This window comes from Ursus maritimus, unplaced genomic scaffold (genome assembly GCF_017311325.1).
Source record: "Ursus maritimus isolate PB19 unplaced genomic scaffold, ASM1731132v1 scaffold_13, whole genome shotgun sequence".
NCBI lineage: Eukaryota > Metazoa > Chordata > Mammalia > Carnivora > Ursidae > Ursus > Ursus maritimus.
In genome coordinates this window covers 24,167,262-24,311,440 of record NW_024423675.1, presented here as the reverse complement: position 1 = coordinate 24,311,440, position 144,179 = coordinate 24,167,262, and the positions used below count along the sequence as shown (strand labels likewise).

The 144,179-nt window shown below is 40.3% G+C and overlaps 2 protein-coding genes and 2 long non-coding RNA genes across 4 annotated transcripts; 2 read left to right on the top strand and 2 right to left on the bottom strand.

Annotated features, from left to right (window-relative positions):
• Positions 1-36,201: 36,201 nt before the first annotated feature.
• Positions 36,202-41,758, top strand: HS3ST5 (heparan sulfate-glucosamine 3-sulfotransferase 5). Its single transcript, XM_008706196.2, has 2 exons — positions 36,202-36,401; positions 40,041-41,758. Exons 1-2 carry the CDS (start codon positions 36,295-36,297, stop codon positions 40,969-40,971), a joined length of 1,038 nt encoding a protein of 345 aa, XP_008704418.1. The 5' UTR covers positions 36,202-36,294; the 3' UTR covers positions 40,972-41,758.
• A 25-nt stretch (positions 41,759-41,783) lies between these two features.
• On the bottom strand, positions 41,784-46,940 carry LOC121102266. Its single transcript, XR_005834337.1, has 3 exons — positions 46,917-46,940; positions 45,896-46,389; positions 41,784-43,949 (listed from the first exon to the last, which is right to left on the bottom strand). It is a non-coding gene; the product is annotated as an uncharacterized LOC121102266 (long non-coding RNA).
• A 7-nt stretch (positions 46,941-46,947) lies between these two features.
• LOC103676973 lies at positions 46,948-97,820 on the bottom strand. The gene is made up of 7 exons (XR_005834338.1): positions 97,459-97,820; positions 82,245-82,299; positions 67,400-67,509; positions 65,536-65,597; positions 52,976-53,230; positions 51,632-51,797; positions 46,948-47,311 (listed from the first exon to the last, which is right to left on the bottom strand). It is a non-coding gene; the product is annotated as an uncharacterized LOC103676973 (long non-coding RNA).
• Positions 97,821-98,017: 197 nt separating this feature from the next.
• On the top strand, positions 98,018-123,956 carry HDAC2 (histone deacetylase 2). Its single transcript, XM_040627659.1, has 14 exons — positions 98,018-98,222; positions 107,404-107,516; positions 108,594-108,711; positions 110,778-110,852; positions 111,461-111,599; positions 113,637-113,778; positions 116,719-116,811; positions 116,892-117,000; positions 117,479-117,619; positions 117,842-117,950; positions 118,792-118,922; positions 120,062-120,217; positions 122,870-122,927; positions 123,582-123,956. Exons 1-14 carry the CDS (start codon positions 98,171-98,173, stop codon positions 123,610-123,612), a joined length of 1,467 nt encoding a protein of 488 aa, XP_040483593.1. The 5' UTR covers positions 98,018-98,170; the 3' UTR covers positions 123,613-123,956.
• The last annotated feature ends 20,223 nt before the right edge of the window (positions 123,957-144,179 follow it).

Sequence of the window (144,179 nt, the reverse complement as noted above, 5' to 3'; positions counted from 1 at the left end):
GTAAAGAAGTCAGGACAGCCTTTGGGAGAGCTGCATTAACTTTTCAAGACCACCACCTGCATAGTTCATGCCTAACAGAGAGCCGAACAAAATCAAGTCAAGTGTCGGGATAAAATCAGCTCGGTTCAAGTGGCGCCAAGAGAGTGGCTTTTGAGAGGAGGTGAAGTGTAGGATTCTGCAGGGTCCAAGAGAGTCTAGGGAACTAGGACCAGTCCTGGAAAAACCCCAAACTGAAGGAATTGGAGAAAATGCAGAGTAAAATGGCTACCGGGGACCCAGACTCAAGGGACCCCAGCACTACGGACATAAACATTTGCTGATGCTCAGAAAGGAGATGATGAGTGTGAATTTGCAGCTCTCAGGGCGTAAATTCAACCTGTAATTAGTCAACAGAGGTAAAAGGCAAGGAGCGTCTGTTTTCCTGGAAATCTGAAAGCACACAGTTCCTTAGATCTTAGTACTTTTGCCAGATACACCACACAGTCTAGGTATCAGAGGAAGGGAGTACAGTTCCAAGTTTTGTCACTTGCTTGTCATAGGATTTTTAGAATTTACACAAATCTCTGTGGTTTAAGCATTTTTAAAATGCGAGTCAAATGCATCTCTCCTTTGGATCTCAGGATTGTTTTAAATTTCAAAGGGGATACAATGTGTAGGAGTGCTTTGGAAATTAGAGCTCTAGATAAGACGCCAAGAATATAGTCAATCAAGCAGTGAGGAATTGCTGACTGTTCTCTGAAGTCAGCAAGGTGCTGTGGAATTACAGTTCACAGGCGCGAACACCATCTGAAGTTCATTTTCATGAGCTTTTTTATATCCTCCTACCACCTATACTGTCATTTCCTTATATTTTTTCCATAAATCAGGTCACTTTTCAATTTCTTTTGTGATTACTTAAGTCTCACCGTAAAAGTAATACTATTTTTCAGAGGTTGGTGTGCCTCTTACATAATTATAATACATATTAAAATAAATGCATACTTATTAAAAAAAATTTAAGTTCTCCCCATATCTTGCTTTAATACACATTGCTAGAGAAGAAAGCCTTAAAATTCAGGCAAGAGGTTGAAACCAAACAAAGTAAAAAATGGAAGCTATCAAAGGGTTTGGCAATTGTTATTTGATCCTTTTTCAAATATAATCAGTCTCCTCCTAAAAAGTGCGGTATTGATTTTTACTTACAGTGAGTTGGAATTTTATTTTGAAATGTCTTTACAATAACTAAGTCATCGGAAGTATAGACTTCCAAGAAAAATTTTTATTTGGGTTTTTAAAATTTGCCCTGGTCCAGCAACTTCTGTTCCCCAGACAAAGGACACGCTGTCCCCAGTCTGCAGTTCAGAAGGGTGGGCTTTTCTGAAATGCATGCTTTCGAAGCCAAATTTTAAATTTGTTCACACAGTCCTAGCTGTAGTTCCCCTTGCTGGCATTATGATGTCATTTTAATGATAGAATTTGAAATAGGTTTATATTGTGTGACTGTTGGGCACAAACATTCAGTCCAAGAAACGAGTGTTCTAAAAGGGGAAACCAAGACTATGTAAATCCATTCAAGCCCGAGTGCCTCACTCTTCCTTCCTCGGGTATAATTACTGTCATCAAGGTTTATTACCACCTTTCAAATTACCCGGGTCGGCACCGTCCTCCATCACTACAAGATTCTTCTAGACACCTAAGGCGTACAGAACCCATCCCCACCCTGACCCCCACCAGTTGTCATGCTCCAGAGGGTAGAGGGGAGGAGACAAACGGTAGCAGGCCCTACAGATCTACAGATCTGCTCCCATTTCGGCACCAAATGTAGAGGTTCCAGAACCAGCTTATGTGCCAAGAGAATACCTGATGTCCTGAGGTAGAATGGGTCATGTGAGCCATTTCTAAGCTGGAGTTCAATAATATGTGCCAGGACAGTTAGGCAGCAGAGGAAATGCTACAGTAAACACACAGTCTTCTTGACTGAAGCTATTTTTGGAGACTGATATATCATTAGGCGCTATAAATCACCAAGATGGGGTATATCATTCCTCAAACTGATCTTACCACATACTTCTTTTTAAGGGAGTATCTGAGGAGACCAGTGTCCCAAGGGAGCACAGCTCTAAAAAGATATCATTGCTATTTGGGGATAATATAAAAATAATACAATATAATATCAGAGGTTACCTCTTCATATATTTTTAAAACATTCTCCTTTTGTGCTTTGGAATTGCCCTAGATAAATATATCGTAAACTTTTGTGAGTCTCTGCTTATTCAGCTTAATAACCTCTTTCTTTGTGGCTTCTGAATAATGTAAGAGTTTGATTCATTATTTAGAAATCTGAGTAGCTACAGTAATGAAGTAGACATTACATTTAATCGAGACTGCCAAACTGCAGGGACTGCCAGTCTCATATGGCATCAAACCTAACTGGATTTTCATGCTAGCTTTAAAAAAAGAGAGAGAGAAAGAATTCACTTTCAAAAGTTAGAGAAAACACTTTGCCAATTGCTAGTGACCCTGGATGTGACTTTTAGCTTACAGAAAGGCACTGATAATTGTTTTCAATCCAAATGCTAAGACTCTTAGCTAACATTTTAATTTTAAACAAATCTTATTCTCCATCCTGTCCACGAGACCCTACCTACAAAGCGATAAGGCTTGTAATGGCTGTCTGGCATGGTATCAACTTTAGAAGCCATATACTATATATGTTTTGGAACTAAATATTTCTTCTTCCCATTGACTCTTGACCCCCTCAGAACAACTGTCGCCTCCTTCAAACACTTTCACTAAGTAAAAAGTCAATTGGCTGTAAGTGGTGATGAAGAAGATGTCATGTGATTAATGCTATGGTTTAGGCTATTGTGATTAGTCACAGGAAAAACAGTTCGGCTTCCTCCCCAAGAAACATGGGATGTTAACTGCAAATGGCCTGCCTGAAGCCCAGTAGTAAGAAATAGTTGGGCAGTGTTAAAAGCTGCCTATTGATTTGTGCCCCGACTGAAAGCCATGCGCTGATGTAAATGAAAATGTGTCAAGAGTTGATATCGATTTTTTTTTAAATCAGACCATCTCTGGGGAAATACTGCTAGCCATACTACTGCTCTTGTCTATGAGTGAAATAGGTTCCTTTCCACAAGACTACACATGTCCAGACATCAAATTTTCCTCTTTAACTGAGGTAGGATAGGATGCTAGTCCATCGTCTGCAATCTCTGCTTGGAAAAATAAAAATGGCCCAGAGTCCCTATATCCAGGAATAAAATAAGAAAGAGAATATAAAGTTTAAGAGGGATGTCTATGTGGGAGGGTGTGGGGATCCATGCACACCTACCTACCAATTGTCCTGTTCATATATGGCTCTTAAACACACATATGCTAAAGCTAGGAATTTTTACCCCTTGTGTCCCTAAAGAAATCATTTCAGAAGGATATGTTTATTTTTAGAAAATTCTGTTCAAAGATAACCATAATATAGGGTAAGAAGTGAAATCTGTTAGGGTATGAACCATGAAGTTGGGGCCTTTCTTCTCCTTCAGCCGGTAGGAAAACTAGCCACACGCACACACCCTCCCACACCAACCCCGTAGGAATAACTTCCTGAGCTGTGCTTTATTCATAGACCACAGTGCTTGTAAATATTGATGAACAATATAAGGAAAGGCCAAGGCTCATAATAATCATGCAGCTTTGGGTCAGATCTGTGGGGGTTTCAGCTGCCTCGCTAAGGCTACACTTCATGATCCAGCTGGGGTAGGGCATGGACTCTAATATTGGGCAATTAAAATGGAAAATTAGTATGAAAGAGGAGAGAGGTCATCGTCTTGCCAATATACGTGGATTATTTGGAATCAACTATTGGGATTAGAGAAAACCCTAATAAACTGATAAGGGAAAGGCCATTCCCTCCATGGTAGCTTAAAGAGCTAAAGCCACTTAGTTTGATTCACTGGCCTTAGGCACAGACATGTGATTAAAAAAAAAAAAAAAAAACCCACATTGCAAATTGATTAACTTTTGTTGATTACTCAATGACCTTTGAAATATTCTAGATTTTATGATCTATATACTTTGCCTTTGAGATTAAAGGGAAAACAATAATCTGAAATAGACCTTAGGGGAGTGAGAATTATGATGATGAGATCATTCTGTACTGAATGTCCTGCATTAAAATTTAGGAATGTGTAGCAAAAATTTCCAGAAGACAGTTAATTACTCTGCTAGTAACAAATGATCTAAGCAGATGGGACTTTTCTATTTAGGCCCCTGTCTTAAAACAGTTAAAATTAATCTCTAGCTCTTAAAACAGGTGGCTTGCTGGACCTGTAGTTTAACTAAGAAACAGGCTTAAGGCTGATCCTCTGGGGTTTCCCTAAAGAGGCAAGAAGAGCAGCCCTCCTTGCAGCTGGGAAAACCAATGTAGACCCCGAGATCTTTGCCCGTGATGGTTCCAGACCAGCTCTTGACTGTTCTGCCTCCTGCCAATCCTATTCTTGGGTTGTTATTTAACTTTGTATATATGTTTATTAAGTATGTCTGAGAGCACAGTAAGCTCAATAAAGACAGACCCTATGCATTATAGTTCATTGTACTGCCACTAATGCATCACTTCGCTACTGCTCAAGGAAAAAATCTACAAACACACACGCATACGTACATATACAGACACATATGTATATCTATGCGTATATTTATTTAAATATGTATGTAAAATGCAAGATGAGCTGGCCATCCCTGTGACATTAAATTACCTAGCCCCTTTTCACGTTAAATAAAAAAGCTATATACATACCAATGGCCTTACGTGGTTATTCATTCTAGGATAAGCTCAAATCAACTCAAAATGTTATTCAGAATGAAAAATGTACTTCCTTTCTTGTGGTTTATATAGCTGCTTAATATACACATTCACCAAGTAATTCTAAGATGCCTTTCTGTCATGCTCAGACATATAAATACCACTTTCAAATATATATACCTATATATACCTATTTTACAATAGGTAAAATGATTTGAGAGTAGCTATAAAGTCTGGAAACTGGAAAAATATAATATAATATAATATAATATAATATAATATAATATAAGATATATATATAATATAATTTATTATCTATATGTGAAATAATACCAATAAATCATTTATTATATGTTTAACTGCTTCGAGATTTAGTGGCCACCCACTATTTTCAAATATATTGCCTAAAAGTATGCACTTAACAAACAAATAGATCTTCTGATTTTGACTTCAGCTGCCGAATTGAAGGGTTTTGTTTCGTTTATTTTTAAGTTTTAAGTTTCAAAGAAAAAAATTTAGCAAAAGATTGTCATAGCCAAAAACTTCTAGATGAAGCAAAGATCATAACTTTATCATACCACCTTGAATGTTCTAGGATGTTCTTCACTTAGAAAAAAATCTGAATTAGACAGCTTATGTTAATATCTAATTCCCATCCTTTCCTTTCAGAGACTGTCTTTGCTTTGTCAAGTACTTGTGAAAGGGGCAGACAAGTAAATCTCTATACATAAGTCATGCGTTTGTTTTTTGTTTGTAGAAAAGAAATAGAAAAAAATACACATGGGTAAACCTAAAAATAAGAATGAATTATTTGCCAGCCCACAAAATTTTGTCACTGCTCTTTTTTTGGTCCACTGGGGATAGAGTTAGTTTAAAAAATCTGTATTTAAATTTTGAGTGGGGGATTACAAGTCTGAGATGGGAAACAGAAAAGAATGAGAACGTGTACTATACTCTGATTAAAAAAAAAAAAAACATATAAGGAAGGAAAGCTTAGGACATTCGCCTCCCCTTTCCCATCCCCCACAACTATCACCCCCAGATATTTCTGATTACTTCAATTCAAAGGGTACGTATTTTCCAGGCGAGATCAGGTGCTTCCAGGGTGGTATGGCCATAGACCGACCAGAGGTTACATATTTTCCAAAGCACAAAATAGACTCCAAATATAGTTCTATGTGGAATTTTCAGATATTCATGCCACAATATTTGACCAGAATAGAAACAAACAAGAAATATGAAATCAGTACTCATAATTTGAACACATCTGAAAGTCTGTGAAACGACCATGAATCTCAATATACTATATAAAGGATACTAAATATCCAGTATTTCCTTTCCTAGTAGTAATGCTTTGTGTCATAAATATAATTTAATATTACTGGGAAAAAGGTTTTATTTTTTTTTTGATGCTTTTGTGTGGTTTTATTTATTTTTTAATGATTTTTTATTATATTATGTTAGTCACCATACAGTACATCCCCGGTTTCCGATGTAAGGCTCGATGATTCATTAGTTGTGTATAACACCCAGTGCACCATGCAATACGTGCCCTCCTTACTACCCATCACCGGTCTATCCCATTCCCCCACCCCCCTCCCCTCTGAGGCCCTCAGTTTGTTTCTCATAGTCCGTACTCTCTCATGTTTCATTGGGAAAAAGGTTTTAAATGAGTTTTTCCTTTTACGTGCCTTAGAACAATAAGTCAAATACATCCTTATAAGAAAGATAGGTAACCTTTTATCTACGTACGATCAAGCCTTTCAAAGATTCCTTTAACTGCTAATATAGTAGTATTCATAATTTTAAATTTTTATTCTGAATATTGTGTTAAATAGATTTAAACAATCTAATATCCAGTTATACATGTATGTATATTTATTTTATCAATAAGTGGTGACCTATTAATATGATAGGCTAATTCAGGTGGTAAAATTTTTAATCCTTTTACTCTGTATTACTCAGGAAGAAAAGTAATCAGGAAGCTAGGTGAAGTTCTAGTTTTCCCCCTTTTATTACACCAAAGAAATTGAGTTCAGTCAAGCACATTATGCCTTTCTCTATCAGGTACGTATTTACATTTGCATGCTAAATTATTTACCATAAATACATTTTAACTCTAGCAAACCTTAAAATAATAAAGTTCCATTTTCAGGCTTTATACAAACATGCAAATGTTAATGTTACTAAGGAATATACTTTAAATTACAGACCATTTTTATTCATTATTCTATTGCCCCTGCTGTGATAGTCGGGTCTCCCAACAATTTTGGAATATTAGGGGGCCCCCTAGTGGCACCTGTATTCCTAGTAAATTTAGAAACTGAAGAATAAAGTTAATTCTTTTCTTTACTAACTATTTGGACCAGTTCTGGTACCTAAACATATTTTGCTGACTTTTTTCCCTGGTTTTTAAACCCAAGTGGACTTCTTTTCACATTCCACATATGTTGTGTACATTTCTGGCATCAAAAATGTAATCATAATAATTCTCATCTCCAGTTATTCAAATGCACAACTGCTAAAATCTCTTCTCATTTTTTCTCATCTTGTATAACCTTTCCAGTCATCTCAGAAGCCATTTAGAGATTCGACATGAAAAACACTTTCGTGGGAAATAAAATTCCTATATTAAATGATAAAAACACACATCCACCTAAATAGATGTATGTTTTAATATTATGGTGGTACAGAGGCATATCCTTATTATACTTTCATTTGGCAAAGAAAAAGATATACAAAGTGATACCTAGACTACATTATCATTGGGGGAGCCATATAATATGCTTAGAGCTTTCTAATATTACTATTAAGTATGGTGAAGACTTGATGATGGGCTGAAGAGTGATGTCCCCTTGGATCAAATGAGTAATTTACAATAGTTCCGATGCCTTTCTAACCATATCCAGATAAAGCCTCTATTCTAGCCTAGACTGATCCTCCTTGATAGGCAAGGGAAGGCTTCCTTGGGGTTATAATACTGCCACAGAATCTTAAAGGATGAGGTGAAATCAGTCTCAGAATTATGGAGAGCATTCCCCACAGTGAGGACAACTGCAACAGGAATATGGAGATGAAAATAGCATGCATTTGCTCTGGAAACTATACTATAAATAATCGGTATCATTGAAACACAGAGTGAGAGGTGGGATCACAGGAGGCGTATCCAGAGATGGAGCAAGGCCGGGCAGAAGGGTTTGGGGGCTACACTAAGGGGTTGGAAAAAAATTTTTTTTTAAGATTTTATTTATTTGACAGAGAGAGACAGCCAGCGAGAGAGGGAACACAAGCAGGGGGAGTGGGAAAGGAAGAAGCAGGCTCCCAGCGGAGGAGCCCGATGTGGGGCTCGATCCCATAACTCCGGGATCACGCCCTGAGCCGAAGGCAGATGCTTAATGACCAAGCCACCCAGGTGCCCCAGGAGTTGGAAATTTATCCTGAACACAGTGGAAAATATTGTGGGATCATCAGATTTTTTTTAAGGAAAGGAGTCTAGGAGGATAGGGGATAAATTTGAGGAGGAATAAGATCCAAGTCAGAGTGAATCTTTGGTCCAGGCAGGAAATGATGAAAGCTGGTAGAGTAAGTTGTAAAAGTGCCTCTGCAATAAAGTGAGGTCATTTCTGGGCCGCCGATGCCCCAGGCGACAGTAGAATTAACCGGGGTCTGAGCAAAGGCCCTGGCATCTCCCTGCCTCAGCTCGGCAGCCCATCAGTTTTGTCTTTGGTTATTCTCCCCTTGCTCTTGGCAATACCACTGCCTCCCCTCCTCCCTCTGAGAGTGAGCTCAAACGAGCATCTCATAGCCTTCAACCCTAAGACAGACATGGGTTGTGTCGTCTACACTGTACTACTTTGGAGGGTGTGAGGCATGGGAAAGAACTGAGTAAGAGTTGGGTCATGGATTGTGCATAATGGTTAGATGTTAGATGTTGGGCATAAAAGATGAAGAGAAGGCCAGAATGACTCCTCGGCCTCCTGCAGGGGACTGGGAAGATGGAAGCGCTAATCACTGGTTCGTAGAGCCGATAAGAGAGAAGGAGTAAAGTGAACTCTATCAGTCTTGCAGGATGTGTAACAAATGGCCACATACTTAACCGCTTAAGACAATACACATGTATTATCTCATCAGTCCTTTGGGTCAGGAGCCTGCGCACGGCTCAGCTGGGCTCTCCAGTCCCGCCCGGCTGCAGTCAGGGTGCCAGCCAGAGCTTGGTTCTCCTCTGGAGGCTCGCCTACGAAAGTGTAAGCTTTCCTGCCCATGTGAGTATTGCCAGCCTTCAGTTTCTTGCAGCTGAGGGTTCATGGTAGGTCCCTTCTTCAAAACCAGCAATGGAGACTTAGAGCAAGCCTGATAGCAAGACAGTCTTATATAATGCAACAAAATCGCAAGAATGATATCCCATCATCTTCACCGTATTCTTGTGGTTAGAAGCAAGTCATAGGTCCCACCCATACTCAGGTGGAAGGGATTATACAATGGTACAAACATCAGGGACCAGGGATCATGGGAGCCACCCCAGTGTGTCCATCACATGAGCCTTTTTATAAAGTTTAAAAATGTGAGATTTCTGGATGTCTTTACTTCCAACTGCCAATTCAAGGAAATTCCATTATATTATAACTTTGACCATTATTACACTGGCTCATGATCATGAGAATAAGAATATATATCCTGAAAGTATGTGTCATAGAAGTGGGTGGGGGAGGAATAACTCTATTCTTTCTGATCTTCAACATCCATTCAGAAGGGGTTATATCATACATCTAATAAAAATTCAGTCTTTGGAGTTTCATATGCCTCTGAAAAACTTCAGTTCATTGTTTGGAAACTATAAATGAGCAAAATCCAGGAACACCTCCTTCCAAATGATATTACATAGGATTGTTGCTCGTTGCTTCCTGTCCACTCTGAAGTTTGATTGACATGGCTATTTAGTGACACATTAGAACTGACTTTAAATCCTTTCTTTGGGCACCTCTTTCATGAACTTCCCCTCAAAAAACCATGACTTTTTGAAAACTAGAGACAATCCTAAAATGCCTTAGATTATACCTAGTCTTCTTCCAACTTCTAATTATCTTTTCTTCAAAATACCTGCCCTGCTCACCCTTCTTCTCCAGTCACACCTCTCCCTAGGGTGAGCTGTTATGTGCCATGTCTGGATAAATCAGCGTCAGCCTCCTGCCTGCTGTCCCTATGCTCGTATTTCCTCCCCTCTCTGTCAGTGGTATTCCAGAATGAACTTTGCTTCTATATAAACAACTTCTAACAAGCAGGGTTTTTTCCAATTATTTGTGCTGTTCTGTTTCCTATACTACCATCTATATACACTCATGTCTGGCTTTTTCAAAGATCTGTCATCTAATACACCTTCCATTCAATCTAACTTCCATTCTTCAGTACAGACCATCTTTACCCCTCCAAATAATGCCCTTTCGGTCACTACAAGGCAACCTTGTTTCTGTTTCTTTATCACTGCTCATAGTGTACCCCCAGCTTGGATCATTCCTACCCTGTTGAATAGACATCAAACACCAGGGAGTCCACGTAAAGAATGAGGGAAAAGCCAGGTGTATATAATAGGAGAAAGAAAGAAAGAAAGAAAGAAAGAAAGAAAGAAAGAAAGAAAGAAAGAAAGAAAGAAAGAAAGAAAGAAAGGGAAAGGAAAGGAAAAAAGAAAAAACAAATATATAACATAACTCAGAAGGTAGCAGACAGGGCAGAGCCAGAAGGTTAGAAAAAGGTGGGTGTAATGGGCAATGATGTTATCACGTCCTAGAAGTCAAAACCAATCCCCAGAGTCAAGCCGGCTTGGTTAGCCTGGACAAATGTAAATATCAAGAGTCAAGACAAGCAGAAGGGGGCAGACAAAAAGTATCCAAGAAAACAAAATCCTAGAGGACAAGAGAGGCCATGTGCAAGGATTTTCTCAGGCTCCATGTCTGTAGGGATAGGTGAGCAAAGAGGGTAGGCAGACGCGCATTCACCTGCTTGACAAGACAACAGCTTGATAAGAGATGCAGTATTCTGCAGGAGACCCAGCATCTCCCACGACCCAGTGTACTTTCTGTGCAGGCAGCTAGGTGCATGTGGAGGACCATGGTCTTTAAAGCCCGTCAGTTCTGGGTTCAAATTCCTTTTCCATCATTTGTTAGCTGTGTGGCCTTGGACTAGTTATTGAACTTCCTCAAGCCTTAGTTCACTTACCAGCAAAATGTGAATGCTTATACCAATCTTACGGTTTTATAAGGATTAAATATATATATATATTAAATGTACCTATATAAGAAATATCTGACGTCTAGCAAGTATATACATATTTATTTTTATTTGCCTTCTGCCAAAACCAAAATGGCTACCAAATCGTATCTGAGATCTGCAGGACTTTCTCTAAGCTCTTGCAATCCATTCAGCCAGCCTCACACATTGTGCCATTTGTCACAGATTGCTCTGTGGGTTCTCTAAGTTTCAATTATTTAAGTTAATTTCCCCAATGATATTATGAATTCCTTGAGGAGAGGCTTCCCACTGCTGAGCTCATTATAGAGACTCAGCAGTTGCTGTTACAGTGCATTTCAAGGCCCCACTTCATTTATTCACTCATTCAACAGCTATTTACTGAGCACCCACTATGTGTGATGCGCTAACAAGAATAAAGGCTTGGCTTCCTGGAGCAAGGCATGGATTAACTGCCCGTGGCGTGGATTAGATCTTAAAAACGGAAGGACCTATGAGATTGTCTAGCCCAACTGTCTGATTTTACAAAAGTGCGATTGAGGATCAAAGAGAGGACACTTGGCTTTTAATTTCTTCTTCACTAACCACTTCTTTGCCTAGTAAGTCATTGTAGTTTTGAAAAATAAAGAGAAAACTCTCAAATGTTTTTTAACTGAGTAAGAGTTTGCAAGTAAATTGTTTTACCATGTGCCATGTCACTGTGTCAATGAGCCCACTCCTCTCAAGACAAGCAAATGTGCATGGCTTAACCCTCACAGATCTACCAGAAAACGGACAGCAGTTCTGAGGCTGCTGTGCTCTTCTGTGCTTTTACCCCAGTGTGCAGAAAAGAAAAGAAAGAAAACCTCCATCATAGAAACAGAGGCAGTTCAGAAATATGCAAAGACATTTTCACTTTCTTCAATGGGGAGGGCCAAGATGGTGGCTTCTGCCAGTGGTCAATCTAGACCATTGCTTAGTACATTTGAAAAGACCTATCTAAGCATTTACATAGATACCTTTGAATCAATAATTTGGGACTCGCATCTGAAGACTTGATGGCTTTAATCAAACTGTTTGTTCAACTGCCTTCAATACTTCAATACTTGTTCCACAAACTTATTTCAAGATTAGAATGCCAAGGTGAAGATGAACACCTCTCATACAGTGGGGCTAAGGAGACATGACTTATTAATCTTACAAGAAAATCTTAATTAGACATTGGAGCACTGCTTATTTCATTGTTAAATACTACCCAATCCCCGAAGAATTGGAAAATAAATAAGGACTAAAATAGAAAGTGGTGTTATAATTAGGCCCATGAAATGAAGGCAATACTTATTTTCTCCCACATGGAAAGTATTTCCCCTAAATAACTCAGTATTAGCATTTGTAACAAATATTTGACACAAACATTCTTGAAATTGCTAGACATGTGGATATTAGGAAAATAGCAGATTATGATTCTACAGAACTCCAGTTTTATTGCTGACTTTCAGCTGCAGAAATGTTCATTGTGTCCAGGTTAATTAGCAAGATGACTCACTATTTACTTCTTGTTCCTTTGGTAGTTTCTTCCTAGTAAGAGACACTACGGTTTCATAGTGCAAGTCCATGTCTTTTGGAACTGCTTCTTTTTATTTCATTGGCACTTTTTTCAGTCTGTCCATCATACCCAAAATGGAAGTGGGGGAATGGGGGGAGCAGGACTGCAGCATAAGGGAATAGTAGACATTTACATCCTGCTTCCCAAATAAAATGGTAGAACATAGCATACCCATGATACTATGCATGAGTACCAAGTTTTCCCATAATATGTGATGTTCTAAATTTTGTTTTCATGAGTAGGTTCAAGATGAGAATAGAAAGGAAGAAAAGGGAGGAGAGAAGGAGGGCAGATGGGAGGGAGAACTCTTGAGACATTCATTTACCTCTTTAGAATAAGTCTCCTTGCTGAGATCTAGGTGGGAAAAATGTTGTTGGCATTTTACATACAATTACTTACAAAGTAGACTAATAAACCAGATTGTCAGATTGTGTCAATCACATCTGAACAACAACAAGCAAATTGCCTTACACAGATGGAAAATGTGCAAGATGCACAGATCTCCTGTGTAAACAACCTCAACTAAGATCTATTGATTAATTTTGTTTTACTTATCTATTCTGTTTAAAAGCATAGCCTACATTCTTTTCACCTTCTTTTTTGAAAGAGAAAAATCATTAAAGCCTAAGCCTCACATTTCAAAAGCTCCAAGCTTTCACAGGTCTCCTAATCTTTAGCAGAAGGGGAATTATACAAGTACAGGGTTCCCAAAAAATGTCAATAACTCTCTTCCCATCACTGGAGTTTCAGAAATATAGCAAGTGGACCCTGAATATAAAGTTTTGGGGAGTCAATTTAGCAGTTATTCTGATGATTACTGTATCAGATAAAATTATTAAGGGAAATGTTATTTTCTCTCCAATCATACTAAACCCCAAAAGGTGTGTTTTAAAGAGAATATTCTGGGAGCACCTGGGTCGCTCAGTTGGTTAAGCTTCTGACTCTAGATTTCTGCTCAAGTCATGATCTCAGGGTCATGAGATCCAGGCTCCGTGCTGGGTGTGAAACCTGCCTAAGATTCTCCCCCCCCCAAAAAAATTATCTCTCTCCCTCCTCCAATCCCCCAAATAAGCAAATAATAGAATAGAATAGAATAGAATAGAATAGAATAGAATAGAATAGAATATTTTGAAGAATAAGAGATTAACTGGTAAAGCTAAGGTCATGAGGTTGACCAGTTGCTTCCCTCTGCTCATGCCTCAAATAATACCTCTTGCCCCAGCTATAATGAACAGGTGTTCTTATTCATAAGTAATCATGGAATATCATAGGGGAAGCAATCAGAATATTTGGAAACAATACAGAAGACACATACAGCCTCATCACTTCTTAGCTGTATGATGTTTGATCAGTTTAAGTTAACTTCTCTGAGTTCCACATTTCAAAGTGGGGGGTGCTAATTATACCTAGTAAGTTTGCTTTGAGAATTTTAGGACATAATAAATGGGAGAGGAGTGCTCCATATAATACCAACCAACAAATAAATGCACAAAAGGGGCCAGGACAAGAAAGAATGAAGGAAATGAATGAAAATCCATCACTGCTCTTTCCAATAGCTGAGAGCACATACTCTCTTCTGCACGGATGAGGAGCAGGAAGATAAGCACTACTGACTTGGAAAGGTCATCTGAACAGGAAGGAAAGGTATCACTTACTCTTGTAAATCCACATATGCCTAGATGCTGTTGTCAGAAGAAAACATTAAAGGATTAATTTAATGGTTGGCTAAGAAGAATGTTTTAAACATACCTCCCTATTGCTTCCCAGCTTGCCTCGCCCTCTCTGTGTGGTAGAGTCGAAATCTCGCTCCCCTGAATCAGGAGATGTATAGTCTAGCTTCAGTTCATTAGGTGTGCTTACCTTGCATTATTCATTCATTCATCGGACCAATGTTCATCACTCCTAAGTGTCAGGCCCCGCACGAAGAACAGCAGATACAGCAGTCTACCTCGCACCTGGCTTACATCTAGCAGGATCTCTCAACTTCTCCAGCTGGAACGCCTTCATCTGTGAGACAAAGGGAATGGGCATAATGCTCTCCACAGTCTCTTCCAGTTCTGATGTTCTGAGTCTTTTTTCTCTCTGTGGATTTCTTTTTCTTTTTTTTAAGATTTTATTTATTCATTTATTTATTTGAGAGAGAGATAGCATGAGCAGGACAGAGGGACAGAGGGACAGAGGGAGAGGGAGAAGTAGACGCCCCGCTGAGCAGGGAGCCCAGTGCAAGGCTCCATCCCAGGACCCTGGTATCACAACCTGAGCCAAAGACAGCTGTTTAACCGACTGAGCCACCCAGGCACCCCTCTCTCTGTGGATTTCCATTCTTTATTCTTCTCCAAAGACTCAGAGTCTTCATGGTGATCTTTCCCTCTTCATTAAATTATGAAATATTTATAAGTATGTGTGTGTATATACACACACATAAACACGTCAGTACAAATATACACATATGTATATAGAATATGATCTATTCCTAAATAGAATTCCTCCATTCAATTCATTCATCACACATTTTTTGAGATTTGTTGAGGAAAGACACTGTGCTATTACTTGTGGAGGTATATATACACAGACAGGCATGTTGAACAGTCCCTGTTTCCTAAGCACTTATGTAAAGAAGAGACAAAATATATTCACAAATAATAAGATACCAGAATCCTACCTTTAGAAGAAAAAAGAAATCTTTTTCGTTGATAGGACCAGCGAAGGCTTCTTATAGACAGTGGGGCTAACATGAGCCTGGAAGAAAGAATAGGATTTTGATAAGCAAAATGAAAGATAAGTAGGACATAGTATGAGCAGAGGAAGAGAATAAGGACAGGGTTTCTGAAAAAATACTGGCCATGATGGACGTTTCATGTGCGAGACACGAGAGATGAGGTTCTTAGAGAACATTGATGCCACATGTGAATCACAACGCCAAGTTCAGGCGCTGGAACTTTACACCCTTTGCTAGCACTGCCTAAAAGGGTATAATGCAAGCCATATATATAATTTTTAAACTTTAGTGGCTTCATTAAAAAAGATAAAATGAACAGGTGAAATTAATTTTAGTGATATTTTCCTTTTACCCCGTACAAGCAAAATATCTTCTTTAAAAAAAAAAAAAGATTTTATTTATTTATTCATGAGAGACAGAGAGAGGCAGAGGCTGGCTCCCTGCGGAGCAGGGAGCCCAACGCAGGACTCAGTCCCAGGACCCCAGGATCATGACCTGAGCTGAAGGCAGATGCTTAACCGACTGAGCCACCCAGATGTCCAAGGAAAATAATCTTCTTAACACATAAACAAGAGAAAACATTATTAATGAGATATTTTGTATTCTTTCTATACTATGCCTTTGAAAACCATGGGTACTTAACACTTTCACCACATCTCATGTTGTCTTTGTTGCTCTTGACTTGTGACTGTCATTCTGTGCCATGTGACTTCAGGCTCCAGGGAGACACTGCTGGGTTTTGAGATGGAGAGTGGCTCAGCTAAAGCAATTTTTTGGCAGCTGAATAAATTTTTAGTATGTAGAGTGGACACAAGATGGGGAGATGATCCTGTTGAAATTATCTGGGCTTGAAGTGATTGGGGACGGACTATGGTGGTCAACTCGCAGATTACACAAGTTTGAGAGAAATGTCAAGTCTGCACAATCCAGTAATGAGCAACAAGCCAGTTCCTACAGTTAAAGAAAAAGCAGATATATTCTTTTGCATCACCTGATTTTATCTCAGTGGACCTGAGCCTCAGTTTTACAGATGTGGATCCTACATCTGTTAGTGAACTGTGCCAGCTTTGGGGGTATATATATCCATATATATGAATAGTTGTTCTTAAAGACAGTAATTCAGCAATAACATGGGGAAAGTTAACATTTACACAACAAAGAGCAAAAGCTTTGGGAACACAAAAGAGGGAATATACAATTCTGCCTGGAAGAATCTAGAAAAGGCTCTTGGGGGAAGTGACATCTGAGCTGAATATTGAAAGATAAGTACAATTTCTGCAAGTGGAAATGGAAGAGTGGAAGGAAGAGCATGAGGTTAATTAGGAAGGTATCTGGCATGTCTTTGAAATACTGAATATTTGCCAGAGGTAGGGTCTGTGTGGGCATGTCTTAAGAAATGAAGCTGGAATTGTCCACAATAGCTAAATCGTGGAAGGAGCCGAGATGCCCTTCAACAGATGACTGGATTAAGAAGATGTGGTCCATATATATAATGGAATATTACTCAGCCATCAGAAAGAACAATTTCTCAACATTTGCAGCAACATGGCTGGAGGAGATAATGCTAAGTGAAATAAGTCAAGCAGAGAAAGACAATTATCATATGGTTTCACTCGTTTATGGAACATAAGAAGTAGGAAGATCGGTAGGAGAAGAAAGGGAAGAAGAAAGGGGGGTAAACAGAAGGGGGAATGAACCATGAGAGACTATGGACTCTGGGAAACAAACTGAGGGCATCAGAGGGGAGGGGGGTGGGGGAATGGGATAGGCCAGTGATGGGTATTAAGGAGGGCACGTATTGCATAGTGCACTGGGTGTTATACGCAAGTAATGAATCATGGAACTTTACATAAAAAACTAGGAGTATACTGTATGGTGACTAACATAATATAATAAAAAATATTAATTAAAAAAAAAGAAATAAAGCTGGAGAGGGGAAAGAGAAATCGGGGGTGGGGGAGGTCATCATCTAATTAAACGCACAGTGTTCCACCGTGCTACAGAGACCCGGAGCGTCATCTAGTAGAGAAGCCACTTCAGACCCACAGGTGTATTGGGGAACATGGATTTAGCTTGAGAAAAAACACAGAGGGGTCAGTTTCTAAGGGAGTAATATGAAGACAGTAGCTTGCACATTATAACTCAGAGTACTACTTGGTGTCAGATGTAATGATCTGCCTTTTCACTGAAGGGTATTTGACATTCCACTAAATTGACCTTTTCTTGCCAATAGCAAACGCGATTGCATTATTTTCTCTGTTCAAAGTTTAAGCATAAGAGCTAGCATTGTTAGGGGTACAGCGTATTCTCTTGAAGGTGAGCTTTTGCTGTTTGGCGCTCAGTACTCCCTGAGAAGAAAGCTTCTGGGAAAAATCACTACTGCTTTTTTTTTTCTTAAAGCTACAGATGACAGGGAAATGTGCCTATGTTGGTTTTTTAGTGCTGCACAACAACTGACTGCACACATAGAGACATAAAAGAGCACCCATTTATAAGCTCACAGTTCCATAGGACAGGAGCGCAGGTGCAGGGGCGCCTGGGTGGCTCAGTCGATTGGGCATCCAACTCTTGATTTCCGCTTGGGTCGTGATCTCAGGGTTGTGGGATCAAGCCCCACGTCAGGCTCCATGCTCAGTGTGAAGTCTGCTTGGGATTCTCTCTCTCCCTCTCCCCCTGCTTCCCCCGCCCCCCACACACACTCAAGCATTCCCTCTCTCTTTCTCTCAAATAAAAATCAATAAATCTTTTTAAAAAAAAAAAGTGCAGGTGGGTTCAACTGGAGTGTCTGTGGAGAGTCTCACAGGCTGAAATCAAGCTGTCAGCTTGACTGGGCTCTTATCTGGAGACTGTGGAGGGAATCTGCTTGCAGGTTCATTGTCATGGTTGGCAAAATCTAGATCCTTGTGGTTGTAGGAATGAGGTCACCTGTTTGTTCTGGCTGCTGGCCAGAAGTTGCTCTCGGTTCGGAGAGGCTGCTCTCCAAGTCCTTGCACCTTCCAGCTCCTAGTTGAATCCTTGTCTTGCTTGGACACTAAGCTACCAGCTGAAGAGAACTTCCTGCTTTACAAGAGTTCCTCTGATTAGATTATACCCACTTAGATGATTTCCTTATCTTAAGGTCAACTGATTAGCAACCTTAATTACAATCCACAAAATCTTTTTGCTCTGTAATGTAACATAATGACAGAAATAACATCAGGGACAAAGGCCATGGGGGACATGAAAAATCCTTCCCCGTCTCAGTGCCCTTTGCCACCTCGTCAGAGCACATCTCAGAGGAATCCATTTCCTTTTCTTTGTAAATTGAAAGAAATTTTTGGCCACTTTACAAGATGAAACAAAGAAATAACATTTCTTTGAATGTCTATGAAGGGAGAGATTTTCTCCTGACTGAGTAATTAAGTAGGTGAGCGAGAAATTTGTATGAGTTTAAGGGAAAAGGAATAAAATAAAGGACACTCATTTCTGGCAGGACGGTCAAATAGTCTGTGTCATACTTGCTACTGAAATAACTAAAATACATGTTGAAATAACTAAACTATATGTCGATCTCTGTAAATAAATAACTATATCTATAAGGCTGCTTGAAAGTAAGGAATCAACAGAGTCCCCAAATGAGTTAAAATCAGGAAACATGATTGCCAAATAAGGATTACTCTGAGTGTTTCTGCCAAACTCTAGGATCCTGTGGTGTCCACTTTGATGGTTTTGTGGGCTCAGCTGTGAGAAAAAGCACAGGACCTGATCAGTGCAAGGAATCTAAACTGAGACACTCATAAAAATAGTATTCTAGAGGATTATATATTTGTCATTGTAAGAAGGAATTAGAAAAAAAAACCTAGTTCCATAAGGAACTCAATTTGGACACAAGATAAAAGGACAAAATTCCCTGAAGATTCATAATCACAAATTTGTTCTCTCTTGAGTATGGGGTTCTTATTCATCATACGTGATCGCAGAGGACCATTCCCTCATGCAACTGGCAGAAAGAAGCAAATCTGTAACTCCTTTGGAAAATTCAACCTCAACCCAGGCTTCGAAGAATAACAAAAAATAAAGTTCCTTAGAAGATGAACGACCCAGAGTGAGAATCAGAGCAAACAAGGAAAGAAGACATTATGAGTAAAACAATAGACCCAAAGGTCTCAGATAATGAGATTTTTGACAGAGTATAAAATAGCTATGTTTCATAAAATTTACCAAAAGCTTGGAAATTTGAGCAGGGAACATGAGACCATAAAAAATGACCAACCATATTTGAACAATACTAGATTCTAGAAAGTTATATATAATCATTGAAATTTAAATTTCAATGAATGTACTATCCAAAGGATTAGATGTAGTGAACATAGGAAACTGGGAGATAAATCTTAAGAAATTGACTAGAGGGGCACCTGGGTCGCTTAGTCAGTTAAGCGTCCAACTCTTGATTTTGGCTCAGGTCGTGATCTCAGGGTTGTGAGATGGAGCCCTGCATCGAGCTCTGTGCTCAGCAGGGAGTCTGCTTGAGATTCTCTCTCTCCCTCTTCCCCTCCCCCATTCTCTCTCTCTAAGTTAATAAATAAAAATCTTTAAAAAGAAAGAAAGAAAAGAAATGAGCTAAAATTCTGTCCAAACAGGTAGAAAATATAAAACATAGGTTAAGGATTATAGAAAATAGAATGAGAAGGTTTAACATAAATTTCATCAGCTTCAGAAGGAAGTAGAAATTACAGAAAAAAGGAATCCTCAATGAGATGATGATTCCTATTTTTTCCAAATCTATTGAAACATATGAATCCTGAGAACCAGGAAACCTAATAAATGCCCAATCAGATAAATGAAAGTTTCTTCTACATCAGGACCTGTAGTAAAGCCACAGATCTCCAAAGTGAAAGAGAAGATCTTAAAAGCAGTGTGGAAAGATACATTGCTTTGAAAGAACTGACAGCCTGATTATCAACTTGAATCGGCACCAATGGAAACTGGAACACAGTGGTATAATACATTTAATAGAATGTGTTTCAAGATAATAACCACTTCCCTTGAATTCTATACCCAGACTTCTTTATAAAAATGAGCATGAATGATATGTGAAATTTAAGAAATAAGGCAGAGGATCATAGGCGAAGAGAGGAAAAAATGAAACAAGATGAAACCAGAGAGAGAGACAAACCATAAGAGACTCTTAATCATAGGAAACAAACTGAGGGTTGCTGGGGGGGGACGGGGGTGGGGGATGGGGTAACTGGGTGATGGACACTGGAAAGGGTATGTGTTGTAATGAGCACTGGGTATTATATAAGACTGATGAATCACAGACCCGTACCCCTGAAACAAATAATATGTTAATTAATTAAATATAAATTTAAAAAATACAATTATAAATTATAAGTAAATTCTTAAAAAATGAGTGTGAAAAAAAGACAGTCATATTTAAACACAAAGTCAGTGAATGTTCACCTAAAGACTTTTCCTAAAGGCAATTCTGTTTCAAATAAAATGTAATGATCCAAATGTTTATTGTATTAAACAGTAACGATAGTAAAAGTGTCCAGTTAGTAGGGGAATATTCAGGCTAAGATGATAATCAGGCTAAAACTAAAATAACATAACTGTTAAGAGGCCAGGCTTAGAAATATTAAGATTCCTGATTCTGCCACTTGGGCAAGTTTCTTTAAATGGTTATTGACAGTAACCAACTTCACAGAGCCATTTAAAGGGATCATGTATGTTAAGTACTTAATACTTAACATATGAACTTAGTGTAACTGGCTCCACGAAGTGTCCAGTAAGTCATATCTACCACTATTACTCTTAATGATCATCTAAGAAAATTTGGAACTTTCATTTTGATTTGCTAGTCAAAAAACAAACGAACACAGGAATCACCTAAGTACTCATGCAGACCCGTTACCTAGCACATGGGAGGCACTGATGAAGCCTCTCTCCTTGACTAAACTCCAGTCAGGTTCCTTTGGGCCCTCTTCTCAGTGAGGCCTCAACCTTAGTCCTTAAGGATTGCAGACACTCGGCACAAACACTTTCGTCCCCCCTGCTCCCGCCACCACACCACACATACCACACACACACACACACACACACACACACACACGCACTAAGAGACTTGCATAGACTCTAGCGAGGCTTCAGTAAGCCTCAGAACATGTCCCTAGGTAACCCCAGCCCTCCTTAAAATGCCTGCCTGCAACTCAGTGCCATCAGTGGAATTTACCGTTTCTTCCAGTCAAAACATGACATGGGCCCATGAACTCCCTCTTGAAGCAGTGAGTAGAAAACTTGTAATTATAAATCCTTTCTCTTGAGCCTTTGAGATACAAATCTACCACCCAAGGGGCGCCTGGGTGGCACAGCGGTTAAGCGTCTGCCTTCGGCTCGGGGCTGATCCCAGAGTTCTGGGATCGAGCCCCACATCAGGCTCCTCCGCTATGAGCCTGCTTCTTCCTCTCCCACTCCCCCTGCTTGTGTTCCCTCTCTCACTGGCTGTCTCTATCTCTGTCAAATAAATAAATAAAATCTTTAAAAAAACAAACAAACAAACAAATCTACCACCCAGAACTGTCTCCTTAAGGATCTGGAACTGCAGACGTCCAGGGAGGTAGCTCTCACTCTCTTGCCTCCCCGTCCCTGGGGGAGAGTAATTTGTTGGGTGCTTTGCCCCAGTTTGCAAAACTACTACCTGTCCTGAGGATATAAGAACTATGTTTTTCTTCCAGATAAGCACCAGTTAACAAACCCAGGTGGCTTAATCACAGTGACCGACCCCGTTCCCACTCAATAATTGTTCACTTTCCCAGCTCTACTGGAGCCCCCTCCTTCCCTGCCCACTCCCTCGTTCTCCCTCTTATTTGAAACTCCCAGTCACCTCTGCCCATCAGAGGTAAGCTCAGTTCTATACTGACGTCTCTCCCCTGCTGCAGTCGTAGTACTGAAAAAAATCTGTCTTAACCACCTTTAGCTAGTGTCCAATTTTTTTTTTCTTTAACACCTCAATAAACGAGGACTTTATTACAACATCTCAGCACATTCTCCTGGTCCCAGTGAAGTTGTTTGCCTCCTGGTGCTGACTGCTTTACCAGCGCCTATTTTCTTTATGTTCTGGAGACGATTACTAGCCTAAGAGGCCTTACTGAACACTACCTCTTAAAACCCATCTTTTTAAAAAATACTGATTTTGGAAGAGAACATTTTAGTAATTTGTTATTTCAAACTAAATTTCAGCTCACTACTAGTTCAACAGCTACAAATCTTTCCGGAATTAGATCATCCTAATGGAGTAAACAGATAAAGAAAATACTACTACCTGTTTTTCCCTTTGGGAAGTAAAACTGGAGGAAGATATTTCTGCAATCAATATGAAATGTCACAACATTTGTTTGCTGAAGGAGAGGAAATTGTACTCTGGCAAAAGGAAAATGAGATGCAAGAAGGCAGACTAAGGCAAAAAGCGGATGAGTGGTGCCTAGGGCTGGGGGAGAGAAGAGGAGGAGGGGGAGCTACTCAAGGGCAGTGTGTCTTTTCGGAGGGGGGGGATGTTCTGAAATTGATTGTGGTGTGGTTGCACAACTCTACATATACTAAAATCCATTGAATTTATACTCTTAAGTGGGTGGATTGCATGGTATGTGAATTATATCTCAATAAAGCTGATAACAATAAAAAAAGAATAGTGTCTGATAATAAGACATGTAGATAAATCTAAACCAGCAATAATTGTGCAAAATGGTAATAATGAAAATATTGTGTAATTTACAAGGAATTGAGGAATCAGGCTAGAATGAAAATCCTGACCAAAAGTATACATATTAGTTGGGAGAAGGTGATTGGAGTTAATGTTCTGAATTCACAATTGGCATAACAGTTGTTATACTCAGGAGTTATTCAATTAGCTGGTTTATTTCCTCTTTTTCTATTCTTGATGAGTCTATTGTAATCTTTATCCTACTGGGATATTTTTCTGAGAGGAACTGATGATCCAGCCAGAGAGACACAAAGAATATTAACATTTGTTCATTCCAAATTACTTTATATCTCTTTCCTTCTTTCCAAGTCTTATACTTTAACAAAAATTACTTTAGCGCTCTTCCAAAACCTGTAGCATCCAAGGATTAGATTTGCACTAATGAGTGAACATCAGGTCCTGATACTAAAAGTAATGCCATGTCTTCATAGAGAGGATGGATTTTCCCAGCATAAATACTGAAGTTCAATACAGCTATATTTTATTTTGCGCTCTGCCAGTCATTAGCTAGGTGGACATGGGTGCTATACCTGAACCAGGCATTGACTTTCTCTGTATAGAATGGAGAATAAAGTAGGTATTGTTGTCCCTGGTGTCTTTGTTGTGAAAATCCAGTAAAATAATGTTTAAACTAGAACTTTAAAAACTGTAAAATGCCACACAGATGAATAGTAGTATTATGAATTGTGCCTTTGTGATGATTAAGTAGAGAATAGGAAATCTTTCTGTAAAGGTTTCAGGAAGTTGTACCCATTCAAATTTCTCTAAATTTTACATGAAATATATTGAATTTTCTGAGTCTAACTTGGTAACTTAAACATGTACATTCATATTTATGTGTAATCAGTCTACTAATGGTTTAATTCTTCACTTAAGATGTTTAATATTAAATCAGCATCATTTTTAGTTTTTATAAAAGTATATAGCTTAATGTTAGGTTAAAAGAGGAAGACGTCACTGCGGAGAAAGGATAATGAGAACTCCAATCAAATAAAAAATTAATGATAAAAGTACCAGCATACTTTTAATTTATTTATGGCATTAAAATACATCGTTTCTTCGATCCTCACCAAAAACAAAACATTTGTGGGAAAGGAAATAAGACTTGAAAATTGACTTTCTGTGTGGTAGTGACTATTACACTGAATTTTACTGGGGGGTGTGACAAGTAGAACGAATATGACTATAAAATTGACTTTAGCTATGCAAGGCAGAGGGAAGAGCTTATCCAGTTAACTTGACCTTTTTAACAGCATGAGCCTAAATTACTGGAATGAGCTGCGTGGACCATGATATATTAACGTAAACACCTGTATACTTGTTACCTCTCCAGCTCACACTTTTCTATATAAACACAAAATTAGAGAAGGAAAGATTCTACTTCTAAACTCACCAGCAGGACAATTTCCTAAACTCCAACAACTCTTTAATGATGTGAAAAGAAACTTTCAGGGGAGAGACACCCTTCTTCCATAAACATTAGTTACATACAGCAATGAGATACTGAGATTAAGAGTAATTGGAATTCTATGCCAAAACACAATTCAGTTCCCATCTCTTTCCTTAAGACATTATTCTACTAAATGAGACCCCTGAACAGAAGCAGAATTAACTGGCTCCTTTTAAGTTCGATCATTACAAATGCAAAATGAGTATCTTCCTGCAGACAGAGAGCCAGAGGACTACTCAAGCTAACACAATAATGGTAGCTGCGTGTGATAAATTATGTATGCATGATATCAAAAGCTGAATGAAGGGAAGAAATGGAGAACCCATTTGAAAATTTGGAATTTGCTCAAAGCTGCTCCTGCAGTATTTCCCAGGAGGGTAAGCACTAAGCACGGTGCAGTAATAAACTCTGCAGTTCTGTATAATTCATCAACTTTTTTCCTTTTCATTTCTAGCATTGACCCTTCATGGTTAACTGAAGAAACAAAGAGCTAAATAGCTTCCTTAGCCATTTGATAGAGCAATTATGAGCATCCTGACTGATACATTTTCTGCTTAATCTACTAACAAATGGTGTCCATTTTCCTCGTAATCTACACCCTATCTCCACATTCGACTTGACACACGCAGAACACTGCTTCCATGCCCTTGTTCTCGTGACTCTCTTCATTTGTTTCTTTCTCATTACAGCTCTCTTATGTGATCGTTATAATAGAAGAAAAGCGAATTCTTCGTGACAATTTTCCTCAGCTGCCCTTGGTTAATTTTTTCAGAATGTGATTCCTATGGGTTCCCTGACAGCTGGGCAAATTGAAAGCTAATCAGTAGAATCTTTCTTAAGTGTCGGTATCTTTTCAAAGAAATTTCATGTCTTAGAATGAGAGGATTGTTTTTCACAGGAATAGGCAGTATAATGTGATGTAGCCATCTTGAAAGGGGTCAAACTGTTTAAAACTGGGGGATAATAAGAAAAATTGAGATTGACCTCAGGCACTAATTTCCCCCCCCCCACTGCAATTGTCTTTACTCCCTTACCCATTAATCTGTCATTATAAGAATACTCATTTAGTGCTCAACTGGTGGCATCTTTTAGAATAAGAGAAATGTAGACCCAGAAGGGATTGCTGAACTCATCCCTTCAAAGCCCTTTCTTTCTTGGGTGAAAAAAAAAAAGATATGGGAGGTTAAATGATTTAACCACAGTTGCATAGCAGGTGGGTAACTTAATTTGAACTTCCTGAGGATTTTTTGCCTTGAAGGGAGGAGGGGATGGGATGGGGAGATAGTTTCCTGCTCATGGGAGGAGTAGATGCCTATAGTCCTTAGGTCTCCTTGTTTTCCCATCTGTATGTTAGAGATGATGACACTGCCCTCTTCATTTCACAGGATTCCACCCCCCCCACTAATCTGTCGTAATGAAACCCCTATGCTGTTGTGTGTGCATGTGCGTGTACGTGTGTGTGTGTGTGTGTGTGTGTGAACATCATCCTTGTATGGTACTTGCTCTATTGTGGATATTGTACTTAGGACTGTAAAGCTTCATGTGTCCTGGAGGCAGACACCACGTTCAGTATTGGGCACCCAGGGAAGATATGGGCCCCAGGGAAGACCACGGAACTGAAAGAGGTAAAGAGGAGTGGAATTCCCAGCTCTGTAAGAAGACGTGAAGAGTTGTGTTCTTACGTGATGGCCTTCAGACAACGTCTGCCTCTTGAAGCCAAGCGTCTGGAAAAAGAAAGAGGTGCCACTGTGCAGAGCTTTGGCCAGCGCACAAGGCTGGAAGGTCTGACTGCGGGACTGTATACGTGATTTGTACAGCCCAGTGCAAAATGAAAATGTGGGGCCTCTTGTTCAGAAATTGAGAGTTTCTGGACCGTGACAAGCGAGCATTAAGCCGAGCATGGGATCCTTCTGAGTACAGAGCCCCATACAAATGCACAGGTCACGTACCCATGATGCTAGTCCTGTTTGGTCACAAGCACCCAATTTGGAAAAGTCTGGTCTAAATAGGCTCAGTGAAGTCTTCACTCAGCCAAGGGTTTTGAAAAGAGGAGTCTTGTTAAAGGAAGAACAGTACCTCTTAGAGAGTGGTTTGCCTGTACCCACCTGGATAGGAGGCAAGGACCATCCATTGGGAAAGTGGACCTTCGGGCCAAGAGATGAGTCTCTGAGGTCCAGCAGACCCTGTGCCTGTGGGGATTCTTCCTTCACTGCCCTCTAAGAGGATCTGGGCTCTTGTTTAAGGAAAGATGCAGTTTCCTTACACGTTTGTCAAGAATTGGCCCTGAATACTAGAACCCTACAACAGGCATGGTCCGTGTGGCTCTTGTTCTCCATGTTATTCTTGGTGTCTGCAGTGCCCGGCCCATGGTAGGCACTCAGTCAACGTTTGTTGACCCGTGACATAGGTGGTTATCTTAGGGTCAGCACTTGGTGGAGCCCTTCTGGCCTTGAAAAGAAAATCTGAGAGTCAAAGGAGGGAGGTATCCCTGGTAATAAAAAGAGGAAAGTTTTGAAGCATGTTAATAATACTGCAACTTAAGAAAATGTTAGCCTGCCGAGACTGGACGGCTTTTGGTATGATTTTGCATACAAACTAATTATAGATTATTTTATAGATTTGTTCACTCTTTATAAGATTTTTAAAGAACTTTTGCTATCAATGTTACTATGAATAATGGCACTGCATTCTTTTGAAGTTCTGTTATTTAGAGAACATAGGCAGTGGCAGATGCAGGGAGAAACTGGGAGGAGGTGCTAAAAGCTGAGTAGAAAGACCTAGAAAAGTGAAAACAGAAAGGGGTTTCAGGGGCCTCAGAAATGAAAACAGACCCCTACAGAAAGGCAGGAGTCTGAAGAGGCTAAAAGAGAAGGGGAACATGAGAGGGACGCCCACCTTCTTTCCGTGACTGCACCCCGTACCACACTGCACATGTGCTGGGCACTCAGGAAAGACCCAATTAATGACTGTGCCCAGGAAAAATGAATGGAGGATGATCATTGGCATACTCGTAAATACTCAACAACCAGCTCTTGGGGAGAGGGATGATTTCTAGTAATTGTCAATTTCAGTGGTGTAACTCCTTTCTCCCTCCATGTCTAGTGTTGAGCTACCAACATGAATTCACTGAATGTGGAATTAGGAAGAGGTGCACAGTCGTATCTTCACTGTACAGATGCAATAGACTTAATCTCCAAGCATAGATGATAGTAAAATGTAGTATGATAATTGGGAAATAATGGGATTTTAAATATCTATTGCCTTTGTTTTAATTTATTTAATCATGAATTCCTGGACTGTAATGCTTAATCATGGCGTTAACAACTGGCCCGCCAAGTACAAACCAGCTCCAGCACTCCAATGGATGGGCCATCACTGGACGCTATTGATGTCATGTAGAAAGAGCTTTTCCAATTCTTATTTCTTTAAGGAAACTGAGGAAAGAAAAGTAAACTATGAGACAAGATAAGAAAAGAAATGTAAGTTGCTTCGCGTGCTGAAGTTTGTAGATGCGGGGGTTGGGGGTTGTGTGGAGCTGCCGTGGAAAGGAGCAAGGGCCTTCTGAACCCATGTGGATGACAGGGACACATTAAAGTGTATTGAGCCTGAAGGCAACATGATCACATTTCTGTTTGGAAAGACCACTCTGGCATCAGTGTGGAGAACAAATTGAGGCAGGAACAAAAGTAATGGTGGGGAGACCAGCTAGGAGCCCATAATACTCTAAGGAAAAGGAACATGACTTGAAGCAAGGCAGTCACAGATGATAATGCAGAGTAGTAGGTCGAGTCTAGTAATATTTTGGAGGTAGAATTTTACTGCTGAATGGATGTGAGGGGCCAGATGGAGCCGAGAAGGAACTCTGAGGTTTTCAGTTTGGGCAACCCCCTGGACAGAGAGGGTGGCATTCACTGAGATAGAGAGGGGAAGAGGTGACAAAGGTAGGATGGGGACGGGGTGATAATGAGAGGTCAGTAACAGATTTAACCAAGATCTTATGGAGATCAGCACAGAAGAATCTGAATCAGGCAGCAGTAGAAAGCAGTGTTAGTTTGATAATATACTATAAAATGTGTCAAAAGGAAAGTCAGTTCTTGAATTATGGGGAGAACAGGTGAGGTTCCCATGATTCTGGTTGGTTTTTAGAAATGGTATGGTGAGGAACCTCCATACTGTTTTCTGCAGTGGCTGTATCAGGTTGCATTCCCACCAGTAGTGCACGAGGGTTCCTTTTTCTTCACATCCTTGCCAACACTTGTGGTTTCTTGTGGTTTCGATTTTAGCCTTTCTGACAGGTGTGTGATGGTATTTCATGGTGCTTTTGATTTGCCTCTCCCTGCTGATGGGCGATGATGGGCATCATTTCATGTGCCTGTTGGCCACTGTGCAAAATCTTTATGGAGGGTCCTCAAAAAAGTAAAAATAGAATTACCATATGATCCAGTAATTCCACTACAGCATATTTACCCAAAGAAAATGAAAACAGTAATTCAAAAAGATATATGCACCCCTATGTTTATTGCAACATTATTTACAATAGCTAAGATATGGAAGCAACCCAAGTGTCCATCGATAGACAAATGGATAAAGAAGAGGTGGTGTATATCTACAATGGTATATTACTCATACATAAAATGAATGCAGTCTTGCCATTTGCAATGATGTGGATGGAGCTAAAAAGAATAATGCTAAGTGAAAAATGTCATTCAGAGAAAGACAAATACCATATGATTTCACTCATATGTGGAATTTAAGAAGCAAAACAAACAAACAAAGAGACAACCAAAAAACAGATTCTTAAATATAGAGAACAAACTGGTGGTTACCAGAGGGGGGGGGGGGGGGGGGGGAATGGATGAAATAGGTGATGGAGATTAAGAGTGCACTTTTCATGATAAGCACTGAGAAAGGAATTGTTGAATCACCGTTCTGTACACCTGAAACTAATGTAACACTGTATGTTAACTATACTGGAAATAAATCTATAAATATTTTAAAATAGATAAATAATCAATCAAGGACATTATATGTTACAAATGACCTCACTTCTCCTTCAGTGCAAGAAAAAACAAAAACTGAAAGGACGGTAAGGAAATTTTTAAAAAGTTGTAAGTAACATAGCAACCAAAACAACAGAAGAAACGAAAGTAAAAGAAATGGTATAATGAATATGAAAACCACTTTGTAAGGTATTAAAAACGTTATTTTTCTATAAGAAGAGTACCTTTCATTTTCATCATCATTATCATCACTTATTAATATTTTCCCTTTGTTTTATCAGGTTCAAACCATCCAAAATACCCCTGTCACCTGCCCCTCCGTGGGAACTCTTTTTTTCTTTTACTTTTTCTCACCTCCCCATCTTCTACTTCAAGGTTCAATGGCAGGTAATCCGGGTGTCATTAAGTGGTTTTGTCTGCTCTCATCAATCAATAAACAAGTATTTATTAAGAGTATCCCAGAGGCATTGTAATCAAGGGGCCACGTTCTTTGGGGTCAGCAAATTCTGAATTTAAATTCTCCTTCTGCAGTTACCAGCCATATGCCATTGGGTACATAATCTGCTCATCTCTCTGCTCTTGGGTTTCTATCAGAGAAAATAAAATAAGGGGTCTGGGGGACTCAATTGGTAAGCATCTGCCTTCAGCTCAGGTCATGATCCCGGGATCCTGGAATCAAGCCCCGCGTTGGGCTCCCTGCTGAGCGGGGAGCCTGCTTCTCCCTCTCCCTCTGCTGCTCCCCCTGCTTGTGCGCTCTCTCTCTCTGTGTCAAATAAATAAACAAAATCTTTAAAAAGGAAGGAAGGAAGGAAGGAAGGAAGGAAGGAAGGAAGGAAGGGAGGGAGGGAAAGGAAAGAAAGAAAGAAAGAAAGAAAGAAAGAAAGAAAGAAAGAAAGAAAGAAAGAAAAGAAACAAAATAGATAATACTTCACAGATCCATTGTATAACATGGGACAACAAATGTGAAAGAAAGTAACAGAAAGCATACTGCTCGGTAAGTGTAGTCCTGTCCGCTTCATAAGGCTGTTGTTCAATGAGCTAATACTCAACAGACAGTGGGGATTTCCTTGGAATCATTCTACTATGTGAGTTCAGTCCTTTTTAATGAACTTCACTGCTATTGTTTCTGTTACTGTTTTTACTGCTACCAGGGGCCTGCCGTAACCATGTCTACAAGCTTTTGAGCAGCACTTGAACATATCTTTATTATTATTTTTTTTTTTTTTAGTTCCCTTATTTCTTTGTTTCAGCTTGGGAATCATTTGTTTCTTTGCCTAGTGCTGCTTTCAAGAAACAGCCAGATGTCTATACAATGTGTCGTTTCTGGCCACGTACTCTGTTATTTAGATACTCCGCTTTGTTCTGCTAAGACACCAGGTCTATTGAAGCTTTAGTAATCTGGAGAAACTGTAATTGTGCTGTTCCTGGCACACCAATGAAAAACACCGAGAGATTAAAAACCGGAGATGAAGGAGGGCTTAAATGTCGTTGTAGGTCTTTAACCTTTTTTTTATACATAAAAAGAAATAATAAACTTTTTAAAAACTTTAATTTTATGTAAATTGCCTATTACCAGTATGATTGCTGGATGAAAGATTATTAAGATATCCATTAAAGCTTACAAAGCTAAAGGGAAGGAACCTGGGGGTTGGAGGAGCAGTTCACTTTCTCCCCAGTTTAATACTAATTTTGGCAAACCTTGGATGCTGTGGCTTCTCTTTGGCTTATATGCTCAGACCAAGAGCAACAGCTCCCAGCTTCGAAGACCCCACCCTGCAGATGCTCAAGCATTTCATGAGGGTACGGAAACCGAAGAGGCAGCTTGAGTGTTAAATCAACCACGTACCTTTGGTCGTCCCTGAGCAGGGTTTATTCAGGGGCTGCTAGGATACTGTCTCTTAGTATATAGTCTAAGGCTGATTCCAAAACAGAAGGAGATCTCACTTCCTGTGTCCTAGACATACTTACTAGAAACTACTGGCTTGGCTTCTTCAGTTCTGAAAAATTCCAAGAGATTTCTGCCTAACACAGTAAATGTTAGCTTTCTTTGTTTTTGGTAATTCTTTGCTTTGCCATACTTTGCCATCTCCCTTTGAAGAGAGAATATAGCATTAGGATTCTAATATTTAACAGTAGTTTCCACTGAAAGTTATTTATATTTAAAAAGGCTGATTTTTTCACAATCTATATTATTAATGAGAACTGCATTTATTTTATTCTCTTCCTCTTGAAAATGCATCATGAGGACAAATATATCTGCCTCGTGAAGATATTTGTTATGCTGCATTTTTGTAACATGCCCGAATATTGATAAAGTTCTATCGCACATTGTCTTACTCAAGGTTCATGTCATAATAACCCTGTGAGCTAGACATTATTATCTTCATTGTACAGATGAGTGTACCAAAATTCAGAGAGTTCCCATTATAAAACTAAACCAAAATGCTACTCAGGGTCTTTGCACTTCCCCACGGACGGCTCGCTCACGTTAGCTGAGCTCTCGAGTGAAAACTGTAGTTCTCCTCAGCATCCTGGTAGACGTGAGAATGCTTTGGAGGGTGCTGTGGCCCTGCCGTAAGGAGGGGAGGGAGCGTAAACAGACGTTTGGAGAAACCCCCGGTGGGCCTCTTGAGGGCACCTCCGACAGAAGCTGGACTGGCAGTGGCAGCTTATCCCACGGAGCAAAACCTCCATGGGGACAGCTGGACTTACCATACAGGGAGGGTCTACAGGTGGACTATTGGAGCTTTTGACAGTGAAAGATCCTCCATGGCAGTGGAAAAAGTAGTGGCCTCATGTTCGGTAAAGTTTCATTACCTACTGTTTACCAGACGGCATGTGCAAGGATACGCATATGCTCCATAGCTTTGTTGTGATAGTCTTCTAAACCTCGGGCTCCTTCCTCCGCAGACTTCATAGCCCCGGTCATTTCCCCCTACATGCAAATGTCTTCCCAGTGTTATCCCTAAGCCCAGCGATCACGCTTCGTTCCTGTCATTATCTACACAGTGGGCCTGACCCACTCCCACCCACTAATGGGCAGTATATTGGGATTTCCCCCCAGATTGCCTGTCCACCAGGATCACCCTCTCCAGGAAGTTATTAACAGGATCTGGGAGTCTTGAAGGAGGAAATGCAGGAAAGCCATCCCGGGCCCGTGAGGAAGCTGACAGAAGCATAGAGATGGGAGTGAAGAGGTATGAGAAGCAGTAAAGCAGCTGACCGGAAGGCCCGGTGTTGGGGAGTAACAAGAAGGAAGGAGGCTGACCGTCCAAGCTGGGCCCTCGGAGGGAGGGAAGGGCCTGCGCTTTCAAGGAGAGATCGGACTTGATCCAGCGAATAGCCAAAAAACAGATGAGGGGCAGAATAACTTGTCTGAGGAAGAGTAGACTATACAGGCCATAGGAAATGCACAAGGAGAACATCCCCAAATGTTAAGAAATAAGGGAGGCATTACGTGCCTGCACAAGACAGGGCAAGAAGAAATTAAGGAGAAAGAGTTTACTGAACTCTGGCAACTCAAGAGAAAAAAAAAAATACAGTAGAAAATGACTATGACTAAAAAAAATAACAAAAAACAAAAACACGATGCGAGATTCAGATCCATTAAATTGGACTCTGAAAGTGGTGGCAGGTGCGCGTTTTCTCAAGTTTCTGCAAGCTCACCGTAGAGAACCCGGAGCCCGTGCAGCGAAGCAGCGAGATTCCGGGCTCAGCACCCTTCGGCTAGCTTCCCGGTACTGCTGGGAGCAGGGGGAGCGCCTTGCTGGGAGTAGTGGGGAGACCCTCAGACCAGGCAGCGCCACGCTACAGCAGCACGCGGAGCCATGGGGGCCTCGCTGCGGCTGCGGCTGCCCGGGCCCGGAACGCAGATGCCGGTGGAGGTGACCGCGCTGGGCCGTCAGCCGGAGAGGCCTTCCCTCGGGGAGCAGGGACGTAGCCCGGGCCTTAGAGACTCGGTGACCTGCAGCTCAAGACGGCCCAGGCGCCCGTGAGCTGGGGAAAGTGGACAGAGCCCTGTGCGGTGTAGCGTGAAGCAGGAGAGCGGGGCCGCTCCGTTTCCAGAGGGAAGGAGGCCGCGGACTCCCCCAGCCTCCCTCCCAGTTGCTCCTGGGGGTGAGGCTGCTGACCCTCCCTCAGGCCACGGGACAAGCACATTTTACTTTGGCTCTTCTCATGTGTCCCGTGTGTAGCTGGCCCTCTTCAACTACGTAATAGCTCTTGTTCTCTCACTCCGCGAATACACACGGAAGAACAGATGACATAAACTCCCTCCTGTTGGTATCATATCAGTAAATCTGTGTCTAGTGATGTACCTGTAGAAACCTTACTTCATTCTCACGGTGGGCCTACAGAGTGGGGAGGTCAGAGACTGTCCCCATCTTATACATAGGGAAAGAGGGGCCCCAAGAATCTCAGCAGCCACGCCAAAGGTCACAGAGCTACTAAGAGGCGACTGTGATTAGGGAACTTGAACATAGTTTCCTTTTCTCCAGCCTCGTGCTGCAGTACTTGCATTTCAACAGGGACCAGAGCCCTGTGCCAAAGGCCTGTGGCTCCAGCTGCGGACTTCTGACATTAACCTCGAGATACACAAATTTGACTCTTTCTCGGGCAGCCCCGAATCACACTACACAAGTTCCTGCCTTCGCCTTCACGTTACCTCTGCCAGTTGGGTGATCACGGGCAAGTTAGAGAAAATTGCCCGAGCTTCGCTTTACCTGTTCATAAAGTGGGAATAACTTCATAGGGTTTTTCTTAGAATTTCCTGAAATACCTCTTTTCCTTCTCTTCCCCATTTTACCTGCACACAAGATGTGCTCAGTCAGAACCACAGGCTCATGCCGTGCCTGCAAAGACCCTTTCTGTTGCCTCCCCTGTGGTTTGGCTCCTGGCCCTTTCTCTGTCCCCCTCAATTCCTGTGTCCAGCCACGCCAGCCTTCCTTGGTGTCTCAGACTTCTTCCCCCTCGGTACTTTGGTGCACGCTGGTTCCTCTGCCTGAGACCCACTTTGCCCTCGTGCTGCCCTACCTGCTCCTCATCGTCAGGTGTCAGGCCAAGTGCCACTCCTTCTGGAAAGACCCAGTAGCTTCCTCCTATTATTCTTTCTCATTGCATCCTGTAATTTTCCATTGGTATTACAACTTACTCTAAGTATATGTGAATCCTACGTTTACTGGTTTAATAACCGTCTTCTCCACCAGACCACAGACTCCCATGTTGGCCGCTGTCTCTTTAGCACCTGGTAGAGAATCTGGCACATAAGGCATGTTCCATAAATATTTGTTGACCGTGTGTTGGATAAATACTGCTGGGACCTCTCCTTTGGGATTTCTTCTTCCAGCCTCCTCACGGGGTCGTGTACTACATTCCACAGAGAAAGCATTCCCACGAGCTCACATCCCTGGCCGTTTCTTCGTTTTCTTTCCTCGACATTTATTTATACATTATCATGAATTAGGTTGCATTCTCTGGTTGTTTTGCAATTTTTTTGCCCATTATTAGTTTTTCAAGGGCTAAAATTCTTTCAGGATCTTTTTCGGAATTCTCCATAAACCTAATAGAATCGCTGTAAATGTTCTTGATTCTCAGGAACCTCTTGATGAGTGAATGAATAGGCCAGTCAAGCAATCCTAGTATATCCCTTTCCACATAGCAAACATGGAAATGCCATTGCAAGAAAACAATTTCTACCCATCGCCCACTGCTGGAGTCCCTCTTCTCAGGTTACTATTTTGAGTTTCAATAAGAAACAATCTTACCTTGAAAGGGGGGTTGGATTTACTTTTAATAAGAAAGGCTGAATTGGAAGCTTGCATTTTTCCCCCCAAATTTAATAATAGCACTAGTAAAGCCTTACACTCCTAGGCCAGCCTTAGTTCAGGAATGAGAGTACAAAGCTTCCAGGTACGCTGCTGTCATGATAGAAGAGTGAGACCCTATCACCAAATCTGTGTGAATTCACTGAGAGCCAGGAGGGGGTCACACAGCAGGGGAATCTAGTCTGAGCATGTTTCCAGAATCAGTCAGTCCAATCCAGGACCGGGCAGAGGAGGCGAACGGCAACATCAGGTTACTTGGAGACACTGTCCTCCAACATCTGAGGTCCTGATAGTTACCACTGATGACCTCGGAGAGTGAAGGACTAGCTTGTGATCTTGCCCCCTGCATAATTAGAACAAAACAAAACAAAAAACCGTGCAAGTAAATATATGTCATCGCTCTGCCCCAAATGATCACTTACTGAGTGGGAATTTCTACATCTGTCTGGGTGTTCTGGAGCAGAACCTTCAGTTTACTGTTTGTCCTATTGGCAAGCCTCAGGTTACTCTGTTGCTCATTTTATCAATGTTCTTTGAATGACTAACAATAACAACAAATACATGTACACACATACACACACACACACATATATATATACACACACATACATATACATACATATATGTGTTATATGCATTTTGGTTCATGTTTTGGTTCATTGTTTTGACAATTGCCCAGCAGGTTCTGTCTAGTTAGTAGCTTCCCCCTAGTTTAGTATTTGATCTTATAACATGGGCCAGGAAAAGGAAGGCAAGTTTGGGTAAATCCCTGTTACACCTTGAACATGGTCAAGGTCGGTATGGGAGCTTTTCTCCATGAAGCATCACTTAATCGCCTGTACTCCCCTTCTGTGGCTTTGTGACAAACTACAGAGCCTATTAGAGATGACTGCTGATTGAGTCCCCTTCTATCCTTATCTCTCAGGCTGCAGAAGTCCTGAAGGTTGATGGAGGGCCATGCTATTCAAACAGCAGGCGTGGCTGAGACAGAAGCTCCTGGTGCTGGGAAGCCTTGCCGTTGGGAGTCTCCTGTATCTAGTCGCCAGAGTTGGGAGCTTGGATAGGTAGGTAATTAAATACAGACTTATGCCTGTGTGACTGCAAGTGTCTCTTGATTTAAACTTCCTTAGGATATAATCTTAAATCTCTCCAGTTGTTTTCCTCTCTCAAAATTCCCAAGAAACATGCTTTTCTGCAGTATTGATTTTGATTTATTGAGGCTTTAAAAGAAAGAGCTCCAAGTTGCTCAAACCAAGGTGTTCGTCAAGATCCATTTGTATTCTGTGTGCATGGACATTTGTTTTCAGAGAAGGGATAAAGCCGCGTACAGTAGAAGTATCATTTACCAGAGCTCAGTGTGGCCTGTGTGCATCTGGTTGTTGACCTCTAGCCATCGCAAAATAGTGATGTTGTATCCCTTTATCTTCATTTTGAAATTTATGAGTGAGCAATTAATGTGGTACCGTGAGAGTTAAGATTATATATGTGCCTATAAAGGAGCTCATCAACTTTGGAATCCATTGCCTTGGAAAGATGGCTGCAGGCTTGGGGAGTTTTAACCATGTTAATTAGGTCTGGTTTCCAGGAGCTGAAAGTACCAGATGAGGAGGCTGTCGCTCAGAGTAATTGCCCAGAAACAATGGAAAAATCCAGGGAGAGGAAATTTACAGAACTAGCACTTGGCTCTAAGTAAGCAAACAGTTGAGAGGTCCTAGACTTGCAGACGTCCCAGCAGGTACCAGCTGGCTTCACACTGAGTACCTCTGGACTGTCCCACATTTGGTATGATCGGAAAGACAGAAACGTTAATTTCTGAAAGGCAAACGTCCCTTCTTTGCCCTTTAAAATTAATTCTTGTACTGGAAAGACGGAAGTATGTTCTCCATGAATTCAATTCCCATTTTCCATGTAAATGTAGCCTCACTTAAAATGAAAATATCTTCCTTAAGGTTTTCCTTTTCTAATGTGTAGATCTTATCACTAGGTTATTTAACAAATAATATTGCAGTGGTTTTTATTTTCTTCAGCCAGTGTCAGTTTTGACTGGTAAAGTGAACCCCTCTGATGCTTTTCAACTCAAAATTCCTAACTGAACTTCCCACTCACTGGTTGCTAAGTATGGGAAGTGGTATAATCCAGAGCTTGTCACTGACTTCAAGTATTCCCTAACGTGGGCACCACTGTCCTATGTCCCTAATGGAACTTCTTTTTTTTTTAAAGATTTTGTTTTTATTTATTTGACAGAGATAGACAGCCAGTGAGAGAGGGAACACAAGCAGGGGAGTGGGAGAGGAAGAAGCAGTCTCATAGCGGAGGAGCCTGATGTGGGGCTCGATCCCATAACGCCGGGATCATGCCCCGAGCTGAAGGCAGACACCTAACCGCCATGCCACCCAGGCGCCCCCCTAATGGAACTTCTTTGTCAAGTTCTTCCCAATAGCTTTAGTTAGATTCCGGTCATTTCCTTTTTATCGGGTGGTTGATCCAGTGATCATTAACACAGTAGTTATTTAGTCAATGATTCTTTTCATTTTTAACTTGGTGTCTAGTCTCTAGTTGGATAGCTTTTGGGCTTTCCCAAAACCTCTCATTTGAGAGTTTGAACAAAATTATGTCTGAAATTGACACACACTTAGTCCTATCCTTTAGTAACTGAAGACCCTGCTCTCTGGGCGGGGGGCTGAGCTGTCACTTCCAGTCCTAAGATTTCATGTTTTTTTCCATGTCTGAGGCCCATGCTCAGAATTTACTCTTCGGGAAATGAAATAATGCCTTTTCTCCAATCGTGAGTTAGGAAGTCAAAAAAGCAATTGTTCTGCAGAATATGAGCTCCCAAGTGGAAGATAGAAGAGGAAGGACGGAAAGGAAGAATGGCCCTTTCTAGAAGTAGGGAAATTCTTTCCTGCTCTAACAGGACAGAGACGGTCTGTTTCAGCCTCTCTTGGCCAGAGTTCTACAAGAAAATTAAGTCCTTAAAGAAAAGGATTTGACTACTTCCTCACTCTCCAAGGATGGTACTAGCATCATTCTAGATGCATTGGAGAGAAGTCCATCCATTACACTCAATGGACGCTGTAGGGGATTAGGGCTTAATTCTCAACCAGAACCCAAGAAGAGCTAAAAGATGAATTTGTGATATCCCAATCAGTGTCACAATTAAAAATATCTTGGACTATGTGTGTGTCGCTACTTTTATATCTTCCACGTAGACCTCTAGCATCTTAATCTTGTTAACAAATTCATAAAAGCAAAATTCATGTTTCCCTAAAATATTAAATGTGGTGAACCCATTATTTTTATACTATTCCATATTTTCATGTTTTCCACAATGAGCATAAAATCATAAAAAACAAACACCACAAGTAAATACTATATGAGCCTAGTTTTCCATAAGCATTATGATAGACGTTCAAACAACAGGCAAACTCTTTCCCTCAGTTCCGTAGAATGTCGTGGCATGACAAAGTTGTCCTCTTCTCCCTTTAATTATAAACATTACAGAAGATGAGAATGAGACAATAGGGTCTCTTGGGAAAAGCAAGAGACAGGGGAACATAGACACCAAATAATTAAGATAGCTAGAAACTTCAGTTGGAGGATTGGCTTAACAGCCATTTTGACTAATATTATACCCCTTAGCAAGAAGGCTAAAAAGCCTTTTCAGATAAACTTAGGGAAGTGATAATGAATTTCAGTTAGGTTCCAGACTGTTACCCAAAAGGAAACTCCATATGCCACCCATAGACATTGGCCATGCCAAATCAAGCAGTAACTCTAGTCTAATATCATTATGATTATTACCACACCTTTCTCTCTGAAAAAAGCAGTGCTGAAGTGGAAATCCTCCTTTCTGGCTCCATCCATTGCATTCCTTCCTTCCTACGCTCGAGTCCCTGATTTCCATGGGCTTGGCAGTGAGGACCCAAAGCTTCTGGCTCTGCCAAGGTCTGGTTGATTTCTGGTCCCAGGCGTGGGAGGTGATAGACAGCCCTTGCTGATGGCATTGGGTTTGTTCCTACATTCAGCAAAGTAAAACATAATCCCGACTCCTTTAGACAGAAAGAAAGAGAGAGGCAGAAGAAATACAGGATTTGCCTAGCTGTCCCCAAGGCCAACAGCAGAAATTCTCATTAGAACAAAAAGCTCAGCAAGTGCCAAGATCGCATTTTTGCAGGTAGAGGATACAGCGAGCCACGGGCAGAGACTAGGACCTCTATTCAGATGAGATCTCAGAGATTTCTAAGAGCCACATGAGTGCTGCTGAGCTGCAAGAACATAGGACCCCATGAAACCCAAAAGGCGTGGCCTCCGCCAGACTTCCGCCTCCCAGCTGAAGATGATTGTCTGCCTTTCACATTTTCTAAATGATGGTAACTGGTGAGCTGTTAAAAGGCTATTAGTGTGGCTGGTGTCACTTGTCTGTCCTGTCCTGCGAACATAAGTACAAGCTGTAGTCAATTAAGTGCTTGGCGAATAAAAATTTTAAGGAGCACTAATAAAAATAATCCCATCAATTATGTGTGCTCCATTTAATACAAGGTTGCTTAAAATAAAATTTCCCAAACATATGTTCATTATGGGTTGCAGCAGGCTGAGAACCGGTGGTTTATTTATGCATTTAAAGTCTCACTCCAACTAGAGAAGCAGAAAAATGACATGTTAGTCGCCATGAGCTTCTAAAAGCCTCTTTCTGTCGCTTGCAGGCTACAGCCCATTTGCCCCATTGAAGGCCGATTCGGAGCCCGCAGCCAGGCCGAGCTCCCTCTCCGTGCCCTGCAGTTTAAACGTGGCCTGCTGCACGAGTTCCGGAAGGGCAACGCTTCCAAGGATCAGGTTCGCCTTCATGACCTGGTCCAGCAGCTCCCCAAGGCCATTATCATTGGGGTGAGGAAAGGAGGCACCCGGGCCCTGCTTGAGATGCTGAACCTCCATCCAGCTGTGGTCAAAGCCTCTCAAGAAATCCACTTTTTTGACAATGACGAGAATTATGCCAAGGGCATTGAGTGGTACAGGAAAAAGATGCCTTTTTCCTACCCACAGCAAATCACAATTGAAAAGAGCCCGGCATATTTTATCACGGAGGAGGTTCCGGAAAGGATTTACAAAATGAACTCATCCATCAAGCTGTTGATCATTGTCAGGGAGCCAACCACAAGAGCTATTTCCGATTACACTCAGGTGCTAGAGGGGAAGGAGAGGAAGAATAAAACTTACTACAAGTTTGAGAAGCTGGCCATAGACCCTAATACCTGCGAAGTGAACACAAAGTACAAGGCAGTAAGAACCAGCATCTACACCAAACATCTGGAAAGGTGGTTAAAGTACTTTCCAATTGAGCAATTTCACATTGTCGATGGAGATCGCCTCATCACAGAGCCTCTGCCCGAACTTCAGCTCGTGGAGAAGTTCCTAAATCTTCCCCCGAGGATAAGTCAGTACAATTTATATTTCAATGCTACCAGAGGGTTCTATTGCTTGCGATTTAACATTATCTTTAATAAGTGCCTGGCGGGCAGCAAGGGGCGCATTCATCCAGAGGTGGACCCCTCTGTCATTACCAAATTGCGCAAATTTTTTCACCCTTTCAATCAAAAATTTTACCAGATCACTGGGAGGACATTGAACTGGCCCTAAAGTAATAAGTCATATAACACTATGTGTTGTGGCTGGAGACACACAATGTCTCCTCTAGATTAAAGTATGCACTTTTCGTAGACACAACTATCCAAGTCGTTTTTCCATGTATCCTTGTACATACACAGTGTGTGACCAAATATAAGATCAATTCTTTTTCTATCGAAAAGTTACAAAAAATAATTTGTTGTCCAAGTGTTGCATCTTTTAAGCTATTTACAAAAAGAAAAGGTGGTGGTATTGGGGGAAAGTGACTTCAGCTATTCTCAAAGAGTGTAGTCTTCCTTTGAGTCAGAATTTGTCGTCCACCATTTTCATAGAGTTAAGCCAAAAGATTATGTGTGAAAACGTACCAATGGCTGAGAAGCTTCAGGAAGCAGAGAATTCAGTTATGCATTCTTTTCTAAGGGAAAGCTGGCTCTTTAATTCAGCCACTGAATTGGTGCCGTGAAAACAGAAAATACTATTTTCTTATTATTTGAAAGATGTCGTATCTCATAAAATTGACATTGTCCCAAAGTTCCTGTGGTGATTTTGCACTATCGTTTTCTCGTATAGACCATGGTGTCACTTGTAGCATGTCAATCACACATTGGAAAGTTAAAGTCCTTTTACTTCCATGTTCTATGTCGACAAAGAGAAATGTCATGTATATAATGTATATTGTTGTAAATACTGGTTTCACACTAAGTAATTCTATTTTGTAAACTGAATATGGCTATTTAATTTATTGTGAAAATTAAATTTATTGTGGTATTTAAAAATGGAATGGATTAAAATTACTCTATGTGCAACCTTTTTTTTTTTTTTAACTCATTGTGTTTTACACGCCCCCTGCTGCCCCCACATCGAAGCTGTTCACGTGCGTATGAGCGCGCTTGGAAAGTGCGCATCTCCGTCGGATTTCTGTACCCTTGTGAAAATGTTTTTATGAAGTGAGATTGAGTATATTAAAGAAAAAAAAATCTCAGCCATCTGGAAATCTAGTAATACAGCCACCTCAAAGAATACGAGCTCTTCTGCTACAACTTTGTAACAGTTAATTTACATGCAATTGCTGCTGTGTCAGGAGAGACAGAAATACTTTAACATAATCAAGGCATAGAAGAATCACAGTTTTATTTGAACCTCTAATCAGAGTCAGACCAGTCGAGAAATTAACTACAATAAGATTAGGAACCTTGTGTGGCCTCTGTACGGAAAGCTGCTGATGCTTCAAAAACGAATACAAACTCTCAGAACTCCCTCTTGGAGATGAAAAAACAAAATAATCCGTCTGCTCCGAAATGATCAAATGCGTAGTGCTGCTATTACTAACGTACGCATACGGCTCATATTTCCATCGAGAGGAATTAATGCTAAATTGGGTACGTGCTAACATCAGATACACTGTATCAGGCTTAAATAGAATTCAGAAAACCGTGGAAAGAGGGGTCAACCACAACAGCAAAAAGATGGATTTTTCTCAATCATGGCTGTTTATCCGGTAGACGATGTGTGAGGGAGTGGTGTGCGACGTCACATTGCGAGTGCCTAGAGAAATCAGCAAATGACAATGGATTCCCTTTTGATTGTAATAAGTGTTGATTTCCTCCATGAGTTGTTTCTCCTGTCCAGTGATTTGATGGTGAACTTTTCTAAATAAATAGCCCTTTCCCCTCCGGTGTCGGTATATATTGCTTCTCAGTCTACAGCCTTAGTGATCCTCTCTCCCGTTCCACTTAGCAATGATGCCGTTCTCTCAGCATGGCGTAGGCAGGACACGAGCACACGCTGACAGGCCAGCTTCTCACTCACCGTGCAGTGACTCTGGAGAGAGTGTCTCGGGTCTACATGCCAATCCCTTCTCCCTTAAGCCATGAATGAAATCAAACGTAATGAATGTAACACTAGATTTCCCTGTGCCTCAACTGTCAATGAGCCATTAGAGTAAACTCCGACTACTACATTCAAGGTCATAATCACATGCTGTCATCAATTCTACTGGAACTCCTTCTAGAGCACTCTGCAGCTGATACAGTTTTGTACCAGTAACTGTGAAATTACACCCCGTCGGAGCACGGACATTTCCGAAAGTCCGCCTGAGTATTCAAACAATCAAACTGAAAAATGGCAGCCTTTTCCTAGGCAACTAGAGAAATTTTTCTGAAATCATGAAGAGAAATTTGTCAGTGATAATCTTTTATATTCTAAATGTTTCTTAAGTTTTGCTGCTGCTACCAACAATATATATCTCAGCATTTATTCAAAGATTCTGTTTGATATATACTGACTTTTCTTTTTCTTTTTTTTTTTAAAGATTTTTTTTTTAATTAATTTATTTGACAGAGATAGAGACAGCCAGCGAAAGAGGGAACACAAGCAGGGGGAGTGGGAGAGGAAGAAGCAGGTTCATAGCGGAGGAGCCCTCGATCCCGGAACTCCGGGATCACGCCCTGAGCCGAAGGCAGATGCTTAACCGCTGTGCCACCCAGGCGCCCCTGACGTATACTGACTTTTCTGATTGGTTATTTTTGGCTCAGTAAGCCAGTATTTCTTCATCACACTCAGAAAAAAAGCTCTGTGATTTCCAATAGTTCTACTCCCTGAATAAGTTTGAGAATCGTTTTAAACCTTGGAGCCTCCCCACAGGGACCTAAAGCAGAAGGCCTGGCCTGGGAGAATGTTTCAGAGGCAGGTCTCACTGCACCAAAAAAAAAAAAAAAACCAGCCACAGCCACGGCTGATTGAGCAACGTAGAGAGAAGTAAAAATCCTATAACTTAATAGCATGCTTCCACTGGAGGTTTTAAACCTCCTTATTCAGAAAAATGTTTCCTGTTGTCATCAAACAGGCAGCAGATCTCTAGAGAAATCCTCAGCTCATTACGTTAGCTGTACCAGGGCTCTCTTGAATAAGTTATTCCTTCGACATCATGAAATCTCTGTGTTCTTCCTGGAGGCTTGGTGACACCATACGGCTTTGTGAAACAGTTCTAACTGCAAAGAGGAAAAAAAAAAAAAAAACTTTAAGCAACGGTGAAGTTTCTGCTGGACCAAAAAAGCTGAAATGACGCAATTTTGGAAGCCAAGGCGTTCCAATTATAAGTACACAAACAGGAACTAGAGTCCCGAGGGATCAGAGAGAAAAGAGACCTACAAACCCACAGACGCACATCCCCAGTTCCAAGTCTGTCCCCTACTCAACCCGAAATCACCTCCTGGAAGCCCTCAGTTGATGAAGGCACACTCACTTCTTCTACTAACTTTACTGCCCTATAGGGAACATCCAAGACATTAGGGTCCTTATTCAGGTATCAGAAAGCAAAGGCATGTGAACCGTCATAATCACATCTGATCTCAGGTTTGGCACCTTTTATGTGAAGGGACCAGCAAGGACCGTCACTAATTGCCACTGAGGCAGACAGGGCCTCACGAGAGCACTGTTTGGGTGCCACGCCTGGTAGAAGGGCCCTGTGAGGAGGGTTACCTGGGACACGGGAGGCAGATTGCTGCTGAGGGAAGGTGGGAACCGAGGACCAGGGAAGTCCAAATGCCAGCCCCGCCAGTAAGCTTTTGCCTTCCCCAATTAGCAGTTAGCTAAATTGGATTGCCTTCATAAGCCTAATTTGAGAATTTTCCAGGGATGGAGAATTTCAAATGATCGTAAATGCTGAAGTCTTTTGTACTTTCGGCGCACTCAGCAGCCACTCTCCCCTCGGGAGAGCAGTCTACAGTGTAAGCAAAAAAGAAAACTTCGCCGAAAACCTTCCCCCTGAAAATGACTAAATACGGCAAAGTCTTAGCAATTCGGGCTAGCAAGGTGAAAGTAGAGAATATCTTCAAGCAAATTCATTGCAATTATTCCCAAGTGGATAAGCTGCAAAACTATACTAACAATATACTGAAAAATATCTAATTGCATCTGCTTTACAAAATAAAAGCCTCTTCACTGGCATCATTTTTTTTCCCAAATTGGTGTTACTCAAGTATTTCAAAACATTCTGTTCCCTTAAGTAGGTTCCTCGGGCCCCCTAGCATCTGTTCATCAATTTTCATAGGAAGCCTTTCCTGTAGAGCGAGGCCAAGGATGAAATTTAGGCCCAGATAGGATCATTTGGTAAGGCTCTAATGAACGGCGCCTTACTACACATGTTACAAATCAAAATGCAAATGCACTTTCAAAGATTTCTTTCTAATTACATTTTATTGTACCTTTTAGGAATAAGAGTGCTATTTCATAATGACTCAGAATGGGGTGGGGAGTTGAGGCAGAACCGTGCAGACAGCAACACCCGTTCCCATAGAAAGCGCCTGACCGGTATCCCGCGAACAAGTGTCTGTTATTTAAAGGCAGCTCAGTTGAGAAGAAATACTCTTCCGGGCACAGCACGTAGGCGGCAGCAGCCTTGGTACCTGATAGGCTTACTTCTGTCCCTTCGGAGTCTGTGAACCATGTCAGCCTACCAGGTCTGGGAGCTGTTGGTGAAAGGGCTGTTGTCTCTAAACACACATGCCACCCCCCTTTTAGAAAAAGTCCACCACGAGGGTGAGGGGCTCCCCGTAGACTGGTAACTTGGCAAAGAGCTGGCTCACCTCCAGCGTTTCTGAATGCACAGAATTCTGCTTCACGTGTCCTTTCCAGACAGATGCAGCATTGCTGGCTTTGACAATGGAGGGAGGGGACGATGGAGGGAGGGAACCAGGAGCCAGGGAACGTGGGCAGCCTTTAGAAGCTCGGAAAGGCAAGGACATGGATTTCCCCTAGACCCAGAAGGGAACACCTGCCAACACCTTAATTTAGGCCAACAGAACTTGTGTGGGATTGCTAAACCCACAGAAATGGGAGAACAAGTTTGTGTCGTTTTCAACCACTGACTCGAGGTAATTCGGTACAGCGGCCGTAGAAAACAGCTACAAGAAATGAGGAGAACCAGAGTGCTCACCGAGTGTGGCGTGTTTAAGCAGCTGATGCTCCTTCCTTCTCTCAGGGTGACAGGGCAGCAGGCAGCAGTCACAAAGGGCGTTTCCAAACAAAGCCAGCAGAAGTCCTGAAGGACAGGGGAACCCTTGCAAGTTCCCAAAGGCATTTGAATGCAGGCAGAGTGACCCTAGAGGAGACAATTCCCTGGTGATAAAAACCAGAGCGAGTCTCATGTCTTCTGGGACACTTCCACTGAAGCTCAAAGGGTAAAAAAAACCCAGTTTCATGGTAACTTGCAGAGACATTTATGACAAGGTATAGATTATGTAACATTTTTAAATATCTTTAACATTAAGGTTTGTACACTAAAAAGAGAAAATATTTCCAGTCTTTTCACAAGGCCATAGTATCTAGCCTTGATCCAGAATATCCGAAGTCTCCAAAGATCAGAGCCAGGAGACTTGGTCTTTTTCAAACTGGTCCCAGAACCTCCTCGAAATGGCCTCAAAAATTGTCCTGTAAGGAAAACAAAGACCTGAGATTCTCTCTCCTGGGATTAATGAAATTCAGGGGCACTTACTGAGCACCTAAGATGTTCCCAGTTTCTGAAAGATCTAGCAAACAATTACTAAAGGTCACTAGAAAAAGCCAGCGTTAGAGGTGAGACCAGAATGCAGCCCTCCAGATTTCCAGCCCAGGGCTGCTTGTCCAGAAGTCTCTAAATGGTTCTCTTTATTATTTATGTCTGCCTACTTCCTAAAAGGATTTGAGGTGGTGATTTTCTAATTAAAATTTGTTTCTAATCTCTTTCTAATCTTGTTTTATTGGCTGTATTTCAACCCTCTTGTACTTAATCAACCTTGAATAGTAACGTGTATTGAATCTGTATAAAAATATGAATTAGCATTAAAATTAAAATGTACACACATTTAGTACCCATGTAATATGTATGGGCATATTTGTATTTGTAAGCCTGCTGAAAGAAGCTAATGATAATGGTTCATTATGGGACTAATCAAAACCATTCTTTTGTTAGCGATTACCTATCAAATTTGCACAGCTGCCTTCTAAAAATTCCATTCCAAAGGTGTCATAGTCCAGCCAAACAAAGTGAATATACGTAAAGAAAAGAAAAAATAAATTATTATTTCACATCAACTGATCTGAAAACAAATACTTTGATAACAGAATACATCTTGCCTAATTGAAGCGTCGCTACATCGAATATAAGAAGTTTTAACGTTGCTAATTCGAGGATACTGCAGGTGCTCACACAGGAGTATCATTCATGCCACCACTGTGTGCACATGCATGGACACACGTATGCAGGGTGTGATTCTCAGCGGTTCTGGAACAGTGTCTCATCCCCACGTGATTATCCCGTTACTTTGGCTTCAGCACTGCCATGAGTCCTCCGCCTGAACCGTATCAAGTTTCTCTGAAAGCACAATTAAATTTAAAGGTAACTCGATGAGCAACATGTTTACTTGGCGTTATTATCTGTAGCTGTCGTGTTTGAGGCACTAATGTAAAAATAGTGTGAAATCAGTAGGGACACAGACGCATGCCGCAAGCTCTGAGAACGTGGCATCGATGGCTCCCTCTGGGATCCGGAAATGTCTTGGGGAGCTCAGTGCTAAAGGTTCAAACAGCACTAAAAACAAAAGGTGTTTGAGGTGAGCGGTCAGAATCACAAGGACAGGATAGCCCAGTGCTCGGCTTTGCCCCGCAGCCCCCTCATGGGAAAGGCTACAAAGGAGTCGACACCCACCGAGCGTCGTCTGTGTTTACACGCACGGACTGACCGGCTGACTTCAGCCACACGAATCCTTACTTTGAACCGTGTGTTAAATTATTGCTGACTAGGGGATCATCTTCAAAAAAGTCACTTTAATCTTTTTAAGTTCTCCTTCAAACAATGTCTTTGAAATATTTGGAGAAATAACTTAAAAATTCTCTATGTGGCGACGCCTGGGTGGCTCCGTCGGTGAGGCGTCTGTCTTCGTTTCGGGTCATGATCCCGGAGGCCTGAAATCAAATTCCGCTTCGGGCTCCCTGCTCCACGGGGAGCCTGCTTCTCCCTCCGCCTGCCTCTCCCTCTGCTGTGCTCTCTCTCTCTGTCTCTGACAAATAAATAAATAAAATCTTAAAAAAAAAATTTTTTTAATCCTTTATGTGAAATCAATTATTTTTTAATCTCTCTGGCTGGCTCATCTCCCAGCCTCTGCAACAGGCTCTCAAAGCATTCCCAGAAGTCCTTGAGAGCTTCTGAGCTCCGCTGACAGGCAAGCCAACCAGCACCAATGTGCACCTGTCAGCGATGGCAGTCTCAGCCCCCCAGCCAACTCCAGCGGGCAGTGTGGCCTTCCCAGGGGGCACGGCCCCAGCCTCCACATCCCCAGTGTATAAATGTGTGTGAGGAGGTATCCTTCTATGCTTCTGTTATTCTCACTTTTAGAAAGTACCAAAACCTTTCTATGGGGTATCAACGAAGCAGGAACCCACCCTCGCCATAAGGCCAGGCTAGAGCAGAGACAAATCTGGGTCACAGACACCATGTTAAACTTAGAATCTCATGATAAGTGTTCAATAAACATTCGCGGACTGAATGAATAAATCCTCCTTCGTTATGATGATGGAGGCTTTACTGCTGGATTAAGTGTGTTTGGTTGTCTTATTCTTCCCTTAGAGTGGGTTCTCTGCCAGGAGAGTCGGAGGTCCTCTATGCAAATAGACCTCTGGCAGCCAACCCACCCAACAGCAGTGGGCATAGTGCAGGCTTTTGCTGGGCTCCCAAATGCGCCTTATCTGTTTAATGCACTGTTAGATACAAATGCTAAGAACCAAGGGCTACCTTCGAACTCTGTTCTCTACCTACTCGTGCCAGGCACCGGTGAGACAGTTCAAGTCACTTCACTTCTTAACGCCCTCCTACAAATGGTGAAGCAGTAGATACCAACTTGTATTTATCTAAGAGACTTCGCCCCTCCATAAGTGTGGATCTCTAAATGTTCTCGATTCAACTGCTAGGTTTTACACTTAATGAAGCGTGCATTAAAATTGTGAATTTCAGAACACTAAGCTAATTGCCACGTTCATCATTGTAAACCACACTGTGAGTATCACTGCTTAGGGGATTATAATATGAAAGGTGAGCCTCTCAGGTCACTGGTCTCATAGAAGGAGAGCTCTTTGGTGGTGTTTTTAATTACACTTGACTTCTACCTTTTTGCACGTGAGTGCATCTTAGTCTGGGAACGTGCAGACACAACACGATGGATGAGACGTAGACAGTTCACAAGCCACCAGATCACTGGAGAATAACACACAGTAACTCCTTCGTCATCGAGTAGGAGAAGCACCTACTTTAATTTGCTTTGACATGTTTAGAAAATCATTAGTAGACATTAATGAAAGAATTATATTAATTGAACTAATTATTGAAGGCCCTGTATGTACAACAACCAAATGATAGATGACCCACTTATTTCTGCTAACGGTAAAAACACTTGCAAATTGAAATTGTCATTCCACAAGTCTAGCTGATTCTTGAGTCTCAGTTGATTGGTTATATCATATAGACACCCGCACACCTTTTAGGAACATACTTTGGTGAACGAATGATTTTGGGAAATCCACTAACTGAAGAGGCCACAGCTGTGAAGAGAACAATCTTGACCTGAATATCCACCCAAGTCAATAGAACCACAGCTGTCAGGGCACGATGGGTACTATAGCTAATGTCTGCCCACTGGACTGCTTATTTCAGTATCTCACAAGCAGGTTTGGCAGAGACCTAAGAAAAATGTGTATGTCCATTCCTACCCCTCGTAGTACAGATAAGCAGCCCAGGTGGAGAGCCACTGTTTTCTATTCTAAAATGTACATGTTGACTTTATTGTCTTAATACGCGCAGCATGATTAAGAGAATGGTATCTTTGACATGTCTTCCATAAGCAATTTTAGGACAAGGATTATGTCATCTCCACCTCCCCATCGCGTGCAGGCCTGAGACTCACACTCTAACATAGTAAACGATTTTTTAAAAATCGTGAATGAAAAACTATAACTATTTAAATAATATCAAGAATACCAAAAGATCACTGTTTGCTGAAAAGTAGCTTCTGATGCCCGATGCCTCTCGGGGACCCCCGACTACGGATGCTCGTAGATACTCGCTTTTAGTGCAGGCCTCATCGCTCGCATCAGGAGGTACAAGAAGGGCCACTGGGCTCCAAGCCTCACAACGGCAAAGAGGTCAAAGTCAGACCAGTGGCGTTACCTCTGAATGAGATTAGATGGCAGTACCTGAAAAACTCTGACACATAGCACATTATTTTGACACATTTCATTTTTTCATACACCCACACCTCAGAAAATGGTAGTAGGCCCCCTGACCTCTGAGAGGCCACAGTCTCATACACCCGGACCTAAACTCATGCACGACAGGATGGGCAGGATGGAGAGCGGGATCCCTGTAGCACACTCACGGTGCTTGACCTTGTCTGTTTGGGAAGCCAGAGCGTGGGACTCACAGGCCTGCACAACAAGGCACTTCAGAACAGAGCAAATGCTAACCGCGGAAGTGCAGGACTGCTTACCCAGATTCCCACGGAAGTGCTCAGGTTTCACTCTTCCTTTTGAAAAACGTAACTTTTCTAGTAAGTTGGTCACACTCCAAGAGGAATTAAGCTTGAAAGATAACAGAACTTCAAAAGCCAAATGGAAAAGACCAGACCTGAGGCTGCGAAGGGCATTCAGAAGAGAGGGGTTTTAACTCAGCTTTCAGAACATGTTCTCTCTCCTCTTTGAACGTTTCTGACACTTGGAGGGTTGCTGAAGATTTTCCCACCCGTGACATCTTCCGGCAGAAAACCATGAAATAACAAAAAGCTGTTTCTAGGTAGAGCAGGGGGGATGTGAGAGTCAGTTAAAGGAAGTTGCCTCTTGTTCTGTTTATTCTGGGTGTGTGTGTGTGTGTGTGTGTGTGTGTGTGTTCTGCTTCTTCTTGAGCCTAACAGTCATCTCCGAGAAAACTCCCTGAGCCCTGCTAATCTCACTGCAAAGACACACATTCTATGGCCAGTGGAACCAAGGCCCCCAGCACGTGGCCCCCAACAGGAAGCAGAGGTCTCAGCGGGTCACCGGAAATGTGTCTGCATACCCCATTGGCCAGGGATGGCAAAAAATCCAAAGGGAAAATAATAGGAGAAAGGGATAAAAGTAGGAGGGGGTCAATACACAACTCAACACTTACATTCCTGCCTCTTTCAGGCTACTTCTTTTACCCAGAATCCTGTCGTCCTGCCTTTCCCTAGGGAACCTCTTGTGACCCTTCAAGATTCAACTGAGAATCATTCCAATTACATGTGCTAAACTCAGTACGATGCACGAGGAACCTGAAAGGGCACAATGTAAAATGCTGACCTCAGGGAGTCATGCACCAGGCTCACAAGCGGGCCCCACGAGCGATGTACAAAGAACGTGATTATTCTAAGCTTATCACGTGGCACAAAGAATGCAACAGTGCACAGTACAAGATGCCTGCCCACAAGGAGCTGAGCACCAGACTCCCTGCTGGGCACATGGAAAACCGGTGCGCGAGACATCTACCCCCAGGAGCTGACAGCAGGCGGAGTACTGAGCACGAGCACCTCGACGGTGCATGGCACAGGTGGCTGTCCACAAGCAGCTAAGCACCAGGCTCAGTGCTGGACACAAGGGTCACTGCAGTACCCAACCCAAGGTTCCTACTCACAGATGTGTGCCAGGTTCGACATGGGCAGTATGAACAAGGCAGGGACGCCTGGTGGCTCAGTTGGTGAAGTGTCTGCCTTCAGGTCGGGTCATGATCCCAGGGTCCTGGGATTGAGTCCCTGCCCAGAGGGGAGCCTGCTTCTCCCTCTGCCTCTTCTGCTCTCTTTCTGTCAAATAAATAAATAAATAAATAAATAAATAAATAAATAAATAACATCTTTAAAAAAGTGAACAAGGCAAGGTACAAGGCAATGTGCCTACCCTCAAGGTACTGCCTTCCTGAACCCCCGACCTGGCAATGGCCTCTACCCCTCCCATTTATACCCTGATAAACAGCCTCACTTTCGAGCAAAATATTTTCAGTGTTTACTTCCTCCGGGGACAGTAAGTGTATTGAGGGCATCATTTATAATTTATTTGTGTTCATATCCCCAACACGAAGCACAGTGACCTCAAAATACCAAAACCGCCCCCACCAGTGATGACACAGATGACACAGACAGTGTGTGGCACTGAACAAAATTACTAAGTTTCTGCTCAAAACAACGTCAGTGAGGTTTCAGAAAAACATTTTCTTTGGTAGATTTTCATGAGTATTTATGCTTCAATGTGCATGAAAGATACTGGTCTGCAGTTCTCACTCACGTACTGTCTTTATCCGGCTTACAGATCAGCGTTAAACTGGTCTCCTACAAGGAGTCAGAAAATTTTCCTTCCTCTTCAGTACGTTAGAACAGGTATCAGCACATTTTTTCCATAACGGGTCGATAGTAAGTGACAGTAAATATTTTAGGCTTTGTGGTCCACATGGTCTCTGTTCCAACTATTCAACTTTTCCCAAATGCAGCCGTAGACAATAAGGAAACAAGCGGCCGCGACTGTGTGTGACTGTCCAATTGAACTTGATCTACAAAAACAGGGGTTAGTGAGCCGGATTTGATCTGGGGGCCTGGGCTTGTTGACACCTGTTCAGAAGTAGTTTATAGAGCACGTGAACCACACGGTCTTTGAAAGCTTGGTAGAAATGCGCCTGTCCCTGATCTCAGTGGAGAAGACCCCGGTCTTTCCCCATTAAAAAAGGTCATAGGACATCACATGTTCATCTCGTACTCTCCCTGCCCCACTGGGTTCTTCAGTGGGTTCTGGAATGACCCACTTCTCCAAGGAGCCAGTACCAAACTCTCTTTGTTACAGAGGCTTTACAGTATAAGTTAATGTATGGTAGAGCTAGTTTCCCTTTGTAGTTCTACTTTTTTCACATTTTGTCACAGGATCTTCCCTGCCTCGACCAACCACAGAAAGACAAGGAAGGCTAGCGGGATACGTGACCCAGAGGCAGACTTACCCACAGCGACAGGGGCTGGGAGGAAGTGGCTCAGCTGGGCAGGCCAAACGTGGGAGTTGGTAGCTTGCGTAGCGATATTATGACCATGGGTCCTGGCATGTCTGGTCTGGGAGACTGAGTCTAACAGTGATGTCAGGCTCTGGGGGCAGTGAATCCAGGTGCGAGTGAAATCCTGAGGCTCCGGTGTGCTGGGTGGGCAGCAGATAGCAAGGATCTGCTCCCGGCAGGTTGCTGTCCCTGCAGAGCAAGGTTGGCCTGGCAAGGACAAGGGAGAGGCCGAACAGTAGAGGTTCAGGGTCCCAAGACAGGGGCCTGGCAGAGGCAGCAGGGGAGACCCCCTTGGCAGTGCTGCCAGGTATCTGAGGAGGAGAGCGAGGCCCAAGATGATTGAGCAAACCTGGAGCTTGGGACAGAGCTGCCAAGGACTGAGTGGGATTCAGGTTGAGCCCAAACGTCAGGCTAGGGCTCCTAAGTCCCTTCTGCCCAATGTCCTCAGGACTTGAATGAGATTATGTCTCAGATTCCTTCCACCTCTACGAGTCTAATTAATGAATCCAATCAAGGACAATGAAGACTCAGGGCGCCTGACTGGCTCAGTCGGCTGAGCGTTGGACTCTTGGTTTCATCTCAGGTCGTGATCTCATGGGTGGTGGGATTAAGCCCCAATTTGGGCTTCACACTGGGCAGCGAGTCTGCTGGAAGATTCTCTCGCTCTGCCCCTTGCCGCACTCATGCACTAAAATAAACAAATAAATATTAAAAAAAAAAAAAAACACTGAGGACTTAGGTTTCACCAGCATATTCTGTGTACCGTCCATGCGCTCTGCCACACACTGTACGTAAAGGTAAGAAAACTAATGGGTTTTTTTTTGTTACCAGTGGTGTGTTGGGAAATGATTAACAACCAGCTCTCTTCAGGAGGGTAGAGGAGCGGGGCGGGGTGGGGGGAAGCCCTGATGTGTAGCAATTTGCCAATATCTATGGTACAAATAGCTCCACCAAGAAGTCATTGAATGCGGAGCTGGGAAGAAATGTGCAGTGGAACACGGTTACATAATATTTCCATTCTACAGATACAATAGATGTGAGTAGCCTCAGAGCATAGACAGATAATAAAATATAATAAAATGATTAGAAAGTGATATGCTTTGAGTATATATTACAGTTGTTTTTAATATAACTAATTTAGTTGTAAGTTAATAATGCCTGTGCTTAGCAACCAGCTCTCAACATTCCTGATAATCTATCAGTCAGTTCTTGCGAGCTGATATGGGCCACCTGCAACACACCACTGATCATTACTTATTGTCTGCCAGGTGCCACGGTTGTCATTTGAGATACATTGTTTCATGAATCCTCACTGTGGGCTTCTGGAATAGTTACTATTTTACTGATGAAGAAAAGGAGCTCAGAAAGGTTGACTAACTTGCTTGGAAGTACACAGCTGAACAATGGCTGTGCGACCTCCACCCTCCAAATCCCCGTATTCTATTATACCACACTGTCACTCAGATTGCCAACATTTGATTTTAAAGTGTTTTATTCTTTAAGACAATAGACTGTGTTCCATGGATGCCAGGTCCACTGCATTCAGCAACTCTGTGAACACGAATGTGTGTGTAAGGTCATTACACTGAGTCAGCCCGTTTGGTTTCAGAAAGTGCGATTACACTGGATATGATGGCCGCGTCAGGCAGAGTGTGACCTTCGTTGTCATGTAGAGGAGAATGACAGAGCTCCGCTTACCTGGCAAGAAGTCTTTCCAGAAACAGTGGGAATCACCTCAGGCTCTCCTCTCATTTTCCTTCCTTTTCCCTAAATTCATTCCAGCTCACAAAACTAATTTAATTCCTTTTTAATCAAGTCGATGTCTTACACAATGAACCTAAAGGTGAGTATCCGATAACATTTCAACCACTGTTTTCAACTAATTCACATTTGCTATGGTTGTAATTTCTGTGACTCAGAGTTATTCTTTCTTGTTAAAATATGGTGTTTACTTTTTAATAAGCAACATCGCTGTAAAGTTACTACAGGAGCCCCTAGGAACCAAATAATTTTACAACATGAATTCAATTATTTCTCACGACAATTCTGTGCAATAGGAACTATTATTATCCTAACTTCATAGTAAACTGAAATACAAAGAGATTAATAATTTATCCAATAGCATCTTATTGGTCTAAAGATAAACTCCAGATTCCTTTGATTTTCAGCCAAGGCCCTCCATAATCTGGCCCCAAATGCCTTTTCAAAATTAGATCTCACTCCTAACTGACAATAATACTCACTGGGACCTGCTACATCTTCTGCTTCTCGCCTGTACGCCTCGGTCCCACCACTGTCCCCATCCAAGGTGCCCCCCTCCTTGTCCTTTGCCTGGATCCTCCCGTCACACAAAATTCTGCTCTAGTCGGCTCTTCCATGGAGACATCTCTGACCATTCTCACCCAATGACACTCACAACCCACTCGTGCCAATACTACCTTGTAACTTCTCTCAACATATTGCCTTATATTGTCATTTAAAGGTCCATATCAGGGGCGCCTGGGTGGCACAGCGGTTAAGCGTCTGCCTTCGGCTCAGGGCGTGATCCCGGCGTTCTGGGATCGAGGCCCGCATCAGGCTCCTCCGCTATGAGCCTGCTTCTTCCTCTCCCACTCCCCCTGCTTGTGTTCCCTCTCTCGCTGGCTGTCTCTATCTCTGTCAAATACATAAATAAAATCTTTAAAAAAAAAAAAACGTCCATACCAAGTCTATCCTCCAACAAGAATGCTAACGTACTATAAATCATACCTCCACAGTGCCTAGCACAGTTCTAAGCACATAGTTCTCCTCAATGCTTTTTTTTTTTTTTTTTTTAAGTAAGCTCTAGGCCCAACTTGGGGCTCAGGATCAAGTTGCACGCTGCACTATCCGAGCCAGCCAGACACCCCCCTCAATGCTGTTTCCATTATTGTATTCTATAGCTTGTGCAGAAGCTATTCTTTTTATCAGAAATGCACTCTGTTCTTGGACTCACACGTCTTCGGCATGAAAAATATTTATATGCCTGAAGATTGCATCCATTCTAGTAAGAAGAATTGGTGAGAGTTACCTATTGATCAGGATATTTGCTACCCCAAACTCATATTGTTTTTACTTTATTTTTATATGCTATAAAAAATAGAATATTAGAAAAAATTTACCACTTTAAGCAAACTGGTTAAAGTAACATTGGAAAAACTCATGGCTTAGGCAAGAAACAAGACACTGGATATTTTTTCTTTTACTAATGCACAAGACCAAAGGGAAGGCAGGTGTAAGAGAAGTAGAGAGCCACACTCTGCTGGAGTTATTTATAATAACTTCAAGGGTTCTTGAATAAAGAAAAGTGGCAAAAGTTAAAACGAAGAAAAAAAAGGGTTTTTAAACGGCAGATTAATTTGAAAGTTTGGAAGACTGTTCAGGACAGTAACTCACAGCTTTCTGAATGTATTTAAATGAGGTGGAAATTGACGAAATGGAATTGTTTCAGAAAACCTGCCCCAAGCAGACGACGAGCAGATGGGTGGAAGATGACCGTAAGCGCACAGCTACTTAACCCCAGTTTGGAAACGGACCGCTAAGCTTAGGGTGAGAAAGAAAAAGAAAAAAAAATGTTTAACTCAAAATGAAAGAAATAAACAAGCTAGCTACTTTCAATGTATTCTGCTTGATTTTACTTCAAACTGCTCTTTAGGGGATCAGAAGTACATCAGCTTCTGCAAGCAGGCAGTGGAAACCGTCTTTGTGTTCCTCACAAGGCTCATTTGCTCATAAAACAAGAGAATGAACAAGACCGCAGCACCAACGCCTACTGGTCACATGGTCAAAATGAGTGTTAACTCATTTTAAAAAGTCCTGATTGGCCAAATTTACAGCACAACACTTAAACACCAAGGTGATTTAATTGGAGTCCTATCAGTCAGGAATTCAGGAGAAATTCTGAAGGACTTGAAACTAGGTAACAATAATAAAGAACCAGGGATGCTCTCAGTTCAGAAAATTGTAGGCTGGCTGATTTAACTCCTGTCCTGCAGAAAGTATTAGGCTTTATTTTTAGAAACCAGTTGGGAATACTAATGGACAAAGCTTCCCTTCATTAAGGGGAGCTAAGCTGGTTGTAGGAAAACATGGCCACTCTCACTAACGGAGGGAATACGAGATGTCATTTGAAGAGAGTAGAGCTGAGGAAGACAAAAAGGAGAAGCCAACATCAAAATTAGATTGCCACAAAGAGTATGAGAGCATCTCACACTGAGTAAAAGGAACCAAGGTCAAAGTCAGCACCCCCCCACTAGTAATGACACTGCCAGCACTCAGTGTTAACCCTCGGATGCGAGATGAAAAGATTCTGTAACCTCTGATTCTTGGAAGGTTTGGGAGGCAGTACCTTACATGTGAACTTGTTATGTATGGAGGATCAGTTTTTATTAAATATAAATAATAGATTACTACTTGCCCTAAAGCACATTATGATGTGATAGACAATATAATACTAAGAACCATGTAACAATGTAATAGACAATATGATACTAAGAACTGTGACTGAGTAATGAAAATTCAATCCAATACAAAACTTTGTAAGTTGGGGCTCTATTTCATCTGTACTGCTTTCTGGAGAAGGCATTAGCAGACAAAAGTATGTACGTAGAAGCTTTGGAGCAAAAAAAAAAAAAATCTTCATCTTTCTTGTCACAGACTTTCACTCTAAAAAAAAATACATTTTACTTTGAGCAGAACATCTGGCCAATTCAGTCCAACATTCCATCAGTCTTAGGAATGTTCCCAGGCAGCTGGAGTAATGACCTTTTTTACGTATTGACTCTCCATTTTGGTGTCATGGTATTATTATTATTCAAGGACATTTTTTAATTTTCTAGACTTTGGATGCGTTAACTTGTTAATTTTCTAGACTTTGGATGCGCTGATTTGTTAATTTTCTAGACTTTGAAGCAGCATATACTACTCTAGATTCGTCACCATCATCATAATTTATTGAGGAGACAAAACCAAAATGCACGTGAACATGAATTAAAATGACAAAGGGGCATAAATTATCTACCAAAGGAATGCTAGGGACAACAAACACCACAGAAAGAGGTAACATTGGTTTGGAAAGCTCAAGAAAGAATCTACAGAGAATGCAGACAGGAAGCGAGTTTGAGAGTCCTGGAAGAATTCAATAAATGGAGAAGAGAAATACAGGCATCCAGGGGAGGGAAACTGTGTCAGCGAAAATCTAGAGGTTGTAATTCACCTGGCTTGTCCAATCTGCATACAGTGCAGAATTCCTGTAGCAGGTATCATGAAAAATAAGGTTGGAAAGGTAATTAAAAGCAAAATGATGTCATTTTTTGAAAGTCAGGTTTAGCAATTTGTACTTCCTCTGTGGATAAATGGATTGAAGATTTAGAAAATTTGAAGGGAGATCTGTGAACAAGATGGGTCAAAAGAATGAAGGTGGAGAAATCCGTAAGACTATCTCAATAATCCAAACCAGTCAAATCAAATTCATACACTGGTAGCCCACGGGCCCGGTCTGGCCCACCGCAGATTTTATTTAGACTACGTACTATTTTTTTAAATTGAGATATAATTGGCACATCACACTGTGTAGGTGTAAGATGTACAAAGTTCGGTTTGGTACATTTATCTATTGCGGTATGATTACCACAATAGTGTTAGTTAACACCTCTATCATGTCCCATAATTACCATTTCTTTTTTGTGGTGAGAGCGTTTATGACCTAGTCTCTTAGCAACTCTGGAGTATATAATAGAGTATTGTTGACTATAATCACTGCACTGTGCATGAATTCTCCAAAACTTACTCATCTTCTAGTTGCAAGTTTGTACCCTTTGACCAAAATCTCCCCGATTCCCCCTGGCAATCACCATTCTATTCTTCGTTTTTATGAGTTCAGTTTTTTTAGATTCCACATATAAGTGAGATCGTACAGTATTTGTCTTTCCCTCTCTGACTTATTTCCCTTAGCATAACGCCTTCAAGGTCTATCCATATTGTCAAAATGCCTACATACTTTTTAAAAAATGCAAATAAATAAGTTGCCAACATTTAAAATGAGAACATTTCCCATTAAAACTGAATTTCCGACTTCTCCAGAAGAACCGCTCAAGACTATCACCGTCCCCAGGGCCTAAGCACTGAATGTGGCAACCCAACCCCATCTTCTGTCAAACCTACCCAAGGGAACCCAAATCCCACATTAAATATAATCTATACCTAATTGTCTAAAAGTTGATTTGCATTTGATTAGTTGACAACATGTTAGGTTTTGCAGACATTTAATTAAAATACTTAACTAATTTTAATTTGCAGTTTTGTTTTTATTTTTTTATTTTTTTATTTTTTTTTTTTAAGATTTTATTTATTTATTTGACAGAGATAGAGACAGCCAGCGAGAGAGGGAACACAAGCAGGGGGAGTGGGAGAGGAAGAAGCAGGCTCATAGCAGAGGAGCCTGATGTGGGGCTCGATCCCATAACGCCGGAATCACGCCCTGAGCCAAAGGCAGACGCTTAACCGCTGTGCCACCCAGGCGCCCCTGCAGTTTTGGTTTTAAAGTTAAAACCTTGGGGCACCTGGGTGGCTCAAGTCAGTTTAGTGTCTGACTTCTGCTCATGTCATGATCTCAGAGTCCTGGGATTGAGCCCCAAGGTGGGTTCCACACTCAGTGGGGAGTCTACTTGTCCCTCTCCCTCTGCCCCACCGCCCCAAATGTGTGCTCTGTCTCTCTCAAATAAATTAAATAATCTTTAAAAAAAAAAAAAAAAGAGTAATGATGCATTTAAGTAGGAAAATCAGAAAGAAAAAAAGGAATAGAATGAATCATTTCATACGTGTTGAATTGAGTTATCAGCAAGAAAAATCAAAGTCCAAATATCCAACAGGCCATCGCTGACACACAATCGGAGGTTGAAAGAGATGGGGCCTAGAGATCTAGATTTTATAGTCATTTACACAAAGAAACCACTGGAGTCATTAAAAATGAGCCTTGGAGAACATGAGGATTAGCAGGCTGAAGGCAACGGAAGAGTCAATGAAAGGGAGAAAAAGGCAAATGAAGCAATGTAATTGTCTAGGGTTTGGAAGCCAGGAGAATATGGAGTTTCAGGGCGAGCCCAGCTGAGCCCAGTGAGGCACTTCGTACACATTAGCTTATGTAAGCCTTTCAAGATGGGGCATTATACCCACTGGATGGATAATACTGAAATACAGAGACATTTCCTAATTAGGCCCAAATCACACAGCTAAGAAGCGATGAATCCAGCACAGTGTTTCTCAACTGGGGGTGATTTTGCTCCCCATAGAACATTTGGCAATGTCTGAAGAAATTTTGGGTTGTTACAGCCTGAGGTGAGGGCTTGTGGAGAGAGGTCAGAGAGGGGATGAGGGTGGTATTGCTACTTGCAATGAGTGGATAGAGGCCAGGGATGGTGGTAAACATCCCACAATGCACAGGACAGAGAACAGCTCCCCACAACAAAGAATTACCAGGCCCGAATATCAAGTGCTGCAGCCTAGAAACCTTATTAGCATCTAGTCTTTGAAATATGACGTATAATCTTTCCACAGCACCACTCTATCCACACCTCAACCAGGTTGCTCCACTACTGCCAACATTAGAGTAAGGGAGCTCTGATGGAAGTTTCTAGAATATGTTTTCTGTGTAGTGCACAAGACTGAATTAGAAATTCTGGGAGTAAGACCCAACTGTCTGTGCTTTGAAAATCCTTCTAGATGATTGTGTTAAACTCTAAAGTTTGAGAACCAGTCACTTTTTTTTATAAGCCTGATGAATTTGGTCATTTGTAAACCATCACTGTCTGTTAAGAATGTACCTTTTGAGAAGGTGCTGGCACCAGAAACTGGGGCAGGAGTAGAGGGCAGAGCCTTGTTGCGTAAGATGGCTGCAAAAACCCCACTGCTAAAAAAGAGAGACTCCATGGAAAAGATGATTCTTAAGATGAGTTGCAAAAATGCAAAAGTATTCATCCCACGTGCAAGTTGCAAGAGTGCCTTCTGGGCAAGGAAGCCAAAGCAGCAAAAGTTAAAGAGGCCTGGGTCAGCCTGGCTTATGTTAAGATAACAATAGGCAGTTTAGCGTGACCAGAGGCTAGCCCGGAAGTTCTGCAGAGGGGACAGCTCAGTCTGAAGGGCAGGAATGAAGAGCTTGGTGGTGAAGGCTGGAGGCAATTTGTAAAGCTAATGAAGGGGGATGGGGAGTGAAGTTTCAAGCCAGGAAATACCTTAATTAGATATGCATTTAACAAACAGGCTGTAGCAGCTATTTGGAGGGTAGACTTCGGTGGGATAAGAGGCTAGCAAAGAGCTGGCAGGAGCTCTTACAGCCCTTTATTTCAGCAGTGGTTTCCAAAGTGAGAAGGATATACCCTGGGGAGGGCTGCAGGCTGACCCACTAGGGCAGGGGAAGGGAATATTGGAACTTGTTGCTATGTATTTATTATACTGTCTCCTAAAAAAATTAAGGTTTACTGACGTTTAATATGTGAATTAATGTGAAGACCTTCACTTTTTCCGCGTGCCAATGAGCCACGTGTTACTTACTCTGATAGAACAGTAGTGAGGGTTTCATGATGAGCTGGCGGGCCACTCCTCCTCTCACACACTTAAGACTGTATATTGCACCTACTGTGTGCCTGGTCAAGTGGATTTATGGCTTATGTTATCTAATTTCAGCTAAACTAGCCCTGGCAAAGAGGACACATAGTTTATAAAAGATTCCTGCAAAGAGACATGAGATTGTAGAGGATACGAATAATTCAAGGACAAGGAAAAGTCATGGCTAATGCTTCTTCTCCTAGCCCAGACTCTCCCTCGACCACGTTGGAGGCTTAGATCTGATGAGATGCTGGCCAAAATAGTTTAAATTGTCCATTATACTTGAAATATTACTTTATATCAATAAAGAAAGCCTTACCTAAATTGTATGTTGTGCTTTGAGATGTTAGCTATTGGTAGGATGGAGTCATCCAAACCAGTAAGATGTCTCAGGGATGAGAATAAATCAGTTTCTGAGAATAAAGCTGAGAAACTTCACATTGAGCAAAAGAGGCCAGACGTGAGAAGGATGTGCAATTTTACTACTATATAAAGTTCAAAACAAGTAAACGTCGTCTGCGTCTGCGGTGGCAGAGGTCAGGCTAGTGGTTATCCTTGGCAGCGGGGGAGGGGGCTGTGCAGACTAGGGGAGGTCACAGGGGAGCTTCTGAGTTCTGGTAATGTTCTTGTTCTATCTCCTGGACCTAATTTAAATTACATGGTCACATGTCTATGTTCACTTTGCAAAACTTCATCAAGCTAGAAACTTGATGATTTGTCCTCTTTTCTCCATGTATGTTAAATAAAACTAAATAAAAAGTTTATGTACAAAATTTTTTTTTAAAGATTTTATTTATTTATGTGACAGAGAGACAGCCAGCGAGAGAGGGAACACAGCAGGGGAGTGGGAGAAGAAGAAGCAGGCTCCCAGCAGAGGAGCCCGATGTGGGACTCGATCCCGGAACGCCGCGATCACGCCCTGAGCCGAAGGCAGACGCTTAACGACTGCACTACCCAGGCGCCCCTAAAATTTTTTAATGTAAGATGTTTAATAAAAGTAAACACATTTCTATAATTTGTGAGAAAATTGCTTTTGTGCTGTTAATAAATTCAGCTTTTAAAAATTATTGCATCATTCATCTGTATCTAAAATTTATCTTTACAAATGTATAAAACGTTAGACAAATAGTGCATGGATTTCATTTCATCAAGTCTAAAAAATAATACACTGGGGAGATGGAATGCCTCCCTTTCCTGATGGGACTATGCCAGAAAGAATCTCACCAGAGCACGCAGGCAAAGGTTGATAAGACTGTGAACTCCCAGTGCACTGAGGACGAGGGGAGCAAACGGAGAGAAGAAATGATAAGGAGACAGGATCTACAGGACAGATAACTGGCAGGACTGTGGGATCTGTAAAGGGAAGAAGAGTCCCTGGGGGCTCCCAGGTTGAGGTGTGGGTTTTGGCGTGGGCTCTCAGAGGTCGACAAGCCCGACTCCAAGAGAGGAAACCCAGGATGACAATGGGTGTGGAGAAGGTACATTTAGAATATGAAAGGTGCACTATTTTTATTTCAATCCACAATCATAACCCCCGTGTTATATAGACAGCACCAAAAAATAATTAATCTATTATTTTCAGACGGCAGATAAAGAAGTGTCACTCCTAAGAGGAAATCCTGGCTAATTAATGTTACACACTTACGGTTATACTCTAAGTATCATTTACTTTTGAGAGAAAGTTTAGGAAAAATTACTTTAAAATCAAGTGCTGAAATTCTTTCTGTAAGTGTTGAAAACAGTGCATGGTATTTTATTATGAGGTCTATGGAAAAGGGCAGTGTAATTAATCCTCAATTATAGTCTTAAAATTAGGCTTCTTTTAAAACATAAAAGTCAAAGAAGTGCATTTGTTTTTAATTGAGGCTTTAAGAATGTTTTAAATTAGCATCATGAAAATGTTATTAGGACAAAAGTCATTTGCATTGCCCACAAAAGACCCCGTTCTCAGTAACGTGCATCAAGTGTGTCCTGTCTAATAAGACTTCACCTTTACTTGGCTCTTTTTTTAATCCAAAAAGCTTTAATTTCTTTACAGATATTTATCCAGCTCCCAGGTACCTTATTCTCTGAAAAATTAAAGGACAAAAGGATGCCCGCCTTTCCCTCCACTCACACCGTGACAGCCTCGGTGGATGGCGCAGTCAGGAAGGGACACGTCAGGCGACACTTCTTGATAGCCCCTGTTGCTCCCTTTACTACAGAAAATATTTATTCTACGAAACTATGAAAAGCAGATGGAACCCCTCAAAATGTGTTGGAGAACAAGAAAAAAAACCCAAAGAAGAAAAAAACACGCTGGAGGAAGAAAGGGCAAACTAGCTCTCGCCTTTGACCCATCACTCTCTGCCTGGTCTCTCGCTCTTGTTTGAAGGGCTTCTTTTCTGCTATGTTCATCCTCTGTCCCTGTCTGAAGGCTCCCTCCCTTTCCTCTCCCTGCCTCCACTTCCCTCCTTTCATTTTCTTTCTTCTCTCTTCCCTTCCTTCCTAGCCTTTGCTGATGGCTGACTGTAGGTCGTACCAAGCTGGCATCAGGGATAGCAACATAAACAGGCCTACGGTGCCAACCCTCAAGAGATCAGCGTTTAGTAAGGCACTTACATTTTAATCAAGGGAAAGACATGCCTTTTATAATTTTTTGCCCACAAAGCATGTGGACTCTTTAGTTTGACCAGGAAGCTATCAATATTTTTTGAAGTCTTAAAACATGGATAGATTGGCATCTTAAAAATAAATGTCTTCTTGGGCTGGTCTTCTAGGACATAAGTCCCTATCACAAAGGATTGAAAGGCAAAGAAAGTCTCCTTTACTTTTGAATGATGTTTTCCCAAGGCTGGAAGTGATTTTTCAATATAATTATTTTTAGTGATACTGATGCATACAGGAAACATTTCAGCGTGCCATCCAGACCCCAGGCTCGTAGGTTTTAAAAATCTTAGTTATTTACCTCCTTTCCCCTCAATTTTTTTTGTCATTTTAAGACTATTTTGGATAACAAATCATAGACACTAGCAAGCATGCTTCCCTTAAAAAAAAAAAAAAGATATTTATTTATTTGAGAGATAGAGAATGAGCGAGGGAGAGAGGAAGGGCAGAGGGAGAGGGAGAAGCAGACTCCCCACTGAGCAGGGAACTCAATTTGGGGCTCCTTCAGATCCCAGGACTCCCGGATCAGGACCTGAGCCAAAGGCAGACACTTAACCGACTGGCGCCCTGCATGCTTTCCTTCCAATGGGCACTGCAATGTTCCGGGACTATGGTTTCCCTTCTTACTCCTCAATCAGCTATTATAGTTGAAAGATCTGGCTTTCCCTGCATAAGCCAGGGATGTCGGGGGAAGTCAGCTCACTTTGGGATCTGGGGTCTGTAAATGCTGCTTTCTTAATGCAGAGACCACCCTGGTGTTCGCAAGATCCAAGCCTGATGTTGAAGTTATCCAAGTGGCTAACCGAACATCAGACGGTGCACCTGAGTGCCCTCCCTCAGGGCTCTGTGGTGTATCAGGTGCTCTGGGGTGGGGGCGGAGGGGGGGCAGCCCAGAGGACGCCTCCGCTCCCTAGTACACAGTAAGTGTCTTTCAATGGTGTGGTCAAATGAAATGGAATCACAGTCGTTGTGCAGATAAAGCAGATTTTTGCCCAGTGGCCCTGCTGTAAAACATAATCAGAGCTTTCCTTTAATGGACTGAAAACCCAAACCAATTAAAAAACTGTCTGACCCAAACTGTAGTTCAATGCAGACTATGAGAGAGCCTGTTGTCTTTAACGTACCTCACCTCTCCCCGGAAACAAGCTCTGCTGCTTTCGACAAGGTTACGATTATGCCCATGCAGCAAAACTAGAAATGGCCTGCCTGAAAGGGGCAGACCTCCAAATGACATCCTGAATCCTTACCCGCAGCAAGATGAAACCCTAGACGTGGAAGAGGCGCGGCACTGTATTTTCAGGCGAAGGATCTGAAGAAGTAAGGAAAGAGAAACTTTAATAAGCTGATATTGATTAAAATACACAGGAGGAGTTTCAGGGATGTTTTAGAGCCTTGTTCAGGGGGAAAGCACGAACCCCTGATGTCCACACACAGAGGGAAACAGTCTCTATTCTCCAGCAGGAGATGCATGGTATCCTGGGACCCCCCCGGCATCCCAAGGCTTAGAAAATCAAACTGAGGGTGCAGTGTGTGTGAGCAGAAGAGATAGCAGCTCTACAATCTTCCTTCAAGGACATGATAAGACTGGGAAGAAATTAATTGTGGAAAAAAATAGGGGCAGACGATATTAACCAAAATATTGCTTCCCTCAGCGGAATCATCTGCCGCCCCATCTGGTTCCATGGAAATCCTGAGCAGACCAACAAAAAGACTAGAGCAACTGTTCTCCAATGATATGTGGGAAGAAAATGTGGAGGAACAGCTCAGGCAGGTTCTGAGACAGTGAACTTTCCAAGGAGACAGGCGCAATCACTCTGACCTGCCTACATATGGCCCCTCGGGCCACTGTTAAGTTGGTGGGCCAGGTATTAATTGATTGTCTCACAGTTTCAAATCCACCCTTCTTTGCCCTGCTTTGTGATGCCAAAGCAGGTCCCTGTAAACACATCTCCTTTGCTGGCTAGATCATATAGGCTTTGTCAACAAAGGGTACTAGAGAGACTCTGCAAGGGCCAGAACAAGAGGCAGGGATTTCCTTTTTTTTCCCCCTGGTGTGAGGTTTCCACTAGACCATCAGCAGATTTGGCAAGTGTGGGGAATAGTGGTCAGCCTCAACCCACCCCTCCAGCAAGATTCGCCAGCACCAAGGAGCCACGTGTATCCTCTCCTCAGAGGTTCTGAATTTCAACCCCTGGGGCGGGGGGAGCTTCTTCTTAGTGTCTGAAGTTCCTTCCTATGCACTCTCTCAGCCTAGGGACAGGTGCTGCTTTCTGTACTTAACTACTTCTTTACCTCCTGGAATCTCTTTTTACCCCTTTTAGTTGTTAATTACTTTTTGCAAGCTAACAATTCTTCATATTAAATTTCCCCTCTTCAAATTGCTGGTGTAGGGGCGCCTGGGTGGCTCAGTGGGTTAAGCATCTGCCTTAGGCTCAGGTCATGATCCCAGGGTCCCGGGATGGAGTCCCCCCCGCATCAGGCTCCCTGCTCAGCAGGGAGTCTGCTTCTCCCTCTGCCTGCAGTTCCCCCTGCTTGAGTGCTCTCTCTCTCTCTGACAAATAAATAAATAAAATCTTTTAAAAAAAATTGCTGGTGTCCATGATGTCTCCACGGAAATAGGGTCTCCAAGGGTTACCATGATCCAGGGTCTTGTACTTGTCTTTGCAGATTCATAAACTCAAAAGAATACGGAGAATGGAGAATTTCAGATGTACTTGGATTCAAATCTTAGTTCCACCACTTCCTAGCTTTGTAACCAAGAGCAACTCATATAAATAACAATTCTACGTATAGGAGATGATTCATTTATTCCATAAATGTGTTTACTGAGATCCTACTATGTGTCAGGTACTATCGTAGACATTAGGGACACAGACAAAAAGCCCTGCCCTCGAGGAGCTTGTATTCTGGTAAGGGAAGGCTGGCAATAAATAAAAGCAATGTATGAAATACACAGCATGCTCTATGGTCCGAAATGCTATGGCAAAAGGCTAGGCAGGGAAGGGCAACGGGAAGCGTTGGGAAGTTGGAAGCTTCAATAGAATGATGGAGAAAAGCGTCTTTGTGAATGTAACATGGGAGCCAATTTTGCAAGGGGATGAGAGAACTCACCACAAGGATCCCTGGGGAAAAGGTATTCCAGGCTAGGAATCATTTCCGAAAGTGTTGCTTCAGGAGTTCATGGACCAGAGTGACAGAGAGAACGAGCGAGGGAAAGAATCCTAGGAAGTAAGAACAGAAGGTAACAGTGAGGGCGACTGTGCAACCTGGAAAGCGCTGAACCCAGAGTCTGGCCCTCGCTCCCTCAGTGGTCGCTCTGACCGTCACCTCTGGGAGGTCAGCTCCCCCAGAGAGAGCCCACCCTATTCACTTCTGAATGGCTGGCACCTCCAGCGGTGCCTGGCACACAGAAAGTGCCCAGGGAATGATGGACAAAGTATTTAATGACACACCTGGGACTGTGACATGAGGTCACAACATGAAGTTACTAATGTATAACATGGGATCCACCTCTCTAATGTACTAATTCTGTCAGTGGGCTCTCCGGGACCTCCCTGCCCGATATCACGGTAGTTAGGAAGCCAAAGGAATCAAGAGAAAGCTGCTTAATCGGCGTGGAGTAAGGTCAAAGAAAGTTGGGGAATCTTAGGGGATGTGTTTACTGTCTTCCCTACCCTGGCGATTTTACATATCAGAAGATGTGTCAGGCGAGGACTGTAGATCAAAGCAGGAAATGGAATAAACACACAACAGGAGCCATGTTGGTTGCCTATCCAAGACTCACCCCTCTCCACATCCCGTAGTTCCTAGCTCGCAGATACCGAGGGGCTACCCGCTTCGGGGGAGGCTCAGCCCCAAACAGCCCCCGGGAGTGAATCACAGTTGATCTAAAGCAATCACAGTAATCCCCGTTCTCCTTGAAGGGATTCCTTAAGCAGAAGCACAGGACACAATTCTGACTAGTAGGACCTGACCAAAGGACTACGGGAGGGAGGGGCTGGGGGCTGGGGGGGGTGCTTCTGGAGAAGCTTTTTCACTCACACAGATTTGCATGAGGAGAAGCTGACTTTTCTGCTTCTTAAACAGCTGTGAGTGGAAGTAACACCCGGAGCTGACACAGCTCGCCTGCATCCATGCGTGGACAAGCCTAGGGGTCAAAAGTCAATACCCTGAGGATGACAGAACTGGAAAATGGAAAGAGCTTGGGTCCTTGTTCACATTATTGAGCTGTTAATGAGTCGGCCTTGGAAATGTCCTAACTCTAGAACTCTCTGTGTTATGTGGGATGATAAATTTGCTTATATTTAAAGCAATCTTGTTTGGATCTCATATTAGTTTGCTAGGGCTGTCATAATAATATATCACAGACCCAGTGGCTTAAACAACTGATTTTTCTTTTCTTTCTTTCTTTCTTTCTTTCTTTCTTTTTTTTTTTTTTTTTTTTTTGAAGTTTTTGAGGCTAGAAGTCCAACACTGAGGTGTTGGTGGGTTTAAGGAAGCCTCTCTCTTAGCTTGTAGATGGCCACCTTCTTCCATGTCCTCACATGGGTGTTCCTCTGTGTGTGTATCTCTGGTGCCTCTTCCTTTTCTTTTTTTTTTAAAGATTTTTTATTTATTTATTTGACAGAGATAGACAGCCAGCGAGAGAGGGAACACATGCAGGGGGAGTGGGAGAGGAAGAAGCAGACTCCCAGCATAGGAGCCCAATGTGGGACTCAATCCCAGAACGCCGGGATCACACCCCAAGCCAAAGGCAGACCCCTAAGGACTGCGCTACCCAGGTGCCCCGCCTCTTCCTTATCTTATAAGGACATCAGTCCTATGGGATTAAAGCCCCATCTTTATGACCTTATTTAACTGTAATTACCTCTTTAGAAGTTCTGTCTCCAAACGTAATCACATTTGGGGTTAGAGCTTCAACATATAAATGTGGGGAGGAGGGGAACAAAATTCAGTTCATAACAGGTCTCCTCTTACAGATAATATACCACTTCCAAGGTTATAGTGACACTTTCAGGATGTCAGGGCAAGCCGACTGTCACAACATCTAATGGCAATTATAAGCTGCCCGTCAAACTTTTAATTTGTACAATTGGATAAATTACTTTTCAAGGCCCTCCCAACTCTGAGATTCCTGAGTACTTTTGTCTATTGCTAATATTTTAAAAGTTATAATCACAGTTATATATCAGTTGACATACTTTCAGCTTCAAGGAAAAGAAATATCTAGAAAAATGCAGCTAGAAGGATCTTAAGCCACATCACATAAAAAGAAATCCAGAGGCAAAGAAGTTCCAGTTAATAAAGTTGCTTAACAAATTATCAGGCAGGGCCAAGATTCCTTCAATCCTCCAGTCTGCCCGTTCTCAATGTGTTAGCAGTCCCCCCATGGTCACAAAATGACTGCAGCAGCTCCAGGTACCACATCACTATATAGCACTTCCACAAGCCAGACAAAGGGAAAGGAAAAGATCTTCCTTTCCTTCCACTTTATTTTTTTCAAGATTTTATTTATTTATTTATTTATTTATTTATTTATTTATTTATTTATCAGAGAGAGAGAGAGAGAGCACAAGCAGGGGGAGCAGACGCAGAGGGAGAAGCAGGTTCCCCACTGAGCAGGGAGTCTGATGCAGGACTCGATCCCAGGCCCCTGAGATCAGGACCTGAGCTGAAGGTGATGCTTAACCGACTGAGCCACCCAGGTATCCCCCTTACATTTTATTTTAAGAACAAAGAAAGAATTCCATAAAGTTTCCCCATTAGGCTTCTTGCTAGGCAGACTTCTGTCACATACCTACCATGATGAGTTTAAATTGGCAGACTTCCCCTCAATCCCCATTGATAGAGCTAGGTAGCATACATACCAAATCACTTAAAAGCAAAGTGGTGGGGGGGCTGCACCTGGTTGGCTTAGTCAGAAGAGTATGAGACTCTTGATCTCATAGTCGTGGGTTCAGACCCCATGTTGGGTAAAGAGATTACTAAAAATAAATAAACTTCAAAAATTTAAAAAAGAAAGAAAGAAAGCCAAGGGGGAAGAGACCTAAACCAATTATGAGTCTTCCTTGGGGTTGATGAGGGGTCAGCCTCTGCTGAAACAAATGTCCCCTGGAGAGGAATTGACCAAATCAAGATTCCGTTAGCAAGAAAGGACAAGAAGATCTAAGATGTAACAACCACATTACTACAATCCCACGTCAGAGCTGACTGTGGAACTGCATAGTTCTTTAAAAGATTTATTTACTTATTTGAAACAGAGTGTGAGAGAGAGAACACAAGTTGGGGGTGGGGTGGTTAGGGGCAGAGGGAGAGAGAGAAGCAGACTCCTTACTGAGCAGGGAGCCCAACTCAGGGCTCGATCCCACTGGGATCGTGACCTGAGCTGAAGACACACACCTTAACGACTGAGCCACCCAGGTGCCCAGAACTGCATATTTGATATCGAGGCTGCCCTGGGTAATCTGAAAGAACACAGACACAGAACCTATAGTTGTTCTCACCCTGGTATTCTGTAGAAATAGCAGAAGGTATTGACAGAATTTTTAAGCTATTTTCAATATCTCAAACACCCCAGGAGAAATATTTGTGCAAAATGGCTAAAATGTTAGAATTATTTTGAAAATAACTGAAATTCTATAAAGTCTGTGTGCTAAGATTGTTCTATCATACTAAACAGGAGCTTCTATTTCTTGTTAAGTATGTATTTAATGAAAGTTTTCAATAAATTAATAACTAAAACATATTTGAAAATAGCCACTTTTAAAACAAGGAATCCATGAAGGAGAAATAAATTTTAAGAGGTTATTGCTGAGAAAAACATGAGAGATCACTGATGCCCAAACTATTCCTTTCCTCAAGGAAATGTAAAGGATTTCAGCTAGTTATGACTTAAGAGTGCTATCTTCTCTAAAGAGACAAGGAGTAATGGTTCACAGACACTAAGCCATTCAATCTTAGCCTGTTCTATGTCTGGGCAGTTATCTTTCACACTGACCATATGCTCAAAAATCAGTATCTTTCCATATCATTAACTCATGACACCACTGGAATTTCCTGAACAAATGCATTAATTAATCTAAGTGGACTGTAATAGGCACCCTTATTATCTTTTTTCTAAGAAAAAGGACCAATCACCACTAACCATTTAAATTAAACTCTATCAGCAAAATATACTGATATGATATCATAGACATTCACATTGTATACCCTGCAATTACCATTTGCTAATAGTAATTTAATTGTTTAATAAATAATACCAAGGAGAATAAACATTAACGAAATGGTGCACATTTTATACGAGTCCTTTTAGTTTTATTTCTCAAAAGCGATTTAGAATTCAGCAATTTAAAAAAAGCATTAATCAAAGCCAGAGAATGATAATAAGAGATAGTTGTGTTGAATATTATATGGCCAAAGAAAATAGGTAATTCTGGAAGTGGTGTCTGGGGAGAAGAGTAAATTGTAACAACCCTTGTCAGGTGTTTCAAGTATGAGTTTCGATGCTCATGTAATTGGGTAGGACAAAAAAACATTGGTTAGGAAAAGAATGCACAGAGATTGCACACACACACACACACACACACACACACACACCCCATTGATCTCAATGATTGTTGAATAATATTCTGGAAAGAAGGGTTTGGGTTTTTTTCTTTTTTTTTAAGTGAATGACTATGGCTTATCTTCATACACTGGTGAAGTGGACACAGCAATGAACATATCTGACTCTCCATCTCAGACTGGAAAGGCCACTCTCCTAAGGAACTTTCTGGTCCAGGTATTAGGGACATACAAATGGGATAAAGGAAAAGGAATGTCATAGGTATACAGAAACAGGAGCCCGAGTAGGGTTCAAGGTCAAGCCTTGGAGAACAAACTGAAGGATAGGTCTTCACCCAAGATTTCTCTGGAGTCCTCGGCAGTGGTACGTCTTTGCCGCAGGGCTCCACGGTCTGCAGCATCAACTCTTCTCCACTCGCCTTCTGTCTTCTCTTCCTACGAATTCGCTTCTTCACTCTCTAATCTGATTATTTTCTCCATCTTGAGGTGTCTGCTCATTCATAACTGTAACTCATGTATAGTTTTATGTCCCTCGTGACCTGGCTCTATCGCAACCCCTTTCACTCTCTTGCCCCATTGCTAACCCCCTTATTCTCTTGACACATCCCACATGAAATGCCCAAGATACACCACCTAATTGTCTCAGATTATCTTTCTGTGCCCAGGTCACTAGCTAACCCACACACTGACTGCCTTGGGGTCCAGTGCCCATCCTACTATGTACCCATTTATGTCCAGGAGAGAGAAGGACATATAGTATCAAATATGACTGCCCAGGGCTCTTTCCTCAGCAGGGCCTGAGGATGAGACACTTCCCTCAGGAATATCTGAAAGGTAGCCAGGCAGTGAGACTAGTGTTTCCAGTAAAAAAAACTAAAAAAAAACAAAAAAAAAAACAAAAAAAAAACCCCAAACACTAGATCAGGAGAACTCAGTCAGAAGACGTGCCCGAGGTAGCTCTTATCTTGTTGGCAGATCTTCGGTGAGTCAGTAAATTGGATAACCATCCCGTATTTACTTTATGTAATATTATCATAGTCTATGCTTCTTTCAATCTGAAAGTAAATGCCAGTAATTATGAGAGATACTTTTCAAGTGCACTGGAGTTGTTCTGAGGCAACCAGCTTTTTGAAGCAAAACAGCTCTAGCAGTTAGAGACCCATGGAAATCTACTATCTTCTCTAACTCCCAGGAAATAAGCTCCCTTCAGAATCCATGAATCATGGGGCGCCTGGGTGGCACAGTCGTTAAGCGTTTGCCTTCAGCCCAGGGCGTGATCCCGGCGTTATGGGATCGAGCCCCACATCAGGCTCCTCCGCTAGGAGCCTGCTTCTTCTTCTCCCACTCCCCCTGCTTGTGTTCCCTCTCTTGCTGGCTGTCTCTATCTCTTCAAAAAAAAAAAAAAAAAAGAATCCATGAATCATGACTAGCCATTCCATTGTTAATAAATTCTGTAGGAGACATTTCAAAATAAAGGGCAGTTATTATTTATTGTTTGTAATGAAGCCTACCCAGCCCAGAGGGACATTGTGAGGATCACTGTCAGAGTTTGTAAAATGCCCTTTGGCTTTTCAAAGGAAAGGTACTATATATGATAATAAAAGAACTAGCAATCATATTCTTGCACAACCCTGACACTGAGTTCATCTTTGTCTTAAAAAATAAGATAGTTCATCTTTAGGCCTTATGGGGATTATGGAATTCAATTTGTTCTGAGGATGCTAAGTCTGATGAAAAAGGGTGCTCATTATAAAAGCACTTTCTCTAGTTCCTGTGCTGTTCAATACGTGTTGCTCTTAACTTCTGTTGAGAGTGAGGAGTTGACCACCATTTGTAAATGCACGATGGTACTAATTGGAATCTGAACCCTGTAACACTTTAATGGTGACACAGAAAGAACTGTTTAAAAAATAAGGCATCAGAAACTTTGCAAATATACTCAGCTAGATGCACTCATGGATGGGCTCATGCAGTGAAACAGACACACGTGAGCTGGAGACATGCAAAGGCAAGAAAAGGAGCTGACTTTTTTAAGACTAGTACTGTAATCACACCTATACGTGGGTTGTGCTTGTATTGTTTTACAAAGCATTTTGGATACAGTATTTCATTTGGTTCTCACTGGAAACCTTGGAGCTAGGTGGAGAGATGAGGTGTGTCCAGCTCTCTTGCTCTGAGCACTGTAAGACTCGAAGGCACTCAGACTAGCCAGAGGACAACAGGGCTGGCGGGGAGGAAGGAGGTCATGGATCGTTTCCTGCTGGAGACAAAAGGAGAGATGCCATGGAAGCCCAGAGAGCCAGCGAACCTGGACACCAGTGTTCTCCTTTAGGTCCCAATGGAGATTTCTAATGGATTTTCCTTTAACCCCACATGGGTTGGAGTGCAGAGAAGGATGTATTTGTGAGGCAGTGAGATTTGAAGGGGGTAGATCACTGGGATCATTCCTTTCTAAGCAATTTTCAGGAGCCAGAGGAGATTGAAATAATATAAGTCACAGAGCTAGAAGGAAGGCACCCTGAGGAAGACAAGAATGAGGGGTCTTTAGAAATCCCAGATTCATGCCAGGGCTCCTGTGGTCAGCTCTCTGTGACTAAGTATTACTCACGTAATTGATTACTCACATAATTAATCCTCTCAAAACTAACAAGCTATTTTGATCAAATCACAACAAGGAATCCAGTAAACGTCTCCAGAGGAGACGGCCCAGCCTTGCTTCTTCAGATACTAGGATCAATGTCTGCCTCTTATGAAATAATCACCCTTCTCTGGCTTTTTTGAATTCTCACTTTTCAAAATTTCCAGGCTGTCTCAAATGTGGCAGCCTAGCAACTTTCTCCCTATAGAAAACTTCACTTTGTCATTCTGCCATTTCTAAATCCAATTTAGAACTGCTTTTCTAGTTTTTACAACTCTTGCTCGGTTTGCTCCTCCCTCCCTTTCCAAATGCATTTCTCCTTATCTTCATCAATCTGTCACCTTCAGCTCCACCCCCTCACTCCACTTCTTGGCTTTTCAGGCAGTTACCGTTTGAATGAGAAGATTGAAAATCTCATTTATCACTTTTGAGAAGTCTCACAGAAACATATTGCAAAGCTTCCCTCACACCCGACAGGGAGGGAGAGAGAGAGAAAGCGTGACACCTAAAAATGAATCTCTAGAGAGGGAGTAACCCTAAAATAGAGCAAAATAATAAATCGATGCTGTTCTGCTTTCTTACAAAATGAAACAACTCACAATGGAACTTTCCCTTTGCAGATGAGTTATTATCAAAGTGCTTGATACCAGAGAAATCCCACAAATTGTTAAATTCCCTTTAAAAAAATAAAATCCATGCATGCTGTTCAGACCACTGCAACGAGCCACAACAGAAGAGGCTGCAAAGACAAAGCCCCACGGTCTCACTCACTCCCTCACTCCATACGAACACCGCCCGGGTCTGTGTCACACCACCGAGAAGACTCGGCAGCTCAAACATCTGTTCTGAGGCACAGCCCATCAGAGCTGCTGCTCAGTTCCTACTCCTTCCTTCCACAGGCTTGACAGATGGAGGTCTCCCTCATGGCCCCAGGTGACATCCAAATGGCTGCCACAGCCACTTCCTGTGTCGCAAACACCGCTTTCCCCCCAGGCAGCAAAACCGAGCTAACAGTCGAGGCGTGTACAGTGCTATCGGCTGGGGAGCTAGGCTCGAGACCCCACATTTTCCCTGCTGGCAGCGACACCAGACGGTAGTGTCTTCATCCCGCCACACTCCTTCCATGAGTGACAACAGGCAATGTAATGCAGAGGAAAAGAGAAAGCTATGCCCCCAGGGCCTCTCCCAAATGCTGGCCAAGGGTTTTGCTTGACTACCCTGTGTGTTATTAGAGATGGCACTGCAAGGTCCAAAGAAGGCTGCCTGCCACCATGTTGGGATCTTTACTGATTATCCCCAAGGGTCTTTTGTCTCCAGAACACAATGAAAAAGAGCTCTCGTCAGGGACGGTGGTATAAACTGGGAAACACAGACTACTCTGTCAGGCTCATGCAGAAAGACATGTCCTGCTAGCAGGCTTCTGTTTCACTCTATAACTAGAAAGGAAGGAGATAAAATTTCTAGCAAAGAAAAGAAAAAGCAAGCTGCTGCCAGTGAAAAGAGCGATCTCCACATCCCGTAGGCTGGGTCTCCACCTACAGATGGTGGTAACGTAGACTATGGATCACACCATGCTGACATAGAGACACCAGGAGTCTCGCTGTCCTTCTGTGGACTCTTTGCTCTTCTTTCCTCATGGTCTTTTCTTACTCTACAATTTTCCAGTTTTGCTTTTTGCTCTAAGCTGGCATAAGATTCAGATTTCTGAGGGTGTCAGGTTGTGAGTATAGAAACGAAATTCATTCTCATTTATTTTTGTGTTTGAAATCTAATATAGAATGAAGTACGTGTGTGCCATCTTTAAAGAGGCTGTGAAGAACACCCTTCTAGTGAAGAATTTGCTTCCTGAAGTTCCGTGGCCCCTGACGTGATAACAGAAGGCAATCCATTTCTACTTTCATTAAAATGTATTCAGGGTCTTGGCATGTCCCTTTCTGTAATGTGTCAATATTCTCGTCTTAGCCACTATCGAAACCAACTTAAAACATTTCTTAAGAGGCTTCGTGCTGCTCAGTTTCCATGTTCCCCAGTGATACACTTGCCCTCTACGCCACCTTTCCCCTCTTGCCGACTGCTATTCCCATTCCCATTTGGCTTTTCATTACATTTTCCCCAATTCGAACATTTCCATTTGCTTTTTTCCCCTCTCTCATTTCCCCGCTAACTCTCTGGAGGGGCTGATATTCTATCATCGTTATTGTTATTTTCTTTTTTCTTCTAAAGACTGGAAGANNNGAGCTGAAATATTTGGGAAATGACTAGTTCCATAAATATCAAGACATAGGTAATCAGTGGAACCTGGTCCAGAAATCCTAACTCCTAGATTGTGGTCTATTTTTAGTGAATCACATTAGATACGGGTGGGGATCCAAAATCCAAGTGCCCGTATTAATTATTTTTTTGGAGCTGAAATCAAATCAGGTTTCTCAGTTATACATTTATTACCAAGTAAATTGTTCCACGATGATAACCAGTTGATAAAGCCTATGAATCAGTAAGAAGTTCTCAATAGATTTCTGTAAATAAGAATGAAACTCCAAGAACTAATGTAGTTTAGTTTTGTTAATTAGAGCTGTTTTTTTTTTTTTTTTAATAAAAAAAGTAACATCGGCACGTTGGCTCAATGGTGCTTCTCTTGAAGTGTGAAAGCACAAGAAAGCCCCACTGGCATAGCATCCAGCTGCTGTTGACCTTTCTGTTGTCTGAATCAGTGGCTAAAAAAGCTGCTTATAACCTGCTTTGGCTAGAGTTCAGCAGTGGTGGTTTTTGTTTTAACGTGAGATTTGAAATGGTTGCCCTCTCTGAGAAAAAGAGGGTGTGCTTGCAAAAATGTAATTGCAAGACCACAGCCTGGCCCTGGAACAGAGGAGCTGGAGCCCACAGGTGACCCCGGCTCGTCTCCACTGTGGGAACAGAGAGCAGAGCGGCGGGCAGACAGCAGGCGGCCGGCAGCAGTTCAACGCAGCAGGCGGAGGGTGACCTCGGCTGGGAGAAATGAGAAGTCTCTCCAGCCGAGAGCTGTGGTAGGGCTCTTAAAACGACTGTTGCCTTTCCAGAAAGAGCAGAGGGCGGGTGTTCTCAGACATTAGTGAGCAGAAGAATCAGGTCAACTGCTTAAAAATTCAGATCCCCAGCCCCACACCTCCAGACTCTTGGGGCCGGGGAATCTGTATTTTATATCATGCAGCTGTGCCAGGAGCCACACTTTAAACATCTCTAGCCGGGGCCCAGCATCTAGGACTGTAGGACACAAAGATGGTGACAGCTATGCGAGTGGTTAGGACTACGTATTTCTATATAGGGATCTGGCTTCCTTTGAACCCTTTAAAAATATTGCTTGCCCATGAAATAAAATTATTTAGGGGCTATTTAATTAAGACACTTCCATTTTCCAGTATTCTGACCTTTTGTCAGACCGTGTGTCTTGATTTGAGATGCTCTAAATACGATCCTCATTTTATGTAAAAGATTTTATTTATTTATTTGAGAGAGAGAGAGACAGTGAGAGAGGGCATGAGGGGGGGGGAGGGTTAGAGGGAGAAGCAGACTCCCCACTGAGCTGGGAGCCCGTTGTAGGGCTCGATCCCAGGACCCTGGGATCGTGACCTGAGCCAAAGGCAGATGCTTAACCGACTGAGCCACCTAGGCACCCCCATGATCCTCATTTTAGAAGAAACCATGCTCTCTGCTGTTACAGCAGTTACCCACCTTTGTTCCTGTTCCATTCTGAAAAAGTAAAATTCACATGAGGAGAGATACCTGGAGTGTCTGGGTGGCTCAGTCGGTTAAGCGTCTGCCTTTGGCTCGGGTCACGATTTCAGGGTCCTGGGACTGAGCCCTGCATCAGGCTCCCTGCTCAGTGGGGAATCTGCTACTCCCTCTTCCACCCCCATCCTGCTCGTGCTCGCTCGCTCTCTCTCTGAAATAAATAAAATCTTTAGAAAGAGAGAGAGAGAAATATCCAATTCCTGTTTCTCTCAGTTACTTAGAAATAAAAATAATCTGAGCTATAATTGAGCCTAAACTATGATGAGCCTGCCTGATAGCCACTGTCTGAAATGCCTGCACAGGACCTTGAAGGAATAATTGTTCTCCAAAGGATCCGCTATATATAATGACTGCCATTTCAGGAATGCTCATCTTTATATCCATTCCATCCGTTGCTTCACTGTGGACCCCAGAGTGTCTGTCTAAAGATGGGCTTCACCGCAGCACAAGAACACCATCTTGCGATGCACATTTTTTGTGATCAGATGGAGGATATGAGTGGCACAAGATTTAATAACTGCTAGAGGCAAGAGAAACAAATCAAAAGGGGAAAAAAAGGTTGTAGGGGAGTTACTTTAACCATATGCATCAGATTTGCAACATTTCTTAGGTTGTTCCTGGTGGAAGAGCTAGACATTGTCCAGGAAAGACAGAGCTACTGCCTTCCAAAAATTCCATATTCTGCTATTGTCTGCGGGTCAAGGTGAAAGTCAGCTCCGAAAGAATCAGCTATAAATCTAATAAGTGGAAAAGAAACTTAGACGGTTTCATAGAAAAGTAAGTGTTTTTTTAGACAGCCTGCAAAAAAATGTGCTGACCTAAAATCAGCAATTACAGGGTAATATTCGAGATATTCAAGAAGATTATTGAATTTCAGGACTTTTCAGAAACACAGATACAAAAATATGAAAGTATCTTTTTTTCGAAGCTCTAAAGTGGATCATCAGTGAGTTATCACATAATTGGGAGGTTTAAACACAAACATTATACCTTGGATGTATGTAAACATTAGGGATTTCTGCTACTTTGGGTCTTTGGTCTTCTTGGGGTAGGCTTTTCAACCCTGAGGTCTTATGCTGCATCCCCCTTGGCTACCCTCTGTAGCAATGGTATAGCTGAGGCAACTGGTGAGTGGAGAGAAAAGGAGTGAAACTAACAAGAGATTAGTCCGGGAGGGAATTAGTGTTTTTCCTCTTGGTAATCAGAGAATTTGATGTGCACCCAACTTCATACATTTCTTCTGGTTGCTACAGACACTGACCCAGTGCTGATATTCCCTTTCATCCTCAAATTCTCTCTCCCTGAGCACTGACTATATAACAAGGTCAATGCCAAATCTATGTGCTAAGCACTGACTAGGAAAAGTTGGATGGCATTAATTTCAAAGGTGAAGTGGTCTGAAAGATACAATGAGGAGTTAAGAAAATGCCAATACCATCTCTCAGCCCCATGGCCTCTGGATGGAGGGCGAATGAGCAGCCTCTTCCAGAGGCTACAGAACCGCACCCTTAAAGGTGCAGCAGGAGATCGAATTTAAGGCAAGGAGGTTGAGGATGTAAGGAAGTTAACTAGGTATCCACTAGAGTAACGCTAGACAGATGCTGGAACAAATAAGCTCCAAAATGTCAGCGGCTAGTTTTCTCACATCCAGTCCACTGCAGATTATCATCATCGGCGGCGATTGGACTTCGTGCAGTAAGTAGCTCAGAGATCCATGCTCCCTACATCCTGTGGCTCCACCAATCCCTAAAACTATGGAATCCTTCCCATTCAGAGGGGAGTAAGAGAGCAGGGAAGGTGCAGATTGTTTTTCAAATACCACCTGGGGGGTGACATAAGTCTCTTATTCCATTGGCGAGAACTAGTCACATGGCCACATCTGGATGCAGGAAGGGCTGGAGGATACAGTCCTGGCTGGACAGCCACCTTCCAGCGACATCTCTACCCGATGAAAGGGAGCGGAGCGTTGGGGAGCAATTGGCCATCTCTACCAACAAACCTAAAAAAATTGGCTGTTTGCAGTAGCTGGAATGCTTAAGGCTTTTGCTGCTAGAACCAGAAACGCTACATTCTACATGACAGGTGTCCAACAGAAATGTCTGCATGATGGAAATGTTCCACATGTGCCTCCAAATACAGTAGCCACTAGCCACGCGAGGCTATCGAGCACTTGGAGTGAGGCCAATGTGACTGCGGACCTGAACTTTTAATTCTGAGAAATGTAGATTTACCATGAACCACTTGTGGCCAGGGCCCACGTCCTGCACAGCCTGGCTCTGGAAGGGGGGTGATGGGCAGCTCCCATGTTGTCTTCACTGGGCTTGCCTTTCTCCCACCACAAGCTTACTCAGGGGGCTCTGCATAACTAGGTTCAAATAATTTTTCCTCTTTATTGGCCACGGTTGATTAAACTTGGGGTGAGCACCGTACCAAAATGAATCCTTTCCTAGATGCTGGGCAAATGACCGAGAATCAGTCTCTCTGTGGGTGGATTCAGGAGCTGTGGCTGGCCATGTTTCCTGCAGGGGGATGGGAGAGGCAGAAGAGGCCAGTCTTCAGAGAGAGAGGAATAAAGCAGACTTGAAGAAAACAATGAGATGAGAAAGCCCTAATCCTGGCTCCTATCCCAGCCGCCCTTGATCCCGATGTATTCCTAAATCCTAGAACAGAATTGCTGTTAGCCCTTTGGTTTGTGACACACCCCTGAATTTTTAAAATAAATTCTTCTTTTGTAGAGGCCCCTGTTACTTGTAGTAAAGAAGTCCTAACTACTAAGAAATGTTTGGGGAAAGCACTCCTTGCCTGGAGCCCACCACCAGGTAGAAAAGGAGGGGGTTGGCTGGCTAGCTAGACACTCCGTCCGATGGACTCACAGCTGACCCTCCCCAGAGAGGACACCCGAGACAGCTCACAGCACGTCCCTGAGGTCGCCACAAATCCTGGTCCGACTCTCAGCCTCACACGTGGCAATGTTGATACTTTCAGCTCATCCAGATCTGAACAGCCTCTCAGGGTTGAGACAATCTTCCAAACGCACAAATGACTGATTGCTAAGCAAGAAAAGCCAGAATGCCAACTTCTTAATTGCCTACCTAGTAAATAATGGCGGTATTAAAAGTCTGTAATGACCTGACCTCATTTTTTTTTTTAATTAAGCTTTGATTTCCTCCCAGGTATCCCTCTTTCGGTTGCACACATATGCCATGAATTTTTCCTGTTTCTTTGCTCCTGCCATTAACCCAGCCTGGAATGTCTGACCTCCATCTCCACCTATCAGTTCTACCGATACTTTAGGGCTCATTTCAAAGGTCATCTCCTCCCAGGCTTTCGGAGTCAGCAGTCTCTCTCCACCTTCTCCTCCCACTTTTACTTGGTGACTCCTTGAGCGCCCAGTCTACACTGTTACAGAATTATCTATGAATGGCTCATAAGTTCAAAACTCCAAAACCTGCACCAGACACAATTTTTTCTTAATGCAGTCGGTAATTGCATTCACTTTTCTGGTAGCTACTTCATATCTTCATTGCACATTGAGTTTTGTGGTCAGTTTGGACCTTAAATGTCATAATTCTTAAGGATTTTAGCCCAGAATGTGGTGGACATCATCAGCAGCCTGGTGAGAACATAGAAGGGGGGAACCAAACGGCAGTGGGCAGCGGAGTAGAGCACAGGGAACCTGGAGTCAGTGTAGGGGTATGAACGTTGACTGGAACTGGCAAGGGGAAAACTGCAGCAGGTCATTCTGGATAGCTCCAATAGCTGGAGTCACTTAGCTAACCACTCTGTCGTCCAAGGGCCCATTAAAGTCGAAGAAAAACCTAGCCAGCTGCCAACAGGGTTGGGGGAAGGAGCTCCAGGCCCGACCACTGGAGAGCGGCTGTGAAAGGCATGATGGGCTTTGGGGGCTCAGCAAGCAGATGAGTAATGCAGAAGCACTAGCTCTGGAGCCAGAAAGGCGGGGGTTCTCATCGTGGCCTGATCACTCACCTCTGGTGAGACTTGGCACAGGTGATTTTGCCTCTGGGAGCCTCAGTTTTCTTATCTGCAAAAGGAGACAAAATATTGCTGTTTTTCACAGAACCGTTGTGAGATTACCTGAAGGGGCACACGTACACCTGGCCCAGGGCTGACTCTGAATATATATTCATCTCTGTCACAGGCCAGGCCTTGGTGGCACGCATGTGTCGATCTAGGCTGGATTCCTGGCAGAACCCACCTTGTAGAAGGATCAGAGATCAAGAAAAGAATCAAGGCTGCTAGCTAGGTATGGTCTAAAACAGCAAGGGTTAGAAACTCAAAGAGAAAGTGCTTCCTTGGGTAGCCCACGGGGAGCTCCCTCACGGAAATGCCGCACCTGCTGTAAAAAGGTGTAAGTTCGTGGAACTCAATAACTGTGAGGCCATAGGAGTCCCTGCCCTCCAGATGGCCCATGACCGACAGTGCTTCCTCTGATGATGTGACCTTCTCAAAGGTGCCACAAGTGCACGGCGGTGGCAGACAGGAAGAAGGCAGGGCAGGCACATGGGAGCATCTTCCTAAACTGCCCACGGCTCTCCAAGCTCTTCTTCAACCTGCTGCCTGGCATCATCCTCCACATGTATGGGCGGAAATGGAAGCTGAAGCCATGGGACACCAGCCGGGGAATTCCTGAGAACCCCCTTTATCACCACCATTTCGAAGTCTCTCGTAAGCGACAGAGGACAGGTGATGGCCCTAGCATGGGCCCCAGCAGGTGAATGTGTGCCAGAAAAGAGCAGTGCACTGAGTTTACACACAACACTGAAGAGTGCCTGGAACCATAACAAAGCAGTTTTGAAGCCGTTTTGTCCCTTATTTTTAGGCAACTCTGGGTGGCAAGTGGTGGCACACACGTTTCCAGGTCTGCCATCACTTAAGAAGAACTTCCTCTTCTCTGCCAACTGAATTTATCTGGAGGAAGCCCACTAAGGCATGAGAAGGACTCCCCCTGCAGTGTCCAGTTCATTCTTACAAACTCTCCCTACTGCCTTTGTTTTTATTTTTAGTATTAGAAATATTTCAGAGCCTTGGAGCTTCGGCTGCTGACCACTGGGCTCCCCTTACCCATTAACTAGGTTCCGCTCCACACCTGACTCAGCACCTGGGGTTTAGCATCCACACAGCACCTGCCCGAGGAAGGGTGACCAGGATGGGAGGGGTTCTGGGAAACTTCACGAGGACCTCTGAATCCCATCACTTGGAATTCTATCACAGACAGCTTGATCTTCACCCAATCCCAAGGCCAGTTCCAAATTTCTGACCCTGTAGTGTGCGATGCTTCTTCAAGGAAAACTTGTTAAGATACTTACTTTTCAGCCAGGGAATGTCTTTTTGTGCAGTTAAGGGCAGTTTTAGTTCCTGGGGATGGAGACATTCATTTTGGAAAACTTCAGGGGATTATTTACACAAAGATAAAGCTAGCTAGTAACCATCCATTGTCCTCAGAGATTAGTTTGAGGTCACCTTAAATCTGTGACAGATCCAGCACCAGAGCATAAAAGTGGCCTCCAATAGCAACCCAAGAGCAAAGAGATTAAAAATCAACCATTCTTTGTACGTGGCTCAGGGACAGACGGCAAGAGGAGGGTCCTTTTTTGTCTGTGTTCTCTTCTTTGCCAACGCGGCTCACAGGAGTGTGCCACCTCTCACCTGCACGGCTGCCCTGGGTGGCAGCAAGGGACACACAAGACGATGAGGTCCCCAACAAATCCACTGGAGGTTAAGGCCAGGGTTCTCAGAAGCCTACAATTAAACGGACTAACCACACAGTGGGAGGGCCGGTACTGCTTGGAGGAAAGGGCAGGAGGCATGGTGCTGCCCAGTGTGCCAGACAGCATCTCTCAAAAATGGCTGCCAACACTTGCAATTTCTATCTTAAAGGGGACCTCGACATTCTACCCATTATGTAGAGAGCTCTACACCCCGAGCCTGGAATTGGGGCGCACCTTTGTGGTTGTCTCATCTGAGAAATTGCCATAGAAGTGAATTCTGAGGTATTGGACTTCCGAGGCAAGATCGTAACAATGTCATGTTTTTTTACTTTGCTCTCTTAGTATGTTCATTCATAGAACTCAGCCACTATGCTATGAGAAACACTAAGCAGCCACAGGGAGAATCTCAAACTATCTCCTCACAAACAACTTACTTACAAGGGGAAAAATAAAAAACTATGTAGTGGAGAAACCTGGTGGACATTACCTTAACCAAGTTAACAAACCAGTTAACATGACCAGTAATGAGGAAAATAGATATTATGTGTCTCCAGATATAATGCACTGACAAAGACACAACATCACTTCAGTGGTATTTCTGCAAAAAAAAAAAAAAAAAGAAAAAAGAAAAGAAAAAGAAATTTAATAACAAGAAACATCAGATAAACACAAAGAGAAAGATATTCTATAAAATAACTGGTCTGTATTTAAAAATGGCAAGATAAAGAAAGACCAAAACAAGGTTGAAGAACTGTTTCAAATTAAAGGAAATGAAACAGGCATTTCAACTACATGTTATATATGATCCTGGATTGCATCTTAATCTGGGGCAGGGAGGGAAGAGGGAATAACTATAAAAGTCTTATTGGGATAGTTGTAGAAATTTTAACATAGACTCTGGATTAGATAACAGCATTAAATAACTATTTTATCTCCTAATTTTGATAATTCTACTTTAGTTATATAGGGGAATTCTTACTCCTTAGGAAATACAGACGGGGAATGTTTCCAACCTACTTTTAAATGGTTCAGAAAAAGAAAAGTGTATGCGGAAATAATTGGCAAATCTGCAAGAACGGTATACGGAATTTTCTCATTATATCTTTGCAACTATTCTGAAAGTTTAAAATTATGTCAAAGCTCTTCCTGAGAAAAACCCCCCAAAGAAGAAAAGGACATAAATGTTTAGGGAATGGGGCTGGTTCGGGCACAGGCAATACTTGCTTCTAGAAGCTTCTCTGAATCTAACAACACTTATAGGCTGGTTGTGCTTTGGGAAAGAGNGGGTGCTCATCGGGGAATGGGGGTAAACTACAGAGGTGTCACGGATGCTGCACAGGGGTTTGGACCAGCAAGGGACTCTGGCAGCAGCTATCAGTGCGCAAGCTCCTCCTTTTGTGACACCTTGTGGCAATCGAGAGCTATTGCGGGCATCAGGGCCATCGCCACTAGCCAGGATTAACCTCTGAACTCAGTCATCTCCCACAGGTCTTGAACAATTTGGGAGAAAAGATCTTAAGGAGACATTATGTTTCCTATTAAATATGGTTGGTGGGTTTTCAAACGAGAAAGTGGGGAAAAAAGACGTGACAGTGTTTGTATCCTGAGTTTATAAGGTGATGCCAATCCTTCACTTTGTACGCTCCTGTGCAACAACTGTGTCACAAACTAAGCCAGTGCCAGGAAAAGATGATGAAAATACAACTGGGTGAGTTCTCATGAATGGGAAAAATGCAACTGCAAAACAAAGTTATGTAACAGTCCCTTTGCATAATTCTGTGTTCTTAAGTTATGAGTAAAGTGAATTTTTATAATTGAAATCATATTTTCATTGCACTGAGAAGCATTTAAAAGAATATTATAGAATAACATTTTGAAATGTAAAACCATAAAAACTTTTTAGTTTTTTAAGCCAAATTTTCAGTCTCTGAAAAAAAATCATGTTTCTGTTAAGGGGCAGAATTTCCGCAAAGTTGGATGTTTGAATAGATAGAGACTAGTGTCATGTAAGCTTGAGAGCAGAAATTCTGTGTTTTAAAAGAGTGGACCACATGATAGAAAATAAATGTGTGTATAACTATTAAAATAATTTATTTATAAGACTGATAAATCTTTATAACTCTTATTTTTTATAAGGCTTCAATGTATTGTCAAGACTCTTCTGGTTATGACAGAGATCTAAATCAACTAGTTTAAGGGAAAAAAAAGGAATTTATTGGCTTATTACAGCTGGGGAGTCCAAGAGGTAGTTCTAACTTTCAGACATGGCTAGATACAGAGGCTCAAATATCTCCTTCCTTCCTTCCTTCTTTCCTTTTTTCCGTCCTTCCTCCCTTCCTACGTATCATGTATTACTTTTCTACTTCCGTCTTTATTTCTCTCAAGTCACTCTTTGTACAAACAGCCTTCTCCTTAATGCCAGGGAAGACAGCCAAGAGCAGATAGAGTAAGTCTCTCAATTTGCTCTATCAGCAAGTCTGGGGGAATAGTCTGGTCCAATTTGGATCACAAGCACATGCCTGGGAGGGGAGGAGGGAAGCCATGTGACTTACAACTCTTCCAGGATCATGGCCCAAGATGGGGGGCAGCGTAGGATGTTACAAGGTGTAGTTCACGTAAAGAACCAGAAGAGAAAAGGAAAAATGTGGTACATACAAAAACCACAGCTAAAATTTCCCTCATGTTTGATAAAGGCAGAGTTTTATAATGTAATTCTAACGGACCTAAACATAGATAACCATATATCAAAAGCTCTGTAAGGTAAATATTGGACAAATGCACAAAGATCCATTATAATAGATTTAAAGAAGGCATGGTTTTATATGAGCCAGAGATTTTTTTTTTTTTTTTTTTTTTTTTTTTTTAAAGATTTTATTTATTTATTTGACAGAGATAGAGACAGCCAGCGAGAGAGGGAACACAAGCAGGGGGAGTGGGAGAGGAAGAAGCAGGCTCATAGCAGAGGAGCCTGGTGTGGGGCTCGATCCCATAACGCTGGGATCACGCCCTGAGCCGAAGGCAGACGCTTAACCGCTGTGCCACCCAGGCGCCCCTATATGAGCCAGAGATTTTTAAAAATCTAACAAATCTTTATTCATAAAATAGCTTTGCATTTATTTATATACAAACGTATTACTAAGAGAGAAAAGGTAAGTTTAAAACAGTATATGCACATAAGACAGTGTATAAACAGTTTTGATAAAACTATTTTTGTTTTATAATGTATTTTCTTACGTGCTTACATAGCTTTATTTGCATTAAAAAAGTAGGACAGTATATGCAACAAAATGTTAAAGGGTTATTTCAGGCTAGAAAGAGATGAATGATAGATGATTTTTTTGACTGGTTTATATTTTCTTATTTTTCTGTAGAACTACACATAAAACAAAGCTCAAATTCTATATAATTCAAAGTTTTATGCATCAACTTTAGTTGCAAGTGCTAATCCATTTCAAACTCGCACGGGGCCTGGAGGCAGTCAGTTTCACAATGGTGGCAACGGGTAGGTGTCAGGCCTTACTAGCTTACCTAGTTAATTTGGACTAATTGATCTGGTCAATAAGAAATTGTAATTGTGCTGAGAAGAGAGGATTGCCGTACATCACAGGGCCTTTATATTATGATTATTATCAATAGCACAGCTCTTTTTCCGAATATGAACACTAATCAGAAAATTATAAAGCTGTCATTAGACATCTTTGATTTGAAAAATAGAATAATCATACTACATAAAGGGCTTCAACACTTTTTCCCAATAGAATACATTCCAAATTTTTAGGGATCAAAATTCATAAAATGCACAAAAATTCACATTATAAGAAACCATTCTAGGATCGTAACTATGATGTTAGCAAAACAGCCTGAAAAGAATAGATAGTTCAGGGGCGCCTGGGTGGCTCAGTCATGATCCCAGGGTCTGGGATCCAGCCCTGCATCAGGCTCCCTGCTCAGTGGGAAGCCTGCTTCTCCCTCTCCCACTCCCCCTGCTCGTGTTCCCTCTCTCACTGTCTCTCTCTGTCAAATAAATAAATAAAATCTTAAAAAACAGAAAGAAAAAGAAAAAGAAAGAAAAGAATAGATAGTTCAGAAAGAAACAGAAAAAGAAAGAAAGGAGGAAGGGACAAAGAGGGAAAGAAAAATTCATTAGAATTTTGCTAGGCGCCAACTAAGTTCCCAGGGCAAGCACTTTTATAATCAGAAAATGCCATCAAGGTTACTTTTTAAATTATTTAATATACAATTTTAATATACCAAAGTTCAATTCACAAATTAACTTTTGGGGAATCTATAATTTTAGGTTATTTCCTATTATCTTAAAGTTTTAGAATAATAGTTAAATGAGGAAATAAAAGCAAGGTGAATAATTAATCCTGCTTCCATTCTACCTAGCCAATGAGTGTTGGCAGTAATGTAATGGAACGCAGTGAGTAATCAAGGAAATAATTTAATGGGAAAAATGTGTTTAATAGAGCAAAATGAGCTAAGCTAAATTCTGATAAATCTTTATTATAAAGATACTGAATAATTTTCCATTGGGAGTAGCAAAAATCTTTATTGCCTGTTATAAGTACTTTTAAAGTACTTGGAAATACAGTGTAGAGGGAAAAGCAGCAAAATATAAAAACTGAATTACCTATTCAGTTATTTTCTTCTTTAGTTTCTATTAGCGTCTTAATAGCGGAAAGAAAGCATCAACATAAGAGAGCTGTGGTCGGCCATATTTCAGCCCGGCAACACACAGCTTATTCTTCAGTGACATAGTATCCATTCTATCTTTATGCTTTTATTAGTCAGGGTTCTCCAGAGAAACAGAATGAATAAGATGTGTGTATCTATAAAAAGAGGCTTATTTTAAGAAATTAGCTCCTGCAATCATGGAGACTGGCATGCCCAAAATCTGCAGGGTGGGTTAGCAGGCTGGAGAGCCAGGGAAGAATTGATGCTGTATTTCAAGTCCAAACGCCATCAGGCTAGAGACCCAGGAGAAGTCAATATTGCAGTTCAAGTCTGAAGGCCATCTGCTGGCAGAATTCTCTCTTGCTCAGGAGAAAGTCAATCTTTACTGTCATTTAGAAACTTCAACTAATTGGCTGAGGCCCACCCACATTATGGAGGGCAATCTGCTTTACTCAATCAACTGATTCAAATGTTAACCTCATCTAGAAACACCCTCACAGAAAGACCCAGAATAATGTTTAACCAAATATCTGGGCACCTTGTGGCCCAGTTAAATTGACACATAAAGCTAACCATCATTCAGAAACATCCAGAATATTATTTGGCCACATCTCTGAGCACTGTGGTCCAGCCAAATTGACATATAAAATTAACCATCACAATAACCAAAGTTAGATCTGATGTCTGAGATAAACAATAATTTTTCTTTAGTTTCTAAACAATCAACTCATTTTCTCATTTAGATAAGAAAAATTAAGTTTTCCAAATTATTTTATGAAATGAAAGACAAGACCTTCAGTATTAAGACAGAAACAACCATCAGAGTTAATTATATGTCATTTGTTACCAAGATGCTAACATCTGAGGTGGACGTTTTTGGACTGACTGGCATTTTGACTCTCTTCTTATGTTTGGGCAATCTGCCATTGGTTCATTTTAACGGAAGCCAAGCTCCCATCTTCCACCGAAAACACCACACTTGCCTCCCATTGATTCCTGACAGCTAGAGCATATAACCTAAGAACCATTTATTAGATGCTCCTGCTCACGACTTTTGTATTGAAGTAAATACACAGAGAAGGCAGAGACAGTGCGTGACCCTGGCATGACAGCGGCAGCTGACTCCACGGTCTTGAGCTGGGGTTGGTCATGCTAGCAACGACAGTTTCCAATGCCCACTGAGGAAGCAACATTGTAACCAGACCCCACACATGAAGATATTTAGCTATGTTTTATCATCTGTCTTACTGGTTGATTGCTGTCAATTCTCCAAGCCTGTCCTCTGGCTTTCCCACCAATTTTGTGAACTACCTATACCCTTCTAGTGCATTTCTTTTTGTTTATTGTAACCAGAATTGGCAACCAAGAACCCTGACCAATGTAATCCTCTTGTCTAGGAAGATTCAAAGGAAATTGTTTTGATATATTTTATAGAGTAGTTAGAGCATAAGTGGGACTATTCTGATGCACTACAAAGCCTGGATTAATTTTATAACATAATGAGGTGTACATTTACATCAGTCATCCCAAATCTGAAGACATATAAGACAAGTTTCCCTCCTGTTATGAATTGACTTGTGTTGCCTCAAAATTCATATGTTGATGCCCTAACTCCTAGAAATTCTAAATGCCACTATATTTGGAGCTAGGCCTTTTAGAAAGGTGACTGAGTTAAAATGGGGCTGTTAGGGTTGGTCCTAATCCAACCCTTATAAAAGAAGAGGAGGTTAGGACATGGACAAAACAAAGAGATGATCATGTGAGGACACAGTGAGAAGGCAGCCATCTGCAAGCTAAAGAGAGAGGCTTCAGAAGAAAACCTACCAACACCTTAATCTTGGACTTCCAGCCTCCAAAACTGTGAGAAAATAAATTTCTATTGTTTAAGCCACCTAGTCCATGGTATTTTGTTATGGCAGCTCTAGTAAACTAATATACATGCCCTGAAGGATCTTTTAATTTTGTAAAGAGAGATAAATATGAACCAGAAAAAATATAGATGCTAAGATATAAATTGCATATAGGATGGTGGAGGATAAAGGTGGAGAGTTAGGGAAGAAGGGTTAGGAAAAATGCTATATGAATTTAGATATTATTTGTCTTTTTTTTTTTAAGATTTATTTATTTATTTATTTGACAGAGAGAGACAGCCAGCGAGAGAGGGAACACAAGCAGGGGGAGTGGGAGAGGAAGAAGCAGACTCCCAGCATAGGAGCCTGATAGGGGGCTCCATCCCAGGACTCCGGGATCACGCCCTGAGCCAAAGGCAGACACTTAACGAGTGAGCCACCCAGGCGCCCCTATTTGTCTTATTTTTAAGCAAGATCTTTTCTTGAGCCAAACCTCATATAAACACTGGTTGCTTAAGCTTAAGAAAAAACGAAAAATGTGTTTGGCTAATTAACATACGATCACAAATGAAATGCAATCAAAGCAAATTATAAAGCAACCGATGGAGGGAAAAGAAGAAGAAGAAAAAAAAAACCCAAGCCTTAACATCCTGTTTTTAAAGTTTTGCCTGATGAATGTTTTTTAACATATTAATACACCAACAAATGTAAATATTTATTATATCAACAGATAAACTATAAAACTAGTATCAAATTATTCCTGTAAAGCAAGGTGGCAAAATTTGATACCAGGCCATCAACTGTGAACATCCTGTGAAGCAAATTTGCCCCTAGCTCAACTAAGACCAGAGTCTATAGTGATACTGTAATGCTTTAGAAAATGAGACTTCATTGTAGGAAAAAGAACGGCACTAAACAATGCAGTCTCTGCCATTACACACACTCAGGCGGAGCCCGCTGCTCTTTGAAGGGAAGTGTGGTAATCTCTTGGGGCATGGCAATGCAAAATTTGGATGAAAAGGGTCATAGGTCCATTATATCTCAATAGAACTAGAAAAAGAAAAAAAAAGGTCAGTTAGAAAAGAGCAAGAGAAGGTGAAGAAAAAGTCAGCTGGCATAATCTAACCTTCACTGCTGCTATGTAATATCCGTTCTGGATTGTGAGCATTACCTATCCATGCTCACGTGAAAAAGATACTGAATCCGCAATAATTTGTGCTTCTATTTAAGTGCTTTTGTTTAATACCTCAACTTCTTTGTTTTCACATGAGCACAGATGGGATAAAAGCATATCAATTTTCCTCTGCTAACTACCAATCTGACGCAGTTTCCCCATTAAACCCATCTGAAGCTGATGTGCAGTTTTCTAGGAAATTTTACATTTCTCCCTCAAGATCGGAAAGAAGAATCTAGAATGCACCCTCAGCTGGAAATATCTGTGGGTTCACAGTATAAGGAAACATTTCTCATTGCTAATAACACTTCGGCATTATATGGTCACTGTCAAGCCATGGAGATTTTATCCCCTCTTGCAAGCTAATTAAGTTAACCTGTTGGTTTCATGGACTCTGGCTAAAGTCAGGAGACTCCTGGATCGGACACAAGGTGTTTTCCTGCTCACAGCACAGCAAGCTGCATGAGCATCAGCCTATTTGTGTCAGTTGCTCTTGCCCCCCCTAAGTCCCAGAAAAAATACATAATGGACCCAGATGACAATGTTCACAGAGTGGGTTGCACTGCGAAAGAGAAACCCAGGACCAAGGACCCAGATTTCTTCGCAGGCAGCAAGAAGCCAGTCTCTCCTACCCTGGGAGTGAATAGTTAGTAGTTACCCATTAGTCATGATATGGTCACCTTCCTAGTTAGGCATCTATGTGACTAGCTTTAGAAGCTGCTCAGTGTCAGGAGACAGAGAGGCCTTGCAATCTAGCATACTCACTAAGAACGTGCAGGACACTCAGCAAGACTGTGCGGGGACTAGTGTCTTCTAACAATCCACCCTGCACATTCTTGACAGACCTGAAATTTTCGCATGGATATATAACCCTGTTGACCACTCTGATTAATCTGACTGGCAGAGATGTCATTCAATTTGTCTCATACAGCATTTAATGAAGGCCCTGTCACCAACAGCCAAGTGAAAGGATGAGACCAATCTGTCGTATTGACCTCAATCACGCCCCCAGGTTCCTGAAATCTCATAAACCATCAGGGTCTACCTTAGAAAGCCACTGGTTTTCTCCTCCTGGGTCTGATTTGACCTTCCTATCTGGTCGGAGGCATTAATCCAGGTTCGGCGGATGTATTAAGGATGGTTCAAAATCTGCCATCTAGGGCAATTCTATTATCTATAACAACTCTGGCCAGTGAGTTGAGGCAGACCTAACTGCCTTCTAAGGCTTAGATGGCATCACTAATCACTCTAGCTAAACTCAGGGACAAACTTCTTACCATCTTTTCTGACTGACGCACATCACCAGGATAACCAACCACAGAGTGCACATAAATGAGTCAGTTATCCCTCTGGGGAGTCCCTCCAAGTACCTAAGGGTGGCTCTGTTTCAGAGAGATCTCCACTGTCATCTGGAGCCTATGCAATCTATTGGTGGGTCCTTAAATACTTGAAAATCTCTTATGACTACAGCTAGGGTGCAAGTTACTGTTATCTCGGAAGCAGTAAAATTAATGCCTGGCTTCCAGACAAGAAGTACAGTCCTGGGAGTGAACAGCATGTCCCCAGAAAGCGTTGATTACAATTGCTGGGGATCCCAAGTCTCAAAGCACAGGTGAGGTTGAGAGTGTCTCCAACATGGTGAAGAAGAACTCCCCCACCCACCACCCCCCAGGGAGAAAAGTTACACAAGCAGGATACTGTCCAGCCATCTGTCTTTAAACCTACTTCCTGGTTGGGGCTCCTGGGTGATGCAGTCGGTTAAGCGTCTGACTCTTGGTTTTGTCTCTGGTCATGATCTCAGGCTTGTGAGATTGAGCCCCAAGTCTCCGGAGTCTGCTTGAAATTCTCTCTCCCTCTCCCACTGCCCCTCTACCCCCTTAAAATAAATGAATCTTAAAAACAAAAACAAACAAAAAAAACCCCCTATTTCCTGGTATTCAGCCTGAAACCCCTCAATTCCTCCTCATCAACAGGCAATATGGTGTAAGGCCATTTAATTCCCCGTTGATTATACAACGTGGTCAGTTGTTTGCCACCAATTCCCATGGATTTCCCTCAACTTCCGTCGGTTGACAAGGCTCTTATCTTTCCTGTTTTAGGAAGCTATGTCTTTCTCAGCATCTTAACCTCATCACCAAAAACTGTGAGGAAATGTGAAGGGTCTGAGATTTTACCCTATTTGCAAGCTAACAAGCTGGCCAACCACAGTTTCATAGATGCTAGTATAAGACACAAGACTCCTATGCTAAAAGACAAAGATAATTTATTATTCACAGCAATAGCAGTGACTAGAGTATAAGCATTATTTTTTGTGCTGCCAAGCCCCAGTTCCTACAGGTCATGAGGATGAGGGCCAGATGACATCTACGCTTGTAGTGCATTGTATTATAAGAGATGAACCCTGAATTTAGAGAAACTGAATCTTTATAATGGGTAGTAAGCATGCCCCTACCGTTGCTCCAGAGGAAGCCATTTTCTTTATCTCCCAAAGCTGTCCACTCTACAAACATCTTTGAATAGATTGTTTGGATAAAAAGGGCATTCAGTACCTCCACTCTCAAGAAATTCAGAAACCCAAAGAGAGCTGTCTCTCAACAGAAATCTGTAATTTCTTAGTGGAAATTACCAGAAGCCACTAACCTCTAATTCCTGTTTTACATGAGGTAGGATTGTACTCAACTGCATTTAACAAAGTCCTAACTACAGTGGCTTAACCCAATGTTTGTTTTGAATTGGTTTTCTTTCCCCTGCAGGTAACCAGAAGTCCAGAGGTGGACAGTCCAGGTCTGGTACAGATATAAAGGAGGTCTTCAAGGACCCAGGTCCCTATCCTCCTGCTCCACCATCTTCATCATCTGGCTTTTCACCTGATGGTCCCCCTCCATTTGTTCACTGTTGGTGCTCAGTTGAAAGAAGTAATCATCACATTTGAAGGAAAGTTAAAAAATTTGAGATAGGAAAGATGAAGAATTAAGCTACAGAATGATGCAGAATTTTACTACAAAATTTGTTTAAGTAGATGGTCTGGATCAAATACTTTGTTTTTAGGGACAAGAACGAAGCATTAATCAGTTAACAAGCTAACGGGTGACTTGAAAGGTTTAATGTAACTGAATAACTTAGTAAACAAGCTATGATTCGAAAATGTGTTTTGGGGGCATCTGGGTGGCTCAGTCAGTTAAACGTCTGTCCGACTCTTGATTTTGGCTCAGGTCCGAAGAGTCTGCTTGAGATTCTCTCTCCCTCTGCCCCTACCCCCCAACCCTGTCTCGCCCCGACATGCACACACACACTCTCTCTCAAATAAATAAATCTTAAAAAACAAACCAAAAATGTGTTTTTAATAAAAATTGGAAGTTTTAAATTTTATTACACAAACACACAATTCAAATAGCACTGTAATCTTTCCTGTTTGGTGCTTCTGTTCATGGCTTACAGTACTGGATAAAAATAAGAATCATGCTTCTGAGGAAATCAGAATTCAGCTTGGGGCCGGTTTAGTTGGTGACAATACCCTAGTGTTAGTTACTATACTTCTCTACCTTCTGTATTACCTTACAGAATTGCTACATAGAATTTAATACCAAGAAATCTAAATTTCCTTAAAGTAGAAACAAGCTTATATGAACAATTTCTTTACAGTAACTAAAACTTAGACTATCTGCTGCAGTTGGTATCAGGGTTTCATTTTTAGCATAAGCTGAGGCAACTGGTTTCTAAACAGCTTTTAAATACTCAATCAGTTCTATATAGCCTAAATAATCCATTTATGTTTAACAGATCCTTTCATTGAATAATCCCAAAGCAGTAAACATCTTCGAGATTATAGACTCATATAGACGGAGAAGAAACTAAAGAAAGATTGTTTAAGAATAAAGACAATCCTCAGTTACGCATTCTATGAATTAGCCATGTTCTCAACTGTTTCCTTCTCCTGTATATTGTCTAAAACTCTTTTTTGTAATGGTGAAAAGGTTTGATAGAGATGAGTTTGAATACAGTAAATGAAATGAGAACTTGTCAATAGGTTTCAATAACTCATTGTATGTTAGTTCTGATAATCTTAAATTCATTATCGATGTTTAGGCACATAATTCTCTTGGCCTGCTCCTATCACCAATAAGATATCCTTCTCTAATGCCAGTTTCTATGGGTAAAATAATTGCTTCTATTAGTTAAAAATTATTAAATAATAAATAACAAGTTCCTCAACAATCAAAATATATGCCCGGGTTTCTCACATGTTCAAGGTTATCTACTGTGGATGCAAACAAAAATTATTACTATTGTAACAATAATCATAATAAATCCTTATGTTTACATAGTTCTTCGTTGTTTATATAAACGATTCCATATTTTACTTGAGCCACTCAATATTCATACGAGGAATTATTCTTCAAATAACACTGCCTCATTTTACAGGTAAGGCAATTCAGACCAAAAAAAGTTTAAGTGACTTGCCCGTGTCATAGGCATAGAGACAGTCCCTCCTCCTGTTAAACTCTATTCTAATGAGAAGTTCTCAGAGGGTCCTGTATTCTAATGAGAAGTTCTCAGAGGGTCCTGTATTCTAATGAGAAGTTCTCAGAGGAGTCGTGATTAACCCTAACATGGTGTCGAGCTACAGTGCTACTAGTCCCAAGGACAGACAACATGAAGGACAAAGAAACAGACCTGGGGGCAGGGAGGTAGGAAAGGCAGGCAAGTTTTCCTGAAGTAAATAAAGTCTCATTTCAGATTTCACTACATGGTTTCTGAGAAGAATATTAGTTTCTTCTCAGAATCTACCAAGTTGATTTGGGACTTGATAGAGTAAAACTGTGAAAGTCAATACCTCATAATTAACTTTAAACCAATGTTTTTCACACTGCTGCTCTTATACCAGCCGCATCAGTTACACAGGATGCTTATTAAAAATAAAGACTTGGCAGGAGGGGAGGGGAGGGGTTACTTTGGACTTTCTTAAACTTCTTGGGGTGAGATTCAGGAAAACTGCTGTTGTAAGTTTAACACCTTTAGGATTTTGAAGTCAAATAGCAAAATAAAGTATATTTTTGATAGTGGCTCCAAATGGCTCCTCTTCAGTAAGCCTTTTTTTTTCTTTTCTTCTGGATGGGGTATGGAAGAGAGTGTGTATTCGGCTATTTGGGGAAAATTATAAAAGATAAAGTTGGGATAAGAGTACTATATTGCAAACTGTCAGTCCCCCCACCCTTCACATGCAATGTGGTTGGCTTAGAGTAGGTGCTTGACAAATGTTTGTTGACTTGTTGATCAGACATAGGTATTTATAACTTCCATGAGTTTTGAAAGCACTTTCTTTTAGCTTTCTGCTCCAATCATCCAGTGTCCAGCCAGCAGCAGCAGTATAATGGAGTAAGGGTGTGTGGATTTGGGGGACAGGGTGAATGAATTAAAACCCCAGATCCTCAAACAGTTGAGAGGACCAAGTTCCTTAATCTACCCCACTTATAAAGAAGGAATAGAAATAATAAATCCCAGAGTTTTGGAGAGTCTTAAATGAATTAACAGGTACCTACTATATATAGGTATCAATGAAAATACTATAAATGCAAATGCTTAGAACTGTGCTTTACGCCCCAATGCAAATGCGTTCTATAAATACTCATTCAAACCCAGGCAGTACACCCTACAATTTATTGTCTGTAATAGATCCCCTTAACAGGTCAGAACCTCGGAGCAATTATTAGCAAAAAAAAAGAAAGAACAAATGAACAAACGAGAAACCTTAAGCGACCCGGCCCACGGACCTTGGGCTGCAGCCTGGAGAGTTCGAGGAGGCCGGAAGGGGTGCAAGAGTGGTCTCTCCCCGCCCGGTTCGCGGCACGTGGTCCGCTCAGGCGGGAGCTTCGCGACAGTGGGGGAGGGGAGCGGCGTGGGACGACGCTGAGGGGGTCTAGGCGGCCAAGGCTACGGTTGGGAAGACGCGACTGCGCAGGCTCCGGATAGGCGCAACCACCGCGCGAAGATCTAAAGGGGGGAGCGTTCACCCGGTTCCGCACTCCTTTTATCTACTTGCGGAGCGATAGCCTGACTTTTTCATTTCGTTTCACGACTGCATTTGGCGTCACCTCTGCAAGTTGTTCATCAACAGAAGGCCTCTTACCTCAAGACTGAAGAGACCTCTCTTTCTAGTCGGACCCCTTTCTCCCCCGTGAAGGCCACAGTGGACACGTCCCACCTCCCCTAGGCCTCCGGAGGTGGTTTGGCTGCCCCCTCCCCCTCCCCAGTGTCGCGAGTTGGCGCCGCTGCCACCCCCCGCTCAGCGCTCTCGGCGCCTCGGCCGGGCGGTACCGAGTCCTCCCGGCGTCCCCTCCTCTCCTCCCTCCGGCCAGCCATTCCCTGCGGAACTGCCACCCCCACCTTCGCCCCAGCCCTTTTCTCTCCCCGCCGAGCCGCGGCGGCAGCAGCAGCAGCAGGAGGAGGAGCCGGAGCCCGGAGGCGGCGGTGGCCGGGGAGCCCATGGCGTACAGTCAGGGAGGCGGCAAGAAGAAAGTCTGCTACTACTACGATGGTGAGAGGCCCGGCCGGCAGGAGGGTGGGTGGGCAGGGCTAAGGCGCCAGGCCCGGAGCCGCGCCGAGTTCCGCGGCCGCCGACGCGAGTGGGCGCCGGTGCTGAGGGGTGGGAAGGAGGAGGGACCGACGTTTGGCCGCATCTTAACCCATTCCCGACCCGACGCCGTCAGGTGGAGCCCCTCCGCGGCGAGGGGCCCCCGCGGGCTCTGCAGCTGGAGCCAGGTGGACGCCCCCTTTTCCCTCCTGCCGCTCTCTCTCCGGCAATACTGTCCGCCGCCCCAAAGGCGGCCCGCCTGTGGGACGGTGCCGGCCTACCCCGTCTTCGTGGAGGTGGCCAAGGGGATGGCCTGCCTTCTCTCTTCTCCTGCTCGCCACTTGGCGGGGGTGGAGGTGTGGGGGTGCCCTGCTTCGGCCCCGACCCCTCCCCCCGGGTCAAAATAGCTACCCCGGTGGGGACTTCACACAAAGCCCCGCGGCCGCGAGAGCCCCGCCCCCAGCCCCCGTATCCCCCCACCCCCGTCACCGCTCGCTCCCGCCCCGCCCCGCCCTTCCTCTCCGTCTGGGGCTGGTCCGCTGCGTCTGCTCCTTTCTCCGCCTCCAGCTTCAGCCCGGACCCCTCCACTGGGTCGGGGCTGGCGAGTAGTAACCGAGGGTGGGGGCCCACGTCCGCCTTGGGACACACTGACTCTGCCGTTTCGCTTAGGCTCCATCCCTCTCCTTTGTTCACCGGGTTCTTTGAGCGCCACTTTCTCAGGATCCAAATGAAAGGCTTCACTTCCTCGATAAAAATTGGGGTTTTCGAGTTTGAGGTAGTTAGCCTTCGCGGGAAATGTGACGGTGTTAGGGAAACGTGGAGCTGTTACTGCTTGTGTTGTAGATCAGACTCGATGGGTTCTGGCTTGTCTCTGTGAGAGGCGGTTACCACCCACTTCTTTGTTGCTCTTTGTTCGATCAGGAAATACACCCTGCTTTGGAGGTTTAGGAGAGCATTGGCATCTTGCTTGTGAAAGCTGTTTCTAGGTGTTGGGAGTTTTGGTGTAGGAAAACTTTGAGGAGTAATGCAGGTGTACTAATCAGGTAAGTTTGAGCTTGCGGTGCAGTAAATTATGATGAGAATCAGATAATTTAATGTTAGGGGTTCTCTGATTTGAAATTTGAGCAGTAACATTAAATTTCTTGAATTGTGTTTCCTGTGGAAATGGAGTAGTAACCTCTTCTGCAGATTTCACAAAGACATTAATTTGAAAATAGTTTTACTGGGTTACTCTACAGAGGAGGATTTCGAAAATTTTACCGAGAAGCTAGGCTCAATGACCTTTAAGTCCTACTTGATCTGTCTGAAGCAATACAAATCTTGGAAGTTGTTTTATACATATGGTGTATTAATGTGTATATTACAAAATCTTAGGTGGAAAGATCTTAGAGGTCTAGGTCAGAATAAATCTGATTTTAATTTGAAAATGGCCATACCATATTACTTCAGTTAGCAAAGATGAATCTTTTAATGCCTGATTATATAAAATGTCCACCTGTGTCATTTGTGGAAAAACTTAACATCATACAGAAGAAATCTGAATTGTTTGATATTTGATGGCTAGTATTAAATAGAGCTGTATTTTAAAAACATTTTTTGAGAGCACTACCTATATGTGTAATACAAATAGAAATTATGCCTCCTGGAGGAGTAAAGATAGTACATTTTAATTTAATATGAATTTATATTTGTTAATATCATTCTTTAAGTTTTCATGCATATTTTGAGACAGTGGTAAAACCCAAGCCCTGCATTCCCTGATCAAATTGGAAAGTAAATAACCCTGTGTGAGAGCTAATTTTTACAATGATACTGTTCTTAAGGTTTAGAGATTTATTCTTGTCAGGGGTTGGGGTAAAAGAAAGGTTTAAGTTGGGGAAACTGAGGCTAAGGCTTTTATTTAGCAGCTGTTAGTTGCTATTGACAGTGATAGACTCTGATGAAGTAAGCAGCTTGTAACTTGTCACCAGACTTGAATTGTAGAATGGGAGGTACACTTAAGTAACAGTTTTATGAACAGCTGTTTGTTTCTGGGCCCCTTTATGATGAGTGTTTGCTGAGGGAATGGGATGCCCAGGGCAGGATGTGGACTTGGTAGGTAGAGTTTGAAATATTCAAGTCCCATGATTGTTGCTTAATACTTTACTATAGACCATTCAACTGCTTTACTGATGGCCAAAACCAGTGTATAACTGAATATTTGGAAATCTCTCATTAGGTTATATGCCTTTTGTCTAAGGCTTATGCCTCATTTTTAGAATGGAATTTTTAGTTGCTTGCATTTGGAATATTCTTTGGGTTTGGGGGGGCTAATAAAATTGTTTTGTAGAAATTATTAAATGGGTTGGGGATAGTTATGCTAATTATTAGTATGTGATAGTATATTTACTAAACTTTGAACAATTCCAAAAGCTTATATTTTCATTACTTAAAAAATCCTATTTTGTCAGCTTAAAAAGGTAGTGGTATTTTTTTTCTTTTGGGGGAAGGAAAGAAGATGCAAGTAAAGTAGCTTCTGCACCACAGAATTGGGAGATTTGAAGGTATAGAATGTGGATTGGATTGGAACTAAAAATCTGCTAGCCTAAATTATCTTGTTTTAACTTGGTAAAGAAAGTAGAAGAAAGAAAGAGTACAGGAATGAAGTAGTAGATCCTATAACCATAGGAATCCTGCCTGTAGGCTCAGTGGGACCATTAGGCACACTCTTGACCACACAGACTATCTAGCAAATGAAAGGAACTTCTAAAGGCATGTATTTTTTTTTTTTTGTATGCTTTAGTGTTCAGTACTATACCCTTTAGATGACTGGAATGCTGGTTCCATCTGAACCTTCAGGCATTAATGGATGAGTTATCCTTAAATCTTTGAGGAAAGTAAAAGAAGTTCACTTTTCTTACTGTAGATATTGACCCATACCTCCAAAGTTTTCAAAAACTTAATTCTAAATCTTGGTCATCTTGTATGTATTGCACGATTATCGTTGCTCTGTAAAATGATATACCTAGTGGCAGAGATGCCTTCTGACTTTAAAATGATGTGAATTCTGTACTTAAATGTAATTAGCAAACCAATTGTGTTAGTCCCAAATTATAATACTCACAAATTATGATACTGTATCTAGGGGGCGCCTGGGTAGAGCAGTCAGTTAAGTGTCAGACTTGATTTCAGCTCAGGTCATGATCTCAGGGTCTTGAGATGGAGCCCTGCATTGGGCTCCGTGCTTAGCACGGCGTCTGCTGGAGATTCTCTCTCCCTCTGCCCTTTCCCTTGCTCTCTTGCACATGTAAATAAATAAATAAAACCTTCATTAAAAAAAATAATTTATAATACTTTACCTAGAAATGTTAAGTGTACTTTGTTTTGAATTAAGCTTTAGGCCAATCACATTTAGTGCCTGTTTTATGATGTACATGATATAATATGGCTGAATAAAAGCATAATTTACATAATTGTATAGATACTGCTCTGTGCTCTATTTTTTCCTCTTCTGATAGGGTGCATCATAGTGTTTGGAGACAAGTGGTTCAGCAAAAAGCACTCAACACTGTACAAAGATAGAATATAAAATTTACCAAGATCATGCCTCCCAGTATACTTGTAGTTTACTCTAGGAGATTATAAGAATTTATTTGGCAGCCAACTAATTGACAGATTTTCTTAGACCTTTATTTGTAACAACCATGCCAACGTCTTTTGGTAGATAGCCTTTAATAAAATTGCATGGATTCTTAGCTGTAGTATAAATATTATCCATAAAATAGGTAATCTTTTCTTCCAAAACAGGTAATCAGCAAATCAGAGTGCTGAGTGAATTACAGCAGCAGTTCATAAATACCAGTAGTCTTTTTTTTTTTTAAGATTTTATTTATTTATTTGAGAGAGAGAGAGAGCACACGAGCAAGTGGGGCGGAAGGAGCAGAGGGAGAGGGACAAGCAGACTCCACACTGACCACAGAGCCTGATATGGTGCTTGATCCCGTGACCCTGAGATCAGCATGACCTAAGCCAAAATCCAGAGTTGACCCTTAACCGACTGAGTTACCCACGTGCCACCATAAATACCAGTAGTCTTAATTGCACATCATTATTTAAACATAGTAGGGTGTAATGCCCAAATAAAACAGCTATTCTTATGCTTGGGTCCTTTTCCCCAGCTATTCTTTACTTCGTTTCCTTCAGATTTCACCTAATCGGACTCTTCCTATTACCTTAATTCTCATTGCTGCTTTTCTCCTTGTAAGTCACTTGTACTGTTATCCTATTTCTAGCACCTAAATTTTGTCCTCCTCACTAGACTATAAACTTCATGAGGACAGAGTCTGTTTTGCTTATGTCTATATTCTCTACCATGTAAATAAAAATGAAAGTTTTTTTAAATTATTGGTGAATAAATGATTAGTACCCTATTTTTATGGGTAGAGCACTTTCATATAACATTCTCTCTGCTACTTAAAACCACTCTGAGTTACAGACAGGATCAGTGGCATTTTGTCTATTTTACGGATGAAAATAGATTGGTATCCCTGTTTGACTCAGTCCACTCCTTATCCTTTACCACACTGACTGATTTTAATGTCCAAGAAGAGGTCAATACTTCGCACTTGAAGATGTTTCTTCTTTCTTTTGGTGACACGAGTGGAACTCTTTGCACTGATACAAAAGAAAACAAAACAAGTATTAAGTAATTATTTCTTTTTCCCAACAAAAACTTGTAAATGCTTCAGTTGACAAATACTTAAGGAAACAGTTGTACTGGTAATCTCTTAGGGAATGATAATAGCATTGAAACATAGATGAGATCAGATTTAGAAGTTAAAGTATAAAGGGGTGCCTGGGTGGCTCAGGTGGTTAAGTGTCTGCCTTCAGGTTTCTGCCTTGCAGCTCAGGTCATGAACTCAGGGTCCTGGGGTCAAGCCCCACATCGGGCTCCCTTCTCAGCTGAGAGCCTGCTTCTCTCTCTCCCCACCCGAGCTTGTGCTTTCTCTTGCTATCTCTCAAGTAAAATCTTTAAAAAAATAAAATAAAATAAAAGTTAAAGTATAAGGATGTTTGTACTGGTTAATAAGTTTTATTCCTCTCTAATAAAACAGTTGGTTTATACTTGTTCATGAAATCAGCTTTGGGTTTAGAAGTATCAAATGGGCTTAAAGTCCCTACTGTGTGCCAAGTGAACAAAAGATTATTTAAGTCCTAAGAATGAAATAAACTGTATGCTAGATAGTAAGAGTGGGGACCTTAGTAGGGTACTCAAGGAAGGCCTGAAGGAAAAGAATGGGCCAGCCTTAAAAGAATTTCCTGTAAGATATTGCAGACTGCAAAGGCCACATAGTTAGGATTTGGCACACTGAACAAAAAGGAAGACATGGAGGAACAGTGGGATGCCAGGCTAGGTAGTGAAGGGCCAGACCACAAAAACTTTGTAGTAAGAGTTTTGAACTTGGTTCAGGGAGTAGAAAACCACTGAAGGATTTTTAAATGTAACTCAGGTGGAGAAAGGATGGTGAAGAGTATCGAAGACTGAAAGCAAGAATTGAATGCTTGTTGGTCCACATAAAATATAATGGTTGTGGCTGACAGAAATGGACCCATTTAACAGAGGTTTTGGGAGTACAACAAATAGAACTTGTTGATGGATTAGAAATGGAGCTGGAGCTGGTTGATGGTGGTACAGAATAGAGGATTGACGACTCCTCTAAGTTTCTAGATTGAACAGTTAGAGGACTTATTGCTTAGAGAGGAGGATTTTTAGGGCATCACTCTTGTTCGCTGACTTATCCAAGCACCTAGAATAGTGAATGGCGCACGGTAGTCTCTTGATTTGTTATATGAATGAATGAACATGAGAAACTCCTGATATTTCAAGATTGGTGCAGAGTGGCTATGGGGTAGTCCAGGACAGTGGTATTACGGAAGCCAGTGGCCAGAGTGTTTAAGCTAGTGGTGGACTTAAGTAAGTAGTGTGTGGAAGGTGAAAATAATACTATAGTTTTTCTTCCTTTGGTTGTTTTGTTTATTTTCTGGATAATTTTTGTAGCCTGCGTTTCTTTAGGGGTAAAGGTACGTTTTGCAATCTTAAAATTCAAAATTATCTGAAAATGGGAAGAAAAATCTGTAACTCCTTTGGAATCAAAGCTTAATCTGAATTAATACTTAGAATCTTTATTCTGCTTACTGTGAATATTCACACATTTTTGCTGCAAAAATATTGTTTGATTATAGAATGCTGTGCAGATCCCAGGGTATCACGTAATATACAGCAGATGTAACATTACTGCATTTATAAAACCTGAAAAAAAATCTAAAATACATCTAGTCCCAAGTACTTTGGATAAGAGAATGTAGATCTTAGTAGCCATTTCATTCTAATAGCTTCTTCGGAAGAGTGAGCAATTTCTAAAATTTTGCAGATAACTAATTCTTAATGGTAATTTCTTCACATTGATAATTAAAGTTTGTTGTATTCAAGAAACCACCTTGTGTTAATTTTTCTGGATGTTTGCTTCTTTGGTAATGCATTTTTGTGTATTTTGATAAAAATCAAGATACCATTTAAAATGCCCAAATTATGTTACTAACCATTTAAATCATGAATGGAATTTGTAGGTGCTTAAACTAAGAAAAGACATTTTATGTTTAATAAAAAAAAATGGTTGGCTACAAAACAACCTTGTAGAGAATTTTGAGATATGGGATTAAGCCAGAAAGTGTTGGGAGATGTTTCTTTTATAACCCCCTTAGGTTTTGAAGGAATTCTTGATAAACGAAATAGCACTTATCTTTGGCTTAGCTCCCCTTGTGGACATGTGTCATTTAGGAAGTGCCCATATTTTTGATGGGCCTGGGGCCCCTAATTGTAGCAGAGAAACTTGTTGAAAGCTATGTATATACTCAAACAAAATTTGAGGACTCAATTGGTTTAAAAAAAAAAGTTGTTACTTTCATGAATTGGATAGTTTCTTATATTCATTTTCTCTAAATTAACAAAGATCCTAAGCCTTTATTAAAATATTTGTATTACATACTACATCCTTTTCTTGCCAGGCTTTCCTCTACCATTTCTTTCTAGTGACTGAAAATGCCATTGCTTTCTTAGAAGCTACTGCTTAAGATTGTTTGCATTGCTCTGCGTGTGTTTGAATCTAGCTCCTCTGGCTTGCTAGTTAGGTTACTTTGGCAATGTTACCTGACTCAGCTGCATCTCACCTTTCTTCAGTATAGGAACAATAGTAATAATACCTACATCATAGGGTTAATTGAGAAGATTAACAGATAATACATGTGAAGTGCTTAGAATAGTACCTCCTAGTGAACACTCAATAAATGTTAATTGCTGCTATCATCATTTTTTGTTTTAAACAGGCTTGCTGAGAAATTGCAACTGTAGTCTCCTTTCTGTAGGTTTATTGACATCTTTCCTGTTATGTTATTTGTGGCTTTCCACTGGATTCTCAGTATGTCTGTAAACTAGAATATTTGATCTTAAAATGTGATAGATGTTAAAAACATTTCATGTTAGTAAATCTTACACAGACATTTGGAAGTTCTGTGAAGACTAGTTTTATTCCAACTCCCGTGATTTCTTCTGGTGGTGGTGATAACTTAGGAATACCTCCCTTGCATTAACTTGGGTACCTGATGCCTTGTAATTCTAGTGGGCTTTCCATACCTTAAGAATTTTAGACCAGGCTGCTTTCAAGGAACTATGTGTAGTGCCAACCATGTAGAGACGAGCTTTACAGCCCATCCTTATAAAGGTAGTTTATTTCACGCATAGTCTCTGAATTGTGATAAATGCAGAGGAATGTTGCACATCCCCTTAGCCCTGCTTGCTACTTGTCTGTATTGTCTTATCCTTGTTGGCTCTTGTTTTAAGGAAGGTGACTTTCCCTTAAACTGTGTATATATTAATTGTTTTCAAAAGAGAGTTTGTGTTGGAAATGAAGAATTAAGTAAAGTAACGGTATACCAACAAAATCAAGCAGTAGTGGTATTTAGAAATAGGTAGGTTATAAAATAGGCCTGTTGGGAAGTAGGAATGTTCATCCCAGACTATTATCAAATATATGGAAGAGAGAGAAACACAGGTTTTTGAGTTCTCAGTTTTTATTAAACAAAAAAAAGTGTGTATTTAGGCAGGATTTGAAAGAATTTTTTTTGATCCTGAAGGTGGGGAGATGGCATTCTTTATCCCTTGCTTTTATATAAACGTGTTGGAATGATTAACTTCAAGCCATTAAAATCAGCTTGACTGTCCTAATAAAAATTTGGAATTATTTATTTAAAGACTAGAATTAATACTAAAAGTAATTTCTAATTTTATACAGGCTGTTGAAAAAAGTACTTGTTACATTTAAAAAATAGTATATTTTTAGGGGTTTCCTTAGTATTACTTTATTATAAAAACACTGGGTCGTCACCTAAAAGTATTGATTTCATTGAAATTCGATAGGTGAGGATTTGGTTTAAGACATTGGTAATATAAGATGTCATAGAGAGATAGGCTGGCAGTTACAACTTTTAATCATGAAGAATGAGACAGAATATCCTTACTATCTTAAAAAAATGTCCTGAGTATGTCTTACCAGAGCAAAACTTTATTTAGGGTCTAAGTTTCATTTACCAAAAATTTTCTCTTATAAAGACTGTGATGGATGTGTAGAACGTCTTAATCCCCATAATTCCAATTTAAAGAATTTCTGGGAAGCCAGTAAATATTCAAGAAGCAATATTTGCTGTAAAATTTTTAAATAAATAACTGAAACTCAGAATTTAGGCATCTGAATTTGCCCATAAACACAAAAAATAATGATCAATTTAAGTGAGTAAAACTACTTTTTTAAGTGTGTAGTATAGAGTATTTTATTAGGGCTAATCCAAAATTTTGGTCAACTGGAAATCAGAAAAGCTTGCTTGCTTTAACCTATAAATAAGCGTCATATGTATTAACGGAGTTATCACATATAAATGTGTACACAGTATCTTGGTTTTACAGTTTGAAAGTTGAAAAATCGAAAATCATTATTTAAGGTTTTAAATCTTGTTTAGGTGGTAAGTGCCTTCTAATGATGAACATACATAAATTTAGATCATTTGTGAAGATTTTCTTGTTTGTATTGTTCAGTTTGTCTTTTTTCTATTTTAGGTGATATTGGAAATTACTATTATGGACAGGGTCATCCCATGAAACCTCATAGAATCCGCATGACCCATAACTTGCTGCTAAATTATGGCTTATATAGAAAAATGGAAATATATGTGAGTATACCTTTGATGAATATTCATTGGTGATAATTTTTTTTAATCTGCTTTGAAACTTTGTTTATTGTTCCCTTTGAAGTGCATTTAGCAGATGAAAAGGTCTGGAATAAAACAGAAAATCCTCTTTTTGTTTTATTCTTCAGAGAAAACTGAGAGTGTGGGAACTATGACTTCTCTTGTCCCTCTTCCTCAACCATTTTCTAAAAGTTTCTCGTACCCCACCTTTTCACATTCTGGAGAACAACTCGGTTTAGCCTACAAAATATTTTTGTTACAGTAGTGGTTGACCTGGCTGTGCTGCTGAAGAGTTGACCTGGGACTATTACAAAAGAACTACGTAGAAAATTCTACAAATATTTATTGGCATACGGAACAATGCGTTAGTGGGCATGCACAGTTACAGCTAACATTTAGGATACAACCACCTTAAATGTTTTTGCACTGATGGAGGTATATATAAACAAATGCAAGACACAACAATTCTTGCCTATTTGGGGAGAAAAGAAAGACTTGAAGCAGTTAGCAATATTGGGTGTCTATGAGTTACTTTCTTTCAGATACAAACATTTACAGAAGAGGAATTGGATAGATTTCCTGGAAGCCTTCTGGGAGAAGTGTGTCATAAATGAAATTGAACTCTTGGGAACAAGGATAATTAGGATAGGCAAAGGAAAGGAAGAGAGATCGTGAACAAAGACTTATAATTGAGAATAAGTCTCATTCTCACTGGATATAGAACGGAATGTTTATGATGGAAAATGAGAGAAAGTAGTTTCTGAACACAGATTCAACTTTGTAAGTGTTGACCCCATTTCCACTAAAATAAAAGAAGTGATTAATATATAGTTGGGGTCAGACCTGTCTAATGCTTTTAAAGGAGTAGGAATTAGCTTTGGAATTGATTACTGTTTTCTAAAACACACAGGTATAAATTTGGATTAGCTTTGGAATTTTTGTTCTGGCAGACCTAGTTCTTTTGAGAGGACTATTAGGGGAAATGGTATACTTTGTGTTTGATAACTCTGATATAACCAGTTGTAGTTCCACAATTCTGACATTTGTTTTTCTTCACAGAGGCCCCATAAAGCCACTGCTGAAGAAATGACAAAATACCACAGTGATGAGTACATCAAATTTCTACGTTCAATAAGACCAGATAACATGTCTGAGTATAGTAAGCAGATGCAGAGATGTACGTTTCTATGTTAAAAGTATATATTAATATTGATAAGTATAAATGAGTATTTTTAGAAGCTTATAGAGTTATCCAAATCTAGGTATTCTGCCTGATATAAAATACTTTTTAAAATTAATTATTGGTTTGAAAAGTCAGTGTAAAAGTACTAAATCTACTTTATTTATTCTTGTTTTTGTTTTTTTAAAGATTTTATTATTTGACAGAGAAGAGAGAGAGAGACAAGCAGGAGGAGCAGCAGGCAGAGGGAGAAGGAGAAGCAGACTCCCCGCTGAGCAGAAAGCCTGATGCAGGGCTTGATCCCAGGACTCTGAGAGCGTGACGTGAGCTGAAGGCAGACGCTTAACCAACTGAGCCACCCAGGTGCCCCCAAGAGCTATTTTAAATTAAAAAAACAAAAACGGGCGCCTGAGTGGCTCAGTTGGTTAAGCGTCTGACTCTTGATTTGAGCTCAGGTCACGGTCTCAGGGTCTTGAGGTTGAGCCTTGCATCAGGCTCCGCACTCAGCACAGAGTCAACTTGAGATTTTTTCTCTCCCTCTTCCTTTCTCTCTCAAATGAATAAATAAAATCTTTAAAAAAAAATCTACCCAAAGCCTATTGGTCTGCCAGACTGCCAAAGAGCTGTCTTTGTTTTGGTCCCTTGTTAACTTTGGGATAATGGATATTGGTGGGGAGACCTTATTCCCCTGCTTTTTTAAAAAAAAAACATATATATATATATACTTTGATTGGACTTAGCCTGATATATATATATATATATATATATATATTTCTTCTATTTGTGTGCTTTAGTTAATGTGACTGTAATATATAATCTGTTCCTCCCCTTTGTTAGTGAAGCTTTTGATTTTCTTCTATATAGTATTCTGTTTATAAGATAAAAAGTGTTTTATTATTAGTAGTTGGTTGGCTTGAAAGTGAAATGCAAAATGTCATCCTAAAATGATTGGAACAGCGTTTTTTTAAAGCTTGATACTGAAGTTCATTCTCATCACTATTTCTGTTCTGTAGACTCTGTAGTCTTTAGTGATTTTTTTAAAAAAAGAACAATTTCAATAGTATTAAGTGTAGTTGCTAGACATCTTATACATTTGTAGAACTTTGTATACATTTGTACTATAGATTATTTCATTTACTCAATAAAATGCTGTAATGTAAATAGAACATTATTTATCCTTGTTTTTTTTTGATGGAGATTCAGGCTTAGATTAAAAGTTACGGATAGATAGGGCAAATGAATTAATGGGATTGATTTAATATATAATACTGAATTAAGATTTTGATTATATCTGAGCAGCAAGAAACTAAAATTCATTATAGTGATAATAAATTATGGGTATACAAAGCTTGTAAAATAATTACCCTTATTTTTTAAGAGGTTATAATTTGGGGGGTGGGAAGAGGCTGAGAATGGGTCATGTACATAATGTATCCCTTTATCCTGTCAGTACTAAGGAACTAAGTATATTGCGATGTGTCATGTATCTGTATGTCGTTTCCTTGTGCTTTATATACCCCTTCCTTCTATGTCTTGGCTGTTACGAACCTAATTAATTCTTACCATCCTTTAAGATTGGGTAGGGAACCAGCTGCTTTATCTTTTTAGTACTCACTAAAATACATTTCAAAGTTAATGGATATTCTGTGCATTTAGGGAGTTTTAGAGAAAATAAATCATAAAGGAATTAAAGTTGCTTAAATTTTTTAGAATCCTGATTAATTCATTGTATATTTAAGGAGAAATGCCTAAAATTTAAGTGCATGTTTTAATTAAATAAATGCCTTTTATATTTTGATGGCTATTAATTTTTTTAGTAACAGAGCAGAGGTGTTCTACAGATAATCCTGGTAAGATTTGGTGGTGGTGTTTCATGCATAGCACTTTAATTAGCTTGGATAAAATGATAAATTGTATTTTTAAATAGCAGAGTTTAGATTTCTTCTATGATGTGTGTTTTGTGATTGCATCAAATAAAAAAGTATTTGTAAGGAACAAATTTTGGAAGAAAATCTTTTCATTAATTCATAGAATGGATACTAACTGAAATCCATCTTTCACAGTTAATGTTGGAGAAGATTGTCCAGTGTTTGATGGACTCTTTGAGTTTTGTCAGCTCTCAACTGGTGGCTCGGTTGGTAAGTGTCCTGATTCAGATCTTAAAATTGATTTAAATATGTATGTAACTTTTAGGTTATTTGTTTAAAGCAAAAGTTTTTAGTGGTAGTGGATTTTGATAACAAAAGTAGTCTGTATGTTTATAGTAGTACAGTTGTCTTTAAAAATCCACATGTTTGAGGCACCTGACTGCCTCAGTTGATGGAGTATATGACTTGATCTGGGAGTTGTAAGGTCAAGCCCCACATTGGGCGTAGAGCTTACTTTAAAAAAATAATAAATAAAAGTAGTTACCTTTTTTCTTTAAAAATAAATAAATAAACCCCATGCTTTATGATCATAATGACTTGAACTTTTTCTTACTTCTGTTGTATTTTCACTTAAGAGATTTCTCTCCTCTATCTCTCTTCTAGCTGCCACTTTCCATAAATACTCTTATTTAATCAGATCACATCTGTAGGATAATACCTAAGGAGAAACTGTTGTTAGTGTTCCAATGATCCTTATCTTTTTGTAATTTTAAACTTTTTTTTATACATGGCATACTCTTTCCTATAGGGCTTTTGTCTAGTTACATTAATTTTTTTATTTTAAACACTTTCGAAGTCTACCCTGTCTTGTCTTTTAGCTGGGGCTGTGAAGTTAAACCGACAACAAACTGATATGGCTGTTAACTGGGCTGGAGGATTACATCATGCTAAGAAATCAGAAGCATCAGGATTCTGTTACGTTAATGATATTGTACTTGCTATCCTTGAATTACTAAAGTAAGTTAATTTATGTTGCTGTTTTTCTTACATGAAAAAGTTTTAATTAAAATGATACAAGTCTATAACTTTTAAAAATATATCAAAGAAACAGCAGGTTAAAAATAGTTCATTGGTGAGTCTTGTATGGATTCATTACAAACCGTTATAGAAATACAGGACATTTTCCCATTTTTTGGATTAATAAGAATGAGATGCATATACATGCTTAAAACTCCCATTTAATACCCTTTAAAAAAAGCTAGAAGTAGTTAGGAGATTTAGATTTAAGTTACAGTTTCAATTAATGAAAGATGACACAACCCTGGAATTTTATGTGCTAATAACATTTTGTAAGTTTTAACTTCTGAAAGCAAAAATTTGAAATCTTGTGTTTAAGAAAATTTGTTCATTGAATGAGTCTAGCTAATTGCCTAGTTTCCACATGGAATGGGGCTTTGTTCTCTACTAATGGTTATAGTTATCTCTAAATTACTAAAGGAGTTAGTTTTAAAGTTATCCTTGACTGTAGTTTGAGTTAGATCTATAGAGACTTAAGAATTTGGAAATTTACAACATTTTTTTTTAACCATTATCATTTGTAACATGTCTTAGCAGATTCCACTTCAGATTGTAGTGAATTAGTTTTTTCTCAGTATCAGAAATGTTCTTGCCTGTAATTATTCCATGAATACTGTTTCAGTCATTTAAAAGTTGGTATTAACTCCTCAGATAAACAACTAAAATGTTTCAGTTAACTCACTGAGAGCCCAGGAAAACCACTTGAAATTATTTGCCTTGGTTTTTAATTCACTGTTGATTTTGGTTCTTGTGTCTTCATCTCTGAGCAGCAGTTCTTACCCACTTGCTTATAGCGTTAAACACGTTTTAATTTAATTTGTTCAGACATATTTCTTTAACTGGCATGATCAATCATGATTTAATTAATTGACTGTTGATAAGCCACTGATGAACCACTCAGAAATTTACTTGGTTAACCACTTTTTTATTATTTTTGTGAAGAAAGTCTACTAGGATGAGACATTCCGCTTTTTTTTTCCCCCTTCCGAAAGCTTTGCTGAATGGTGCTATCCTGTGTGTTGAGACTATTCTGATGAGTGCTTAGTTTGATAATGTCAGTTTATATGATTCTTCAACATAGTGGTGATATCATTGTGTAGCAAACACACAAAGCACTGCCATTTAATTTAATAACAAAATAATCCTCAGTTCACCATGCCATGAAAGTATGACATTTAAAGTTCATTTCCTTTTCTCTTGTTTTGACACGGGTATGTACTGGTAGGAAGACGTCACAGTACGGTGATACACACGGTTCTTAAAACAGTCCACGCTGTCACTGCATCACAGCATTTGTAGTGCTGCAGGCAGCACTGTGAAGTGAGGAGAGTACCACATGTGCTTTCTGTCACAGCTACTCTACTTTGCAGTTGAAAGCACAAAAGAAGCCATAGATAATCTGTAAACAAATAAGCATGGCCATGTTTCAGTAATACTGTATTTATGGACATTGAAATTTGCTTTTCCCTTGTCACATATGAAATATGCTTGTTTTCATTTTACTTTTCGGTGAATTAAAAGTGTAAAAACTATTCTTACCTCAAGGCTTTACAAAAAGACTCCGGTGGTCAGATTTGGGCTTTTAACCATAGATTGCTAACCACTATTTTATAATATTGAAAATTTACTAAAGAGATGTTTTAAAGTTATAATAGTGTAAGTACAGTATAATCTTCAGTTGTTAATATATAAAAACAGGTAGTATGTTTTTAAAACATGTAGAACTGGACACATTTTACAGGGAGAGTAAATATATTTTCTTACCAAGATTGGGGCTAAAGGGAGGAGGACTTAAAGATCTAAGGCTCAAACTTGTAACTTTAGATGTTTGAATGGTCTCTTAGGCTGGAAATAAAGTAAGAAAGGGGATTAAACATTCTGAAATGCAAGAGCTCAAAAATAGTTTTTCTGAACCCATGGTGGTTCTTCCCATCTTTTCAGACCTCTTAAAAACTTAACTGGTGGCTTTGTTTTCAGGTATCATCAGAGAGTCTTATATATTGATATTGATATCCATCATGGTGATGGTGTTGAAGAAGCTTTTTATACGACAGATCGTGTAATGACTGTATCATTCCATAAATATGGGGAATACTTTCCTGGAACAGGAGACTTGAGGGTAAGACTGAATTTCTGTCTGAATAAGTATTATGATATAAAAATTAGGAGAAATGAGGAAGCTAATAATCATGTATCTAAACTAATACTGTTCTTGAGTCATTCATTAGAAACTTGTCTGCACAATTGAGTCATTTTATATGCTATATAACATTTGTTAGAATTCACTTTTGTTGACTATAAGCAAAAATTTAATGAGAACTGAGAGGACTTTATTTTGCTCAGCCATTTTTCTTTGATTGAATAATTATTTTTGAACATCACTGACGCATGAAGAAGTTTTCTAGATGTTTATTTGCATCTTCAAAACCTACTTGACAATAGCCAATGTTGCTGTTGATTGTAAAATTGGTGGAAGAAAATAACCAAGTCTTTTTTAGGTTCTTGTACTCCCCTCCTTTTATGATGAGTCTTGATTTAATAGGCCTTATTTTAAAATCTTTTTCCTTAAGCTTCTGAAATTTGTAGTCTATACCATTTGGAGAAAGAATGCCGTAGCTTATCCTGCCTGCCTATTACATTAAGTGCATGTCTTTTATATTTCTCTTGTCTTCTTCCATTTAGTGCTTTTTTTATTTTATGAGTGTGTAAACCACTGGTCAGTTCTTGTTTGTACAAAGTTCCTCAAGTTTTTTGCTTCGCTAGTTTTTCTTGAACCAAACCATGTGCCTGTTGAAATTTATTCAAAAATTTAAATAGCCGTTTTTAATTCAGCCTGGATTATATGGGAAATTTCTCTTATCATGCCACTCAGTATTCTGAGTTATTTTATTAAGGTTATTTTTCATATCTGTGGTATGTAGTTAACCAAAAGTTTGAAGAGTGGCCTTATATTTCAAATATGAATTTTTTTTTATTTGGCCACAAGATGGTGCTCTTTCAGTGAGAGTTGTGATGGTGAAATCTTTCTTTACTTATAAATGGATAGAAGGTCAATTGTTTATTTGAGTTTAAATTATGTGGCTTTTAAAATTGCAAATGTATATTTTCAGTTCCATGCCTGTTTGCTCCTTCAGTGCCTTTTCCCCTTGGTCTTAACTTATATACTGATTCTTAGAATATGACTCTTAAACTAGCAGTATCAGCAGCTCCCAGGAACATACTGTTAGGCATCAGAAACTGATTCTGCACACTAAAGTTTGAGAACCACTACTCTAAACCAGTAGAATTCCTTTGTCGACAGCCATTGTACTCAGTGGAAATTCAGCAAAACTTTCCCAGTTTTAAGCTTAAAGTCTCTTTTCAATATAATCCTAACTAATCTCAGAAATGGTAAAATGTGGCCTCTGTGTTCATTTCTGACAGTATTCTTATGATTGTTTGAAGTTGTTAGAAAGTATTGGAGAATGGGTGTTTTTTAAAGATTTTAGAATGACTTTCAAATTCTCTTTTACTCACTAAAGATTTTACACTTACTATATGAAATGTCGTCTTAATATTTTCCCTTTGGTTATTATAAAAGTGTGCCCAACATTTGTAAGGAAATCAAAATCAGTCATTATACCTGGAGTTATATTTAGAATTTCATAAAACTTGTATGTATCTTTGATGTTAGTTTAATAAACATTCTCTTTTCTACCTGCCAATTCATTCTAAATTAGAAAAGAAAGCTGCTTTGAGCTTAGATGCTTGTTAAAACTGCTTACATTTATTAGATCAGGAGTCTAAGGTAGAGGAAAAGGGGGTATGATAAAGTAGCATTTGAGGAATAAGAAATGGAAGGGATAAAGTTTGGTGCAACAAGGGCGGCAGCTGAGGTGCCAACTTTTGGCTAGGGTGAGAAGTGCCGACCAACTTTCTGTATTCTGAAATCTTTGTGTCAAAGTATATTCTAGGAGTTTAGTTTTAGTGCAGGATTTTAGGGATTCACAATGCTTTAGTTTGTCCACATCTGAATGGTTTATAAATACAAACATATAAACATTTAGATTTAGATTTCTTCAAGAAAAATTGGTGGGGGAGATATGTAATTCCACTTTTTCTCTATTGGCAGTTGGGTCATGATAACTCTAATATTGAAGGATAAACTATGCTTTTTTAAAATGAATCAAGCTCAGATCATTATATGAGAGATAAAAGGAGTCTTCTACAAAAGCATTAGTAATCCTAAGGATTCATGTATACTGAGACCTAATTTAAAACACATAAGAATCAGTTACTGCCAATTATTTAGTGTTGCAGTTAAAGAACTGTTTTGTAGCAATTTTTGTGCCATACCATTTCTTCTAGGAATTATATGTGTGTGTACTCAGGTACATTTACACACATGCATCTGTGCATGCATAATATGTACAAACAGTATATGTTGTGTGTGTGTGTATATATATGTATTTTAAGTGTTTATATATTGCTGAACGCGGTTCTCCATTTCTCTTGCTTCTTTGGGAAGTATTAATGCCTAGAGTGGTATTTATTCAACAAGTAGAAACAAAATTTATTTCAAGCCCAATTAAAGAGCGGATTTTGGTGCTTTAGTCTGCAGTTGTCAAAACTTGAGGAAAGTAGGAGCTTTTCTTTCATCATAAATAAACTTATACCGGAATGTGAGCCACAAGAGGGATTCTGCATTATAGAGACAATTGTCCTGCACGATTCTTTGGCTTAGAGTATTTTCTGTAGTTTTACTCATAACGTTGTCTTACATATTCTGTTCATGATTAATTTCTTGGTCTAATGTAATATTGCCTTTAATTGTTAAATTTCTTTTCTCGCCAAATAACCATTACCAATTAATTGGAATCAGTTCTGTTCAGCTTAGTAAAACAACCCATTAATATTGCAATTTACACTTACTCTGTATTATTTCCTTTCTTAACCTAAAAGATGAATTCAGAATTGGATATTGTTACCTAGTTTTTCAGTCTTGTAAAAAAATACTTTAATAAACATGTCAAGCATTTTTACTCTCAGATATTCTCTAAGAGCTGTTTGTGTATTTCAGGATATTGGTGCAGGAAAAGGCAAATACTATGCTGTCAATTTTCCAATGAGAGATGGTATAGATGATGAATCCTATGGGCAGATATTTAAGCCTGTAAGTATTATTATTTTCAAAATCAAAATGGAATTTTAAAATAATTTTACAGATAGTAACATGTGTTATCTTGTACATAGATTATCTCAAAGGTGATGGAGATGTACCAGCCCAGTGCCGTGGTGCTCCAGTGTGGTGCGGACTCACTGTCTGGTGACAGGCTCGGGTGCTTCAATCTGACAGTCAAAGGTAAGCAGTTATAAAGGGTGATAGATAGTCCCAGGAACATGCTTTTTCTTTTTTCCTAGAACTTCCCATAAAAGTTATCATTATAATTTTTTGCCTACTGTATTAACACAGAGCCACATGTTTTGTATTTTTCATTGGTTTTTGTCAAATATATGTATGCATTTGGAATTGATATTTATAACTATAATTAATGCTGTTTCAGTAAATTAGGTTGTTTTTTATTTTGCTGATACATGCATACATGAATACAAAGGTTTTTGCAATCCCAACCAAGGCAGCCATTTTAGGTGCTTTTGGTTGCTCCTTTTGGTATTTATCTTCAAATAACATGCAACCTAACTGTTTCTTTCTCTTATTTTGTTTTTATTTTTATTTTTAATTTAGTTCAGTTTAGTTTGCATTTATTATCTTTTTAAAACTTATTTTAAAATACTTAAATTTGTTGTTACCCAAATCTTTTTTTTTTTTTTTGTCTCAGGTCATGCTAAATGTGTAGAAGTTGTGAAAACTTTCAATTTACCATTACTGATGCTTGGGGGAGGTGGATACACAATTCGTAATGTTGCTCGATGTTGGACATACGAGACTGCAGTTGCCCTCGATTGTGAGATTCCCAATGGTAAGTATTATTATGATATCTTTATTGGATGGAATTGTCAATATATACAAATGAACGGATGGATGGTTAGAGTAGATTCCAAACCATGTAAATAGGAGAGCGGTCACTTTATTTTAAAAGTTTTCTTGGGGAATATTTCGCAGCTTGAATCTGGATTTTGTGCATGGGTTTGTGTGAAAACCGAGCTTTTAATATGTCACTTTATTTCATTGTTTTTAATAGAATTGCCATATAATGATTACTTTGAGTATTTTGGTCCGGACTTCAAACTGCATATTAGTCCTTCAAACATGACAAACCAGAACACTCCAGAATATATGGAAAAGATAAAGTAAGAGATCATTGAATTGATGTGATAAACATTTCATCTTTATTTTTATATATCAGATATTTCCTTTGTCTTTTTCAGAAGCATTTGAAACCTTAAGATTTCTTTATTTTTTCTGAGATAATGAAAATGTATTTCATAGCTCAAAAATATTTCCATTTTCTATTAAAATGGATTTTTAAATTTCAAAGGGCACCGTAAATTGTATACTTGCCTTACATGAAAGTGAAATTTTCCTTTTTGAAACATTTTGGTAAAGCTTTATCTCTAAGAACAAAGTGTTTGTTTATTTATTTATTTATTTATTTTTAAAAAGATTTTATTTATTTATTTGACAGAGACAGCCAGCAAGAGAGGGAACACAGGCAGGGGGAGTGGGAGAGGAAGAAGCAGGCTCCCAGCAGAGAAGCGTGATGTGGGGCTCGATCCCAGGACTCTGGGATCACGCCCTGAGCTGAAGGCAGACGCTTAACTGCTGTGCCACCCAGGTGCCCCTCCAAGAACAAAGTGTTTAGAGAGCTATTGTAGTACAGAGACACAAGTTTGTGTCCTCTCTCTCTCTCTCTCTCTGTCACACACTAGTTTTGTGACATTTGGCAGGTTAATTTGCATTTAGGCTTATATTTTCTCATCATTGAAATGGGGAATGAAATAGTATGTATATTGTAAATTTTGAAGATTTAGATGGATTAATGATAGTCTGTGAAGTATCATGCTTTTATGTTATTAACTCATAGGTTAAGTCAGATAAAAGATGAAATTTTTGCTTAATGTTTCCTCTTACATTTAAGAGGAACTTGAAAAGAAATGAATTTTGTCTAATAAATTTGCGTGTGTAATTTAGACAGCGTTTATTTGAAAATTTACGCATGTTACCTCATGCACCTGGCGTCCAGATGCAAGCTATTCCAGAAGATGCTGTTCATGAAGACAGCGGAGATGAAGATGGAGAAGATCCAGATAAGAGAATTTCTAGTAAGATAATGCCTTGATGTGTATTCTACTACATTCTTCTGATTTGTTAAAAATTATCACAACTAATTAAAGGTTTTAGTGGTCCAAGAGTTTCACTATGGGTTACGTTTCATGAGAACACTATTATTATTGTCCTGTTTTCCCATTTTTAATCTTACATAGATTTTAACTTTTTTTTTTTAAGATTTTATTTATTTATTTGACAGAGCACAAGTGTGGGGGGGGAGGGAGAAGGAGAAGCAGGCTCCCCACACAGCAGGGAACCCAATGGCGGGGTTCAATCCCCGGACCCTGGGATCATGACCTGAGCCAAAGGCAGATAGTTAACTGACTGAGCCACCCAGGCGCCCTTAGATTTAACTTTCTTATGCCTTAAAGCCTGATTTGAGTATCATGTTTTTAGTTGATGTGACTCTATATACATGATCAAGGAGTGCCTAGGCGGCTCAGTCAGTTAAGCATCTGAGACTTGATTTTCGCTAAGGTCATGATTTCAGGGTCATGAGATCAAGCCCCGCACTGGGCCCCACACTGGTTGTAGAGCTGCTTGGCCCCCGCACATGCATTTATGCATGCACATTCTCAAAAAAAAGAAAAAAGGTAAATTTGGGAATGAATTGGAAAGTAATACCAATTATCCAAAGGAGAATGACAAAGGAGAATGAATTCAATAACATTAAGCACCCTCAGTTTGATTCTCTATCCTCTCATTCCACTTAGTATTGATTGCTAAAGTTGTAGCATAATAGTATCTGTTGTGGTGTAGTCCTTCTAACATACTTGGTATTAATGATATTTTTAATGTTGTCTATCTGCATCTCCTTTTAGCTCTGAAATAAATGGTCACTCTTTAGATAAAGACACCTTCTATTAATAAAACATAGTTTTTCCCTCTAAATTTTTTTTTTGAGATCCCCAAATGTTTTTTATGTTTCTTTGAATTACTCCTTCCTAGATCAAATCTAAATTTTCAGTATTGAACAAACGGTGCATTCAGCTCTAATCTTAAGATTATTAAGCATCAGTTACTCTGTACTTTTAGATGTGGAAATTTGTTGGTACTTTTGTACATGAGTGTGTTATAACAATTATAAAACCTGTGACTGCCTTTGTCAACTTCTATTAAAATCTTTAATCAGTTCGAGCCTCAGACAAACGGATAGCTTGTGATGAAGAATTCTCAGATTCTGAGGATGAAGGAGAAGGAGGACGTAGAAATGTGGCTGATCATAAGAAAGGAGCAAAGAAAGCTAGAATTGAAGAAGACAAGAAGGAAACGGAGGACAAAAAAGCAGGTCAGATTTATTTTTTGGCAAATGTATTTTAATTGTAAGTTTTTAAAATGAGCTTCATTGCAATTTTTTATGAAATCCTGAAGTCAGTTGCACAAGTATTAAAGGGGTGGTTATGTTAGGTAGATGACATTTTTCCCTGTGGTAAGTGGTGCTTACCTTTTAAACCCTTTATTTAAAACTGTTAATGTTACTAGTCACATTTGCTCTTATAATCTAGAAAACCTTCTTACCTTCTCTTGCTGATGGCGTAAAATAGCAAACATCACACTATGATACAGATTGGGTAAGAAGACCAAGTGGTTATAGATCCATTTGTAGTCTGAGCAGAGCTCAAATTCTGAGATAGTTTTTAACTACCTAAAGTCTATTTGATGGGAATAAGACACGAAAGAAGAGTTATCCTTAGACCAGTTTCACCATTGTGAGAAAGCTAATAGAGTAGACTTTGCTCAGAAATTGTTTGATGAAAATATAAAAACTCTGAGGAAAGATAAGGTATTTGGAAGCTGGGTTGGAGGAGCAAGGTATAATACTTTGATGCCATAACTTAAAAATGCTGCTAGCTTGTCTTTGGATAAAATGATGCTTCAGCCTATAAATTTACCACCAGAATCTAGTATCTTTTATCTGAGTTCCCAGAGTGCTTACACATACCTTGGTCATTTTATTTAATGTATCATGCCTCGTTGCAGGATTTTATGTACCTCCAAGCTAGATTGCGCTGCTCATGGCTAGGGAACACAGTATCTTAAATATATTCTTAACACTTGTGCGTTTCTTGATTAAATGGATACCTGATACCTGTATACAGGTAAGGGTGATGAACATGAGTTTTAGCTGGCTGTTAATTTTGACCCTGCAGCTTGTGGAAAACCCATAGACATACTTGGCCGGCATCCTTTTCCTTCTATCTGTCACATCGAAGTTTCATGAGTAAGCTAGCTATCATGTTCTTTCTTCTTTTTTACTAGAGAGGTTAGGATTCCCCAGCATATCTCACACTTCCAGTTGTTCTTTTACTCGTGATTCACTCCTCTGTAGGCTACCATTCTCTGCCATTTTCTAATTTTAACTCTCGAGTGTATCACAATGATGGCTCCAGTCTGCTCTTACGTACTGATTGACATCCAGAAATTCCACTTACATTTGAGGTAAGGAGGGTTTAGCTTTAGCTGTAGGGTTTTTCTAGTATTTTTCATTTCTTTCACCATCAGTACATATTCTTGTCATTTTTGAAGTTTCTTCTCATTTTAAAAATCTTTAGCTTATTTGTGCTTTTTTTGTCCCCCCAAATGGGAAAGCACCTTCACTAGGGTGCTACTTGTCTTTCATTGCTGTTCTAGCTAAAAATGAGAGTACCTTTTCATCTGACTTAATGACCTTGTAGTGGATTAATCTCTTAGTATTTAGCTTCTCTAAACTTTTACTGATAATGATAATGAAAAAAATATTATTTTGTGGTGGCTCCTCTTCTAAGACCTTCCAGTTTAAAATCCTTTGTCTTACACGTAAAGAAATGTTACCATAGAAAACCTTTTTTAAAAATCTGTAAATCAGAACCTAAAGTTGGGGCTATTTCTTTTTTCCTCCTCCCTTTCCCAATTCTATTTTGGCTCTTTGTATTACTGAGTTTACATATCCAAAATTAAGCCAGCAATCGAAAAAAAAGGTCATAGTGTCCTTATTGTCACACACATTTGTATTGTAAGTCAGACCAGTCCCCTGAAATGTCTATGTAGAATGCTTAATAACATTGTGTTTATAATCAAATATCTTTATTAATAGTCAGGTCATTGCTTCACAACTTCGGTTCATGTGCTTCTTTAAAGAAATACAGCACATTTGGGCTAATTCGTTTAGTAATCTTGAGTTTGTAGTGTTAAATGTTACTATTTTATTGATTTTTATTAGAATGATGAAGACTTATACAGTGAGGGTTAAAAGTAAGGGGTGTAAACAGTAGGATTTAGCCTCTGCTGCGCTCTGGACCTACCTTACCTAATTCTCCTCTCTTCTCACAATACTTCAGTCCCAGTGGCCTTTTAGTTCTTCCTTTTAACCTGTTAGTCTCTGTTTTGCCTGCGGCGCCTGGGTGACTCAGTCTTGGTTAAGCATCTGCCTTTGTCTTAGGTCGTGATTCCAGGATCCTAGGATTGAGTCCTGCTCTGCTGGGAGCCTCCGTCTCCCTCTGCCTCCTGTCCCCCGCCCTGTCTCTCATGAATAAATAAAATCTTTTTTAAAAATTCTGTCTTGCCTCAAAATCCTTGTAAGTTTTCCTTCTGTTCAGGATACTTCATCCCTTTTCCCACCCAAAAGCTGTTCATTCTTAGGATACCTCATATGTCACTTCTGTGTGGTAGTCTTTCCCAGCCTCCCTCAGTGCTGTGCTTGTGTCTGTAGGCTGAACTTCTCCACAGCACTGTCCAAGCTGTAATATTGTAGTACAAGGGAAACAAAACTTCAGAAGGGCAGGACCTATGTTGTTACATTGACCTCCTTGAACCTCTGTCATTTAGCAAAGTTTCTGTAGTTACCGAATTTGTGAATAGTAAGATTGTATATGACAGCTTTTTATATTTTAAGTAAAGTATATTTTAAAATGTATATATATTTTAAAATAGGCTTCAATCTCTTCCCAATTTTTGTTTTTAGACGTTAAGGAAGAAGATAAATCCAAGGACAGTAGTGGTGAAAAAACAGATACCAAAGGGTAAATTGTATTCCTTATCTAGTAATTTTTATATAGTATAAAAATAATAAATACATTTACTTTGGGTGTATATGTGTGTATTCTTTTGAGAAGTGCTAGACTGAACTTGCTTGAGAGCATCAGTAAGTTGTATGAGGTGCTCTAAGTTTTAGTCCATATTGGTGCAGAAAGTAATAGATGCCATCTTAACCATCAGTTTATGTGTTGGCTGTTCATCTGTTACTTGCCTTAAAAAATGATGAAGACTAGAAAAAATACTGTATAACTGAACATAAATCAGTTTGTACTCTTGTACGTAATGTATCTGAAACCATTTGCTATTAACTTTATGTGATCTTTTCCTGGTTCTCTTAATTTCTGTATGTGTGAATTTTTTGTGTTGAGAGATGGATAAATTTAAACACTGAGCTAGCATAACACAATTCATAATGCAGTTATGTTTAGCAAAATCATAATTGAGATTTTTATTGTCAGAAAGCGTATAAATACTTGACCACGTATAATTTTGTGCTAGCCTTTATAGGATAACTTGGAATAGATTGTAAAATCACTGGAAAGATTAAGGGAGTCAATACTCCAAAAACAAGGCATTATCATGTGTTTCTGGGCATGACCCTACAGGACCTTAATATTTTATGTTGCCTCTTTTAACAGAGCCAAATCAGAACAGCTCAGCAACCCTTGAATTTGAGTGTCTCACCAATTTCAGAAACCATAAAAGAGTGAGAAAATATTGGAAAGAAAAATTTTTTCCTTTTGAAGACTTCTGGCTTCATTTTATACTACTTTGGCATGGACTGTATTTATTTTCAAAATGGCCTTTTTTGTTTTTGTTTTTCTTGGCAAGTTTTATTGTGAGTTTTCTAATTATGAAGCAAAATTTCTTTTCTCCACCATGCTTTATGTGATAGTATTTAAAATTGATGTGAGTTATTATGTCAAAAACTGATCTATTAAAGAAGTAATTGGCCTTTCTGAGCTGATTTTTCCATCTTTTGTAATTATCTTTATTAAAAAATTGTACTTGGATTGTCTTTTGTCTGTTTATTGCAACATGAAATCCTTTTTCGGGAGCTAATAACGACTTTCTGTACAATTAGAATACAGTAGGAGTGAAAGATAACGGATTACAACTTCAAGGACATCCATTTACTGTTCAGGAAAGAGTATTTTACAGTACTTATTTCTTAATGCAATAGCAGTTCTACCATCTTATTTTTTATAGTTTGGCCAGTCACTACCAGTGAAAATTGGCATCTCATATAATAATTTATCTCTAAATTAATAATATAAGCTGTGCAATTGAAATACAGAAATTATATTTGAGCTGAACCAAAGAGTACCAAATTTGGAAATGAAAATTCTGAATTGAAAGAAAATCATAATCAGAGAAGGAAACTGTCTTCCATACTGAGCAATATGTGACTTTGTTCCCAACCCCCACTATGTACCAAGTAGAAAAGGAATTGTATGGTTGTGTTTGGACAGAATTTTCCTGTATTCATATTAAATCTGTCTAAAATAAAACCTATTTAGACAAAACCTGGTCCTTTTACTGCATTTTCCATAACATCCAGGTTCCACTATTGCACACAGGTTTCCAAACCAAGGAAATAAACACTTAAAGAATTAGTTTGTTCTTCAGTTGGGTATCTGTTCATTTTAATGCCTCGGGTATACAACTGAAGATAATGGAAAAATGCCTGCACCCACAGCTTACATTCTAGTGGTAGAAAGCAGGCAAGTGGGTAATTTATACTTACTCTAGGACCTTATGCAACAAAAAATAAAACGTTTTAGGAACTCGTCAAATGAGTGAAATTACTTTTTTCCAGACCTACGGTGATTGTTTTGAGATAAAAATCAAAATTCTAGAAGATGATATGGAAGATGTTTCTCTATAAGCCCCTGTGTTGAGAAATATTTCAGACATTCACAGAAGCACCCAGATTTAGGTAATGAACAGCCACGTACCCACTCAGATTTAACAGACTTTTTTTTCACTTTTGCCATATTTGCTTCAAGTGTGTTTTTTTTCCCCATTAAATATATTACACCAGTTTGAAGACTTCTTTATACACTTAGACATTTAACTCCCCTTTCCCACTTTTCAGAAGTAACCATGACTCTGAGGTTCATGGATATTTTATCCATGTTTTTACTCTTGCTGCAAATCCGTCAGCATCTAAGCCTTTAGGACATTAGATATTAACTCAGGCCTTCATTAAGGGACTAAGGAAATGTATTTAGTGTTTGTGAAAGACAAAGACAAAAAGGATCACATACGTACACTTCTGTGAGCTGGTTTTTATGTTGTGATTTACCCCTGTTGAACAAGTGTAGCTCATTTTAACTGCTGTGTATTACTGTTCTGTTGCAAGGACACACCAAACATCTGCCTCAATACTACAGTGAACCTCCTTGGGCACATTTATCTCTTGTTTTCTTATTTACAAATAAAAGCATTATATATAACTGAAGCTTCAAGAGGAATTATGAAACAAGCACATTCAGCTTAAGTGACTTGGTACAACCTCCAAACAACTGCTGAAAGAACAAGGACCCTGTTTACAATAGCAAGGACAAAAATGTCTAGAAATAAAAGTGTAGAGAAGCTGTAGTTCTGGTGTATAATCAGAAAATCAATGTAACAGTAGATACATATCAATATATATTTGGAAATTAATGGATAAGTATTAGATTGGTGAGGGAAGAAAGAAGGTTATTCTTTAAGGAATATTGGGGTAATGGATTGTCAAATGGGAAAAGTTGCATACCTTCCACCAGAAGAATCATTTAAATTGGAAAGGGAAAATGAGACCATAAGTACTAGAAACAAATGTTTAAGAGACTTAAAGTAATTGGAGTAGAGAAAGTCTGACTCCAGACTATAGAAGAAACAATTGGTACATTTGACTAAAAAAAATTGAGGCTAACAAAACTCTAAGTTGAAAAATGACACTGCAAAGGGCAGTGTGCAGAAAGAATTACAACTTGGCCACAGTTCAAAAGGCTAATTAAAGCTAGTAGAAAAAGACTAAAAGTGCATGAGGGATATGAACACGGAAAGAAATACAAATAGTTCTTAAATACATAAAAGATCTTCAACTACTTAGAAAATGCAAATTAAAATTATGAAGGTAATTTTTTATTTTTTGACCTTATTTTTTTAAACCTATCATAAATTTGAAAAAGTGTCGGCAAGAGGATGAGAAAATTGTCATACATTGTGGTAGAGCGTGTGAGTCACTATAACCTACAATGACTTAATTTAACTATATCAAAATTACAAATAACAATTTGGGGTGCCTGGGTGGCTCAGTCAGTTAAGTGACTGACTAGGTTTTGGCTCAGGTCATGATCTCAAGAGCCCTGTATTCTTCGGGGAGCCTGGTCAGGATGCTCTCTCTCTGCCCCCCCCCCCTTGCTCGTGCACATTCAAATCTTTTTTAAAAATTACAAATAAAAATCTGATTGAAAATTTCATTTTGAGAAATTTAACATACTTGTGCAAACGACTTTCAGAAATCATTATGCAACATTGTTTGAAATAAAAGATTAAAACGACTTTAATATTTTGTAGAGGAGGAGTTGAACGATAGGAAAGAATACAGCCATAGCAAGGATGCGAAGTCTATACTATATATGGAAAAATCTCAACATCTACCATTAAGCGAAAGAAGGAAGAGGTGGAATACATGACATACTACCTTTGTGTGTGTGTGAAAAGAAAAAGACAAAATTGATTATACAAATAATATCTAGGAAAGATGATAATGAAATGCAGCATTAGAGCATTGGCTCCTTTCATAGAGATTTGAATGTTGGACGTGTGACTATTACAAAAATGTTCATTAAAAAACACAAGCAGATGATTTCTAGTCAAAGGAATGGAAATTTTACACAACCTTACAGCCTCCTTTTCCATGTCTCAAATTATCTTTTGAAATGACTTGCAGATTCATACAGTTCAGTTGCTGGGACAATAGTGACTATCGTAGTTTCATTTCTTTGAAGGAGAAGGAAGGTGTGCCATGTGGCTAAAAGCCATTGAGCCTAAGACATCGAGCTGAAGATGAGGTTATATAAACCATCTGGAATAATCATGTTCCTGATCAGCGTAGAATAACTATCAACTATCACTAGCATGTCATTTTTTAAAAATGCACTTTGAAAGTAAGACCTCAACTCGGGAAAAACAAAACAGAACAGTGGTCCTTAAACTCAATGAAGACGTTGCTTTGTTCTTAATTTTTCACATTTCCTCATGACATAGGTGAACGCTTGTTCCAAGTCAGCATTGGTACTATAAGGTAGTTATATAATAATCTGCCAAAGCTACTAGCATTCTGCCAACAGAGGAGAGTTTTTAAAGTTCTTACATTGAAGTAATTTACCTGCATCTTCTGGTTCCAGTGCCTTCAGTAAAAATCTTTCTGAAGCTTCTCTGGGATTCATAACATTTCGTATTTATATGGTGATAACAAATGACATGGGTTTTCAAGGTTTAAATAAGAACTTGGGTTTGTGTGCTCTCACAAGCAGTACATTTCAGTAGTGTAAGATCTCTTGTGGGAGTTACCACCTCTCTGCCTCCATTCCTTTGTGATTTAAATGAGGAAGATGATAGCCGTCCTTACCTCATAGAGTTATTGCAAGGGTTGGGTTGATGCATAGTTAATACTCAGTAAGTGTTAGCTGCTGCTGTTAAGGAAGCCTGGCTAGCTCAGTCCATAGCGCACGTGATTTGGTCTCAGAGTCATGAGTTCGAGCCCCACGTTCGGTGTAGAGTTTACTTAAGGTCAAAGAAATGCAGGAATCAGTAAGTGTCAGCTGCTATTGTTACCATGTCAGATAAAGGTGGGGCCAAAGTGATTCAGGGGGAAAGTCTCAGCTCTTCAGATATTCTTTATTTTTTTTTTAAGATTTTATTTGTTTCAGAGAGAGAGAGAGAGAGAAGGCGGAGGGGGAGGGGCAGAGGGAGAAGCAGGCTCCCCGCTGAGCAGGGAGCCCAATGCAGGACTCGAATTCAGAACTCTGGGATCATGACCTGAGCCGAAGGCAAACGCTTAACAGACTGAGCCACCCAGGCGCCTGTTAGGTATTCTTTAAACATCACACAGGTTGCCTTTGAGCCTTTTGGTGCAGCCTGATGCCTACTAAAACTCCCAGGTCATGGTGGATAGAGAAGCAATCTTTCCAGAACTGATTTTAGCAAGGAAGCTAGTTATTGGCAAATTTAGGAACATCTTAATGCCCCTGCAATTTACTTGAGGATAATCTGTCAAGCAAAATTGTTGTGAATGGGTTATAGAAAAAAATAGGACTTATATTGTTACTGGCTATTCACATAAGTAGCAATGTTAATGTGAAGAAATAATGCTCAGGGCAGTTACAGTATTTAGAACTGCTGAACAATTGCTGCATTTCCTCACCTCACCACAAGATGGCATAATTCCACTGTTTAAATGCTGTTCTATTTGTGCATTTCTCCTGTAGTTACTTGGTCCATTTAACAAGAAGAGTAACACATACTAACAGGTTCTTTTGGGTGCAGTATTGGATTCAATACTATTTGAATTAAGCTACTATTTGGTGTACTCATTTGGGCTTTTCTTTAAGTAGAACAATTATAACGCTAATTCCTGAGCTTTATATATCCATAACTCACAAGACAATGTATTGGTAGTAAATCATGACTTCTCTTGTAAAAAGTAGAATAGAAATGAATATTAGAAGAAGAAGAATTTTCTATTTTTCCTGGGGGTTTAATCATTTAATATACACAACAGAAAAGGAGAATTGAAATTTATTTCTAGGAAGTGTAGCTTAGTACCGCGCAGGTAATATGCAGGGGACGGGCAATGGATTCTTGTTCTACAACTTCTGTCTCTACGCGATGTACTTAACCTCTTTGATCTCTGGTACTTTACAGGTTATGATTAGGATTCTTAATAAATTCTGGTGGAATAAATTTAAGGGAGACCAGATTCCTTGGTTAGATTGTGTTATTAATAGAACTCTGAATAGGTAAAAATTTTTGGCAGGCTAACCTTGTGACAAGTGGTGTGTGTTTGGGGTGAGTTCAATAGTTATGATTGAAACTCTAATCCTTTTTCATTGTGAATTTTGAGTTCTATTGATAAATCAGAAGCTTCCAGCTTCTCTCATGCATCATTAAACTAGTTACCTTTTTTTGTTTCTTCAGAAATCAACATTTCAAAGGAGACTTCCGGTCATGTGGTCTATCCTTAATAGGTTGATGTTATAGGCAAGTGTAGACAGGCATTCCCAAGTAAAAAGAGGAAACACTGTCAAAATTCCTCTGCTTAACAGATACCAACAAAAGGTCACGATGGCCTGGCAACCAATGAGCTGAAATGTTTGATTTGAAGAGATAAGAATCTCTCTTTTTGCTTTTTTAAATTGCATTTGTGCTGTGTTTTAAGTGGGAAAGACACTTCAAAAATCTCATTATTCTGCAGGATAGCAGGAAAGTTTGAACTTTGTTGCCTTTGTCTAGATGGCAAGTGAGACTGAAATGCTCGAGGGTACCGCTGGGTGCTCCAGTGGTGGGCAACAGCCCTGTGGGTGCACGAAGGGGAGCCCAGCTCAGTATTTCAGGAGTTAGCGTCTTCTAAATGGGCTGGATTTCTCATCTCCATAGGATCTGCCTGAAGCGGACATACGGTATTTTCCAGGAAAAGACTTTCTCTACAATTCAAGTCCAAACCATTATTAGCTATTATCCTCCCTCTCAATCAAATGCAAATAAAACTTCTTCTTGGTGAAGTAAAAGAAGAAGAAATTATTTTCAGGCATATTTATTTGTATAGTTTCCTATTTACATGCAATAGGCTTAGGTATAATTTCCGTGCTATTCCCTCCAATGGTGAATGCCCTTTTAAAATCTGAAAATCAAATGAACATAAATCTTTAAGTACATGGGAAAGCATTGGGCTTTCTCAATGACACTTCTACCATCCTTGTACCATTAATTGTAACAGGATTAGAGTAATGAGGGATTGCCTAGTAAAACATGAAGAGAATATATTTTTTTTAAAATACAGGAATAACGGATGTAAGGAGCAGCCACTACCCCTAGCGCTGAGTGTACCCAAAGAAAAGCCCATCTCCCCCCCCCCCCCCCCCCCAGGACTCTGAAGAGGGCATGTGGATGGTTCACTGGATGGCAGAGAAGTCACTGGGCTACGGCAAAGGTGGGGCTTACTGGAAATCCGCCCTTGAACACTTGCCAGAAATCCTCCCTGTAGGTGCTAGCGAAAGCCACTCACAGAAAGGGGTCTTGTGGAAGGGACTCAGCCATGAACCGGCTTGAGCTCCTGGCGGGGTGCAGGTGAAATTACGAGCGGCTGGGTGCTGCTGATCTTCACACACTACAGGGGTCAAGTGCAAGAGGGCTGGCTGGTGATGCAGGAGCCAGGAGCTAGAGAAGCTGCCCATGCTCCACGCATCAGGTGCCAGAGAAACTGTGGACCTGCAAAGACCTGCTGAGAAGAGCGCACTAGAACCAAAGAAGAGAAGCCACGTCATCCTCTAGCGCCCTCTACTGTCAGAGTTTTGTGTTGCGTCAGCTGGCAAAAGAGAACTATTTAGAGCTCACATCGCAGTGCAGGCGGTGAAAGATGTGCTTGGAGCTGAGAGGCAAATAAACTGGTAACTGGCCTGTTCTTCTTTCCAAAAGACTCTTTGGTGTTAGCTTCTGTGTGCAATGGAGTAGTAAATCATCAGCCATTCTCTGTGGACTCATGTTGGCTAGGCTTGAGTCAGTTTAGCCTTGCCCTCCATTCCTTAGAAGTAAATCCATTGTTTTTTATTTTGGGGCTTTTTTTTTTTTTCTGCACAACTGTCTAGCATCTCTCTCAGCCACTATCGCCACCAGTTGGTTTCCTCTTTATTGCCTTTTGAACCATTGCTGGTAATTGCCTAACAGGATTCCTGTGTCTAGGAGTATTGAGTGTGAGTGAAGGTTAAAATAATGAACCTGTCTGCTCTGGGGGTATGAGCAGTAGGAGGATAAACTTGCTGAATTTTACTTGGAGGACGTAAGGACCTCTAAAACAACACTTGTTTTGGACACTTGCTGAAGCCAGATGACATTGGAGCCAATTGTGTCTACTTATGCTTAGTGAAACTATATAAGGTAGTATAAAGGCCACTGAGACTAGGCTCCAGCATTTACTATCTTTGTAACTTTGGACAAGTTTTCTAAACTCTCTGAACCTCAATTTCCTCATCTATAAAATGGGGGATAATATCCATTTCAGATAGACATAAAGATTAAATGAGCTATGACTCTATCTCTGGTCCTTCCCAAAGCTCTACCAGTATATTAAAAAGGAACAAAAACAAATCCAGAAGGAGAACATAAGACAATATGATAGCAGAGAAGAGAAATGATCATTTTGGAAAGTTATAGACAAGCGGTAACTAAAACCTACTCTTGCAAGTGTGAAAGCCAGGAAGCAGTGGGTTCCTTGCCAGAACTTCAGAAAGATTTAGAATGGGAAGCATCACGAAAGCTGCAGGGCTGATTGGAGGTGAAAATGGGAAGATTGGTTGATGTCTTTAAGAGGAGCGATTAGATCCCTAGATACCTTTCTCTCTTGAGAAGCCTGGCAGGCACCCCTTCTCTACCCCAATTAGTAGAGGTTTCCCCTCTGCAGAAAATGAACCAGATTAGTTCTGGACTCAGAGACACTGGAGGTGAGGTGACACATTGAGAAAATGAAAGCCTTTATACCAAACTGTGAGACCCTACTGAGTGTAGGTCTCTTGTGAACACATATATTTTTTTAAGATTTTATTTTTAAGTAATCTCTACACTCCACGTGGGTCTCGAACCCACAACACAGAGATCAGGAGTTCCGTACTTCACTGACTGAGCCAGCCAGGTGCCCCATGAATTCATAATTCTTGAGTTTACTGAGCTTCGTGGGTTTGTAGATTCATATATTTCATCAAATTTGGGAATTATTTGGAGAGATTAATAAAACTGACAAACTTTTTCTAGGCTAAGAAAAAGGAAGGATATGTAAATAGCTAAAATCGGCAGTGGAAGTGGAGACATTACTAGCAACCTTACAGAAATGAAAAAATATAGGAGAATACAATGAAGAATTGTGTGCCCACAATTTGATAACCTAGATGAAATAGAGAAATTCTTAGAAATACACAAATTACCAAATGACTCAAAAAGAAATACAAAAGTCTCAATAGACCTATAACAAGTAAAAGGATTGAATCTTTAATAAAAACCTCCCAACAAAGAAAAGTCCAGGGCCAGATGGCTTCACTGGTGAATTCTATCAATCATTTAAAGAATTAACACCAATCCTCAAACTCTTCCAAAAAAGTAGACGAGGAAGGAAGACTTCCTAACTCATTTGATGAGGCCAGTCTTTCCCTGATACCAAAGCCAGATGAAGATGCCACAAGAAAAAAACTATAGGCCAACATCTCTTACGTATATATGACATATTATTCCGCCATGAAAAGGAATGAAATACTGATACATGCTAGAGCACAAACCTTGGAAACATTACACTAAGTTAAAGAAGCCAGACACAAAAAGTCACCTGTTTTATGACTACATTTATTTTAAATATTCAGAACAAGTAAACTATTTGCTTTGTTAAAAAAAAGATTTTATTTATTTATTTGAGAGAGAGAGAGAGAGAGAGCATGAAGGGGGGAGGAGCAGAGAAAGAAGGAGAAGGAGAAGCCGACTCCCTGCTAAGCAGGAACCTGATGCCGGCTGGATCCCAGGACCCTGAGATCACGACCTGAGCTGAAGGCAGAAGCTTAACTGACTGAGCCTCCCAGGCGCCCCATTTTTATGTTATTATTAATACTTAAATTCTGTTCTATAGATCAGAACAAAATTTGGCAATTGAGGTTAATCTGTGATTTCTGGGTTGGCTTAATTTTTCAATAGTACATCGATGTAGAGATTCACTGTTGCTAGAATATACTTTTAAAAATTAAATATATCATGATTTGGAAATTTGCACATCTTGTCATAGGTTAAAATAACCTTGTCTCCAAACACTTTCCAGGTACAAAAAATAAACAACTAAAACTATACATGGAAGACAAGAGTTAGTGAATGAAGATACGAAGGCAAGCTGCAAGGTTTTGGTGACAACATTTTGCCCGTTATGTATCTCCCCCCCCAGAGATACTGGCTCCAGGGTGCCTTAAACCTACATGGAAAACACAGCTCAGGAGAAGAAGGCTCGTCCCTTTTCCTTCTTTGATCAGAAGCGTAAAGACTAACTAATTTTCTTGTGTCATGCCCTCCAAGAGAGAGTGGTGCTTGTAAATATGGCGAATGTGTAAAACTGTACATTTTTATAAGTGGTTTTAAACCTGATTTAAAAGAATTGTTGGGAAACATAACAAAATTAGTTCCAAGGTGTTCATTTGAGTGTTGTTTATATAACAACCTCAATAATCATTCTTGTAAATTTCTGTAAGGAATTACAGTTTATTAATTCACTGGAATATTTATTATTCCATAAAAATGATGATGTAAGTCTGTATTCCTGACATGGAAATATATTTAGAGATATTAATTAGTGAGGGAGAAGCAGGTTATATAACAAATATATAATGTCACTGCATTTTTGTTCGGGTGATAAATACACACGCACAGAGTCTGGAAGGACAAAAGTCAAAATATTAACAGTAATTCTTTCTATATGATGGGATTAATGAGATTTTTAATTTCTTCTGTTTATTTCTATCTTTGAACTTATCTACAATGAAAATATATATTAATTTGATAAAGTAATTTCTTAAAACAACTCACTGACTGCATAACATGATTAATTGCACTTTCTATCACTGAAATACTGTTAACATTTTCTAGCTTTCAGATAATGGAGGAAGAGCTAGCAGTAAAAAAAAAATCCCCACAGAGAAGCAAACTTTGAGATTCCCTGTGTTTTACTTTCAACTAGAATCTTAAAGAAATCCAAGAGAACAGGTGGAGCAAGTCCGGAACCTGTTGTTGAGTCGGCCTGATGGAGACTTGCCGCAGAGCAAAGGGAGAGGGTAGGTGCCTGACCTGCCCGTTGGAGAGGCTGCGCAGCGGTCTCCAGGGACTGCCTTCCCACCGGTCGATCTGAATTTCATTTAGGACAAGCTGAAAATCCATAAGAAAGTCCAGGATCCACATTTAAACCCATGTCTCCCATAGTCTGTTCTGCAGACTCTGTTCCATGGTATATTAGCAGTTGATAAAACAAGAAAAATGTTCCATATGCTCAAACAGTGTGGGGAAGCCTTTAGATGAAATGTTGACACATTTATTTGCAGGAGCTCATTCATGCACAGAGCCTGGAATGCAAAGCTGTGCTTGGTGATCTCCCAAAGAGGTATCATGTTCACACGTCTCTAACTTGTGTCCTCTGAGATCCCTTGTGGAAAACAAAAGTGTCCTGTGGTCAATAAAGTAGAGAAATGTGTGTCAATGGGCTAGATACCGTCTCATCTTTGTGTATCTTTCTTCTTCACTTCCTGTATTCAATCCTCTAGCATTTGTTTGTTTCTCCCTTCACAATCTTTTTCAAATGTGTCCATTTAAAATCATATACTAATGTTGAGCTTCTATTAAATACTGGGCATTTAAAGAACTTTATAATTTAGTTTTAAAAACAATTATGTATGCTAATTTCACCTCTATTTTCTAAGTAGAGAAACTGAGGTGTAGAAAGATTGGGTCAAAGGGCTCATAAGTGACTGAGCTTTGATTTGTCCTTGAAGTACTTGCTTTCCCCAGGAGCACATTTCTATTCTACTTCAAGGACCTTTCTTGTTTTCCCATGGACAACAGCAACAGTTTGTCTTCCTGCCCTCCAGTCTCTTTTAATCCACCCAGCTCTGTTGTGTCCCTGCTGCCAGGCTAATTTCTCTTACACGCATGTATCCCAAAGATCAAGGGCCGCAAAAGCTTGTGATTGAATCTGGCAGGGGAGGGAGCTGTGAGTTTCCAGTGACTTCATAGAACTTCACCGGTGGGAAAAATTTTTCCCCTGCTGTTAAAAATTTCAAAGAAAAAGAAAGTTGATAAATTATCAGAAAGGTGAGACAGTTCTCACTTGCAAGACTGTTTGAATATGAGGCAGGTGGAATCTAGAGAGGAGCCGGAGATGGAGAAGGGATGAGCTAATGGTTCGGCTATTGCCTGATGTCCCGCCCCCTGCCGTTGCCTCCTACACACCAAGGAGAGGTGGGTCCCTCTCCATCGCACAGGAGATCAGGTCTGGAAAATCTACCAACAATCCACGATGGAAACTGGAAAAGGAAACTGATGTTTTGATTAAGCGAATATTTGAAATTATTTCATTCCAAAAGAAAATATCCCAATTAAAGTGCCAAGCATTCGGTATTCACAAACAGAAAACAGATGCAACATGTGTTCAGTTTGAAAGTGACTTGGGAATAACTCTCCCGAAACTGAATGTGGATATATTTAAACAATATAATTCATAACAGAGCTCTAGAGGGTTTTCTAAGAGGAGACAAAGGAGTGCTATAGACACACATTTAGCTATCCCTAGAGTATGGGCATGTACCAAATGTAATAAATATATGTCTGCTATTTAGCTCTGCAATTTCCACAAGCTTTTTAAGTGACTGCATTACTGATTACATAAGACAGTAAAATCTTTTTTAGGAATATATATAGTGGTAATGTTTTTAGAACCAAATTATAAAAATAATTAACCAGTGGAAAAAATTTTTTTCTACTTCTCAAGTTCAATACTTTCCTAAACAAATTTTCTGCTTCCTGATTTGGAAAATGAACTTGGAGCCAAGATTTACTTTCTCTTAGAAAGGAAACTTCAGTAAAGTTTTGTCATTCTTTGATCCTTTTAGAAAAATGAGGCTTATTAGTCTTCAGAAAACAAAATTCTCTGATAATTTCTTGCATTCCTTTTGCATAAACATAGAACTGTTTTTGGAGGGCAAAATAATATCGTAGTTAAAAATAATTGCTATCAGGATTGCTAAAGTTTAGTCCATCTCCCATCCAAGTGAATAAAAAATGTTAGCAGGTCCATAAAATGCTTCCGTGTATTTCTAACCACAAAGTTGATGGTGGATACCAAGTTGCAATGTTTTGCAGTTAATACTGTCATCAGTATTTTGTATGTATTTTTTTTGTTTTCCTTTGTTTAACAAATGAGATTTCTCACAATTTTTTAATGTGTTGTTTTAGCAACAGTTCTCACATTCAAAATAAATTTACAAAGAATCTACTCAGCAAATATATATTGAGTGCTCACTATGTACAAAACAATATACTGTGTTATGAACTTTCCATTTGAATTAAACATATGTATTGGTTAACTTCTGTGTTAATTTCATAGACTGTTGGTTAAAAGCAAATTTTCAATTTGCTTTTCTTTATTCCAGTTCCTCACTAACCTACTCTACAATTGATTCTGTTCCTGTATAGTCCTGATTAATAAAAAGAGTGGGTTTAATATGGTGTATTATATCCAATGAAATTCAAAATGATTAATCCTATTAAAAATGTGGAATAAGATTCAACATTAAATAAAATTGGAAATATATAGATATAGTATATGATTTAAGATCATATAAACATATATGAACATCTAAGATATGATAGATTACATTATTTGCCCCAATTCCCTGCACCCCCCTTTTCCACCACCATATCCATACTCTGTGTCATGCAACTTTGCAATGCTCTCCCGCAGTAGATATTTTTCTTATTGACTATAATTTACATTGTGTTTGATCTCTACCTTTGGCTTAGTCACGTGAATTGCCTTGGCCAATAGAATGAGGCAGAAATGATAGTGTGTTAGCTCCAGAATTAAGCCTTAAGGGATTTTGCATATTTCCACCTTCTCTCTTGTATTCCTGCCATCCATGAAAAAGATGGGCTAGCCAGTTGCTGGAAAAAGGAATTTAGACATGTGGAGGTGAGTTGCCCGCGCTAAAGCAACCTAGCCAAACTCGGCCTAAAGCAGAGCTCCCAGCCAACCAATAGCTGGAGCCCAGCTCCTATTGGCTATATTAGTTTGCCAGGGCTGCCATAACTGAATACCATAGACTATGGGGCTTAAACAAGAGCAGTTTATTGTTTCACAGTTCTGGAGTCTAGAAGTCTGAGATCAAGATGGGCTAACAGATTGGGCTTCTCTTCTTAGCTTGTAGGTTGGTCATCTTCATGTTCACATAACATTCTGTCTCTAGGCATGTCTGTGTGCAAATTTCCTCTTCTTGTAAGGATAGCAATCATACTGGGTGAAGCTCACCGTAATGGCCTATTTTTAAATTAATTACTTCTTTAAAGAGCCTTTCTCCAAATACAGTCACATTCTGAGGTACTAGGGGTTAGGACTTCAACATATGAATTTTGAGGGGATGCAAGTCAGCCCATAACATCAACCAAACACAGCCTAGATCAGGGAATCCTCAAATGTCAAACAGATTCATCAGCTATACTAATAATAGATCAGCATTTTAAGGCAGTGAACTTTGGTGTGCTTTGTTACAAAACATTACAACCAGCATGAAAAATATTTTTAAACAATTATTGGTGATGAGATTTTGAGTAGTTGAAAAATACTTTTAAGATTATTGCTATGTATTCTTTTAAATTGGCTGTATATTTTTCTGTGTGTAAAGTAATACTTCTCCATTGTTATAAAAACAGAAAATGTGGTAATATATAAAATATAAAAACAAGTTGTAATGTGCCCCCTTTCCCCATCCATGGTAGAAAACCGATGTTAAATACTTTTTAATTACTTCCCTATTTACAAACCCACATACCAATACATATTTTTACACAAATAACCATGCGTATTTTTATAAAAAAAGGTATTATATTTTACACATTTTAAGCTGCTTTTATTTTTTTAAATAAAAAATTTTCCAAGGATAGTGTTCTGTTAATACAGAGCTATATCAATATTTTACTGGCTGCATAGTATACCATTTTATCAATTACCATAACTTATTAACTTTTTATTGGTTATTATTTAGATTGCATTCATTTTTTGTGACTATTTTATTTTTTTCCATTAAAAATAAAAGATGTAATAGTGTTTCTTTTTAAAATGCTTTGAGATTTGGGGTTAACAAAATAAAATACATCTGGAGACAGTTACTAACTCTAGTTTACTGTAGGTTTTTCGGCCAACTTGACATAGACGGCTCTAACAAAGTGTAAAGACGATAATGTAGTTGGCCTCAGTATAAAGGTCAGTGTATTGAAATAAGGATGAAGGTAATAGCAGAGCTGATAGTTTCATTTTAATACACTAATTACATCGATACATACTGGGTTGCCTACAAAGCATGTGACACTAGCCTACGGACTGCAGAAATGAAGCAGACACACATGTGGCTTCAAACGTCTTCCTGCGGAACGGACGGAGCACCCAAGGATGTGTACGGATGATCCTAAGGACTAAAAAACCAATCCAACCTTAAATCCACAAGTTTGCATATGGGATGATGAAGGAAGTTCAAGGTAAGTGTTGGAAAGAAACAGGTTTCTACTTTTATCATTAATAACCTGTTCTTCAGAGCAGTGCTTTTCTTCTTGGTTTTCCTTTCTATATAAGAAGAAAGTAAAATTCTCATTTTCCTAACATCAGGATACATTTAACAACCCTCGACATCTTTCTAAGGAAGAGCCTCTGAGGCAAATATTTTCTATGAAGTTTCTGAGGTGGTTATTTTCTCCCTGGAGCTTTGGCCAATCCGTCAGTTGTGGGTCTGGTTTCTTTCCTGCCTTCTGTCACCCCACCTCGGTCGGCCAGGCCACAACAGGAAGTCAACACTGACCATGCGAGGACACCCTTTATTGTCCACTCTCCCGAGGCTGGCTGCAGTCCTGGTGCCGTCTGTTCCCTACTTCTGGGGACCCCATGTTGGTTTTGACTCGGTGCCAGAGAATCTTTGCTTCTGGAGAATGTGGTGGTGACGTTCCTGTGTAATTTCTCCTCCAGAATGCAAGGCCACTCACTGTCTCAAGTAATGCGTTTCACAGAGGCATTTTTCTCTGCAAAATTGGGAACCTCATGGGAGGAAACAATATTTTTAGCTGAATGCACTGTTGGAATTTAGGTTAGTATGATCTAGAAATTGTACAAAATCCATGCCAGCTTATTTTCTTCACCTCCATCAGTAAATTTAGAAAGCACAGATTAGTGTAGCTACATGGACTCTATTTTATTTAATGCTTTTAGCAGTGCTGTGTGTTTTCAATATCAGGCTCCTAGGAAGCAAATACTCACACTGTCGGATCATGTAAAGGACAAGTGGGTTTGCCATACCCTTACTAACCTCCGGATACACACCAGGTCAAAGGTCTAAGATGCAGAAGAATGAGGCTGCGGACCAACAGGCTTATGAATTTTCAGTCAAGATGACAAAAATCTGAGCCAAGGTGGACATCAGATTTTGTATTGTGTGATTTGGTAACAGATTAAATATGGGAAGTGGAAGGTAAACTAGAGTCATAATAATACGAATAATAATGATGGCAACAACGATGGTAATCACAACAGCTGGAGTTTATTGCAAGCTTCCTATTTCCCAGGATCATGCTAAGCACATTATATACTTACCTTGCTTCTCCTCCCCAACAACATTATTGAGGCAAATACTATTATTACCATTATTTTTTTTTTAAGATTTTATTTATTTGACAGAGAGAAAGAGCACAAGCAGGGAGAGAGGCAGGCAGAGTAAGAGGGAGAAGCAGACTCCCCTGCTGAGCAGGGAGCCTGATGTGGGGCTCGATCCCAGGACCCTGGGATCATGACCTGAGCTGAAGGCAGACACTTAACCGACTGAGCCACCCAGGCGCCCCTATTATTACCACTGTTATTCTGTTTTTGAGATTAGAAGGTTGGGGTGCCAAAGTGATTACTTGGCTTCCAACGCTTTAGAAGTAGAAAGTGACAGAGCTGAGATTTTTGCCAGATCCTAGGCTCTTAATTATTGCGTCACACTACTTAAGGACATTTATCTTTCACTGTTCTTTTTTGCACTGTGCAAGCTATTATTACTTTATAATAAGACAATCCTGTAAACACTTAAGGAAGGAAAAGTTTGCTCAGGGCTTCTTACCCTAAGGACCACCATTGCAGGGAGTTGAAACCCAGGCTTGCCAATGGCATTTATGATACCCATTACAGCCATTGCCATATTTCCATGTCTAGATCTTTCTAAACTCATGATGAGATAGGACTTTTAAGGAATCGCTTTGGGACTTTTGCACAGAGCTTTCTATCGACGAAATGTACTGCACATGCAGAGTGTACTATCTACAGTGTAGGTCCTGGGTTGTCCCGGGTGGGGTGCTTGCAGGTGGGTTGCTCTCTGTGTATCTCTCAGAATCATTAATAATGACTTCACTATCCATCCCTTCTACATAAATACTCCCACCGTTCTTCCTACGCCTACTCCTAAATCTCCCTTTCCTCCTTAGCTCATCTCCACCCGGCTCATTCTACAGATGTCACTGGTGCTGGCTGTGGCCTTATCCACCTTTGCACCCAGGCTTCTGGGTAAGAGTCTTAGCATGGATCCGCAGAAGATGCATGCTGTGATCCAGGCTGCCAGGGAGCTGGATGGAGAAGACGAAAGCCACTGCCATTGTTTCACCTGCTCTTTCAGCTCTGCAGAAGCTGCCTTCTTAGCAGCACAGTGAGATACCCAACCAGCCATGAGGGAGTGTATGGTTTCTGTCACAGCTTTAATGAAACTTCAGAGTGATGAATAGCTTCGACATGTCTTATTGATGCCATGTCCACACTCAACCAAATGCACGTTGGCGCTTACAAGTTGTGAAACTGACAGAGCATCTGGGGTAAGCGTCGCCTGGCCCAATAATTAAATCGATCTCAGACCTTCGCATTAAGGCCAGTAAGGTCTGTTATACCTTGTGTTTTTGTTAACTGCAGAGGTGTCTTTCAAAATTCATTCTATGTGTCCTTCTGTGAATCTGGGCAGCATTCGCCTACAGGTGCGAATTCTATGCTAGTAACCTGAAGCTTTCAATAGTAATTGACTCTTCCCTCGTTGAGGGCCAAGAGTGCACAGGCAGATGGGCTTGGCTGCCGGACATTAGAACTGATACAGTGAATGAAGAGGGAATTCCAAAGCCATGGCGTCTCATCCCTGGCCTAGGTTCACATGCGTGTCTTTAGTCACATGAAGAGATTTTTAATTTTACAATGTTGTAAGAGGAATCCTCTACTCTGGAGACCCAGAAATGCAATGATTTCTTTTTCCTCTCTCTTTTGCAGAATCATTAATAACCATTTCCTTAATAAATGTGTAAACTATTTTTCTTTTGATTTCTAATATATACCATTGTCCTAAATATGGGGCTTTATTTTTCTTTTTACTTAATACCTTGATGTAGTACATAATACATTCACCTGGTTCAAAAATGAAAGATAAGAACCACGTAAACTTTCTTTCCTACTTCGGTTCCCTAACTTTCCCTTATCATCATGGCCAGCCATTATTTTCAGTCCTTTGTATTGTTGCAGAGTTTTTAATGCATAGAAAGGCAAATATAAATACACAGGTGCACACACACGTAATCATTAGGAACAACTAAGGCAGCACTCATCCGTTCATTTACCTAGTCATCCGATGAAGGGAGTCATCAGCATTTGTCCAAGGACGTGGACCTTGAAGTCAAACAGACCCAGGTTTGAATTCTGGCCCCCTCGCTTTCTAGTCATTTAACTGATGAAGTTACTAAACCTCTCTGTGCTGTTATTTCCTCAGCATCAAAATGAGGAAAAGAATGTCCACTGATAGGTGTCTGACAATTAAATGCAAAGAAACATATAAAACACTAATCATAGTGCCCACCACATAATTAGTTTCCAGTCTTATTATCATGTATTTACAGGTACCTATGATGTGCTATGCACTCGAGAGGTGTATCTCAGGACCCCTACCCTTATGGAGTTTGCAAATAACAGGGAGGATGGACTTCATTAAATTTAATTTTTTTTCATAGAGAAAAAACAGCTAAGGAATCAAAAAGGCAAGCCACAGAGTAGAAGAAAATATCTGCAAAGTGTATCTGACAGACTTTTACCCAGAATTTATAAAGAACTTTTACAACTCAGTAAGACAAACAAACCAATTTTAAAAATAGGCAAAGCACTTGGGCATTTCACAAAGGAAGATCCACAGATGGCTAATAAACACCATGGAAAGCAGCTCAACACAGTTAGTCACAAGGGAAGCACAAGTGAAGGCTGGGGTGAGATACCGCCACACCCACCAGTATGGCTAAAACTAAAGACTGATGACCAAGTGCTGGCAAGGATGGGGAGCAACTGGAACTCTCACGTGTTGATGGTGGAAAACAGTTCGGCATTTTCACATGACCCAACAATCCCACTCCTGGTGTTTACCAAAGAAAAGTGAAAGCACAGCTCCACACGATGAACTGTATGCAAATGTTTATAACAGCACTATTCATAGGAATTAAAAACAGAAGCAATTCAAATGTTTGTCTACTAGCACATTCTGTGATATATCTTTTTAAAAAGGAACAAAATACTGATACAAACAGCATGGATGAACCTTAGAAACTTTATCCTAATTGAAAGCTATATAAGAAGACATCATACTCTATGATTCCACTTATATGAAATTCTAGAACAGACTAAACTGTAACAACAAGAAGACCAGAGGTTGTCTTTGGCCAGAGTTTGGAGGAGGGGGCCGACTTCCAAGGGGCACAAAAAACTTTGGGGGATAATAGAAAGGTTTTATATCTTGATTGTGATGGTGATTATACAGTTGTATGCAGCTGTCAAACTTCATCAACTATGCACTGAAGATGGGTGGATTTTATTATGTGTAAATTATACCTCGACAAAAAGTGGGCGGGGGACAAAAGAGCCTTACAGTAGGTATGAGAGGAATAAACATGATGGAAATCAAGAAGAGAAAGTTGGCTCAGATGATTTAAAAAGTTGTTATTGAGGAAGTGGCCTCTGTGAGCTGACTCTGGAAGAAGAGCAGAGTGTAGACATGGCATTGCTTTTATGGGAATAATCCATATGATGGGAACAGTGTTGGTGTGGAACAGAAACATGGGGGAATGTTGAGGGAATACCTAAGACCCCAACTTGATTCAAATTCAAATTGTGTGACTGAGGAGTAGAGGAGAAAGATGAGATTGGAGACATAGGTAGACATGATCGTAATTATGTTCCACATGTCTAAGGTAGTAGAAACAGGATTGAACACGTTATGTGAGGGCATCAAAGTTATGAAAAAGACTCAAGTAGAACTTCTAGAGATGAAAAAATACAGTGTCTTAGATGAAAACATACCGGCTGGGAGTAAGAGCAGATTAAACACTGTGGATGAGAAGATTAGTAAACTTGCAGACAAGCAATAGAAATTGTCCAAAATGAAATACAGAGGAAGAGTGGGGTTTTTTTACTGCACTGGAGTACTAAGTGGCCTAATATACCTGTAATTCTAGTCTCTGAAGGAGAAGAGTGAGAATAGAAACAATAATTAATAAAATAATGACTAAAATAATTTTCAATTAACAAAAACTATAAACCCACATACCCAAGAAATTCAATAAACCTCTAGAGCAATGGCAACCCTCTTGGGTCCCCATCCCTCTTTGGGAGCTTTGCACTCTGTCATTCAATAAACTTTACTATCACTCAATAAACTTTGCTTTGCTGCCCTCCCCCCAAAAAAACACCAGCCCAAGAAGCATGAAGAAAATGTCACCAAGGAATATAATAAACAGGTTGATTACAACCATGAGAAAGATAAAAATCTTAAAAGCAGCTCCAGGAAGGCACATTATGTACAGAGACACAAAGATGAGAATGACAGTAGATGTCTCGCTAGAAACAACGCAAGCCAGGAGAGAATGAAACAGCATCTTTAAAACATGGACAGAAAAACTGTCCATCTAGAATTCCATACCCAGCAAAAATAGCTTTTATTTTATTTTATTTCATTTTATTTTATTTTATTTTATTTTTATTTTTATGTTTTTTTTATTATATTATGTTAGTCACCATACAGTACATCCCCGGTTTCCGATGTAAAGTTCGATGATTCATTAGTTGCGTATAACACCCAGTGCACCATGCAATACGTGCCCTCCTTACTACCCATCACCGGTCTATCCCATTCCCCCACCCCCCTCCCCTCTGAGGC

Coding starts and splice junctions, on each gene's coding strand:
- HS3ST5 (XM_008706196.2), top strand. CDS start 36,295: ATGCTATTCAAACAGCAGGCGTGGCTGAGACAGAAGCTCCTGGTGCTG. Junction 36,402..40,040: donor AGAGTTGGGAGCTTGGATAG/GTAGGTAATTAA, acceptor TGTCGCTTGCAG/GCTACAGCCCATTTGCCCCA.
- HDAC2 (XM_040627659.1), top strand. CDS start 98,171: ATGGCGTACAGTCAGGGAGGCGGCAAGAAGAAAGTCTGCTACTACTAC. Junction 117,001..117,478: donor CTTCAATCTGACAGTCAAAG/GTAAGCAGTTAT, acceptor TTTTTGTCTCAG/GTCATGCTAAATGTGTAGAA. Junction 120,218..122,869: donor AACGGAGGACAAAAAAGCAG/GTCAGATTTATT, acceptor TTTTGTTTTTAG/ACGTTAAGGAAGAAGATAAA.